The sequence below is a fragment of the Cyprinus carpio genome, chromosome A23 (genome assembly GCF_018340385.1).
Source record: "Cyprinus carpio isolate SPL01 chromosome A23, ASM1834038v1, whole genome shotgun sequence".
Lineage (NCBI taxonomy): Eukaryota > Metazoa > Chordata > Actinopteri > Cypriniformes > Cyprinidae > Cyprinus > Cyprinus carpio.
The window spans coordinates 22,401,291-22,512,186 of NC_056594.1; the positions used below are offsets into that span (position 1 = coordinate 22,401,291).

General features: G+C 34.6%; 2 protein-coding genes across 7 annotated transcripts in view; one reads left to right on the plus strand and one right to left on the minus strand.

The window, feature by feature from the left end:
* The window catches only part of LOC109076569 (sushi, von Willebrand factor type A, EGF and pentraxin domain-containing protein 1-like), a 14,167-nt gene extending 7,198 nt beyond the window's left edge, over window positions 1-6,969 (plus strand). The window contains exons 7-12 of the mRNA XM_019092258.2: window positions 51-242; window positions 1,150-1,335; window positions 1,598-1,694; window positions 3,606-3,679; window positions 3,828-4,007; window positions 6,353-6,969. Of these exons, the coding sequence (XP_018947803.1) occupies window positions 51-242; window positions 1,150-1,335; window positions 1,598-1,694; window positions 3,606-3,679; window positions 3,828-4,007; window positions 6,353-6,534 (911 nt within the window). The 3' untranslated portion in view covers window positions 6,535-6,969. The remainder of the gene's footprint in view (window positions 1-50; window positions 243-1,149; window positions 1,336-1,597; window positions 1,695-3,605; window positions 3,680-3,827; window positions 4,008-6,352) is intronic.
* Window positions 6,970-10,570: 3,601 nt separating this feature from the next.
* On the minus strand, window positions 10,571-110,478 carry LOC109076566 (signal peptide, CUB and EGF-like domain-containing protein 3). Of its 6 annotated transcripts, none has more exons than XM_042713624.1 (25): window positions 110,105-110,478; window positions 107,089-107,227; window positions 105,318-105,667; window positions 76,433-76,558; window positions 67,374-67,499; window positions 58,605-58,739; window positions 45,401-45,547; window positions 43,810-43,926; window positions 37,890-37,940; window positions 32,491-32,607; window positions 30,634-30,756; window positions 22,209-22,325; window positions 20,063-20,185; window positions 19,735-19,851; window positions 19,554-19,649; window positions 18,514-18,630; window positions 17,250-17,408; window positions 16,976-17,179; window positions 16,115-16,276; window positions 15,819-15,986; window positions 15,104-15,265; window positions 13,795-13,992; window positions 13,427-13,579; window positions 13,160-13,239; window positions 10,571-11,791 (listed from the first exon to the last, which is right to left on the minus strand). In XM_042713624.1, the coding sequence occupies exons 3-25, from the start codon at window positions 105,424-105,426 to the stop codon at window positions 11,639-11,641; spliced, it is 3,060 nt and encodes a 1,019-aa protein (XP_042569558.1). In that variant the 5' UTR covers window positions 105,427-105,667; window positions 107,089-107,227; window positions 110,105-110,478; the 3' UTR covers window positions 10,571-11,638. The 6 variants fall into 6 exon arrangements, with proteins under 6 accessions (XP_042569558.1, XP_042569559.1, XP_042569560.1 ...); XM_042713625.1 differs by having other exon boundaries at window positions 105,318-105,670; XM_042713626.1 differs by having other exon boundaries at window positions 76,433-76,555; window positions 110,105-110,471.
* Window positions 110,479-110,896: the final 418 nt, after the last annotated feature.

Sequence of the window (110,896 nt, forward strand, 5' to 3'; positions counted from 1 at the left end):
AATTGTTTTTTAAAGCAATAAGAATCATTTGTACCCTTGTTCATGTTCAGTGATCACCTGTCCAGCACCTGCTGTGGCAAATGGAAGGATAAAACCTGGATCTAGGGTGTACAAAACCAGTGACACTGTGGATGTGATTTGTAATGAGGGATTTGATCTGAATGGCTCACCAGTGGTCACATGTGGACCAGACGGCCAATGGCAGGCCTTGCCTAAGTGTCGCCCTAAAAGGATTTCAGCTGGTGGGTGCATTACATTTAAGGCCTTGCCTATATATATATACGATATATAGATACTTTGATATATATACCAATTTAAATGAAATTAAATATAACTTTGAGAATTTAAATATATATATATATATATGTGTGTGTGTGTGTGAGACTCTGTACCATGAAACCAGTCTTAAGTGTCAATTTTTCAAAATTGAGATTTATACATCATCTGGAAGCTAAATAAATATCTTTATTGATGTATGGTTTGTTAGGAGGACAATATTTGGCTGAGATACAACTATTTGAAAATCTAGAATCTGAGGGTACAAAAAAATCTAAATATTGAGAAAATCATCTTTAAAGTTGTCCAAATGAAGTTCTTAGCAATGCATATTACTAATCAAAAATTAAGTTTTGATATATCTACGGTAGGAAATTTACAAAATATCTTCATGGAACATGATCTTTACTTAATATCCTAATGATTTTTGGCATAAAAGTAAAATCAATCATTTTGACCCATACAATGTATTTTGGGCTATTGCTACAAATATACCCCAGAGACTTAAGACTGCTTTTGTGCTCCAGGGTCACACACACACACACACACACACACACACACACACACACACACACACACACACACACACACACACACATACATACACATATATATCATCTGTTCATATATAATTTAAAAATTATATTATGTATTTTTATAACATAAACATTCAGAAAATAATTTCATTTTAATAATTTTTATCTTTTTTGTTATTTGTTATATTTAAAAAAAAAAAAGTGGAAAAATCATTGCTTCCACTACATTCTTCACACTGGAAACTTCACACTAATTTATATAAATGGGTTGTATAGTAGCATGCCATTCTGAATTCTACAGTAAATGTCTACTAATGGCATTCTGGTTCTCTCACAGGTAAATGTGGTCCAGCTCCATCAATCCCTCATGCTTTCCCCAGAGACAGATCCTTCACACTGAAAGAGTATCCATCCGGTGCTCGCATTCACTACAAATGCAGTATAGGATACGTGCGGGCCAGAGGAAGTGCCAGTATACACTGTCTTAAAGGCCGGTGGACAAAATGGTCTCTCCGATGTGAAAGTACGCCAGAGGACTTTTATTGCTTCATTTGCTCCCACTTTCTATATTAAAACATCTGAGGATTTCTTCCTCAGATTATCTCAACATTCTTAAATCAAGACACATTTAATTTAGAATCAAAATGTCTTGTTTTCTGAAAAATGTATCAAAATTAAAGTGACTTTGCTTAAAACATGGCAGACATTTAGTCTTGTTTTAAGTTTAAAGGCACTTCACTTTGATGCTGTGTTGGAAGAATCTAACAATTTGTTTATATCAAAAGGGAAGAAATGCGGATCTGCTGGAGAGATCTTCTATGGCCAGTACGAGTACACAGGCGTGTTATTTGGAGATTCAGCTACAGCCATCTGTCATGAAGGGTGAGATACAGCAGCAGTTATAATACTCCTGCATTCCCAGCTCTGTTTTTAGATATACAGTAGATGAGTTGGTTTCTTCATCAGATTTGGAGAAATGAAGCATTGCATTACATGCTCACTAATGGATGCTCTGCAGTGAATGGGTGCCGTCAGAATGAGAGTCCAAACAGCAGATAGAAACATCACAATAATCCACAGCACTCCAGTCCATCAGTTAACACCTTGAGAAGACAAAAGCTGAAACAAATCCATCAAGAATTAAATTTTTTTACTTCAAACCGCTGCTTCCAGCTAAAATGTGAATCCATAATCCATAATAATGCTTCCTCCATTGAAAAAGGCCATCTCCTGTTGTCCTCTCACTTCAAAATCCACCCACATATTTGTTTAGAGCTGTTTTGGACTGTGCATATTTCTCTCCTGATTCAGAGAAGCAGTATTATGGATAGAGGACTCATATTTTAGCCGGAAACAGCAAGATGGAGTTAAAAACTAGGGTGATGGATTTGTTTTTTGCAAACATGCAGCTTTTCACTTCACAAGATACTAATCGATGGACTGGAGTCGTTTGGTTTGGAGAACCAAAAATGTTCTTCTACGGAAACCCCCCTGTTTTTAGGAGTGAGTAGACAGCAAGACAACTCACTAGTGTTTAAGAACAGAGACAATATGCGTCATATTTAGGGCTGGGCAATATGAAAAAAAAAATCATATCTCAGTATTTTTTTGGCTGAATTGCGATATACAGTATATATCTCGCCATTTTTCTATTTGAATTAAAAATCTATGTATGTATTTGTTTATTTATTTATTTATTTTTTCATTTATTTTTCAATTTTTTCCAGTTGTTGTATATTTATATTATATTTATTTTAAAGAAATTTAGTAAAAGTATAGTTGCAGGCTATTATGCGCAAAAAAGGGGGCAAAAATTACATTACATTTTAACATTACAATCTAAAAAAATAATGCTTTTTAAAGCCAAGTTGAATTCACTAAACTGAAAATGAAAAGAAATTAAAATAAAAACAAAAGCAGAGATTAATTGCATTATATTTTGATTAAGCCATTACAATTTTCAGTTACTGCTATCATAAAATACACTTGTAGGTTTAAAATTCTACACATGGCACATTTATTGTCCAACTACAATTTTTTATCAAACTGTAAATATTAGACAGAGACACATCAAATTTGGCTGTTAAATTCTTTTTTAATTTTTGGGCGAACTATCCTTTTAATTAGTTTTTCTATTAATATGGATTTTTTATTTTCAGATTTTTATCAAAATGTTATTTAATGAATTGATAGTGTAAATAAGAAATTAAAACTGCCAGTAGGTGGCGGTAAAATCTTTATAAATATGTCATTGAGTCATTCATTCATTCGATTCGTTCAAATGGCTGATTCATTCAAGGATGAAGTAAATGGCTCTCTTTATGAACAGGCCATTGAATCATTGATTCACACGATTCAAAAAGCAGATTCCTTCAGAAATTGTGTGTTGCTTGGAAATCCACAATAGTTCTGCTGTAGTTTAATAGGTAATATTTCCATAGGCAAGACTGAGCAAAAAACAGGCAATATTGTGTATAAAATATGAAATATTGTTTCTGAATTATTTATTGATATTATGTTTTTATTTTTTGAACTGATGTAAAGAACAGCACATCTGATACTTCATTTGTTGCTTAACTATATCATATGATATAAATAAGATACAAAAACTCATACAGGGGCATTTTTGCCCCAATATCTTACATTTTAGGGGCATATAACTGCACCCCGCATCATGTTTGTCACCAGTCAACTTGTATAGGCATGTTCAGCTAGTTGATTAGATGAATGCGTTAAATTGAAGCCCTAGTTATCGTACATTCATTCATCTTTTTGTTTTATTGCTCTTGTTAGGTATGAGCTAACTGGCTCAAAAGTGCGGACCTGCCGGGATGGAGGCTGGGATGGAAGGAGCCCTGTGTGTGAACGTATGACTGTTTTCTGAGACTTTTTTTATGTTGTATCGCTTGGCTTCAGTATTGCAAACCAAATGCCTATGGATTCAGCTTCCTACTGTACATGGACACTGCACCCTACATCGGTCTCATAGATAGATGATATATGTGTTTTTTGCAGCTGTGCACTGTCCTCCACCTCAAGAGGTCAATGGCGCTGAGATGCTTGACCCCATATATGACCATGTTCCCTTCGGTCACGTGGTGTCCTATCACTGCCGTAGTGGAGCTCTGATTGGTGCAAGAGAGATTTACTGCACCAAGAACGGCACCTGGAGCGCTCCTCCTCCTGAGTGCAAAGGTACGCATATAAAGAGTGCATATGATCATTGAGTATTGACCATATGACTGCGCTTGTGTATTTTAAGATATTCTAGCTTTTCAGGTAGGGTAAGGTAATTAAATCTCAGTTTCTACTGTGCACAATGTTGATTTTGTAGCCATATATTCATAAAGGGCCCATAATTTTGTAACTGTTTAGAGAAATTTTATTTACTTGTTTGATTTTTTATTGTTTTTATTGACTTTTTATTGATTTTATATATTGATTTTTTCCCCGTTTTTTCTGTTATTGAATTTATTAATTTTTTCCTTTTCATTCTTTTTGTTTATTCAGTTATTTACTTTTTATTTTCTCTACTTTTTGCATTTTTATTTACTTTTTATTCAGATTTATTTATTTGCTTCATTTACATTTTATTTATTCATTTTTTATTTATTTATTTACTTTGTAATTTTTTTTAACTTTTATAGATTTTATTTGTTAACATTTTATTTATTTATATTTTTAAATATGTACTTTATTCACTGTTTATTTATTTACTTTTTATTTATTTATTTACATTTAAATGTAATACATAGAAGATATTATTTTTAATGTGTTGGAAGATAAAATTATTTTTGTTTTTACATAGGTATGTAGTTATTTATGTGTGTGTGTGTGTGTGTGTATTATATATATATATATATTATTATATATATATATATATATTCAGGTCCTTCTCAAAAATTAGCATATTGTGAAAAAGTTCATTATTTTTCATAATGTAATGATTAAAAATTAAACTTCATATATTTTAGATTCATTGCACACCAATTGAAATATTCAGGTCTTTTATTGTTTTAATACTGATGATTTTGGCATACAGCTCATGAAAACCCAAAATTCCTATCTCAAAAAATTAGCATATCATGAAAAGGTTCTCTAAACGAGCTATTAACCTAATCATCTGAATCAACTAATTAACTCTAAACACCTGCAAAAGATTCCTGAGGCTTTTAAAACTCCCAGCCTGGTTCATTACTCAAAACCGCAATCATGGGTAAACTTACCTGCCGACCTGACTGCTGTCCAGAAGGCCATCATTGACACCCTCAAGCGAGAGGGTAAGACACAGAAAGAAATTTCTGAACGAATAGGCTGTTCCCAGAGTGCTGTATCAAGGCACCTCAGTGGGGGAAGTCTGTGGGAAGGAAAAAGTGTGGCAAAAAACGCTGCACACGAGAAGATGACCGGACCCTGATATTGTGGATAATACCGATTCCAGACCTTGGGGGACCTGCGGAAGCAGTGGACTGGAGTAGAAACATCCAGAGCCACCGTGCACAGGCGTGTGCTTTTGAACCAGAAACAGCGGCAGAAGCGCCTGACCTGGGCTACAGAGAAGCAGCACTGGACTGTTGCTCAGTGGTTACTTTTTTCTGAAAGCAAATTTTGCATGTCATTTTCGGAAATCAAGTGCCAGATACTGGGGAGAAGGAAATGCCAAAATGCCTGAATCCAGTGTCAACAGTCAGTGATGGTCTGGGGTGCCATGTCAGCTGCTGGTGTTGGTCCACTGTGTTTTATCAAGGGCAGGGTCAATGCAGCTAGCTATCAGGAGATTTTGGGAGTCATGCTTCCATCTGCTGAAAAGCTTTATGGAGATTATGAAGATTTTGTCAGCATGACCTGGCACCTGCTCACAGTGCCAAAACCACTGGGAATGACCATGGTATTACTGTGCTCAATTGGCCTGCCAACTCTCCTGACCTGTAGAGAAATCTGTGGGGATATTGTGAAGAGAAAGTTGAGAGAACGCAAGACCCAACACTCTGGATGAGCTTATATCGAAGCATCCTGGGAACCTCAGCAGTGCCACAGGCTGATTGCCTCCATGCCACGCCGCATTGAAGCAGTCATTTCTGCAAAAGGATTCCCGACCAAGTATGAGTGCATAACTGAACATAATTATTTGAAGGTTGACTTTTTTTGTATTAAACACTTTTCTTTAATTGGTCGGATGAAATATGCTAATTTTTTTTAGATAGGAATTTTGGGTTTTCATGAGCTGTATGCCAAAATCATCAGTATTAAAACAATAAAAAAGACCTGAAATATTTCAATTGGTGTGCAATGAATCTAAAATATATGAAAGTTTAAATTTTTATCATTACATTATGGAAAATAATGAACTTTTTCACAATATGCTAATTTTTTTGAGAAGGACCTGTATGTATATATATATATATATATATATATATATACACACATACATCTGTGGTCATTTTGAAGTCACAAAAATTTTAATTTTTTTTTTTTTTTAAATTTTTTGTTGTAAGTGATTAATAAGATGATGTTTTGAGAGTGTTTTTTGTGCTTTTCAGACATTGTCTGTCCTAACCCCCATGTGCCACGGGGATCAAGAATGAGGGGTTTTAGGGCGGTCTATAAATATGGGAACACAGTGACAATCGCCTGTAATCCTGGTTCAGTGCTTTCAGGAGAGAGTCTTGTCACCTGTGGCATAGACGGGAAATGGAAACCAGAACTTCCAAAATGTGTGTAGAACTCTGTACATGAAGCAATGAAACAAACAAATATTCAGCTGAAAGACACAATATAGCTAGGTGTCTCAAAGTCATAATGAAACATTTCTTCTCACTGTATTTCATTAAAATGAGCAGAACGCTGTTTAGTATCTACTCAGACTATTTGCTGTCGCAAAAGAAGCACTCTGATTTTTTTTTTTTTTAATTAATATTTTATATTTATATATTTTCTGTTAAACTACAGCAGTATAATATTTTTATAGCTTGTTTTCATGTTAAAAATAATTAAATAAATAAAATGAAATAAAATAAAAATGAGATTGAGACCAGAAAATTATTTAATTTAATCAGCATCTTTACTGTATGGATATTCCATCTGTGATCAAGTATGTTACTGTGCTTTACCCACAAACAGTGGCTTTATCTTAAACTCAATAAAAATGGAAGCTGTTTAGCGTTTTATTGTTTCAGTATTTCAATCCCATTTAAAAAAATAAAGAAACATTTTTATATAAGTATTTAATTACAATTTTTGCGAAGTACAAATGGTCTATTATTTCCTAGCTATATCACGCACCACAGATGTAGACTAGTCTACGAAGCTGCCAGGAGCAAGAAGAATGGCTAAAGTTATAGATGTAACGGAGGGAGTACGCAATGTAAACATTACTGAGAAATTAGAGACATTCCCAGGACTGTACAGGGCGACATATGCGAGAGAGAAAAAAAAAGACATATAATAAATGTACCACAGTAGGACGCCATGCGTGATTGTTGTCAAACAAAAAATAAGTCCAAATTCACTTAGCAGCATCAGTCAAATGTTTGAAATAACTTTATTTTGAGAACTGTTTTCATATCAAAGAATGAGGCAGAAATCATGCTATTTTATAGTATTCAGTGATGAAAGGCTAAGTAAATTAACACTGCATTATAAATATATCTATAAAAATACCCAAGATGGCTTGAAGAACATAGATAAACCATATTTTGTCGCAATCTTATATTTATTATATTGATATTTCATCAGGTAAAACGTTTCTATCGGGATTTTATTGAGCTACAGTGACAGCTGGATGTCTTTGTCCATCTAAGGTGTTTCCTGGAGCGTCTTCAGTTCTATTACTTCTGTGAGTCTCACTTGTGGAGTTTCTGCCCGAGGGCGCCCTCTGGTGACGAGTATGAATGAAACAGACATTACATTATGTGTGTACTGATTCATGCTCACACAACTCCATATTTTGGGTAAAAATAACACAACAACACTTTTCTCTGGAGAAAACGTATGGATATGGGTGTTTACTTCTAGTTTCTTTAGTGTAGAGAGGTGTACAGGAGTTTTGTTTTTCAGTGCATGCATAACAGTGCTTCCCATAGGTTTGAAATATACTTGCGGTGGCGGCTGGGTGGAAAATCCTGCTATTATCCACACCACAAAAATTCTCTACATGTGACAAATAAATAATGTGTGATTTTTAACTATTTTTATTAACTGAAATTAATTTTAATTACATAGACTACTATTACATTTAATTACATACTCATATTATGCATTATTATGGATTGTAACGTATGCAAAAATGTTGGCTACTTTTTACGTAAGTACATGTCACATGGATTCTTCCGGATTAATCTAAAAAAAAAATTACTTTTTTTTTTAGGCCTAAAATCATGACCCACGTGAATCATACAGCTCAGTAATAAATATAATAATAAGATCTGGGGCTTGGCGTATTCAGGGTGATGCTGGTTACTACATGATTTAAAATGCGAAATGCATGGCCTTAAAGGGGTCATAAACTGAGTTTCCCTTGAACTTTTGTCATATAACAGGCAAAGTCCCTATAATAAATGTGATAAATATATTTGATAAATGCAAATAAATGCTGTTTATTGAATGTTCTATTTAAGAATCCTGAAAAATAAAATGCATTCATTTCCACACAAAATATGAAGCAGCACAACTGTTTTCAACAAATGTTTCTTGAGCATCAAATCAAATTGTAATGATATAAATTAAAATCATATTTAATATTAGTTTGACAAATAATGAGTTAAATATTGGTCATTTTTCCTGGGAATATAAATCTAGGTAAAACGATTAACACCAAAATAATAATAAAATACTCTGAACTAATGAAGGAACTTAATATTTGACTTAATATTTATGTACTTTACAGCATTGTGGATACTTTTTAATCCTATTTCTTGTGCTTGTCATCTGTTTTCTATATCTTTTCATCTATATTCTTTTCTATGTAAAGAACTCAGAAAAGTCAACTTTAGGAACACCGATGTATTTTTTATTTTTTTTTTTCATTTAAAAAGACAATACAAAATCCAGACATTTTTACATGAGCATAAACAAATTTCAAGTGCAAATACCATTTCCCATTCCATGAAACACTGTGGCAAAGTCATTTTCTCTTAAAAAAATAAAAAAAAATAAAAAAAGACATTTTGAAAAAGAAAAATGGGAAAAAACAGAAAAATAAAAATAAAACAGCAACATGGATTGATCAAACCATTTAACTTTGAAATGGGTTTGGTAGAGCAAAGACAAAGGGGAAAATATAAAAATAAAGCAGCATTCACAGACTGCCAATGACATTGACTAGTTAGAGCTAATACTCTGCATTTCTTTTAGTGAACATTCAACAAAACATTGACTACTTTGCTACAAACGTATCATTTCATGGCAATCGTGGCTATTTCACATATGACCCATGTCTTTTTTTTTTGAGGAGATATCCACCTGCAGTGCTGCAACACAGCACTCGACGTGTTTAGTAGTAGATGATGACTTGAACTTGAGGGTTTCTTGAGTGGGGCAGTATTGACATTTCACTTCTTGGGTCAACCCAAGCTGTTTTTTTTTCTCTATATTATCATATTTATACATTTAAACAATTATATTAGTGACCCTTGTAATAGATGACAAATGTACAAAATGCCTAAAATGTCAACAACTGCTTCATAAAGTAACCCTTGCAAACATCTCACACATTCGTTCTCTTTAGTTCTGGATATCATGAATATAGTCTTCAGGGATACATTTTCTGTCCGTTACATAAAACAAAGCGGTGGGACAACTGTGTGTCTGTAGACCGATAAACTTTAATTCAAAGATGTTTGGATCAAAGGTAACTATTAAAATGCATTTGACCCCATGTGGAGCCAGTGAAGTCAATACCACTAAATCCTTTTTGTTTTTTTGTTTTTTTAGCACAGAAATAGTCCCAAAACATTCTACGCAAGTATGTAAAAATGAAGTATTTTTTAGTGAAGAAATTTTTATTTAATGAATCTTTGTTTTATGAAATGTGCATGTGCATGTGTTTTTTTTTGAATTAGATTGTACTATCTTCTTATAAGGTAAAATTTGTCTTTTTTTAGGTGAGCTGCTGCGATGGCAAAGAGAATCCCAGTGAGCAAGTTAAAGTTGATGTATTTTAATGCAAACATAGCAAAGTAACTATAGCCCCCATACAGCAACGCAAGAATGCATGTTTATATACAACAGGAGCATGTGCTTGCAACACAGTGGCCAAGCGTTTGCATACTTGTGTAGCGTATGAATCTGGGATTGATGTTTAAAGATTGAACGCACCCTCTTTTGTGTCAGCCTTTGGCCTGGAGGATAGCGCAGAGGTAAAGTTGGGAAAACGACTTGTTTGGACTTATCTGTCAGACTCCAATTAGTCTAGGTTTATTTCATATTTACAACATACAAAAAAAGAAAACAGTAAACTACCATTTTGACCAGTCCTTTTCGGGTTTATATATCAAAATTGGGTATGGTTTAACCTTCTCAAAGATTAGTTCTTTTCTCACTTTATGTAAAGGGCTTTACCTATAAACACATTTGTGAGGAATACGAACGGGTTCATAATTAATACAGGAAACACTCATAAATGTCGACATCCACAGGTTTATATCCTGACACTTTTGCATTTCAGGCACTTGCGTTGAAACCCAACACCTGTAACCCGAATGCTGCTTCTCTTTGGGTCCTTATGTAATGTGCAAAACAAACTCGAAACACTTCATCGGTCACTTCAACGTCGTTTCATTCTGAAATCTGGAGCGATGCCATTTTTTTTACTCAAGTCCATCCACGTCAACCGGTGGTTTACGTTTATCAGTGATTCGTGTCTGCATTATGAAAACATTACTTCCAACCTGTGAAAGACTCTTCCTCTTGACTGCTCTTCTCTATAGGGAATTTTTTTGAATCGCATTAGGTAAAAACCAAAGGCTTAAAGTGACGTTTCTGAAGAAGCAGCAATTACATGTTCTGCCAAAAAAAACAAACAAAAAAAAAACCTCACAGAACTGAGTGTTAACAGTCCACTGTTTTTACAATACCAACCAACCTTTTCATCACCCAGCCTTTCCAATAACCCACATATCTCTTATGCCTTGTTAAATTAATTTGAATATTATGAAACTATGCGGTTGACAATAATACAATCCGAACAGGCAGACCTTAATAAAACATTACTGTATTAACAGCATGATTTATAGATTACATGTATGCTCTAGGAGCTCATATAAAATGCTTTAACACTGTGAAATGCTGGATATGAATTAGATCTTACCAAGAGCACACTAAAAGTACAGATATACAAAAGATTGTACATTTATTTTGAGAACTACGAGTTTACGAGAGCTGGAACTTGAGAAAAAAGCCTATTTTTTTTTAAGCACGATCACAGCTAGCTCCAGTTCGACAAATAGATTTTCTTTTCTTTGACATGCTACAACTTACTTTTGTCTGTACAACACAGTCAGGCGTGTTTAAACTCACACGCCACTCTTAACGGCTCACCAAACCTCAGGACTGACCAAACAAAAAACATAGACACAGCACAGAATGTAGAGAAAGGAAACACTTCAGTTTGGCTTGATACGACTGCATTACATGTAGACTACACAGAAGCTTTTTTTCCCCCTCGGAGATGACTGATAAGAAAAAGAAAAAGGTAAATTGAAACATCTGCATAGTGTGATTGTGTGTGTGTGTGTGTACCATTGAAAATGTGTGTGTATTTCCTTTAAATGTGTGTAGGATCCCGTTGACTCGAGGCCAGGTGACTGGAGATGGACAGAGCTTTTGGACTATTTGTACGGACGCAGGAAGGCGGAGACTTTGCTGTGGATGAGGCGTATGAATGAACGCGGGAGCATCTCTGTGGAGTCCCGAGTTGAGTACTTGTAGTAATTGTTTGGGTGAGCCAGCACATCGAACAGAGTTTTAATCAGTTTTTTGTCCTGGTGAGAATCAAGAAGGAGAGAAATGGAATGAGACCTGGAATTCATTGTCATCATGTCTGGTCAATCTTTCTATACCGTGAACACAGTTAAGGCAAAAAGCACAAATTACGGGTTTTGGATAAAGAGATGTAGTAAAAGAGGTGTTTTGGAAAATGCATAAAAATGATTTTAACGCGTTCATTGCTGTTAGACTTCATTACACTGCAAAATAAAAAAAATTTCTTCCTCAGTATTTTTTTCTTGTTTTCCAGTATAACATTCTTAACAGCAGGTACTTTAACTTGAAAAGCAAAAAGCCTATATATAGAAATATATAGAAATTAAGTGAGCTTAAAACAAGCAATACATCTGCCAGTGGAGACTGAAAAATAAACTTAGTTCAAGGATAAACTTGTTTATTTTTCTTACTCACTGGCAGATAGTTTTTCTTGTTTTAAGCAAAAACTTGCTTTTGATACAGAAAACTCATATCTTAAGTCATTTTACTTCTCAGGTTAAAGGGATACTCCACCCCAAAATTAAAATTTTGTCATTAATCACTTACCCCCATGTCGTCCCAAACCCGTTAAAGCTCCGTTCCTCTTCGGAACACAATTTAAGATATTTTGGATGAAAACCTGGAGGCCTGAGACTGTCCCATAGACTGCCAAATAAATAACAGTGTCAAGGTCCAGTAAAAGGTATGAAAGTCATCATCAGAATACTCCATCTGCCATCAGACATGCAATCTTGGTTATATGAAGCAATGGGAACACTTTTTGTAAGTGAAGAAAACAAACATAATGACTTTACTCAATAATTTTTTTTGTCTCCTCTGTGTCTCTCATTATCACCATATGCTGTGTATGCTCTCCTGTGTCATCCGCGCCACAAGGATGCACTGTTTCTATGTGTATTTAGCTTTGATTTGAAATAAAACAGCGCATCCTTGTGGCGCGGATGATACAGAAGAGCATACGGTGATAATGAGAGACACAGAGGAGACTGTTGACAAAGGAATTATTGAATAAAGTCGTTATTTTTGTTTTCTTCGCTTACAAAAAGTGTTCCCATTGCTTCATATAACCCAGATTGCATGTCTGATGGCAGATGGAGTATTCTGACGACGACTTTACTTTTTCCTGGACCTTGACACTGCTATTTATTTAGCAGTCTATAGGACAGTCACAGGCCTCCTGGTTTTCATCCAAAATATCTTAAATTGTGTTCCGAAGACGAACGGAGATTTAAATGGTTTGGAACGACATGGGGGTAAGTTATTAATGACACAATTTTCATTTTGGGGTGGAGTATCCCTTTAATGTATCTTAAGAATGTTTAGATATTTATTTTGGAAAACAAGATAAGTAAAAATGCAAAACTGACCTTGAGTATTTCTTGATGGTTTTCAGAGGCATAAAGTCTTCCATCTCTTACAATGTCTTCAACCAGCTGCTCATAGTCTTCTAAATACAAGAAAATCAAACAGACTTTAGTGTCAATGAATGTCAAGAATGAATAGAAACCGGTTAAATATCTTATCAAAGATCAACATACATCTTTCTCCTGAGAATGTTTAGAATTATTTTTCTTTTTATATATATATATACAAAACTAAATGTGTACAGACTAGGGTTGATCTCAAAGCTGTACCATCGTAAGTGACGTATGGAATCTGGAATCCGCGAGCACTGTTCACATCATTGGATTTGAAGTTGATCCAGAGGCGGCGTGACCGGGAGGTAAAAGCAATCGGTCTCTCATACGTCTGACATGTTTCATAAGTGGTGATAGACGTCGCTGAGCCTAAGAAAACGAAATGATAGTGTTCAAATCAAAGCTAAACTATTTATAGAAGCAAACCATCACCACTAACATGTAGAGACTGCAGACACCCTGGTAAGTCAATACTTTATTACACAAATATCAAATCTATATGCATGTTAACGTTACTTTAAGTTTAAGAAATCATTTTTGACACTTGATATAAAGGTTATACCTGGAAGAGAACAAGAACTTACCATTCTTCCTCATTACTAGGACATCTCCGCACTCGTCCTCAGATGGGAGGAAGATCTCCGGAACAACGATCAGAATCTTGCGTTTGTGTGGAGGGTTGATCGTCCAGATACACTCTACGTTGGCCGGGTAGTTTCCTGGATAGTTGGGAGACTCGATGTATCCGATGAACTCGCCTATTTCACCCCCACATTCCCGATCTGAACGCACCCACAAACAAACAAGAAGAGTCCTCACTGAGAACATTTCTGGACCTGGATTTTTGTCCTTAAAATGCATTTTATTCATAGTGCCAAAATACAGGTTTAAAGGAATAGTTCACCCAAAAATGAAAATTTGATCTGCTTACCCCCAAGGCATCCAAGATGTAGGTGGCGTTGTTTCTTCAGTAGAACACAAATTATGATTTTTAACTTCAGTCGTTGCAGTCTCTCAGCCGTATAATGCTTGGCAATGGTAACAAAATCTATGAAAGTAAAAAAAACATGCACAGACAAATCCAAATTAAACCCTGTGGCTTGTGACGATACATTGATGTGTAAATACACAAAACGATCGGTCTGTGCATGAAACTGAACAGTATTTATATCGTTTAGTTGTTTTTTTTTTTACCTCTGATTCACGCAATATCCGAACTGTTAGAACTCTTGTGAACGCGCTTCACAGCAGCCTGCATCATCTTCTTCTTCTTGCTTTATGGTGGATCGCAGACTTATAAGTGCATTACCATAGTTAGGAGTGTCAATGGTCCATTTGAGAGATAGGTGGCGGTAATGCAGTTATAAGTCTACGATCCGCCATGAGGCAAGAAGAATAAGATGCCTCAGGCGCCTGCTGCTGTGAAGCGTGTTCACAAGAGTTCTAACAGTTTAAAAACCAATATAAATACTGTTCAGTTTCTTGCACAGACCAATCTTTTTGTGTCTTTACACATCAATATATCGTCTCGAGCCACAGGGTTTAATTTCGTTTTTCTGTGCATGTTTTTTTACTCTCATAGATTCTGTTACCATTGCCAAGCATTATACGGCTGAGAGACTGCAACAACTGAAGTTAAAAATCATAATTTGTGTTCTACTGAAGAAACAACACCACCTAGATCTTGGTTGTCCTGGGGGTAAGCAGATAAACATCAAATTTTCATTTTTGGGTGAACTATCCCTTAAACCTAAAACACATTTCACTCAAAATGCAATTTGTTGATGTGATGTTGCTTTTACTTCTAGATTTCCAATCAACAACAGACTCTTATCAGCATAAGGGACTCATCATAAGAAGTCCACACTTGTGTTTGAGGATGAACGGACTCACTCTTGCATTGAGACACACTGATGGCCCCGTCGAAGTCTGTGGTGGTGTTTCCTGGACAGGAGATGCAGTAGTTTTGTCTGAACTCAGCCTGGTAGGTTCCATGAGGACAGCGGATGCAACGATGAACTGAGGTGTTATAATAGTGACCTGGAGAACACAACACTACACACACAAGGACACCAGTATCACATGGGCTGAGTTGGCTTCATTTGTCCAGTTCAGGTGGTCTGATCAATCCTTTGTTAAATATTTGAACCATATTACACTTGAGGAAAGTACTTTAAAACAGTTTTGTGAGTCAAACATCGATTATTGGTGTCTACACACAAACACACCCCAAATGAATTGTCAATCAGGCCTATTATGGTAAACTAAAACCATAAAACATCTTCAATTACTTGATAAACTTTAACTAAATTAAAATAAAGTATAAAAACTTTATAAAACTTTATTTACGATAGTTGCCAAGGCAACAATTTAATTTAACTTGATAAACTAAATAACTAAAATGTAAATAAAAATAAAAAGTAACAAAATACATAGAAATAATAATCTAATAAAAATGACGAAACAAAAGTACTAAAATTAAAAGAGTAAAATAAAAACTCGTTTGAAATATTAATAAAAACTATAATAGTATGATTTTTTTTTTTTTTTTTTTTAAATGTGTTCATTTTAATCAGGGATTTTGACGTAGCACGTCAAAATGTCTTACCTTTGACCTCGCAGTCATTAAAGGAGCTGGCCCCCTCTTTTTTGGTACCGAGCCCACCTCCACAGGGGAAACAGAGAGTTCGTCCTGGGTCGGGTTGGTATGCTCCCAGAGGGCACGGCTGACAGGGCTTGAACCCGTCGCTGGAGAAATAACCTGGCGGACATTGACCTACACACAGACAAAAATGACCAAGAATGGTTAAAAATGTACTCTTAAAAGAAAAATGAATAAGTGCCTAGTGCAGGACACATTTACATCTATTACAAGTAGAAGGCACATTAATTAAGTCTAGTTACCTGCACATGAGGAGATGTTGCGGGCCCCTAGTGGGCCATGGCGGTCTCCTCCAGGACAAAGGTCACAGGCCAGCTGACCTTCACGTTCCTGAAATGTTCCAGGCGGACACTGGACACAGCGTTCCTGCTCACCGTGGTAGTATGACCCAGGCAGACATCTGACTAAGAGAGAGAGCAGCCAGCAGGGGGCAGCAGTGAGGAGGCAGATGTTCTAAGCGCCGTTTCTTTTTTTGTTTTTTGACATGCCATTTGATTTTGAAATTTGACTTTGTAGTTTAAAGTGATCAATGTAGAATGCTATTATTCATAACCAAAGACTTGAAAAAAATCTGATCTTTGCTTTAGTTTTTTTTAATCGCTTTTAGTTTTTTTTGATTCCTTTTTATAAACGTTTGCAAGCAATCTCAGGTTACCGTCACTAACAAAAAATAGCAATGGCATAACTTCTGTTCATTTTACAGAACTTCTGCATAAAAAAAATTAAGTAGTTTAGGCAGTCAGAGACCAAGCCAAATGCCTTTTGGCAATATTTTTTCTATGTGCCACAGGACAATTTATTTAAAATATTTTATGTAAAATTTATATTTTCTTGGGGAAAACTGTTGTGGAATATTAAAGCAAACGACAACACCTTTTCACCAAAAAAAGGGGTGAACAGTATCAGTGTCAATCTCACAAAATGTCCCTTCTTGTAGCCCCAAAGACTTTTATTCAAGAATAGCTCATTTATAATCTAAATGGCAATTGTTCTGTGGCTGTCTCAGACCATCTTGAGTTTCTATCTCTAGTAGATGCACTTGTTCATTTTTAACAGCTGATACTTTGTTTCAAAAATTGCAGTGGAGGAGGGTGTGTTCTTACCACAGCGGCCGCTGTCTTTTTCTCGGCCCGGTCCACAGTTCTCCTGCCTCAGTGCAGCTTGTGGGAGCTTCTGTGCCACCTCGTACTCCAACCCAGCCACACGGATGAGGAAGCGCTCCTGGTTAATGGATTTTTTCAGGGCTTTAATGTATGACTTCATCTGCTGCTCCATGCGCTGCCTTTGACACATTATGTTACAGTTCCCTGCAGGAGAACGAGATGAACGTTAGGAGAACAAGAAGGGTTTATTTTAGGTGGAGGATGTCAGACTCACCGGTGGCGTCTCCTGGCTTGACCTCAGCCTCCAGCTCCAGAGTGATGCGCGTCACCTCTTTGCTTGATGGGTTACGTGCTCGACGACCTTTGGCCTTCTTAGACGAGTCGCACTTCAGGTTAACGAACGTGACCAGGCAGTTGTTGCACGGTTGGCCACCTGGAAATCAAGTCATTATTCACACAACAAGAGCATTTAGCTGTCACCGTTTCACATTTCTGGAGTGACATTATTGGATTGTCAACTCCTTAACTGTTTTAAATACAGTATGATAGTTATCATAAAATGAAAACTGACATCATTTACTCACTCTCATGTTGTTCCAAACCCAGACTTTGTTTACGACCATGTTATATAAGCCTTTGGTTACAATACGATCTCTCAATCTGATATCAGGTTTAATTTAGGCCTTTATTCACATATAAACAAATCACAAATCTGACCCTGGAGCACAAAACCACTCATAAAGTTAAATATTTTCGAAATTGAGATTTATAAGTTATCTGAAAGCTGAATAAATACGCTTTCTATCGATGTATGGTTTGTTAGGATGGGACGATATTTGGCTGAGATACAACTATTTGAAAATCTGGAATCTGAGGGTCTCTAAATACTGAGAAAATCTCCTTTAAAGTTGTTCAAATGAAGTTCTTAGCAATGCATATTACTAGTTTTAAGTTTAACTTTTGATATACTTACAGTAGGAAATTTACTAAATATATTCATGATCTTTACTTAATGTCCCTAATGTTTTTTGGCATGAAAGAATAATCTATAATTTTGACCTATACAATATATTTTTGGCTATTGCTACAAATATACCCCAGCGACTGTGTATGCATGTGTGTAGATCATGGTTTAGATGTAAATAAAAGCTTAAGGTCAGTCTGTTCATCATATAAAGTGATCACACAAAGACTTGGATTAAACCGATTGATTCATATGCCTTTACAACTTTACTGGATATTTTAAGTTTCGGTTACCTGTAATGAAACCTCCACAGTTTTGTTATAAATGTTAGGAATACTTTGAATATTAACTAAAGTCTAATTGGTTTGGGATGACATACAGTAAGTGTGAGTTGTAAATGATAACATAATTATCGTTTTTGGGTGAACTATCCCTTATTATCCCAATTATCAGTGTTTATGTAGCAAAATGAGAACGCAGCTCCCTCGACAGACAGTACTACGACCTTATTCCACAGCAGGGACCATCAAAATGACATGGTACCCTTCATTTCCTGGCCCCTATGACCTCTGACCTGGCCCGATCTGTCTGCCGTTGTCCTCTGCCCTCCCTTTATGCTTTGGGTGCAGGTAGCATTTGGCGTTCTTGATCCGGAAGGACACCGTCTGCTTCACTGGAGGAGCCTGAGTCTCTACAACCAAACAAAGAGGCCTTGACATGCAGCTCAACATGATTCATATAAAGCCCTTGCTGACAACTACTAGCTAACTACATTAATACACAGCTGCCGGCTCGCTACATGCAACATGCTTGATTGAAAATTAAAACCAGCCGGGCCGTTTGTGAACATTTAAAGCAGATTCATGTTAGCTTTATGCTCACTCTGTACACTTATGAGGAACAGCAATTTAAGATTACAGTTTGCCGTGACAGGCATCCTAATGTGAAACGAGTCTGACATCAAAACAAACATAAGGCATGGTAAATAAGTTTCAAATTTGCAGAGCACATCAAGTGATCATGTAATTGGACAGCTGCGATGTCTCTGTCATTATGTTTCTCGGATTCATCGACTGCAGCTGTACAAAAGAAAAACTGGACCTAAAATTTTGTCTTTTTTTCTTTTTCAACAAATGATCAGTGAAAATTGAGGAGCTTAGTATTAAGAAACTGTTTATTGTTAACCACAGGAGATCAAATTAAATGATATATGATCCTTTTATTTTCTATTAGTTAATATGTGGCATCCATGATACCAAAACTTCGATTAAAACATTAATAAACACTATGCCAAAATGGGTAACAGGGTTGCAACGTGAGTCTAAATTAAGCTGATAATCAGCAGGAGCTAGCTAGTTTAGGGCCAAATGTTGGCTTATAGTTATTAATACATTTATAGTTAATACGCTTAATGGTTTCTGTAACATATCTCACAACTAAAAATGGGATTACTTTAATGCGATTACCTGTATGGGTACATACGTATAACGGTAAAATAAGAAATACAATTAGACATCAAAGTGTACCCTGTTTGTGGAAAGTGCACACCATTAGTTGCCACGAATCAGTTACATATGAGATAAAGAAGGTGTTGGGACGTATGTATGATCTTACCTATGCAGCTTTGGATGCTGCTTGCGTTTAATCTGCTCTGAGATTTACCTCGTAGGATGGGAATTCCACAGCTGACAGAATAGCTGTTGTCTGATTCTGTGAAACGTAAAATGAAAATCGATCACAGAGTGGAATGGACAAGTTTGTTAAATTAAGTATTTTAGGAGGTATTGATTTCTACCTGATAGGTAATGTGCTTTGGATGCACAAGTGAGAGAGCAGCTCTCTTTCTTCCCCGTCTTACTGCAGGTAAGGGTGGCTTTGGGGGCCACCAGACTGGACGTACACTTCACAGTCTCTGCGCAGAAATGATAAGTTTGACTCCGAGCAAGTACACTGAATTTGTCTTTTTTTTAAATATGCATCAGAAGTGTTTAGATCACATTGGATCTCTATTACATATCTTTCATTTATAAAATACAGAACTTATAGCAGTCTTTGGCATTTGCATTTGAACCAGATTTTAGTTGCATCCGAATGGCCTCTAGGTGGCACTCTTGTCCACATACCAATGCAATCCTTCTTGTTCCAGTGCAGTTTGTAACCAGGAGGGCAGGTACACTCGTAACTGCCCAGAGTGTTCACACACCCGAATTTACAGCCGCCCCGATTAATGCTGCACTCATCAATATCTATAAAACAAAACAGACAATTAAAAGGCTATATAGAAAAAAATGCAGGCATTCAACTAATGAAAATGTACTGTATGCATAGAATAGTTGGATAACTTATAAACACAGCAACCCACACTTTATCCATATTTCTATTGTGACGAGTGAATCTAACATGCATTTAATTACACAGGTTAGCATCAGGCCTTAGAAAGTTATTCCCCAACACTGGAACAAAACCAGCAGAGGGGGAAAAAAACAAGAAGAAGAAAAAAAGAAAAAAAAGCCAAACAATAGACAAAACAGAGATAGTTTGAGTGGATTGGAAACAGAGACAGAGAAAAAGTGTTTCAACAAATTCATTTTCTGAGAGCAGGAATTTTTTTATGTTTCTTTAAGGAATACAGAGCTCGCTTGCTAGGCTAGTCTGGTTTTCCTTCTCTTTGTCGTTCTTTTGTTCCCCATCAGATTTGAACCGGCTCCAGGCTAAACCTTTGACTTTCACATTTCCTTTCCCTGTCTGGATCCCGAGCCTTCATTAATCTAAAGAGCGAGGAAGGGGACGGGGGAAGAGAAAACCAATGTTAGACTGGCACTTCTGTTAACCTCTAGCTACAGACTTTGGTCAGAGTCCCTTTTTATGGCAAGTCAGTCCACTTGATGACTCCCTCAGGCAGCTGTTTTCAAGTCGTGCAAGTCTAGCTCCAATCTACTTGAATGGAGAAAGACCAAAACCAAAGAGTTTGCATGTTCTGTGACTGTAAACTTTGCAATAATCAGTTTTAACCCAAGGCCTATTGCAGCTTTAAGGCCCTGATATACTTCAAGAGAAATTGAAGAATGAATTGGTGTGGCATCATTTCAAACAAAATCAAGCCAAAAAAAAAAAAGTTAGTTTGAGGAGTTCAAAGCAGTTCGCCGGATGGTAAACACCATCAAACTACTATTGGTCCATGCTGATGATGATGTGCGCTGGAAATCTTCTCCGGTTCATTTCTTCTGTTTAGTCCGTCGAGGTCAGCCGCAAGTAAACACATGGAGAGCTGCTTTATAGTAGATTTTGAAGTTTTAACAGTATACCAATGCAAAGGTATTTCAAACTTATTTTCATCCCTAAGCAAAGAACAAAAAAGAACATTGCTCTGAGTATATCAGGGCCTGTAGCTTCTATTTCCTGGCAGATAAGCCATCAATGGGAAACCGATGACCATTCTCTGGAAACAAAAGAGAGAACTCCATAAATCTGGGTGTTATCTAAGTGCTCACGGTCAAAGAGATACATTCATTATTTCTGGTCCTCTCAACAATAGTAAGACACATACATCACTAAACAGCTCCTCATCTGCTCAATCAGCCCTGAAACAAGCTTCACTGATGCAGTGTATTTTGGCTGAGAGCAGCCCACTTAGACAGGAAGAAACCATTTGACTAACAAGATAACCATGTTAGAAAAATAATGGGTTTAGCACTGGGTTTATCTGAAATTGATTCTAGTGTTACAAGACTTTCGTAAGACCTTCTTCCTGAACATCCAAAAGTAATAAGTACCCATTATTTCACATACATACCTGAAACATCTAGGCTACTTGCTTTTTAACTAGTTAAGTGCTTAACGTTTGAGCGTATGGCCATTAATGTGCAAGGCTTCCACCGTCATTCACTTCTAGTAATTTTTTTATATTGCAAACTGTTATCATAATCATAAACACATTGGTTTGTAGCGCAAACATTTTTATCGTGCTTCTATAGCGGCTAATGAATCGGAAGTCTCGCACATTCGAAGAAAATAGCTTGGTTGCAAAATAAGGTGTCTCAGAATAACCTTTACAGATTTGTTTAGGGTCCCGATTGCTGCCAGAGGAAACTGGAGAGCATTTATATAGGAAAGTCTCAGTTTTCATTGGATTTGCCAAAGGTCCTACCAAGTAGAGTGGGTCTGCCTACATGAGTTTTCTGGCAGATGTTTCTTTACTGCAGAGGAAATGGACATTGTTCTTGTAACTCAGAAACTTTGCTGAAAAAACTCCTGTAATCCTTGGCTTACCTCCACAGTGAGCCACACCGTAGAGGACGTGACCTTTGTGGCAGTAGCACTGGAAACTTCCAGGTGAGTTCACACATGTGTGGTCACACGCCCGGTCGAAAGAACACTCGTCTATATCTGCAAAAACAGGAAACACAAGCACTTTTATTCATATGATAATTACTGAATTCACACTGTAGTGTGGAAAACTGGTAGCTACGACAGTACCATGTGTCGCCAATCATTCCATCTGACACAAGTCATTTCAGTGGAATCACCAATTCGGTCTCAAAGGGATACTCCCCCCCAAAAAGAAAATTTTGTCATTAACCACTTACCCCTATGTCGTTCCAAACCCGTAAAAGCTCCATTCATCTTCGGAACACAATTTAAGATATTTTGGATGAAAATCTGGAGGCTTGAGACTGTCCCATAGTCTGCCAAATAAATAACAGTGTCAAGGTCCAGGAAAGGTATGAAGGTCGTTGTCAGAATACTACATCTGCCATCAGACGTGCAATCTGGGTTATATGAAGCAACGGGAACACTTTTTGTAAACAAAGAAAACAAAAATAGCGACTTTATTCAATAATTCCTTTGTCAACGGTCTCCTCTGTGTCTCTCCATATCACTGTATGCTGTGTATGCTCTTCTGTGTCATCCGCGCCACAAGGATGCGCTGTTTTATTTCAAATCAAAGCTAAATACATGTAGAAACAGCACATCCTTGTGGTGCGGATGACACAAAAGAGCATACACAGCATACGGAGGTATGAAGAGACACAGAGGAGACTGTTGACAAAGGAATTATTGAATAAAGTCGTTTTTTTTTTTTCTTGTGTTTCCGTCAGATGGAGTATTCTGACGATGACTTTCATACCTTTTATGGACCTTGACACTGTTATTTATTTGGCAGTCTATGGGACAGTCTCAAGCCTCCAGGTTTTCATCCAAATGATCTTAAATTGTGTTCCGAAGATGAACAGAGTTTTTACGGGTTTGGAACGATATGGGGGTAAGTGATTAATGACAAAATTTTCATTTTGGGGTGGAGTATCCCTTTAATAAACCCTCTGGTCTTCATTAACACACATTACCTGGCTAGAGCTGAAGTATTTAAACCCCTCATCCTTATTTCCTCAGAACATATGGAAATGATTAAGCCTTAAACGCTCCCCCGTCTGTCATATTACAGAACGTGTCGTAACATAAGACCGTTTCGGGTCAGTCTGTGGATTCTGTTGACTGCCACCTCACTCATTACTGCAGAAGTTCCCTGTACACCTCATCTGTGTCTGGGTGAATCTCGTGAAAAAATGTCCAGCTCATTTCACCCCCAAATTTTTTCAGTACCTTTTCATTTTTTTTATATTAATTTTAGTTTGTCAACACTGATTCTCATTACTGTAGACAAGTCCTTTTTTTTTTTTTTTTTTTTTACAGTTTGTATGTGAGTGAGGTTAACTCAAGCTTATCAACAAGCCACATCATCCTCAAGTTACCTCCAAGTGTGGCATCAAGAAGCAGCTTCATCATTTCAGTCATGAGAAAGCACAGCTCCATAAATTAAGTTTACACAATCAATACACACCCTAGAAACTCTTGTTCAATCTAACAAATCACCCTGCTGATGTCTGCACTGTTTCTTCAAAGCCTCAGCAGGAGAATAACACTGAAGGACTTTATAGACTCCAGAGACAACAATGAATATCCCAACATGCTTCCTCTGATTCCCATGAGACTCAACACTGCCTGGATTTAGTGTAAAAAGCCAGATTTCATTTCTTTTCCAAAGGCAACTGAAGGCAAAAGAAAACAACTAACAGACTGCAAAAATATATTCTTAACCTTCTGGTTATATTAAGTCATTTTTGGCTGAAAAATTGTTAGTTTTTTTTTATTATTCATCAGAATGGTACAAAACTTGGTAAAGGTTTTGGCACTTGCTAAGTAAACACACACACACACACACACACACACACACACACACAATAAAATAAATCATGGACGTGATTCAAAAAGGTTAAATGGTCCTGAAAAAAAAAGAAAATAAAAAAGTCACACTTGTACTGTCCGCGGTTAAAAATGACTGCATTGGAAATACACCGATGAGTCACTACATTATGACCATCCCAAGCCTAGAGCAATGAGCGCATGGGAACTGAATGGTGCCGCAGTAGCAGTTCACTGAGCAGTATATAAACAACCCGAGGACTGGCTTTCAGTCAGTAGAGTGTTTGGTGTCAGAATGGGAAAAGCTGATGATTTATCAGTGTTTGATAATGGACAAACTGTGATGGCATGGCGTCTGGAAACTTCGATGGTGGAAATAGCACACCTTGTGGGTTGTTCATATGCTGCTGTAGTATGTTTCAAAAGTGTTGCACGGATGGAAAAACACAGCCGCGTGTCATTCCGCAGCTCACTGATGCCAGAGGGGAGCGGAGACTGTCACGCATTGTTCACAGTGTGACAAATCACCATCAGCTACAACAGCGGTGACCAGGACAATGTGTCACAGCAAACAGTTCATCGCTGTCTTCTGCGTATTGGCCTGTGTAGCTGACCACCCAGCCGGGTCCCCATACTAACTGCATGTCATCGCCAGCAACACATGAAAAGATCGTTGAGATTGGGCCGTGGATCATTGGAAGAAAGTGGCCTGGTCTGAAGAATCAAGATTCCTGGGGCATCTTGTCGGCGGCCGATATGCAGATTACCAACAGAGGCTATGACACCTGGATGCATTGTGGGCCAGACACAGGCTGGCGGCAGTGGTGTGCTGTGGGCGATGTTTTCTTGGGACATTTTAGGCCCCATTAATCAAATAGCACAATCCCTGACATATGCAGATATTCTTGATTAAAGCATAAAGTGATATTATTTTGACCTAATATCTTAAGTAATTTTGGTTCCAAGTAAATGTATTTTGATTTAAGAATATTTAGATATTTATACTGGGAAGCAACACATTTTTTTTTGCAATGCATGGACTTTTGGGGCTGTCAGTGCAACATGCCATGTTTTACTATTTTAAGCATTTTTCTTATAGTAAATGTGTCCAGAATTTTGACAGGTAGTGTCACCAAAAGGTGACTAGAAATAATGGAAAGAAGTAACTGTGACCAGTTACAGCACCTAAAAGAGATTGCTGAATAAAATGTTATTTACCAACTACCTCCGATTTAAAACAACAGGTTTTAAATATATAAAAAAGTATTTTCTGAAGGTCAGGCTGTGTTGCTAAGATGCCTTGAAGTGTATTTTTAGAGTGTCTGGGCGTTAGTATGCGGGTCTGACAGCAGGTGTGTGTACGTGCAGCGCTGCATTCTCTCATTGTTTCATTGTGCATTTGAGTTCTCTGTGCTAAGTGGGTACCGTGGAAAAAACACTGTCACTTGGAATAGTGACAGCAACAGCTGAATCAAGGGGGTTATTTATATTACAAATATTAACAAGATTTTCTGAGGAAAAAGTGAGTGGTGCTTGTCCGTGCAAATCCATCGCCAAGATGCCAAGAGATTGCAATAGTGTTGCTATGCGGTTGCTAGGGTCAAGTCATATTTATTTATGCAGCGCTTTATACATTACATATCATTTCAAAGCAGTTTTACAGTAATTTAGTTCATCAGTGTCAATGCAAAGGTGGTTAGTAATGAAACAAACTTAATTCAATTATACAGTAGCTCTACAAAATTATAAAATAAGCAGCTCTACAGAATACAATAGTGTTGTTCTTCAGCTCAGTTCAGTGTTGATTCAGTTCAGTTAAATAGCATTGCTAGTGTGGCAGAGTTCATCAATTATGAAACAAATTTGATTCAGCTTTAAAGCAGCTCTACAGAAAACAACAGTGTCATTATTCAGCTCAGTTTAGTTCCAGTTTTGTTTTCATCCAATAGTGTCAGTAGCATCAAATCAATAATATAATTAAATGTCTTGGATAATTGCTTGGATTTGGTTGTTGGGGTGTTCAGGGCCTTTATTAGGGTCCTAGGTTGGTGCTCTGTGGTTCTTTCAGGTCTAAATGAAAAGAGTCCCGGATCCTTAATATTCTGGTCTTCAGATATGGCTTGGGTCCTTCCTTCAATGCAATTCTGTGGGATTTTTACATCAGTTTTACCATCTGCCTGATGAAAAATGTAAGTCCGATCACTTAGAGAAATAATAGCTCATGTCTCATGTGATTGGAGAGTTACGAGCTGAAAACTCCTAAACCCGAGTGTGAAGTAAATGGCCCATAACAAAACAACAAGTGAGATATTCTGACTTTTTCACCTCATAGACCTGGGCTTGAAGGTCCTACTTAATCTCACAGCTTGAAACAATGGCACTGTGAGAGTGAAATGACAGCTGCTCTGTTTAAAGAGCAGAGATACAGGCTTTATCAGCGACTCCCGCCTCAAGAATACTAGGGATCTGATAACAGCTCCCCTTAAATACACCTCAGAAAGCTCTTAAGAGAGCCAGGAATGTCTCCAGGCTTTTGGAGAGATGTTGAAGGACGCGTCCCGTCGCTGGGCTGATGACAGCAGGGGAACACTGAGGCTGTCAATACACAAATAGAGCAAATATTCTGTTTACAGGTTTCAGCCTCAGCATTCACTCAGCGCCAGCGTCTCGTTTCCTCATGAAGGATAAGCATAGACGACTATGCAGTCTGATTTATAGGGCTGATGGAATGAATATTTTTCAAATGGACATTTTCCCACACCAAAAGGGTTTTTTATGCATGCTTTGCCATTCATTGAGAGCTTTCACTATGCAAAAATGATTTTGTCTCGTTTTCTATTACAAACTTCTAAACATTCTTAAATCAACAGATTTTCATGAGAAGCAAAATGACTTGTTTTAATGCTTAAAAAAACAAGAAAAAATGTCTGTAACACTTTACTTAAAGCCTTTATGCTTAATGCATTACAGTGTACATTATTAATACCTTTATAATGCATTAAGTCTTTTCATAAATAATTGTAACACAAGTTAAAATGCATTATAATATTTGAAGGTTTGTTTGTCATGTGTTTTAATGCATCATACTTAAATGAATAGATAAGTATTATAATGTATTATCACTGTGGTTACAATTATTCATGAGATTATACAATACATTATAAGGTGCATTACAAGGCATTATTAATGCATTAAAACTACTTTTATAATGCATCGTATATAAAGACTTCACATAAAGTGTTATTAAAATGTCTACCAATGGCATAATAATAAACTTGTTTTCTCTTTAAATTAAGTTTATTTTTCTTATCCCACTGACTGCTATTTTTTCTTGCTTTAAGTATAAACGCACATCATTTTATTTTATTTTTTCAGAAAATAAGACTTAGTATCTTATGCAATTTTGCTTCTCAAGTAAATGTATCTTGATTTTAAAAAGTTTAGATATTTGTACTGGAAAACAAGAAAATAAAACATTACTGCAGTGCAAATATCAATCCTTGAGTCTTAGAACTCAAATGCTTTATAGTTATTAATATGAGTACATGCACAAAGTGTCACATGTACACTAAGATACTAAATATTCAGTAATATTATGCATTTGATAGCATTTACACTATTGGATGAGAATTAAGTTGGGTAATAACACTATTGTCTTCTGTAGAGCTGCTTTACAACTGAGCTTTTCTGAGCAGTATGACATCATACTGCTCAGGCCCCGCCCATGACCACTGACCGACTGTCCTGTATTAGCATATCTCCGCCCTCAGCCGTTTTCTCCACCCTCGAGCAGCTGTAGCGACAGCAATCTCTCATAAGCAATGCAGGTGTTTTGTAGTTTGATGTTAAAGTGAACACAAGAGTCTTCATTTTCTCCCGACATCAGAGACACTGAGGACGCAGTGGATTAGTTTTGTTTTTGATGGTACCTCTCACACCGAATACATCTAAATTAATTTATGTCTGCGGAAATCATTTTACTCCAGACTGCTTTCTGAACGAAGTAGCTAAAAAGTTCAAACTCAAGGATGGATCAGCACCCACTGTTCATGATCCAGCTGCACCTCCATAAGTAGCAAGTCACATACTTTATATTTCTTATGATTATTTTCAAATCGCCTTTCCTCTTCCACGGAGGAGAGGGGAGGGGTGAGCAGAGCTCATTATCATTTAAAGAGACATGCACCGAAGCGGGTTGCTGTGAACAGAACTGTTTTTAACAAGGTAAAAAGGGTGTTGTTTTACACGACCACTGAGGAATTTTAACCAAAGTATGTTACAGAAGACCATAAAGAATCATACCAACTTGTGAAAATGGGCATCTGATGTCCCTTTTAAGGTAATTGACTTGAACAAACTCCTAAAACTAAGTATGAGCAAAAATAACAGTAATGAAAACTGCCAATATAAACCAGCAACAACAAATGCCAGACTATTCGGTTTTCTCCAGGTCTGGAGTCTATTGTAGACGAGGGCAAAAGGTCATGGATTATTTTATCACTTGACATTCTGACATTCCTTACAACAATGGCTATGGCATTTTAGCAGACAGGAGGAGATGCCCTCGCTGCAGCCAAAGTGCTGAGCACAGACTGTTCCCACACTCAGCACATATGAGGGGGAAAAAACTTAATGTCCTTGGTCATATTTATATATTAAATATAATTACACACACACACATACACATACACATACACATACACATATATATATATATATATATATATATATATATATATATATATATATATACACACAAACACACACAAAATATTTAATAAAATACGTTTTTATTATAAATAAAATATACATAAGATAGTTATGTATAAAAAATATAAATATAAAATTATATATGAATTAAATTTAATTGTATATAAAAATATTATGCTTTTATTATATATAAAATATTCACGGCTGAACTGACACTGTATTGATATCAACAGGATTCTATGGTGAGAAACCGAATAGACTGCCATCAAACCATCGTTTTCAGAAATATTTCCAGGCTTGGCATTTCAAACACAGGTGAGTAACTGGAGGTGTGCGTTTATGAAGGTATGTTCATGCGTTTATGAGGTGGGATACCAACGGTTCGGTTCATATGAGGGTTTTGGAGCCTCGGTTCGGGACTGTTTGCTGTGGGGGTAGGGTTCATGACATAGCACCAGCAATGATGAACACTAGATTCACTTTTAACTTCACTTATAAAAATGCATGTGCCATGGATAAATAAAATTTCAATAGCCGGACAATAAGGAAATGATTTTAATCATATGTGACCCTGGGCCACAAAACCAGTCATAAGGGTCATTTTTTCTAAATTGAGATTTATTCATCATCTGAAAACTGAAAAAATAAGCTTTCCATTGATGTATGGTTTGTTATATGACATGACAATATTTGGCTGTGAATCTGGAATCTTAAGGTGCAAAAAATCAAAATACTGAGAAAAGTGCCTTTAAAGTTGTCCAAATGAAGTTCTTAGCAATGCATATTACTAATCAAAAATTAGGTTTAGATATATTTACGGTAGGAAATTTACAAAATATCTTCATGGAACATGATCTTTACTTAACATCCTAATGATTTTTGGCATAAAAGAAAAATCAATCATTTTGACCCATACAATGTATTTTTGGCTATTGCTACAAATATACCCCAGCGACTGGTTTTGTGCTCCAGGGTCACATTTATGTATTAATGAGACTCGAGAGTCACAAGCTTTTTGAGAGCCGTCTGTGCGCGCTTTGGCTGAGAGCGCATTGAAGACCATCTCTTAGAGAGTGCACGAGTACTTTATGGGTTAAAACAGCTTGAATGTTAAAATTGGCATGACTTAAAATGACGTGCAGTGACAATTTTGTCAAACTGTCTGAAACATGCACTAGTCTTGTACTGCATGTAAAGCAAACTCAGTGTGGACGTTATGGATGTGAGGCCATTTGTGCATTTTGAGAGAGTGGGAGAAGACGCAGTTCCACTCAGTCCCAATCACTCACGCTGTTTGTGAGATTCTGTTTTAAAATGACTGATCTGCTCTGAGAATCTGTTTGGATTCAACCTATATGCTAAAGTGCATAAATGTCTGCAGTAATTTCCTGCTTTATAATCGTGAAACCTTCGGGAATGTGCAGAATTATGACGGATTTGCTCTGCACATGTTGCCCTTAATGGTACCTTCCTTTCCAAAGTGATTCAAGCAATTCAAAACCCATCATGGACGTACATCTCAGCAGTATCGCCCCTAGATTCCTCCTGTATTAACACCGACCTCTTCAGACCAAACTAACCTGATAAACCCGGCTGGATCACAAACAATCTGCCCACAGTATCCAGCAAACCAGAACCTCAATTGCATTTTTGCCTTGTTTTCCAGTAAAAAGATCTAAACGTCCTTCAAAAAAAATCCATATTCTATACACCTAATTAGTCAATGTTCTGTACAGGTCTATGCTTTAACATAAAGACATGAGATTTTCATTGGTTAGTCTACCTTGGCACGTCCTCTCGTTGGTCAGAAGTTTGTATCCTTTCTTGCAGCTGCATTCGAAGCTGCCAACCGTGTTTCTGCACACATGGTCACAGCCACCGTTGTTCATGCGGCATTCATCAATGTCTGTACCGAGAGAGAGAGAGAGAGAGAGAGAGATACACATGCACTGGGTTAGAGCTGTTCCCTTCAGTTCACAGTGATTCAAACCATCAGCAGAGGACACATGTGAAATAATCAAAAGGTATTGAGGGGTGACTGAGGGTAAATATGACAGATTTGCCTGGCCTTAAACTATCAGCTTACTGTTTGAACACATTTTACTCCTAATTCATTTCACCTAAGAATTCACCACAACTGCAGACTTCATTAAACATAATCAGACTGTTTGTAATTTTGTAAAAAGTAGGCTCGGCTTGAATCCTAGGAGCTTTAAGTGTCTTAAGTGTCCTTTCAGCCAACATAAAATTCACCAGAGAAACTCACTTTATTTTCTGAAGCAACACATTTGTGTCTAAATATAAAATCTGCGATATTAAACATTTCTGGTTTTCTCAACCACTCTTCTAAAATATAAAACAGTTACATTTTATACACATTTATATCAAAGATTGATGCACAGCTACACAATACACATTTTGCAGAAGCTTTTATCCGAAGCAACTTCTATTGCATTCGGTTTATACGGTTTTTGCATTCCCTGGGAACTGAACCCATGACCTTGGCGTTGCTAGCTCCGATCTCTAGAGTCTGGACTACAGGAATCAAAGAAGAGAAGTGAGATAAGAAATGAGGAGAGAATAAGAGAAAGGAGTGAGCGAATGTGCGACTTCAGAGCGTTTGTGCAGCCTCCGACCGGAGGAAGTATTTCAGGATCATGTCTCCTCTGGCCTGTTCTCTCGGAATCGGGGATCAATATATCATCAGCTTGTCCTGCTCTCCATGGGCTTTGATTGAGCTGCACTGGATGTTTCTGATTACGGCTGAATCATCTGAGTAAATGAGGCGTTCATCTCACAGAAAGACTGCTTCATCTGGAGAAAATAACGGCATTAGGAGCAGAAGAAACGCTCGCTCTGGGCCTGAAGGAGGATCCGTGTCTTCTCGTGCCAGTGCTGTCTGGGGATGTTTTTCTTTGTTTCTTTTACAGCAGAACTAATAAAACTCAATGTTCTTTTATCGCTCTTGTTAGCGTAACGTTATGAGTGCTAGAGGCGACGCAGGCTCCCAGTCTTGGCCGCACGAACCCGCAAGTCTGCACTTCCAGTTGCTCTTCACCCTTTCAGAAACACTTTTATTCTTCATTAAACCCTTTTGTGTTCCCTCATCTATTTTTCATGCTTCTTTACTTTCTTCAAAAGTAGTCTTGAATTAAATACACTTTTTCTGACATTTTTCTGGCTTACAACATCAAGAGCAACGTTTAAAGCAATTTCAGTACTGTTTAAAGAAAAAAAGAAAAGAAATTCTGTACATAAATTGAGGAACCTAATAAAATCTTATATAAAAAACAACAAAATCTGTCTGTCTGTCTGTGAATATGTGATATGAAATTCTGTACATAAATTGAGGAACCTAATAAAATCTTATATAAAAAACAACAAAATCTGTCTGTCTGTCTATCTATCTATCCATCCATCTGCCTACCTAACCATTTTTAATCTCTTTCATGTTAAACTACATTTTTGTAAAGCAATGTGAAATGTTTGTTCTCGTTGACCCCTCAAAAACTGGCTTTTAATCTACTGGGATTTTATCACCTCATGCATAATTTTCTCTTTTAACTAGAACCGAGGAATGCATGTCGCTCCTGATTGGATCTGTCTGTGAGATGAGAGGATGATCTCTGTGTGATGGTACCTTTGCAGGTCTTGCGGTCCAGCTGAAGGGTGAATCCCACCGGGCAACTGCAGCGAACTCCAGCCACGGCGTCATGACACGTGCTGTCACAGCCTCCGTTATTAACTGCACACGTCTCTGAAAACACACACACACACACACGCACGCACGCACGCACACACCGCACGCACACGCACACACACACACACACACACACACACACACACACACAGAGCAGCAGTCAGGACAGGATCAGCTGGACATATATGTGGATATCAAACCTCATGAACATCCCGGATGTCTTGCACAGTCTGAACAGCTTTGAATAGTTTAGTCATGAACGCAGCACATGCAAGAGATCAGCAAACGCCTGTCGAACACTTTGGTATTATACACCTTGTGTAATGGGAGGGTTAGAGTTCAGTTCAGCTAAAGCAGGGATCTCTAACCCTGCTCCTGGAGAGCTACCGTCCTGCAGACTTCAGTTCCAGCCCTGCTCCAAAACACCAATTCATTTAAAGACACTTTACAACATTACAAATTCACATAAAGCTGAAATTTTAACAGTTGTTCCAACTTTGACCCCTGTGCATCAGTGGATTCATTCCCACGCATAATTTTTAACAAATCACATCATCCCACTCAAAAAAAAATAATTTTTAACTTTGTTCAACTTTGTTGCATCACTCCCACTCAAATCACCATTAAAAAAAACAAAAAAAAAAACAATTTAAAATAGTATTTATTTAACTTGATACTTTCAGGGTTTGGGGTAGTCAATAAAAACAACAATACATGAAAAACTAAAAAAAAGAAAGCATTAATCTAATATATTAATGTTTGTAATTATTATTATTTAATTGTTTTATTATTATTTCATTTATTTTAATTGTTACTTTCAGGGTTTGGGGTATTACATAAAAACTTTAATAATACATACACAGTGAAAACACCATTTTAATCTATATAGTGACACTTTTAAATAAATAGATTAATAGTAATAATATTATTAATAATAATAATAATTACTATTATTATTAATTTAAATTGTTACTTTCAGGATTTAGGATATTAAAGAAAGAAAGAAAGAAAGAGAGAGAGAGAGAGAGAGAGAGAGAGAGAGAGAGAGAGAAAGAGAGAAGAAAAAGAAAGAAAGAGAAAGAAAGAAAGAAAGAAAGAAAGAAAGAAAGAAAGAAAGAAAGAAAGAAAGAAAGAGAAAAGAAAGACTATTATTATTATTATTCATTTAATAGGGTTTGGGGTAGACAATACAAACAACAATACATGAACAACTTAAAGACACTATTTTAATCTATCGTATAGTGATGTGAATAAATAAAAAGCAACATAAAAATGTTTTCTTTCCTTAAAGTGCTCCCTTAATAATCTAAGCACAATACCTGTCATGAATAAGGGTTCACCACAAAGCTCTGCTGGCATTCAGAAGAACAACTTTATAAAAGAGACAGAGAGAGCGAGTGTGCCAGGGTGCAGGTCTGTGTCACTACACGCCTCTGAAACGCTTCGAGATTCACCAACTGCATCAATCTCTGATTATAACGCTTGACATCTCTGAGAGCTGGAACACACTCGCACACAAAACACTCGCCTTTGTGTGGGTAAATTCTGTCATCTGAAAAGATTTGATTCAGATGTATGAGTGGATATAAATATAATCTTTTGATAGAGGAGATGATAAGCAGTGTCTGATTCACTGGGAGACACCTGTGAGCTTACTGAGGCGCGCGTTCCACTAAACGCTAATGATCCGTGCAGTGAGCAGAGTTAACCATCAAACCTGAGCGGCAACAGTTCAACATTCAGCTGATCCTCTGATATAGCAAATCACTCTAATCAGTTTACCTATGACATGATTCATTAGTATTAAAAGGCTCATTTAATGCACTTTATGACCTTACTCTTTAATTTTCAAAAGAATGAAGTAAAAATATTTCCAAAAAATATTACAATTATTTATGATTCTAATTTAATTCTAAAAAATTGCTAAACTTAAAAAATAAATAAAACTAACCTAAAATAACAATATCAACAATAATAATAAATTATTAAATTAAATTCTCTAAAGATTTACTGCATAAAGCTCTGCAGAATAACTCATAGTAAATAACTGTAATCAGTTTTACCATAAAACTATTCATTAACATTAAAAAAGCTTATAATTGCATGCATATCATGTCCTTACATGTTAATACTCTGAAATTAAAATTTTTATATATATATATATATATATATATATATATATATATATATATATATATATATATATATATATATATATATATATATAAAATGTAAAATGTATATATATAAAATTTAATAATCAATCAATCAATAAAAAAGACAGGTAATAAAAAGACAAGTAAATATTTGCTGGACAAAGTTCTACAGAATATCTTCTGCAGTAAATCACTGTAATCAGTTTTACCATGAAACGATTCATTAACATTAAAACAGCTCATAATTACATTTCAATGTTCTAAAAAATATATTCACAATGATTCATTAACATTAAAACAGCTCATAATTACATTTCAATGTTCTAAAAAATATATTAAATACATAAAAAATACTGGACAAAGCTGTGGAGAATATCTCAAATCATTGTAACCAGTTTAACCATAAAATGATTCATTAACATTAAAACAGCTCATAATTAGTTGTGGAGAATATCTCAAATCATTGTAACCAGTTTAACATATATATATATATATATATATATATATATATATATATATATATATATATACTTTTTAATAGTCTTAAAAATTTTATATTAAAAATATATATATATAAAAAAATAATTATAATAATTTAACCAAAAACTAAAAATGTAAATATATATATAAATTATTGAATTCTCTAAATATTAACAAAACTCTACAGAATAACTCTGTCTACAATAACTTTTTTTTTACTTTTTTTATTTTTGTTTTTATTTTTAACAAACTGGAGGGGATTAGGAAGTGGTTTAGAAGTTGTTGGGAAAGTTGTAAAGTTAAATCGGAATTTTTTTCGGGGTAAAGCACCATTTAAATGCTCTTAACAAAATATAAAACTACAGCTTTAGCACCCAAGTAGACCTAATCGAGATACAATTATCATTCCAGCTAAACAGTAGCTTCAGAATGATGTCCGCTGCCAAAGATATCAGTCTCCTCTCGGAGGAGAGGGCTACAAATAAGCTATGTTAAGACCTTCTCTGCAGACTTAAAACATGCACTTCAAACATCAAGCATCTAATACAGTCCTCGGGCAACACAGACAAAACAGCAGCTGTTTTTTGAGGCACCTGTGCATGCCGAGACCTGTTCAAACCCCTTTTCACTCGGCTTTGGTCGTATCCCAACACTTAATGCAACCATTATCTCCATAAACTTTTCTATACCACACTCTTTGAGAGGAGTTAAATGTTAAGAGTGGGAAAACACACTCATTAACTAGTACCCAGAAGGCCAGTTGCTAATGTAAAACCACCTCCAAGGAAAATTCAGGGAGAAAGATTTTCTACCGAGGCAAAATTCTAGACTACTCTAAATTAATTGCAATTAGGTCATCTAATGGCTTCCCAAGAGATCGGATCATCACACCTGCCCTCGTTCCTGCAATTCTGACTGAAACTTTAACAGAAAAAGACAGCGGTTAAAAAAAAAGTCTCCATCTGATTTGCATGTGTATTTTGTGCTATAATACATGTGAACCTTAGACTCTGTTGGCATGTTTGCACCGCCATCACTGTAATTGGACATTTCACCTTACTTAAACAAAACCATCCACCAACATTCAGCTAGGAATCTGCACAGAATTGTAAATGTTGGCACAATTAGTTTCTGAAAGGGTTGGAACAAGTTGGGAACATGCCGCCAGAGGTAGAGCTATTTGGTAAATATGACAGCTGTTGGCACAGGTCTCTCTCAGCCTCGACCAAACACATCGGTCCCCATTAAATCTGCTCTGATGTTAAAAGGTTGTCGTGCAAACAAGCTAATTTTTCAAAAACACCAATGCTTTCCAAGGCGAGAAAATTGCATGAGCTGACGGAAAGAGAAACAACGTGAGACATGTTTTTGGTACTGGGACAAAGGTTGTCTTTGGGATTTGGTGTATTTGCTGTGCGCTTATTTCAGGCCGAATAAACGAAATCCCAAGACAAGTGCGTTTCACCGATAGCCAGCATGCAGATTTATTGTCAGAACCGATCAGTTTCCTTTATGATCTCAGAGCCCTGTGCAATCAAATGTGTGCACCCAAAACAAAACGCTTTAACAATTTCAAGTCATGCGTGATACAGTTTGTAAAACAAAGTATGGGGACGTGTTATAGCAAGTTCAATTGAATTCCATTACAAGAATTTATCCCAGGTCAAAGTGTTTGGGCCAAATCAGACCCATTTTCCCTTTATCACAAAAAGAGTCATAGGAGACTGCAGCGACTTCATTGTTAAACCCTCATTAGACATACTTTCTGATTAGAGAATGGGTGGTTCCCCAATCAGGACGTTGCAGGCAAGGTTTCATTCATACAGTTCGAGAGGAAAACCATTTTAATCGGGGTAAATTGCATTGTGGTGGTCTCCTGACTTGCCAGAATGAAGAATTGGCCAAGAATTGGTGCAAATGTTGGAATTGGTGCAATAAAAAATAGTAAGAGTTCACGCATAACCACGCCCACTATTGAAAGAAGTAGCCAATAAGAAGCAAGCTAGAGAATTTGACTTATTTACCATTGGGTAAACCATTTTAATGGGAGTAAATGGCATTGTGGTGATCTCCTGGCTTGCCAGAATGGAGATACTGGCCAATAACTGTTGCAATAGTAAGGGTTCCAGCATAACCACACCCACTATGAAAAGAAGCCAATAGGAATCAACCCAGAAAAATGTTCATATTTTATATTTTTGGTTAACCATTTTAATGGGGGTTAATGGCATAGTGGTGGTCTCCTGTCATGCCATAATGGAGAAATCTGCCAAGAACTGGTGCGATAAAGGTTAGTAAGAGTTCCAGCATAACCACACCCTCTATTGCAAGAAGTAGCCAATAGGAAGCAAGCTAGAAAACATTTACTTATTTACCATTGGGTAAGCCATTTTAATGGGCGAAAATTGCATTGTGGTGATCTCCTGACTTGCCAGAACGTGGAAAATAGCCAAGCATTAGTGCAATCGGTGCAATAAAGGTTATTAAGAGTTCCAGAATAATCACATCCACTATTTTATAAAGTAGCCAATATGAAGCAAGCTAGAGAAACTGACTTCTTTACCTTTGGGTAAATCATTTTAATGTAAGCCAAGAATTGGTGCTATTGGTGCAATAATGGTTAGTAAGAGTTCCAGCATAACCACGCCCACTATTGAAAGAAGTAGCCAATAGGAATCAAGCTAGAGAAATGGTCATATTTACCATTGGGTAACAGCTCTGGCTGCAGTGGCCGATGTGGGGTACTTCTTTCCTCTGCATACACATACACACACATTACAAAAACACTGCTTAGTCTTCCAAGATTGACTTTATAAACTGTATAAAACACCCTGGCCAGTCAAATTCGTGTTTTTAGTTGCCCTAGTACACAAACTGACCCTTTTATGAGGCTACAAGAGCAATTTAGTTCATAAACTCCCTGTCAAAAGGCCAGCTTAAACCAACCCAAAGTCGTGTACTAATTGAAATTGGTTTAAGCTGGTTTAGAGCCCCTTAAACTGTTAAACTAGGTGAGCCTGAGCAGTCCAACATGGTGTTTAACATAGTTTTAAATCAGTTTCGTACACTTTCGTACAGAGAGCAACAAGGCAGAGTGTTAGTCTTCTCATGCATCGACAAGACAACACTCTCAACACTGAGCAGATAGATGCAGACCGGTTAGTGTGAGTGAATTTGACTACAACCTTCAGGGTAAACATTCGAAATGAGTAAGAAGGCGTGAATTGGTGTCATGCAGAGATAAACTGTGGCAATGATTCCCACTGCAGTTCACTGAAGACTTTCAATCACTTACCTGCGCTGTGACTTCTGAGTTTAAAAAACTACCAAGTAACAAAGCCTGCAGAACGAAAGGTGCAACACTGAACTGCTTATGAAACAAATGGTTTTAAACAATATGATGCCTGGGGATTGTGTGTACCAGCCAGATGTGAGCATCTGTTTCCAATTAGCATCTCTCTCAGGCTAAGAATCTCCACAACGCTTTTGTTTGCTAAGTGTCTTACTTCTACGGAAATGTTCGTGCAAATCCGCTGGCTTATGCGGAGGGCCTGGGTATGTCGTTTGATTGTAGGATCACATGAAGATGCCTGGACGCGTGTGGAAAAACACTTAGCGGTTAGGTGTTAGCTGTTAGCGTTTTCACATTCTGTCTGGATATATTAAGAGTGAATTCCACTGGAAAGTGAGCAGCACTTACTACTTGCAGCAAAGAGAAAGGCTCAAAGCATAACTTTGCATCGAAGACATACGACTGTTTCCACAAAACATATTATATATAGATAAGAATCGGAAATGTTTCTTGAGCAGCAAATCAGCATATTCAAATGATTTCTGATGGATCATGTGACACTGAAGACTGGAGTAATGATGCTGAAAAAATTCAGCTTAGATCACTGCAATAAATTACACATTAAAATATATTAAAATGTTAAACAGTTATTTGAAATTGTAATAACTTTTCACAGTATTAGTGTTTTTACTGTATTTTTTTTAAAATAAATAAATGCAACCTTGGTGAGCACAAAAGATTTCCTTTAAAAATATATTTAAAAATCGTAATGATTCCAAACGTTTGAGTGCAGTTCAATTATCTCAGAAGTATTTGAATTGTGGCGTTTGGTAAAAACAAACCAAATCAATGAATTGCCATTCAGAATCACATACTGTAAACTGGAAAATTATTAAAATATACAGATATGATCTAGCTACAAAGAGCATAATTATCCACTGACGACCATTCAAAAGTAATTGTGTTTCCTGACTGAATAAAATTGTGCACAAATAACATATAATCCTCAAATATTTCATTATATTATAGTATTTACCAGCATCCAATTTCTTCACCACATAGGACCATGTACGACTGAAACTGCCACTGAGATGTATGGGAATGCTAACGCATTGCTCTCTTCAGGTATTTTTTGCCAATACTTGTAGATGTGTGATAGTGTTTGTTTTATTGTCATCCCTTCCGCTCAATGTGCGGTTTCAAACCAAACCCGTTTGTCAAAGCGAATCATCAGTGACAGATTGAGAATGATGAAAGCCATATAAAGTGCAAAAGTAATCAGAGCAACTGAAATCCATCACCACTGGAGAAAAGCAGTCAGTGGGGATAAAGAGAGAGGGGAAGAGAATAGATGAAGTAGCTCAAGGAACACAAAAGCCACCCAGTGAGATCAGATGGATTGATTTTACTCTACCAATGTGCCATTGCGAGATTAAAGTCCGAGAGCTATTGCGCAGAGCTGCGAATCAAAGGATGTTCGGCTAAAAAATCAGCAGAGATCACTTAGAAACTATTCTGAGCTAAATAGTTCATAAGGATCCTATTGCATTAATGAGGTCTGACTAACAAAAATACAGGTGATCTGATTCATTGATGCAAACGCTGAGCTATTTCTGCTGTCAGGGCGAATCCTACTTCTACACTTCCAAGTGTTGGTCAGACTCCAGTCACTGACCAAATCACTCCAATGGCATCTGAAAAAGTCTTTAACACATGCTACATCTGGTCCTCTGAACTCTTTTATTCTTAATATGCTGTAAACAAAGCAAGGGGGAAAAACACAGTGAGATGGCAAGACTTAAAAAAGAGTTAAAAATGAAAGCTTGTGCTAAATGTTTCTTTAACTTGGACAGTTTTGGCCGTGCAGACGTTTAGAAAATAAACTCTCTAATATACACTCTGACCAGTTGAAGTACTTTGTCGACTTACAGTTACCAACATGGAAGAATTTTTATTTTCTTTGAATTCTTACTCCTAATACAATATAATAAAAATTATAATAGATCTAAAAATACATTTTAACAAATCTAATAAATTTATAACAATATTTATTTATTCATTCATAACAATATTTATATTATTTACATATATTTATAATATAATACTTTTTAATAATAATATTTAATATTTTAATAGTATTATTAATTATATTATAATTAAAAGTATTATTTAATAATTATTTGATGATAATAATTATTATTTTTTATATTTAATTTAATAACTATTATCATTACTATTATAGATTGTATATACATGTATACAATTTTTTTAATGAATGAAGTTAATAAATTTAAAGTTAATAAAACATTTTATTCAGAATTAAACTGATTACAAGTAATTAAAGACATTTGTAAAGAGATTTCACAGTAAAGAGATTTACACGGAAGACTGTGCAGTAATGATGCTGACAATTCAGCTTTGCATCAGAGAAATAAATTATATTTCAAAATATATTGAAATATAAGAGAGCTATTTTAAATAGTAATAATATTTTGCAATTTTGCTGTTTTTATTGTATTTTTGATCAAGTAAATGTAGTCTTGGTGAGCAGAAAAGATTCAAAAACAACATACTTCAAGTATATAGACATACAGTATACTTTTTTTAATACCATATATTTTACTATTGCATTTAATAGGTTGCAAATAAGTAGCAAAAAAAAAATAAAAATAATAATAATAATAAAGGCATGCAGTAAAAAGTTTCCCAGAAAGTTTAAATCTGACTTTCATGTTTTAAATGACTGTTTTCTAAAACTCAACCTCCGGGACATAAAAGTGCCTGCTGCTGAAGAAACATCCATCCATCCAGCCTCTCTTCTCACCTTCTCTTATCTTCCATCTCCTCAGGGATTGTGGGTAGGCCACATCAATTACTCTGTGACTCCAGTCCATCCCTCAACAGGGGCTTATTAATAAGTTCAGCTTGTTTTATTGTGGCTTTCTGGCCTATTAGAGCTTGTGAGAGAGCGCCCCGGGGACCGCAGCCCAGCCTTGGGCAAGCAGCTCGATCTGGATTCCTGTGGGGGGAAATGTGTGACCCTGACAGATTCACTGCAGCTCTCTGGCCTTTGCGGCCTGCGCTTTACTCAGCAGAGCGCTTGGTTTTGTCTTCGGGGGCCGTCAGACAAGCCAGACGTCTCATTTGCGGTGCTGCTGGCAGGTTTCGGGGGGAACAGAGGGGTAATAATAGGGCGTCTGAGTGAGACCTTGACATAAGAGCTGGATCCAGAGTAAAAGAGGCGTGCAAAAAAAAATGCATCAGAAGCCAAACTATCCGCCGTTCGCTCGGGAAACAAGGTCCCTGATATTCTTCAAGAGCGTGTTTATGTTTGTTTCTGTTTGGATTGGCCGGATGTGAAGCCGGTTGCTAACTTAAGGATTCATAATGCCATCCTGAAGTCTGCGGGTCCATTTGTTTTACGACTTTTCCAACTATTACGGTCGACGCTCCCAAGATCTGTTTTCAGCTTCACCATACAAAAAAAAAAAAAGATAAAAAGTGTCTTTTTCTTATGAGAATCAGTTTCTGTCATTGACTGGCATTTTAGTTCAGAGTGACTGAACGACAAAGTTTTAAATATTATTTTTTTGCATAAAAAACAAAAACAAATGGGTGATTCTCACAACAAATATCCAGATCATATTACAACTCCCCAAAAAAGAGAAGGGGAGAGAGAAAAACTAAATATTAATAAATAAATAAAAAATAAATATTACAACTCCCCAAAGAGTGTTTTTTTAATTTTTTATATTTATATAAAATGTGTATTAAAATATTTTTTAAATCTTAAACATTTATAAACAATGTGTATTATTTAAAAATAAGAGACAGCAAAGTTATAATTAAACGGGCATTTAAAGGATTAAAAGTTTTTTTTTAATTATGTTTTTGTGTGTACTGTGTATGTTTATTTTGCATATATAAATACAGACACATACATGTATATATTTAAGAAAAAAATGTTATGTTTATATATTATATATATTTATTAATAATATTAAATAAAAGAAAATGAATATAGAGATGTATAAACAAATTTTTCAAAATATACACCGTATGTGTTTGTATTTATATATACATAATAAATATACACAGTATACACACATATATTATGTAAACAAAAACTTTTATTTTGGATGTGATTAATCGCGATTAATCAATTGACAGCACTGAAAATACATACCAATTAATCATCATTAAATTTGTTTTGTTTTTTCTTAGAAATTAATATTTAGCAGCACATGTAATTCAGACTTAAACAGATACAAGTCTGCTGTGGGTTGCTCACGGCTCAGTAATACAGAGGCCTGCTGTGATTGGTTGTAGTAATGCAAAGCAAAGCTGTGATTGGCAAAAGAGGTGCACAGAACAGCTGTGATTGGCACACACATACACACACTTATTATTCAGGTCATAAAGCTGCTGTGTGTCATTTTTGGCATAGTAAGCACTAAAATAGTGCTTACTATGCAGATACCACTTTAAAGAAACCATCTTTATTTTTGCAAATTCGTTTGGTGATACTAATGGCTCATAAATTACACACTGCAGCTTTAAACAGCATTATGACCGATCAGTGTTTTTTAATAACATGTAAAGTTGAAGGGTAATGTGTTCAGAGAATCAAGCAAGCAAGGTTAAACAGAAAAAAAGATGACTAGAGCAGGAAAGCACATAACTCTTCACATTCAGTGATCTTGACTTCCTAAGTTTGATATATGGTCAAATACATCAAGTTCATATGTCATGCGTAAGTGTCTTTTTGCGTTCAACTTTCAGTTCAGAGCTCGCCCGACGCCTGTAAATCCTCCTCCATGACTAGACTAATGGAAACACTAACATATGAATGTAAATGACGCGTAGCTAAAGGACAATGTGCTCACTGTAAAACACCAGAGATGCACAGAACAGTCGTTTCTCACTGTATGTTCTGACCGTCGAGTGAAACTCTGAGGTTTGGTTCCACCTCATAAAATCAAGCCAAACTCTGGACTTCACAGAATATTACATTCAGAGTTTCCATCAGAAGTCTCTTAAACCCAACGCTTTTGCTTTAACAATGTCTGGAGTTCACTAGGACGTCAATGTGAAATCAAAACCAACCCTGTGTACTAAATAAATCCTTAAAAAATGTATTAGTGCACATTATTTGTATATGATCTTCATAATCTTTCATCAAAACTTAATAATATCTAAAACTATTTTCCTTTTGGTTGACGTCACCGATCGCCCTTATTTTTTATCATCTAGTAACCTAGTCATCTAGTTTTTACATTTTCCTTTGCAGCAGCTGGCCAGGTGGAGTGGTGTGGTGTAGAGAGAGCTCACCTACACAGGTCTTCCCATCCGAGTGAAGCGCAAACTTCATGTGACATGAACATCTGGGCCCGTGGTCCATCTCCTCACAGATGTGCTGACAGCCGCCGTTACCATAGTTACACGTCACTAAACCGGAAACAACAGCGTGAGAGATTAGAGATCATTAACCAGTTCCATCCATATGTATTATTTTATATGGCAATCAATCAAGCACATTTTCTCCCAAGCTCTCATTGCTGTAATTAAATCTATCTATCATTCTGTCCATCTATCTATCATTCTGTCCATCTGTTGATCCATCCATCGTTCCATCCATCCATCCATTGTTCTGTCAATCCAATCATTAATCCATCCATCCATACATCCATTTATCTATCCATCATTATATCCTTCCATCCATCCATCCATCCATCCATCGTTCTGTCCATCCATTCATTCATCCATCCATCCATCATTCTGTCCATCCATCCTTGCATGCATCTATCCATCCATTGTTCTATCCAATCATCCATCCATCATTCTTTCCATCCATCCATCCATCCATCCATCCATCCATCCATCCATCCAACGTACTGTCCATCCGTACATCCATCCATCGATCCATCCATCCATCCATCGATCCATCCATCCATCCATCCAACCATCATTCTGCCAATCCATTCATCCATCCATCCATCCATCCATCCATCCATCCATCATTCTGTCCATCCATCCATCCATCCATCCATCCATCCATCCAACGTACTGTCCATCCGTACATCCATCCATCCATCCATCCTTATATTCATTCATTCAATCATTCATACAATCATTATTCTGATCCATTCATCCATCCATCCATCTGCCCATCCATCCATCCATCTGCCCATCCATCCATCCATCCATCCATCCATCATTCTGTCCATCCATCCATCCATCCATCCATCCATCCATTCATTCATTCATTCATTCATTCATTCATTCATCATCCATCCATCCATCATTCTGTACATCCATCCATCCATTGTTCTATCCAATCATCCATCCATCATTCTTTCCATCCATCCATCCATCCATCCATCCAACGTACTGTCCATCCGTACATCCATCCATCGATCCATCCATCCATGCATCCATCCATCGTTCTATCATCCATCCACCCATCCATCCATCCATCATCCATTCAACCATCCATCATCATCCATCCATTCAACCATCCATCCATCCATCCATCCATCCTCATCCATCCATCCATCATCCATCCATCCATCCATCCATCATCCATCATTGTATCCATCAACCATCCATCATTCATTCATTCATTCATTCATTCATTCATTCATTCATTCATTCATCCATCATTCTGTACATCCATCCATCCATTGTTCTATCCAATCATCCATCCATCATTCTTTCCATTCATCCATTCATCCATCCTCCATCCATCCATCCATCCATCCATCCATCCACCATTCTGTACATCCACCCATCCATTTTTGTATCCAATCATCCATCCATCCATCCATTGAAAAGCACCATGGAAAAGCATCCCTCAAATGCTTCTATTATTCCCATGGAGAGTATGTAATATCTCTTGCTGATAAACATTGATTTGACTCACATTTACAGTCACGGCTGTTCTTGGTGAGCTGAAATCCAGGTCTGCACTCACAGGCGATGCTTCCTTTGGGCGTCTCTCTGCAAATGTGGGCACAGCCATGATTTTTATCCATGCAGGTGGGCACGTCTTTAGTTCCATTAAAACGCACTGCGGAAATATGAAGAAAGAAGAAAACATCCAAGCTTGATGAATAAAAGTTTTATTTAAGTTCATTTCTTTCCTAAAAAAATATTACTGACCCCAAACTTTTGAACAGTAGAGAATATGCATATTAAAAATGAAATACATTCTGATTGACTTCATTCAAAATTTTTAATTTTAAAATACTTTTTTTAACTTTTGACACTTCCGGTAAGGAAACATTTAAGTTACTCTCAGGAACAGTAGCTTTGGGATTTCCTTCAGTTTACCCACAAATCTGAACCTAAATATACACACATACAGTACACAAACATACCTGTGAACTTACAGTATATTAAAATATACATACAAGTTTGGCTTGCAGCACATACAAGATTCACAGCTCTGTTTAAGAGTGTTTAAATGTCTGGTTCTGCTCAGTGAGAAAAGTACCAGTCGTTAAGAACCAGAGAAACAGCCCAGACCCGGGTGAGCGTTGATTTCTTTGCCTGACCCCAGATCAGAATCATGTTCAGCAGTGTTTGAACTAAGAGGAGAATGAAAGCACCCCACTGACTTCAGACCCCAGGACGCATCTGTGTCAACAGACCCGCGGGACCCTGGGAAAGCAGCAGAAAGAGCCTTGGGGAGCTGGAGGAAGCATCTGTATCCAAGGTTATATGAGAAAACAGCTTATATCACATTTATCTGAAAGGTGTCACTTATATATGCAGCCAAACCTCAAGAAATAAACTTTACAGGAAAAACATGTCAAGATAAAATTATTTGTTCATGAAAGCAATGAAAAATTAAATGGAAAAATAACAGCAATGTTCTAAATGTCATCTTGGTACTGTTTATTGCATACTCCTATTTAGCAAAGAATGTGAAATTATAATATTTTAAAAACTAGTATGATATATTAGAATATATTATATTATAAATTGACTATGAAGTATAGCAAGTGTAGGAAGTCACAAAGTCTCATGTCATTTAAAATTAAATAAATACATAAATGAGCCCAGACACCAACAGCCTAGTAGGGTTAATTATTTAAATACCTAACTACTACAAATTAAGCTAATTAGTAATGGTATAATAAATAAAAAATCATGCATTAAATATTTTGACATTTTTATTTTTAGATTTAATTAAAAAAACTACATTAAACTACATAAAACATTGCCTAAAAAGGACACATCAAAAGGAGTGCTTTAAGTTAATTGAACAAAACTCTAATCTTCTGTAAAACTGCTTTATTTTTTGCAATCCTATTAAAGTATTGTGTTAAACTGTTTTGTTTTTTTTAATTCTTTTTGTGGGGAGTTGTTGGAGTTGTATAGCATGTTCATGACTTTGGGGGCGGGGCTATCAAGATCCTTTTGGGTAGGGGCATGTTTGTTTTGGTGATTTCAAATATCAACAGTGTTTCTCGGAAATCGCTCACTGCACCTTTAAATAATGGCAAAAAAAGTGTTTGTGTGATTAAGGTTGCTGTAGGTTTATTTTGTGGCTAGTGTATTAAGTGGTTAAATTGTAGCCAGATGCGATTTCACGCGGGCCAGATGTGGGCCGGATCTGGGCCGAAACTGCTTGCTGTCTGGGAACAGAATTCAATAATTTCAACTTTTTGTTACTAACCTTTCAAAACACAGTCAATTATGGGATATTTCAAATGGCATGCATTTTTTATTTGATGAGTATGACAATGTCTATCATTTGCACATACAGTAAGTTAATGAAGTGTGATGCCATGAAATTGCAAAGGCTTCTCTCATTAATATTATTTCGGTTATGCACAAATTATTTAAAATGATAATGTACTATTTTTATGCATAAGTACTGAAATGGAGATCAGGCAAATATTTCAGTAAGTTTGGGGTCAGTATGATTTTATTTTATTTTTTCAAGAAATTAATATTTTAATTGGGCAAGCATGCATTAAACTGATCAAAAGTAACAGCAAAGACATTTATAATGTAACAAAAAGTTTCTCTTTCAAATAAATTATATTCTTTTTGACTCAAACTTTCAAAAATCACAATTTTCACAAAAATATGAAGCACCATAACTGTTTTATCCTGCCACAGGATAAAAAAAAAGGTTTCAGTTTTTTCTCATAATTCTGAGAAAAAGGTCAGAATTGTGACAAATAATTTCAATTGCAAAATATATACTCTCAATTAAGTATTTGACATCATAATTGTATAGCATTGTTGTTTTAAATAGCAAATATTTTACTTAAAACATTCCTCATTAACCCTTATTCATTTGTTATATACGTCGTGAAAAAAAGTTTCAATGTAGCTTGCTACTTTTTGGTAGTAACTTGTAGTGTCGCTAGCTTCTTTTTCAGAAGGGTAGCTTGACTGTAACTTAACTACTTTAACTTAAGATCAAGTAGAGTAACTTCCCCAACACTGACAATGCTTGTGTTGAGAAGTCTTTTAAACGGCCTTTATGGGAGCAATCAGAGCAAACTGAGAAAGAAGCTTTGGAACAAGATTTATAAAATGTGCAATTCACTTGATGCTAACCTCAAAAAATGAGACGTAAATCATATTCAAGTTCAAAAACAGTCCAGAGAGAGCGAATCATATCACTTACCGAGGGTCGACTAGAGAGCCTCTCTACTCAGGACTGCAGACCCATTCATCACGGCCGGGTCAGGTTCGGGCTAAGAAACGGACCCAAAAGAGCAGTGAAATGCTCAAGTGCTGATACAATGAGCCTTTTTTCCAGGCCGAGGTGTAGCCCACCCTCTGAGGCCGGCCTGAAACTCCCTGACAAATTCCTGCCGTTTTTATCATTACGAGCGTTATTCTAATCTCTCCCGAGACTCCCAACTTAAAAAAATGGAGCTGAATGATCAGAAATAGGGAGAAATTAACACAAGCGATTGGAAAAACGATGGGAAAGCCATTTAAAGGGAATAAAAAAGTGGGCGATTAGGGTCTGCACTATCACGCCCGGCCTGTTAAAACAAATACAAGCCTGTTAAACACATCTATACACACCAAGACACTTTATTGAAAGACGGCCAGAGATGTAAGTTTGAGACGAAATGAAGAGGATTTAGCGGTGGAGCACTAAAACAACATTTAATTCAATTTTCCCAGATCAAACGATTATAATGCACACGCTCCAAAGGATTTTCATGGTTCACTATAGAACATTAAATACTCTAAAATAATGCATCTTACATCATGATTGAATTACTGTAATTATAAGACTTAAAGAGAGTGCATCAGATAATTAAACGACACATCAAAGTTTAACTGTTGAATTGCCAATTTTAACATTACTTTGGTTGAGTGGAAGTACACTGAACTTAAGGCTGAAAAATATGATCGACTCTTTACTGTTCAGTTAGTGAGAATTATTCAAATGATCACTGATTCAGTGATTCGGGGGCATTTTTATGTCGTTATAAGATCCAGACGTAATCTGCACAACTTTTTGTTCCCATTTTCTGAATAAAATGGGAGGGAAGTCTACAGAATGGATTTAAACAGTAATGTGTCAAAGACCTGAAACAAATATCTCAAGACTGACTCTGTTCTGTTCAGTTACTGGAAATGATTCAAAAGATAAATGACTCAGGCCTGGACAGTATCTGCACTATTTTTGTTCACATTTTCTGCATAAAAAGTTCTTTTTTTTCTTTCTTTTTTTCTATCAGAATCACTGATTTTGAAGCAGTAATTTGTAGAATTTTACAGAAATTTGTTACCATATTAGATGTCCAAAAGTCATACATGACAGAATAAAAACTAACAAAAAAATGCAGTGAAAAAGTCGTCTCCTCTGAATCATGTGAGAGATCAAGCACCGTTTACAAGTCAAAACAACAGGAGATAGACTTTTTTGTTTTACTGGAGGAAGCGTTATTTTGGATTATGGACTCATAGTTTAGTCGTAATCAACAGTTTGAAGTTAAAACGTCTTGATGTTAATTTATGTACTGGAGGGGTGTGGATTACTTGTGGATTATTATGATAATTTTTATTAGCTGTTTGACGGCACCCATTCACTGCAGAGCATCCATTGCTGAGCAAGTGAAGAAATTGCTAAACTATTTAACATAAAAACAGGGATCCCTTTAGTAACTCTTTACAACATTGAGCACATCCTGCACATTATTTTCTCTTTCATGCATGCTTCTTCATCATTATATCAATATCTTTATACTTTTTTTTTTTTTTTTGCAAATTACATGGCAAATGATGCAGAATCGCAAAATTTGGAAGGAAATCTAGTGAATGGATTTAAACACTGTAGTATAATAAATGGAGCTGATTGGTAGTTAAAAATCTAATCATATTAGCCAAAATATTTTATACCTGATCCAATGATGGCTTTTCCTTTAACTGATCTCAGAGCAGCTCTGTTCTTCTCTTTGGAAACTCTGCAATATATTACCAGGAGGCATATTTTTTTCATACAAAGAAAGGCAAAACCATCACAGTGATATCAAAGTGATCTCTTCAGGAATCTCAGATCCGGGTCTCAGATTGTTTTGCCAACAATAACAAGGATCTGTGGCTATCTGACAGAGTAATCTTCATGTTTTTAGCACCTTTCTGGAAGGTTTGCCGCAGTGAAAAGCCGCACTGATTGGTTGTTGGCTGATGTGTAAACACTCTCTTCTCACGTTCCATGAACCATACAGACTTCTTTTACTGACATGCTTTTTTCCACAAGCCAAACAGCAAACCAGTGGAGCGTTTTGTGTGCATTGTGTAATACAGAGTTGTTTCCAAACAAACATAAAAGGCCATATCAAAGTACGTTCAACGGCACAGAATATTTTGTATGTCCTGATTGATCTTTTATGCAGCTAGAACGCAAAGAAAAGAGCAAATAAAGATAACATATTGCCGCTGCAGCCTCCGTTCACTGGTTAACACATGAAGTAAATACTGCTACCTGTGAACAATTAAAGCCCAACACTGGCTCCTGAAGCATATCAAATGTAATTTATGGAGTGAATACTGTAAAACACCTGCCATATTAAGGCCAGTCTACTGCGATTCCCAAGAACAGAGCACAATGGGTAATAAAAAACTAATAAACATGTTATATAAATTACTATCTAATATAAGATCTCATAATCAATATTAAAGTGCTCATTTAACAGTATTTACATAAAAAAATTGTAATGTTGACTGCATGCCAAGATCAACCTTTCGATCTTATTATTAAAATTATTTAAAAAAAGAAATATAAAACTGTTAATTTGTGTGATTTGTTTTTGGAATAATATTTTATTTGTAATGTCTTTGTTTAAATAATATTTTAACTATATGTATGTGTGTGTGTGTGTGTGTGTCTGTTTCTTATTATATATATTATATTATATTATATTATTATATTATATTATATTATATTATATTATATTATATTATATTATATTATATTCATAATTAAAATAAACATTTGTAAAATAAACTAATGAAGTAAAAATAAAATAAATAAATATTACAAGAAATTACTAAAAAAATACAGCAACAAGAACACCACACACACACACACACACACACACACACACACACACACACACACACACACACACACCCACACTCACACACACACACCCACACACACACACACACACACAGATATGGGTTTTAAACTTAATTTAGATGCATTTTATTTTTGATGAAAAATTATTATTATTATTACTATTTAACCAATAACAATATTACATGATTAATAATAGTTTTTAAATAAAATAATGGAATAAAATGACTAAAAAAATTACTAAAAAAGTAAACAAATATAATAATAATAATAATAATAATAATAATAATAATAATAATAATAATAATAATAATAATAATAATAATCACACAAATAAAGGTTTTAATCTCTATTTAGACACAGAACTTCCGTAAATGCAGAACCTGTTTTATGCTAAATGACAAATTATCTAACTTATTTCCTAAACATGTTCATTTGGAAAACTCTTGAAAGCGCACGTCTGATCTGATGACAGTCACTGTAATCCGCTGGAAAAGGTGTAAAGGTCAAAATCTGCACATGAACCAAGGATTTAAGATATAGGGACAATTAAACAATTATAACAGCCCTTTAAAAAATGTAACAAGTTGATATAAACGGCAACGAGTCAAAACAAAGCGGCGGTTACTGCATGGTTGCTGTCCACAAGCAAGTCCACAGAAACCAAACCCAGAAACAACATTCGGATGAGTGTAATCTATCCGGACAGCAGAAAACCACTTATCCACCCTTAATTATGTTTGTTCAACAAATACACCAGCAGATCTGATTCTACAAGGCCAGAAGTATAGAACAGAAGAAAACAGATATTTCATTTGCATTTCGGTTTGATTACGCTCCGTTATAGAATTGCATTTAATCAAAAGCATTTCAGGCTTTCCTCCTCTTTCCAGCCCAAAGGCTTTTTCAGTCTGATGAGGGTAAGACTCTGATGTTTGACACCTCAGGGATGGAGGTAAACTTAAATAGTCTTAGATTTCCAGCGGCTGGACTGAGGTTCAGGTCATTGCAGGCCTTTAGCACGGAATCCTGGAAATTCTATAATTACATTTGACAAGCACCTTTGATGCCTAGCAATTATGCATTTATTTTTATGTACAGAATGTGCTCCAGAAACAATCCTCGCATGGTTTCGTAATGATGTGAACTCCAGCCCGCGTCGCTGGAATACTTTGCGATCGGAATGACCAGATTAGACGTGTTTTTCCTCGGAAACGCTGGAAAATTGGCAACGTGCAAAAAAGTCGAACATGCATATCAGAAATGTTTGATTATGCCAAAAATCATGATTTATTTTTTTTGTCAATAGTGAGATTCCAGTTATTTACCATGATTACTCATCGATTTATAAATAAATATAAAAAATAAATCAATAAAAAAAAAGTTTATAAATAATAAACACAGCACTTTCACTACTTACTTAAAACTACTAAACTATGAAACAGAAAGTGGCACATTTTATCTTGCTTATCTTGTTTTCATTATTGTTGGAAACCAAAATCATAACTAAAACTTATTTGATGATTTTATTATTATTATTATTATTATTATTATTATTATAAATAATAATAATGAAGTAAATATGAATTCAAATATTATTATTAAAGCTGAAAATGGCTAATATGCAAAATATTAATAAATAACTATACAAATTATTAATAGTATGTACATTATATTACTAAAACCTGTAACTATAACTTTAAATTTTTTTATATTGATTTGAAAATACGTATAATAATTTGTTTCACACACACACACACACACACACACCACACACACACACACACACACACACACACACACACGTATATATATAAAGGATATGGACATATATATATATATATAATAGTGACAATATATATATATATATATAAAATATTATAATTATTATCACAAAAATTTTTAAATCACCTCAAATGGATTTCAAAATTAATTCAAAAAGAATAATAGTTGATTTTGTATTAAATGTCCCAGGGCAAGAAAGGTTTATCATAATGTACTTAGTTTATGGACTGCATCCCTTCTTCAAAGCAAGTCCGTCAGCTTCAGTGTCCACTAAGTGAAATCATAAATCATATTGCTAATAAAAGTGAAAGTACACCTCTCCTCAACAAGACACATGATTGGAAGGATTATCTGTGTAGTTCAAACCATGCAGAACAAATTATGCCAGATTTTAATACTGTATAACTACTACTTTACTCAAAAAACATTGCATTACAGAAGTTAAATATGCCACAGTTGCTGTTTCATATTGCAAACACACAGACGTTTTAATCAGCAGGTGATTATGTGACTTAACATCAACATGAAATCATCAAAAAGCACAAAATGAGCACAAAATGTCTCTAAATTTCTTTACATTCCTGCAATGATGAAGACGCATCCACTTAACAACACACTCCAGAAATGCGTGTGTGTGTGTGTGTGTGTGTGTGTGTTCATACTCATGCACCACACTTTAAGACGAAGGAAGCAGTTTTTTTATTACTAAGTAATCATTTGCCAGACCACTGCAACACAAAACACATGGGCTGACACTCATGAACTTTAAAAGCTTTTTGTACTGTGCAGGTGTGAGAAAGTGGGAAAAACGGGAACTGCAGTGAGACTCGTAACCGGGTCTGTGATGCATTACTAACTAAACCCATCAGAGTGTGTGAAACTCTGCAGTGCTAGTAATTACTCTACACACACTACACCCTCAGAACTGAACTCTAGTTCAACCTAAAAATCACAGAATCAGATTAAAACATTAATACTTCTCACACATTACAAAAAACAAGCAAATGAATGAATGAATAACAGAACATATTATCAAACATTTATATTCTCACAATTAAAAATATTCTATTCTATTAATTTCGAAACATTTATGCAGGAATTATGTAGTTTTTAAATATTAATATTACTAAATATTAAAATGTTTATATTTAATTGGTAGTTTTTTATTCATATTGAATTAGAAATATTAAAAAGGTTAATATCATTAAGTAATTAATTATATTTTTATAATATTATTTTATATTATATAAATATATAATACATTAAATAATTAAATAATAATTAAAAAATATTCCAATAATATTATTATTCAACAGTACTAATATTTTAATAATTTAACAACACATTTGCATGTTCATAGCTCCCTAGTGGTGGTCATTATTATTATTGTTATTAATTAATACAAATGTTTGAATTAAAGAAACATTTATGTATTAAGAATTTGAACAAGCAACAAAAGTAGCTAATCAAAAACAAACTATCACTAATAGTCAATGTGATTGTTATCTTTTGAAAATCTTTTATTAATATCATACATATATTCAAATCTTAATCTTAATTAATATTAATTATAATGTTAAGTAAAATTAACATTAAAATGATTGATTTACTTTAAAACCAGTTAAGTTTTTATTATTATTATTATTATTTTTATAATTTTATTACATAAAATTTGCTAAATTGCATAAATTTTATTTTTTTAAATTACCAAATAAAATAGGTATAATTTATTGAATATTATACAAATATTAAATTATTATTAATATTAAGTAATTGTAATGTTAAAAGGTTAATATTTCTTCAATATTAATATTCAATAATATTAATGTTTCAATAATTTAACAACATATTTGCATGTTATCATTTTCTAATGCTGGTTAATAGTTAAAACATAATGAAAGAAACATTATTTATTATTATGGGTTCACTTCCCAGTGAAATTAACATGCACAAAATTATAAAACTATTAAAAATGCATGTCATCAACATAGTGGATGCTTTGGATAAAAGTCAGGCAAATGCACAAATGCGAATCCAAATGTGCCCTGTAGAAACTGACATAACACATCAGTTCACTTTGTAATTCTATTCACAAACCTAAATGAGGAAAAAGTCACTAAGCTTCGAGAAAAATTTCCGACAAATCAAAAATCGATGGGAATTAACGAGCATTTTACTTCTGCACTGTGTGATTTTCACAGAAAACGAGGATTTTCTGAGTTTGCAGTGGATTATTGAGCGAGATTTGAGGCCGAAGGTAGAGTTCAGATCCTCCAGAGCGTCAGATGAGTTTACGCTGTAGTGCTTGATTGGACTCACAACCTTTGACAACCACAACAAAAGCTGCAGGACACATTTTCCCTGCTGTCCGTGACACACACGACCCCAATCCTGCATCAGAGACGCAGCAGAAACACTTTTCTCCAGCTTCACCCAGTCAGCGTTCATCTGTTTGATTCGAAAGTACTTCCCATGAAATGAGTGCTCAGCCTCGGGCGGCGAACTGCCTTCATTTCCTCCGTTTCATTCTCCACTGGCTCTGCACCCATCTGAGAGACTTTAGCGCTTATTTAAGAAAGTGTTTGTGAGGACAACCAGACATCACCGTGCAGCGCAGGTATCAACTGAGTCAAAACAAACAGGCAACAAAACGTCTGGATTTCATCTGCGCAGCAAAGCACAAAGATCACTGACATAACAAGCACGCGGGAGAAACTAGACATGGATTTACATCAATGCATTTCCTTGTGGAACTCCTTGAGGTTAAAGCATTTATGAATTTATGAAAACATTTTTGAATTGTTTAAACTAGAAATTAAAGGTGCTGTATGTAGGATTGACACCGAGTGGTTGAACTAGGTATTGCAATCCACATTCAAAATATTAGAGAGGGTTTTTTTCACCCGGCCCCTCCTCCTCAGACTTGACGCAGGCGCAGGTTGCCAGATTGACGACACCAACAAGAACGAGTGCAGTTGACGATGAATGAAATTAAATATGCTGTGTTTTCTGCCAACTGGCAACCCGGGGTGCCGAAATACAATTGGGTAAACTGGCAGTGGGCGGGTTTCACAAACCAAAACAAAGATCGACATTTTGGCCCGGAACACACATTTTCAAAGGAGAATAACTGACTGTAGCATTGTTTTTCAGATAAACAAGTATGTTAACTTAGCATGTTTCTTAAATATCTGCAAACATATTATAGTATTTTTATGCTTTAGTAGAGTCATAATCTTACAAACAGCACCTTTAAAGTAACTAGCAGAACAATGACAAACAGTCACAATTTAGCTAACAACTGATTTTACAAAATTATATTCAGATAAAGTAATATTAAAAAGTTAATATTTCAGTAATATTAATATTCAATAATATAATAATTAACAACATATTTGCATACTCATGATTCTCTAATGTTGGTTAATGGTGACATCAAATGGTAAACCATTAAAAAACGTTTTAAATTATTTTATTTTTTTAAATTAAAATAAATATTTATGCATTAGAAATTTTAACTACCAGTCAAAGTCTTTATTTTGCTACGAATAAAAAAAAAACCTAAGTGAAAAAAAAAACAACACAAAAATATATATAAATAAAACTGAAATAAAATAAAATCTAATATAAATATATATATATTTTTTTATAATACAAATGTTGAAAGCAAAATTATTACATAACTAAAATAAAAATAAAAAGCTATATATGAAAAAAAATTATAATATTTAACATTTTAAAAAGTCTACTCAAAATATAAATAAATACTATAATAACAAAAAAATACAATAATATCAGGAAATAAAAACAGTCAAGGACAAAGAGTGATTAATAAACTATTAATGTGGTTTATTTCCTTTAAAACAATTAAAGGAGATCAATGTATTAATGTATTTTTATCAATATTATACAAATATATAAAAAAATATTAAAAGACAAAACAGTTTAGTTTTGCTATTAATATTGCAAATTATATATATATATATATATATATATATATATATATATAATAAAAAAAATTAATACTCAATAATTTGATTTTCATTTTACATTTTAATGATTTAATTCATTAAAAGTCTTGCATTGAAGAAGAGACCCAATCATGAAATAATCAGATATTGCCAAATAATGACACCCAGTTCCTCTCATTCTCATGTGATTCTCATCGTCCATACATGCTATCCGTCAGTGCCTCATCGCACGGGACGATGAGTTACGTCACTCTCGCTGTCAGCTTGTCCAACTTCATCTCTGCTTAAAGCGCAGATATCTGAAGCACACTGTGCTGCAACTATAACTGTGACAAACAGATCCACAGCTGATCACAACAGAAGTGTACGCTTGTGGATTTATGCTGCCTGAAACGCTCCGTCCAAGAGGTTTTAATCTGGCAGCAATAAAACTAATATTAACATGAAATATGAGGGATTAATGACAGTATTTATCAAACTCTTTCCAACAGGGAAAAAAAAACAACAGAGTAGAGACAATAAAGGGCTTGAATCAGAGGGGCAGCGTTTGAAACATACGATCCACACTCAAATAACAGTGTGCTTATGAAACACAAACACTGACGAGTTCAGCGGCCAAAAGCATCTCCTGAGGTTGGGCTTTGAAGAGAACAGCTCTTAAATCACAACATAAACGGCACAGAAATAACGTCTGCGTTCAGACTGAAATACATGCGTAGTATTTACTGAATAATACACAGTACATACTGTATACAGATTATTACTGTTTCAAAAATATAGCAAGTGAAAGAATAGCATGCCACATTGTCATCAGCAGTGTTGTTATTGTTACCTAAAACTAAAACTATTAAAAATGTTTTCGGCATTTGAGAAAGAGAAAAAAGAAAAAAAAAACGAAAAAGAAAATTAATCTTGAAATGAGAATGAGAAATGTTGCTTTGACCACTAACTGAAATAAAATAACAGAAAAAAAAAATAAAAAAGTAAAATTATTTATGATAATGATATAATATATTTTGTTTTAATATGAATATGAATATGAGTGGTATCCAGTTATTTATTTATTGTAATTAAATAGTTTTTTCACAATTTTGATCTTAACTTTTAATATTCCAATCAAATAATATTATATATATATATATATATATTATATATATATATATATATATATATATATATATATATTATATATATATATATATATTATTTTCTCATATTTTTTTAATAACCAAAATGTTTTTAATAACTGAAATAAAATACATCTAAATACTAAAATACATTTACAAAAAAAATATATATAACAATATTTCTAATAAAAATGAGAAAAATCTAACTACAATAAAAAAAAATTACATATAAAAATAAAAGTAAACTCATAATATATAGCATAATAATATAAAAATAATACTAAAATATCACTGGTTGTCATATGACCCAATCACATTGCATATGAGTGTTCATCCAGTTAACTACATATATTAAATTAAAAATTATTTTTACAACTTTGATTTAATTTTGTTTATAAATAATTTTTTTTACAGTTTTGATTTTATTTAATGTTGAAATATATTGATTTTTATTTTTAAAAAATATAAATATTTATGATGAAAGAGGAAAAACGTATATAACAAATGTACTAAAACTTAATTAAAACTAAAACTAAACACATAAAAATAAAAGTTGACTCAAAATATTAATAAATAGTATATAAATAATGTTAAAATCTCACTGGTTGTCACATGAGCTCATTACATTGCATGAGAGTGTTATCATGTTAGCATGTGACTGTTGTGATCATGTGTCACCTTTGGGTCTCTGGATGCAGGTGTGCTGGTTGTCAGACAGAAGAAATCCGTCGCGGCACCGACACTCGTAGCTCCCCATCATGTTAACACAGATCTGCTGGCATCCGCCGTTTCCTTCCGCGCACTCGTCAACATCTGACGGAGACACAGACATACACAGATATTATAAATCTTCTCACAATTCTGACTTTTTGTCTCGCAATTGCCTTTACGTCTCACAATTCTGACTTTACATCTTGCAACTCTAACTTCAATGTTTCGCAATTTTTTTTCTAAATAAACATTTTAATTAAAATACCTTTGTTACACCCAAAGGTAATTTATTAAAGAACAACTATTTTAAAATGTATAGCTGTATGCTCAACATTGTGTGCCAGAAATATAAATATTATATTATATTATATATACAGCAATACATTATTGTATTTTATTTAATCGAATGATGTTCTATTTGATAGAGGATTATTCTTTATTTTGTTGATAAATTTAATTGTTTTTTTTAATTAAATGAATATTTATTTATTTTGTAAATTTTTGAAGTTATTTTTAAATTAACTTGTTATCGTAAATAAGCTTACATTTAAATAAATAAATACTTAAACTAAAAAAATTTTTTTAGTAAGTTTGCTTTTAAATAAATAAATATTTAAATTAAATAAAAAAATAATAATTTAGTTTTTAAATTAAAATAATTATAAATACTAGATAAATAAATAGCAGTTTTATATTTTATAATTGTAAATAGTAGTTATAATTTTTGAATTGGTTTATGTTTAATTATATTTATTGAATATATTTTACATTTAAATAAACGCAATAATAATACTATTAATATTACTGCTAACAAATAATAATAATAATAATAAATTAACAAAAAATAATAATAATGAATTCATATAAAATTAACAACAAATAAATAAACAAATAAATCAATAAAACATTATACAATATAAAATTACTCATTTGATCTATTGCCAAAAAAATGTCCTTTTAAACATAGGCTGATAATTTGGTCTGAAAAATAAAAAAATGAACAGAAACCTCAGTTTTAACAGAACTTGGACAAACTTGGACGTGGGGTAAAAGTGGCATGCATGCAAAATGGTCCAGATTTAAACATACTTTATGTAACATAAATGGCAGCTGATGAAGGTTTGAGTCGACTAGACTGCACTCACTCTGTCTAACACGTGATGAGAGGCTTTAGTATCAGTGACAGCAGGTGTTGCGTTGAATTTAACCCACTTACTACTAAAACTCAGCTGTGTCCTATGAGGGCACAACCCATCATACTGACAGATGTGTGAGTGTTTGTTCTCATTCGAGACATTTCTGTGTGTCGTCTGCCTCTCTGAGGATGAGACTGCAACCTGATCTCTCTCTCAGATACGTTGCATCAGTGTCAGGCTGCTGTATACACAAGCTCACGCTTAATAAACCCTCATGCGAAACTAATTTTCTGTCTATTTGTCCAATGCACTGAGGCCTTGGGATAGAGTTTCCAATCTAGGCCATTTTCAGCCCAACTGAGGGGGAATCTAACTTTTTTTCAGAAACACACACACACACACACACACACACACACACACACACTCACACACACATTCACACACTCTGACTCACACACACACACACATACACACACACACACACACTCACACACACACACACACACACACAAACAAAGAACACACACAATCTCATATTTGGATAATTGGGAAATTGAGGTTAATGGAGTTAAATTCTTAAATTTCTGAAAGTAAAATTGCTGTATGAATACAAACAATATCATAGTTAATCTGAACATACTGGATGCTTATTATGCGTGTTGCAGGATTATCGCAGGAACCATGATCACATCAGATGTCACAGAATTAGAAAGGCCAAAAAAAAAAAAAAAAAAAAAAAATTAAATATATATATCTTGTGAATAAACACATTGAATAATATTAAATCAATAATATTAATAATAATAAAATTGATACAAATAAATTATAAATAAAAATGATTACAAATCATTAATTAGATTAATTACAAGTCAAATCAATTATAATAATAATAAAATTTATACAAATTAATAATAAATACAAAATAATTACAAATCATTATAAAGACAAATTATATAAATTATTAGATTAATTAAAGAACATATATAATTAATTTTATCGAAAATTTCAACTGTCTGTCCTAATGATTTATTATTAAATATTTTTGTAAAATATATTCTATCTGTCTATCTATCTATCTATCTATCTATCTATCTATCTATCTATCTATCTATCTATCTATCTATCTATCTATCTATCTATCTATCTATCTATCTATCTATCTATCTATCTATCTATCTATCTATCTATCTATCTATCTCTGTGCGTGTGTGTATCATATATATCAAATACATTAACTGAACTCAAAGCAATAAAGTAATAATAATAATAAATACTAAATAAATCAATACATAAATAAATACAAATTTGATTAAACAAACAATATGCTTAATTTTTATTAATATATGTTTAATGTTTAATTTGTATTATTTAAACATAATTAATTTGACCAAATATGTCAATTGTCAGTCCTAATTATTTGTTATTAAACATTATGAAAAAGAAAGAATGAAAGAATAGCTTTCCAAATGGCTTGTACTCCATCCTGCATTGTTTATGCAATAAATAAATGTATATTTATATAATGAAGAAGAAGAAAATATAGCTTATTTAATATGCATAGTGTAGGATTCTGAACCAATCAGAAGTCATGTGGGTGTGGTTACAGAATGTATCAGAATTAGAAAGGCCAGGAACGTAGAACATGCAAGTACTGTATGTAAAGAAAAGGCATTGTATTAATATGATTTTTTTTTTATTGTAGCAGTAAAAATCAAGGAAATCAGATCAGTTATTAACTGTTAATCTTATCTGTTATTCTTAAGGCACTCTACAATATCATTAGTTGACACAAAAGAAAACAGATGACAATTTTACAACAATTTAGCAATGCTGAGATTGAAATGCGTTGCACTTGTATTGCATTATAAATTGTAATGCATATTGACAGATTTTAGATCACAATGAGTGAAACTGACCATCAAAAGCATCTACATTTACTACTAATGTATCTGTTGCCCCTAAGCATTTGGAAAGCATTTAACATATGGCAACATCCATAACAGCTGTCTGTTTGCACAGAGCTTGCATTAGTATCTTTACATGTGCTTCAAACCCAAACAAACCCATGATTTCCTGCCGCCTTTGAGTTTGGTGAAGCTGTGCTGGTCAGCGGACGGCGTTAGCGGCATGTGTTAAGTGCAGATCGCGGCCCGCGTCCAAAGCAAATATTTGGAAAAGGAAAAGGATTCTCGTGAAACCCGGAGCAGAGCTCATGCTATTTGCACTTAAAACATTTCTTTAAAAAATCTCCTGCGAGTATTCCTCATTGTTGAAGAATTACCTCTCTCTCTCTCTCCTTCTCTTATTCCTCCTTCCGGTTCTCTACTTCTTCCTTTTTTCTCACTCTTTCCTTCCTCTGTGCCTCATTGAATGTTCAAGACGATCAATCACTCAAACTGTTTTTATCCATTGTACATTAGTAATTTTTTTATTACTTTGTATATTTAAGGCTTTCTATTTAATTAGGAGTATTTTATTTTAGCAAATATTTATCTATGCATATATATATATATATAATATATATATATATATATATATATATATATATATATATATATATATATATATATATATATATATATAGATATATATATATATATATATAATTAAAAATATATTTTTGTTATTTTTATTATAATAATTTATGTTGAAGTGATTAGGTTTTAAAGTGAAAATAAACTGGCATCATAAAAGTCACTTTAAATGTATTTTTGTGCCCCTTTTTCAGTGTACAGTGTTTAAATAGTTCAATATATGAAAAGAACAATTTCAATTAAATATTATGCAGTTTTAATTTGATGATGAATTTAGAATTTTTATCCCATTGTTTACCCCATAAATGCATTTAAATTAACAAATAAACTAAAATATTTAATACATTTTAATAATACTAAATCAATACTAAATTAATAATGAATATTCATAAAAAAATAATAAATTATAATTACAGAAAAAAAATATTAATACATTAATATAAAAATAAATACAAAATTAATAACTGATATATTGAAAAAAAAAATAATAATTTTTGGTTGTTAGTAAAATAGATGAAAATAATTCAATTCAATATGCCAATATAATACTGTTGTCACTGATAATTGTTACATTTTTAATGCTGAACATAAAAAAAAAAAATGAGTGGGTGACTTTCAAACTTTAATCATAATATTTATTTTAAAAAAGTACCACAAAATACAGAAGGCAGAACAAAGGCTGAAATGATTTACAAAAGGCTTGAATGGAGGGCTGTTCGAGCTGAATTAATTGATGAAAATTGTGGAGAAGAAGAAAAACAGGAGGACGAGGAACATCAATACAAGCGCCGCAATCAGCAGGCCATTTCTCACAGTTTCTCAAAGATGCATCTGTGAACGAATCTCTCTCAAAATCAATGTTAGACGCCCCTTACAGACGCAACCTGCACATTGATTGCATGAAATAAACAGACGAAAATCAACATTGTCTTCTTTCATCAGCATTCCTCATAACATCACTCCGTTACCGGGAGAAACCAAGAGAAACGCTCAATTCAAGTACATAGAGTACCATACAATTGCTTTATTGAATAATAATTAGAAATGTGAGCAATGTGCAAGTTCAAATGGCATTTCCAATCTGCCTATGAACTCTGAAGGCAAGAAAAAATAAGATTAAACAGATCCAAACCCCCCGGAGTAAAGCAGATTCCACACAAAGTTGTCTTTTCTGCACAGATTACAAGATTTTTGACTTTCCATCCTTCTAAAAGCAACACACACTAACCTTGGAGCAAAAGTTACTTAGTATCCTAAAGAAACCTTGGGAAGAAAGAGACTGGGAGTCGATAGATTAAAGATCCTCCAGAAGTGGGTTGTTTATTTTAGCCACAGTTCATCTGTGTGAAGCGTTCATTTGTGAAGAACAGAACGCAGAGTTACAAATGAGTTAGTGAAGGGAGACAACAGACACACTCGGATATCAAAAGCGGCTGCCGGTGGGCAGATAGAGACAATCAGAGGCTCGTACACGGGTACAGCTCATCCATACAGCTACACAAATCATCCACAACAAAACATGAGACTCACACTAAATGGATTGGAACAAAGCGTTCGTGTGTGTGACGAAATGAAGCAAGAGCAATTCAGAGCTATCTGAGTATGCAACATTTATATTTTCAATATTGAATACCAGAAAATCATGTTATCATATACCAAACATATATGGTATTGTCAGGACATATAAAAAACTATATATTTTCTAATATAAAATATTAAAATATTTTATCCCAAATATAACTTGGGATTTTCAATATTTTCAATACTAATTAGCGAAAATACAAATACAAATGCAATACAGAAAATAATAGAATATTGGCAAAAAAGAAACTAATAAATATGGTGAAAATATTTTATCCCAAATTAAAATGTATAATAATATATTTATAATAGTATATTTAATATTTCTATTATGCATATATATATATATATATATATATATATATATATATATATATATATATATATACAGTATGTTTACGCATATATATATTTCCCTTCTGGAAAGTATGTTCATTTACTGTACATGTACTCAATACTTGGTAGAGGCTCCTTTTGCTTTAATTACTGCCTCAATTCGGCGTGGCATGGAGGTGATCAGTTTGTGGCACTGCTGAGGTGGTATGGAAGCCCAGGTTTCTTTGACAGTGGCCTTCAGCTCATCTGCATTTCTTTTGTCTCTTGTTTCTCATTTTCCTCTTGACAATACCTCATAGATTCTCTCTGGGGTTCAGGTCTGGAGAGTTTGCTGGCCAGTCAAGCACACCAACATCATGGTCATTTAACCAACTTTTGGTGCTTTTGGCAGTGTGGACAGGTGCCAAATCCTGCTGGAAAATTAAATCAGCATCTTCAAAAAGCTGGTCAGCAGAAAAGAAGCATGAAGTGCTCCAAAAATTTCATGGTAAATGATGCGCAGTGACTTTGGTTTTCAAAAAACACAATGGACCAACACCAGCAGATGACATTGCACCCCAAATCATCACAGACTGTGGAAACTTAACACTGGACTTCAAGCAACTTGGGCTATGAGCTTCTCCACCCTTCCTCCAGACTCTAGGACCTTGGTTTCCAAATTAAACACAAAACTTGATCTCATCTGAAAAGAGGACTTTAGACCACTGGGCAACAGTCCATTTCTTCTTCTCCTTAGCCCAGGTAAGACGCCTCTGACGTTGTCTGTGGTTCAGGAGTGGCTTAAAAAGAGGAATACGACAACTGTAGCCAAATCCCTTGACACATCTGTGTGTGGTGGCTCTTGATGCCTTGACCCCAGCCTCAGTCCATTCCTTGTGAAGTTCACTCAAATACTTTATTTTGCTTGACAATCCTCATATGGCTGCGGTTCTCTCGGTTGGTTGTGCATCTTTTTCTTCCACACTTTTTCCTTCCAATCAACTTTCTGTTAACATGCTTGGATACAGCACTCTGTGAACAGCCAGCTTCTTTGGCAATGAATGTTTGTGGCTTACCCTCCTTGTGAAGGGTGTCAGTGATCGTCTTCTGGACAACTGTCAGATCAGCAGTCTTCCCCATGATTGTGTAGCCTACTGAATCAAACTGAGAGACCATTTTGAAGGCTCAGGAAACCTTTGCAGGTGTTTTGAGTTGATTAATTGATTGGCATGTCACCATATTTTAATTTTTTGAGATAGTGAATTGGTGGGTTTTTGTTAAATGTGAGCCAAAAACATCACAATTAAAAGAACCAAAGACTTAAACGACTTCAGTCTGTGTGCATTGAATTTATTTAGTACACGAGTTTCCCAATTTGAGTTGAATTACTGAAATAAATTAACTTTTCCATGACATTCTAATTTATTGAGATGCACCTGTATAACGACTTGTTAAGACAAGTCAGAACCGACTCTCTCTTTTGAGAGACAATATCTTTATTTATCATGCACTTTTTTGATTAACAACTTTGCAGATTGTTTTCATTTTAGGATAGCGACATTATAAAAAAACTGCAAAAGATTTTTTTTTAAAAAACATATGTGATGTTCTTTTTTGTTCTATGTTATATCTAATTTTTCTTTTGTATATTTTTTATTTTTTTTCAAATATGTGATTTTTATTTTTATTTTTTTTAATAAAAGTTATCTTAACTTGTTAACTGTCACCCCGTCCCGTATACAGGACGCGTACGTTTACTTCACTAGATCCTTATCTAATCTTGACAAACTATATATCGTTGGAAAGGTCTAAGACTCCTAAATAGATATTTTACCAATGTTTTTTTGTTAAAAATTATGTAGGAAAAGTAATAGATTAATTTATGACAAGAGTGCACCCTCAAAAACCTACATCATAACAGGAGTTCTGACCTTGTTAAAAAAAAAAGTCTTCTTCGTTGCCTTTTTCTCTGTCACTCTTTAGAAATAATCAGAAATGATATATCAACTGAAAACTTAAAATCTCAAAATTCATCCTTTAAAACCCATTTTAAAATCAGACATCGCATTACCACAAAAATGGTACATCAATATCATGTTATAAAATGTTTTTGTTCATGAATTATAATTTTTTTCATTGAGAAAATTATTTAATAAATCATGGAAAATTTATTTCCAAATCACATTTTGAGACAAAACATAAATAATTATATCACTCATTTGGACTTTTTGTGTTTTGAGAATAAAAAGAAAAAGAAAAATTACAAAATTAATTTATGGTTTGCCACAACATGTGTTGGTCTAACAAAATTTACTCTGTTGTTCTGATTTTTTTTTAACTGTAAACTGTTCCAATGCAATATTCCATGTGATGTGATAAATTCCATTTAAATTTGAATCAAACTTTCAAATCTAATGAGAGTTGGTTCTAAAATTCAGCATTTTGATTTAATTTTGTTTAGATATTTATAAGATTGCTTCAAACTCCGCCAGAGAAAAATGTGTTTCTACAAATTGCAGACGGGACCTTTAAATGTCCACGATGGGGTGAAATAACAGTGTTTGGCACCACGCGTTGTGAGTACAACCCACACAAACACTCAGTGAAAACCCACCGATCACAGCAAAGCAGCAATTTCACATCTTCATTGTGCTGATTGTTTGAAGTGCCGGACATCTGGTTTGAGTTAAAGCATCGAGGTCAGTATAAGACTGCAACCCGATGTAAATCTCCCACACAAATGCACCCATACACACACACATTCCCCTCAGATTGATTTAACTGACCTGGAACGACTGGGCATACGAGCCACCGAACGTCAAAAACGTGAGCTCACACAGTCTGAAAATACAATTAATACCACAGAACTGTGTGCTCAGCAGTCCCAGCCCAAATCTGACGGATTTATCGCTCTCTTCTATGGGTTAACCACGTAAACCGCTTCATTTTGACACAGAGGATAGAGTGACAGCGTTTTGGGCCACAGTCGCGGTCGTGATGCCTGAATATCAACCATATACGTTGGGTTCCAGCAATCATGTTTGTTTGTCTTGAGTGGGATGAAGTCCTGAGAGGACGCAGATCATCACACACACACACACACACACTGACACACTAGCAGGTTTTGTTTTGTGCAACTTTGTCCCAAATGTAAAGAAACCATGGCTTACCCAGGCAGTTGTGTCCATCATGGGCCAAACGAAAGCCGTCGTAACACGTGCATCTGTAGTTTCCCGGGATATTGATGCACTCGTGGACACATCCTCCATTATATTCACTGGCACACTCATCGATATCTGCAAGAACGATCACATTAAATGTTAAACAGATTATATCACAGAAAATCATGGCTCTTTTGACGCCAAAAATGTTGGGGTCTTCTTCATACTTGATCAAAAGTGACAGTAAAGACATTTACAATATTACAAAAGATTTATATTTCAAATAAATGCTGTTATTTTTTTAACCTTCTTTTCAGCAAAAAGATCTAATGTCTAACAGTTTCCACAAAAATATGAAGCAGCACAACTCTTTTTAACACTGATAATAATCAGAAATGTTTCTTGAGCAGCAAATCATCATATTAGAATGGTTTCTGAAGGATCATGTGACACTGAAGACTGGAGTAATGATGCTGAAAATTCAGCTTTGATCACAGAAATAAATTACATTTTAAAATATATTCAAATAGATAACAGTTATTTTAAATTACAAAAATATTTTATAATATTACTGATTTTTGATCAGTAAATTCAGCCTTGGCAAGCAGATATTAACAAAATCTTACCAACTGATATTAATAGATACAATTATAATCAGACAATTATATAAATTTAAATAAATTTAATAATAACATTTTAACATTTAGTAATGTTTAATATTTTCATATATATTCCATGTACAAATATTACATTTTATCAATCATAAAAATACGTAAACATATAATACTTACATACACACACAAACATTATATATAAACATATATATATATGAGCAATATCACACAATTAGCAGCACAAGGCCGCATGCAATCACATGGTGCCAATATACTCTCATATCGCATGGCTATGAGTGTGATATTGCATTTATACAACAGTTCGAAGGAACAAGTATGTTAATAAAAAGAGAGACAACAAAAAAACCCTTAAAAACTCTTTTTAGTGCAGAACTTCTTCATTCCTCCACAGATTCAAATTTCTAACTGCTGAACTCAAGATCCGTTACTATTTCAAAAACGTAACTTTAGAACTAGAAATGAAGGAATGTTGAGCTGCTCCATTGAAAACTTATTGTATCACTGTATTAAAAGCTCACTGTATTATGTAGAGTATTAGGAGAGAGATGGACTGAGCGAGTGTGATTACCTGCATCTGAATGTTGTTGAAAGTAAAAAGAACTTGTTTACAACCCTGTTTCAGTCTCTTTCAATATAAAAGTCTTTACTGCAGACTCACTCAAAAATCTGTCTCTTGGTCGCCATCTAATGGCATAACAATGTCACTAAAATCACTATCACGAACACACACACCATTTCTCATGTTTAACCACTGTAGAGACATTGGAGACAGCGGCAAATTCCAGAAGATCTGGCCGAGGTGAGGCTGCTCTCTGCGGGTTCATGAGCGCTGAAAAGTCGCTGACGCCCTGGATTTCACATCTCCAAAAACGTTGAAGCAAATTTTCAGATAGACGTTATCTTTATTAACAAACCGCATATTTGAAGTCTAAACAAGTACATTCTCGTTCAAAACAGTTGGCATCTTGAGTCAGCACTGATCCACAATATTCTAAAATTTCTCACTTTCAGACATGCCTTACAGTCCCTGCGACTCTAAATAAACCAATATCCCGGAGTATATGTTACTCCTCTAACTCCAACAGCACTGAAACATGCTGTGCAGACTGAGAGAACCGCTGAGCATGCGTGCGGTTCTCGAGTCAACAGTTCTTGAATCACCACTACACTGAACCGAGAACTGTTCCTTTCAGACACGTTCGACATTTCGGACACTTCAACAAACTCAGAACCAATCAACTGGAGATACTGAGCATGCGTGAAGTTAAAACTGATGTAGTGCTGATATTAATATACTATGAGCATGAGTAAACCGAGGACATGAATGAGGGGGTGAATTTGATGAGTTTATGATGATAGTTTAACAAATCAGACTTACTGGAAAGTGCAAATAGTTCTATTAAACAACATTTTAACATGATGAACATGCAATAACTGTTCTGCCAAAACTTGTAAATAAATTTTACTATTTAGTATTGTGTATGCATGTTATATTTTAAGCTTTATGAGCTGGATTTTTGTACGGATGATGAAGACTTCACTTTCTTTATTTTCATATCTGACATCCGTGTTTGCACATCAGTGCCAGTTTTGCAAAACGTAAATGTAAGAAACTTATCCAAGATGATGACGATGGTTATGATTACAAATTACTTTATTTGACTGTGTTTGAATGTATTTTCATTTGCCAGGATGATAGAATTGACATCATTACGTGAAGACGCAAAAGAACCACTGAACCATTTTTTTTTTAACCAGTTCACTGAAACGAACTCTCCGAAAGAACCAGTTCACGGAAAAGAACCGGTTCCCATCACTAGTGAGAAATACTGCAAGTGGAGTGATACAAATGGTGAAATGGTTGGAGTTCCAATGTCATGAATATCACACCTCTAGAAAAAGCTCTTAGCCAATCAGATTCGAGAAGCAAAAAGAACTGTTGTATAAATATTATAAAATTATATATAATAAAATATTTCACATTCCATTAATTTAAAATGTATATAATAAATGTTATATAATATATGAAAAGTAAATATTCACAGTGTAAAGATTTCACCTCTGTTCAAGCAGAACATTTACGAAAACCAACTTAAGTAGAAATGGTCAGTTATAAACACAACCAAGAGCTCATTAACATATGACCTCCCACTTTTACATATTAACACCTAATCAGCATTCACATGGACATGCAGGTCATTTACATAAGTCTTAAAGGTACAGCAACAAAACAGGTTTGTTTATTTGATCCTAATTAATTTATTTTGCTCAATATGAGCTTCTGTGTGCCGGTAACTGTGGTGATTATAGTGAATTATGCCTTATGTTTGGATGGCAAGAGCAGCTGAATAAACATCTACAACCCAGAGAGACAAGTGTATGTCTGTGGAGGGGGATGCAGGCCATCCCCTATCATTTGATGCCCAATTGAGCACTAATTACCCAGACTCCTTTGCTCTGCTTTGTAGTTGTCTGGGCTCAATGAGTATGGAGAGAAATGCTCGCTGTCTGGAGTACAACACTTTATTTGTCTTTATTCCTGAATGCTTTTTATCCCACCTCCAACACAGTACAAAGTCTTTGCACTTTTGCTTTTGTATTTTTTTTGTTCTGCAGCTTCTTTACTTCGAATTACAAGCTATTTCACCTCGGCTAATGCATCTCCATATGAGGCCGAACGATCTACAGCACAGGCAATTTCGAGAAGTGGAGGAAAAAAAGCGTTTTGCACTATTCATAATGGTCATATTGTTTACGGGTCATTCCTTTCAGGCTGAGATGTGTTCATTCTGCATCCAAAAGACATAATAAATAGCCTATTAAGACGATATTAAGATGATGGAGTTTACTGTGTACATATATATTGAACAATGCAAAATAAACCTGAAAACATCTAGAACTGTCTGCATGGATAGGCCTTGCTGAAAAGACCAACAATTTATGATTAAGGTTGGTTTAGGGTTGACAACAGCATCCATCAGAAATATACTACATATAAAACGACAAATTAGGGTGCTTTCACACCTATAGATTGATAGTTGTGTTCCAAAACAGGGATTAAAATTATGATGTTTCTTTTTATTCTTGGTGCGGTTCATTTTCACACGGCAAAGTGTGATGCAAAATCACAAAATTTTCACACCTTCTGAAATTAATATTTAGGTCCGTCAATTTAACGCGTTGATTTAATTAATTAATTATGGGAAAAAATAACGTGTTAAAATTTTTTACACAATTAACGTACCAGGCCCGCCCCTGCCCCACCTTATATTTCATTATAGGTGTATTTTACTCAAACCGTCTGCTCTCTATAGCTCTCGTGGTACTTTGATGTCATACAACGTTCAGTCTGCGCAGCGCTGCTTCAACTCCAGTACACCTATACTGTTGATTGGTGATGAATGTTAGGCAGGGCAACAACTCACTGCGTGATGGAGCCAATAAAATGCAGTTACATGCCCCTAAAATTCAAGAGACTGGGGGAAAAATGCCCCGTATGAGTTTTTGTCTCACATTTATATCATATAATATAGTTCAGCAATATCACACGAGTATCACACAAGTGCTGTTCTTGTCCCAAACAGCACACAGGGCAAATGTGATATGTATTTTATACAGTTCAGTAAATAAGACCTTAATATTGGGTTATATTTTAGACACAGTTTTGTCTGTTCTTTGCTCAGTTTTGCCAAAAATGATTAAAGCCACAGCAGGACAGTTGTGTGTCTCCGAGCAAGACACAATTTCTGAATGAATCCACATTTTAAATGAATCATGTGAAGCAATGATTCAATGGCCCATTCATAAAGAGAGCCATTTACGTCATTCTTGAATGAATCAGCCATTTGAACAAACTGAATGAATGAATGAATGACTTAAGACATTTATTAAGACAGTTTTAGTTTCTTAGAGTATCATTTCTTGAAAAAAAAAATCTATTTACATATTAAAATAATCAGAAAATAAAAACAAACAAAAATCATATTCATTAAAGGGATAGTAAATAATCAGAAAATAAAAACTTTCTTTTCTAAAAAGAAAAAAAGATTTATTTGGGGGTGATTTATCAGCCAAATTTGATGTGCGATTAATTCAATTGATTAATTGCCATATCTAGTAATTAATTTGATTAAACATTTCCATCAATTGACAGTCCTAATAGTATTATAAAATAATACATACATCTTGAATAATATTTATGTGCATTTTCACATTGAACATGTGTAAAATAGTCACACCACAAGATAATTAAAACAAGCTGCAAATAAGCTAAAAGGAAGTAATAATGACCTAAATCAAGAAATTGTGATCTTAAAATATTCAATTAAAATATAATATAATATTCTAAAACATCTATCTATCTATCTATCTATCTATCTATCTATCTATCTATCTATCTATCTATCTATCTATCTATCTATCTATCTATCTATCTATCTATCTATCTATCTATCTGTGATAAATTGTATATTGTCATTTTCATGCATTTCCATTTGTGCAAAATTCATTGATCACACCCATGACAATTGAAACAAACTCCAAATAAGCTAAAAGCAATAAGTTAATATTATTTTATAATTATTGTTAGTTTGTATTTTGAAATTTTACTTTACATATACACCAGTTACATTTTCACACAAATTTGGCTGAATGTATGTTCCTCATGATCTTAAAAAACCTTTTGATCTAAAGCTTTATGTCTAAATGTCTGAAATTATTTTGGAGATCTATAAATTGTGCCTAAATATAAATAGATATAAAGACACAAAGCCCTTGCTGGTTAAGCTAGTTAAGAAGTGTGACCATCCAAACAGGCGAACGCTGCTCTCTCAAGGCTCAGGCCTGTTATTTACCCCAAGCCCACGTTATTTGTAGCAAATAGCTATCAAGAGTTTTGCAATTGCTTTCAGAGGATTAGGATCCGGTTCTGCTGCTTGTCTTTTTGCACGTGGTGAAGTATATTTGAACAGCGATGCTCATATCTCCCCAGCGCACATTTGTGTTTCCACACCATATCAAGGGCTTTACGCGACTGATCCCGGTTCAGTCAGGAGTGCCGTTTTAACACAGTGCAAACATTCCAGAACTCGTTCACTTTCCAGTGTTTAGCCTGGGCTTAGGATGTTTGTATCCAGAAAGGATCACGTTGGCTAAGTGGGTCCAAAAGCAGCATTCACCTCTCCAAACACAATTGAGCTGCAAAAACTTCCCCTAAATGCAAATGGCCATGAAAAAACAAGATACGACCATATCTTTGTACTGTTACTGTGTGCTGAGAACCACTGACATAGATGAATGAGCTGTCTAAAAGCAACAAAATGCTCCTCAAATTTAAGACTGAGGAGCAAAGAATGCCCCGTAAGTCTATTACGGCAATTGAAGTGAAAATGAAAATTAAATGAAAAGTGTATATAAAATTTTAATTAAAATTGAAAAAGTTTTAATTTAATTTGAAATTTTATAAAAAGTGTTTATAAAATATAAAAAAAATATTTAATTTTTCTTTTCTTTTTTTTTGAGTTCATGAAACTGACACATTTTCATTTGAAATGGTTCACTGTTTGAGTTTAATGGATTTGGTTTCTTTTTATTTAGACAAACTTAAATTTAACTAAAAATGGGCTGGGATTTCTATTTACTAGTATGCTTTGCCAAATTAAGTTATATATAATTATTTATTTATTTATTTTTATTTATTTTATTTAGTTAGTTTTTGTTTTGCACAAGATTAATGTTAAGTAGAAGATTTACTAGTGGAGCATATATCACATTACTCATTCAGCAATTACTGATAAAAGCATTTATTGAATAAACTAATTATGGTTAGTTAAGTTGAGATTATATGATAATTTTAATGCTGCCACCTCTGAGCAGCATTAAACAGTCTGTGTAAATACACATAATGGCATATAAGATGCTTCAGTTCCTTGTGTAAAGATGGCTGTTGTTGATTTTTTTTTATAGGTAACAGTTTAGAGTATTTTGATTGATTGAAGTAATGCATTAAAATTAAATATTTGACATAAAAGACAATGAAGATACATTTAATGGTGTAATAATAAAAAATGCCCATATGAAGGTAGAAAATGCCCCTTGAAATAAATTCCTGAAATAGAAACAGAAAATAATAATTGCTGGCCCTGCACTGATGTGATTGGGATTGTGTTGTAATTACAAGGCCAAGTCCAAGTTATCGGTAACATGTAAGAAATTGCATGCTCTATTTCACGTCCAAAGGGCAAAGAATTGAGTCTGTCATCTTTTTAATTTTGCATTTGAACATCTATTTCCCTTCCCTCAGGGAAATCTGAAAATGAAGCCAAGGAACTGCAGAAATAAGACATGGAGAAGAACACCTTGAAGTGTCTGAACACACACACACACACACACACACACACACACACACACACACACACACACACACACACACACACACACACACACACACACACACACACACACACACACACACACAGTATTAACCAGAGTGATCTAATTATAGACTACATGGCAAAAACAACCGCTTCTTAATCAGTAATTCTGTCTGGTTTCCAAGAAAATATATCTGACCATGCTCAAACAAGATAAATATATTTGAGAAGCATAAGATATTAAGATCTGAATCATGTTTATTTTTCTTTCCCGACTGGCAAACTGTTTTCACATGGTTTAAACCTCAAGTTTGGCGAGATTTGGGCTTGAAAATAAAGAAACAGTTTGCCAGTGGGGTAAGATACATAGATTTAATCCAAAATGAGTCCTTTCAATTAATATATAAAAATCTAATTAATTACATGATATGCCATTAAATTCAAGTTAATATTTAAGATAATTCATTATTGTGGAAAACAAAACCTACGGCTGAGTTAAACTATCTGTCTGAAGTATGTATATATATAATTTTTTGCATTATATTTAATACTTAAGTGCACTAACTTCTTAAATTGACAGCCAAATTAAATATATATTCTCTTATGCAGTTTGATCCTAAACACAGCTTGGAAATTGTATTTCATTTTATTATGTGTATTGCTTGTTTATAATGTTGCTGGTTTTTGCATTTTAATGCCGCAAAAAATTTAAAGATGTAAGAAAAATAAACTTGTTTTACCTTTTAAATTAAGTTCATTTATCTCACGCCATTGGCATATATTTTTTTCTTGTTTTAAGCGTAAACACTTGATTTTGCTACATATTTCAGAAATTCTTCTCAAGTAAATGTATCTTGATTTAAAGGATTAGTTCACTTCTGGAATAAAAATTTCCTGGTAATTTACTCATCCCCATGTCATCCAAGATGTTCATGTCTTTCTGTCTTCAGTCGCGAGAAAAACATTCCAGGATTTTTCTCCATATAATGGACTTCAATGGGGATCAACAGGCTGAAGGTCCAAATTGCAGTTTCAAAAAGCTCTACACGATCCCAGCCAAGGAATAAGAGTCTTATCTAGTGAAATAATCAGTCATTTTCTAACAAAGAAAAAAAAAAATTTATATACTTTTTAACCACAAATGCTTGTCGTGCAGTTTGGACCTTCAACCCATTGGTTCCCATCGAAGTCCATTATATGGCGAAAAATCCTGGTATGGTTTCCTCAGAAACCTTTTTTTTTTTTTTTTTTTTCCTCACTGAAGACAGAAAGATATTAGCATCTTGGATGACATGTTTTTTTTTTTTATTAAGATATTTGTATCTGTACTGTATTTAATGCCAAATACTTAAATTTAACCAATTACTTACACAGACAAACATGGCTAGTCTAGCGCAAGTTATGCAAAAACTCCTGTCATAATCACTGAAGCTACAAAATTACCGGGAATCTCTTAATACTTGCATCTTTTCTGCACATCATTGTTTATGATGAGAATTCACAAGGACACTTTTTTATCGCTGACTAATCTAAACACCTCTGATTGGAAATTGCGTTCACAAGCTCAACAGAAACGTGTGTGATTGGTTAAAAGGCTCAACGGTGTAAAAAACAACGCATAAAAAAAGCAATCTGATGAAATAGACGCTGATCTAAATGTAATTCCACATTTCATTTTCATCGCGACAGCCATAAAAGATTATGCAGGGGCAATTTTTGCCCCTTTATCTTAAATTTGTGGGGCATTTTTGTTCAAGCCTTTGTTAATTTCCAACCACGAATTTAGCATTAGACCTTAAATTCTGATGCTAGATTCACTGGTTTTATTTAGAATTGTTCTATAGTCTACAGTGTTTAATGCAATTACATAAGAAGTAACTGTAATTAAATTACAGACAAATTAAGGGTCATCCCTTACTTTTTCAAGAGAAAAGTAATTAATTTACTTGGGAATGCATTACACCCAACACTGCTTCTAAATATACAGAATCAAGTGCTTGTATTCTGACCTCATTTGTTCTGCATGTTTTTGCATCTTCATCTTTAAGTAAGCGTTGCTCACCTTCACAGTGCTTCCCGTCGCCTTTATATCCTGATTTGCAGATGCATTTGTATGACTTGAGGGTGTTCTGACAGATGGCATCCATACTGCAGTTGTCCAGGGCCTCGGCGCACTCGTCCACATCTGCTGAGAGAAAGGAAATCAAGAGGCTTCAAGTCGCTATTTGGAGAAAAACCGATGTTTTCTCCTCGGGCGAGTAAATAGAAACAGTCAAGCGAAAAGCTGCTGATCCAGCATGGCAGAGCAAATTCATTTCACAATTCCACTGAAAACCTGGTCAGAGGAGGAGAGATGACAAACAGGCAGAACTGATCCCAGTTTAGACGTGATTGTGAGGCCTTCAGCATCTCATTTTGCTGTGACCTCTGGGACCGAAGACAAACTCCTTCAGCAGCGCTCTGGCATTTCCTACAGTCGAACTGCTACTGCAGCTGCTGCTGCTGCGTATTGCCTTAGCCTGACAACAAAAACACATTCTGTCCTGATAAAGGTCAGTGAGGTTGTCCTGGTTACTCTAACAAAAGAACATCTTTTAATACTCTTCGTGTTCAGGAAGTAAAAGAATCTAGTTTGAAGTCCATCATGTGGTGTTAAATGTGTTTGAGGTTTTAATGTTTAATTTGACAGCATGATGCTAGGGTGATGTTGGTGTGCTTGATGATATTTTTTTTGGTTGTTTTGAGGGTGTGTTTTGAATGGTTGCAAGGTGTTTTGGGTGGTATGCCAGTTGTTGCTGTGCAGTTGCTAAGATGCTTGGAGTAATTGCCAGGGTGTTGCTATGAAGTTTTTTGAGATGCTTTGAATGGTTGCCAGGGTGTTACTATGCAGTTGCTAAGGTGTTTAGAGTGGTTGCCAGGGTGTTGCTATGCAAATGTTAAGGTGTTTTGGGTGGTTGGTCAGGTGATGCTATAAAGTTTCTAAGGGTTTTTATGTTGTTTTGGGTGGTTTTTTTGGGTGTTTGGGTGTTTTTTGTTGTGTGGTTGGTTGTTTGTTTTGAGTGGTTGCCGGGATGTTGCTATGTAGGGTGTTTTTTTGCATTTGTGTTGGTTTGTAGGCTATGTGGTTACCAGACCATGCAATTTTGGATGGTTGACAAGGAGTTACTTTGCATTTGCTAAAGTGTTTTGAGTGGTTTCCAGGCTGTTGCTATGCAGTTGTTAAGGATTTTCTGGGTGACTGCCAGGGCATGGTTATGCAGTTGTTTCTAAGGTGTTTTGAGGGGTTGCCAAGGTGTTCTGGATAGTTCCCAGGGTGTTGCTATACAGTTGCTAAGTTGTTTTAAATTACTTCCAGGGCACCTCAAAGGTGTTTTGAGTGGTTGGCAGGTGGTTGGAGTTGCTATGCAGTTGCTAAGATGCGTAGAGTGGTTGCCTTGGCACTGCTATGCAGTTGCTAAGGTGTTCAGAGTGGTTGAGTTTTTGTTGGTTGCCAGAGTGTTCCCATGCACTTACTTACATGCACTTGGTCATTGTTATGCAATTGCTAAGCTGTTTTAAGCATTTGCCAGGGCATTGTTATGCAGTTGTTAAGGTATTCTGAGTGGTTTCCAGGGCATTGATATGCAGTTGCTAAGGTGTTCTGAGTGGTATCAGGGTTGTTATGTGTTCTGAGTGGGTATTAAGTGGTTTCTTACAGGCCCGAGTCAAACCGCCCAGCCATAAATCAAATTATGCAGTAAATTCTGATAGCTCTTTGGCAGTTATGTGTTGAACATGAGGATGTGTTGTGCAAAATCAAAATAAGTACAAAACTGTTTAAATAATAATAAAAAAAGTGATTCCACACAGTTTGAACAGTCAAATCTGTCATCACAGTACAGTTCTGTCTCACTGCTGTGGGGAACAGATGCCCATCAAAGCAGGAGACTAAAGATTATTACAGGGTTAGAGCTCCAACAATCCCGAGCCAGTTTCCACAGAGTCACCTCAAAGCTGCTGGTAAGAAACAACAACCGTTTCACTTGAAGGCTTGTCAGCCAACACTTGAACCAACATCTAATCAAGATGATACCTTAGTTTTCACTCCAGAATCCACAGACGTCCTTCACGTTTTCATTACAAATGCGGGAATCTCTCTGCTGATGCTGCAGGAAAATGGTGGACGTTCATTATGGTGGCATTAGTCACTAAATTACTCACGTGCTGTTTACAGTACAAAGCTTTGAAGAGTTCAGTATGGCACCCAGAGTGCTTGTTCATTACTGAAGTGTCTCCCCGCTGCGCAGAAAACAAGTTGAATTTGTCCTTTTCCTTAAGAGCCCTAATACTATAAAATACACCATTCATCAGATCTCACGCTGAGGCCAGTGAAAGAAAGGAAAATGATGCATTCAACAACATTTGAAGTGAGAATCCCATTTGTCCAGATGCCCAGTCACGAAGACCCAAAAATTTAATTTCTGTCTTCCTTTACTCAGCCTCAAGTTTTTTCAAATGGCTTTCTAACTTCCACACAAAACAAAAAGAGGAATTCAGATGTATCTTCATACAGTTTTTTACATGCTATGACTGATCACAATGCCCACAAGCTTCTAAATAAACCATCAAAGTTGTCTATGTGACTTAAGCACAATATTTCAAATTTTTAGTCCATATGGAAGCTTTGTAGAAAGCTTCCGCCACTGAATAAAAATTTAAAAAGGTAATTTCGACTTCCGATCTCTCAAATCTGATTTCAAGTTTTCATCTTGCAATTCTGGTGTTTTTTCCAAGAATTACGAGATATAACTCACAATTGGGAGTTATGAAGTCAGAATTGCAAGAATCAGAATTGTGTGATATAAGCTCGCAATTGTAAGAAAAAGTTTTTTATTTTCTTCAGAATTGGACTTCATAACTGGTAACTGCACGTTTATATCTCACAATTCTGAGAAAGAAGTCAGAATCACGAGATATAAACTCACAATTGTGAGAAAAAAGTCAGAATTGCAAGTTTATATCTCATAAATCTGATTTTATTTCTAGCAGTTGCAAGTTTATATCCTGCAATTCTGACTATATAACTCGCAATTGAGAGTTTATATCATTCTGATTTTTTTTAGTAGAAGTTGCAGGTTTATATTTTGTATTTCTTAATTTATAACTTAATGGCAAAATATATATATATATATATATATATATAGTGGCAGAAATGGGCTTCAATATGTTTGTGTGATAAAGAGACTGAAATTCAAGTCATTCAAAGCACAAAAATGTAATTTTTTCAGTCCAGCTTAGTAACGATGCATGCAAGTATCAATGCCATTTGGCATCAGCAACATCAAATATGGCAAGCCGCTTGGACACACCATGTATTTGCATCTCAACACTAATGCAAATACAAGTTTTGCAGAATGAAAAAAAAAAAAAAAAAAAAAAAAAATTCAGTCAGTTCATTGGAAAATGCATGCTTGGAAAAGTGCATGAGTCTACTGTTTCATTTTTCGGAGAACTATTCAAATGAAGAGATGGAGTGATATAGGATCAGATCTTACAATGCACTTAAAAAATGGAAAAAACGCTTGCAGTTTTACAATACTGCTTAGTTTGATATAAAATGAACACCAATAAAAGCTCTTTTATTGGGGAATGTTAATTTAGCCATGGCTAAAGTTCATTGTGAATGAACAACAAGTCTTTACACTTTTGTAAATGAGAAAACAGGCTTTAACACAAAGGTCAGATCAATTCAACCCTACCATAGCTGGAAAATGAGAAGTCATTCGTTTAATGGAGGAAGACTGGAAACTCCTAAATGATTTCAAAGACAAATTGCAAACATATTCCACATGCAAACCAATTACCCACAATCCCATAACCACACAACACAACCAATCAGATTGTTTAGTCGTAATCGTGCTAATGCAATACAGACAGTTCTATTAATTAGCCTTTTAATACAACAGAACTAATGAGATTACGGTCTGGTTAGCTTGGTCTAGTTAGTCTACCAGCAGGAGCAAAACCCTGAACCCTGTGAAAACTCTAGTCAGTCGCAATCAATCAGATTCATTGACCACAATCGCATATCTACAACAGAGCCAATCAGATCCATTACCCAAAATCACGGATCGCACAGCAGAACCAAAAAGACCAATTAGCAATCACGCTCGCACAGCAAAATCAATCAGCCTCTCCATTCAGTCCCAGAAGAAAGAAAACTATTTCTCATGTAATAAAATGAGTGAAACAGACTCTTTATTACTGCTAAATCAATCACAATGAGCCCAAAGCGCTCGGGTGGTTGTAAATCTAAATGCTGTTTTACAGAGAAAATAAACATGCCACTGTTAATCTGTCTATGAGTTTAGAGAACCTTCCGCGGTGCTCTGGAAGAGAAGAGAGGGAGGGAGGCATATTTTAGGAGATGCCAAACTATTTTTCTGTCTGTTTTGTTCTTTCTTTTGTGAGTTTCATACTGGAAACAAAACTGAGGCTGAGATTAAAACGAGAGAAAAATAACTGCACTGAAAATATAGGCTGCAAAGATTTTTAAAGAGATATTTCACCCAAAAATGAAAAGTTTGCCTTCTTTCATGTTGTATGTAAGACTTTTTTTCTTTCCTCCAATTTTTAAAGCAGTGTTGTTACTGTTAACTAAGGAGGCAACACCATTTTCAACTAAAATGGAAACCTTTTATTAATTTTGGCCCTTCATTTACATGACAACGATGTTTTGGGGGCCTGAAAACGCAAATTTGTGAAAATGGTTTCGTCATGCGCATGAGAATTACGTGTTCAGTCTATAGTCATGTGTGCAGGTGCATAGTGTTTCTATACTAAGTGACATCGCCAACTACTGGCCTGACATAATACAGCAGTTTCAGACATTTTTGCAAATCCATGTGAACGAGGATCATTTTGAAAATTTTGGCGTCTGTATGCAAAACTTTTGCAAAAATGAAAAGGAAAAACTTTTCCTTTTTTAGTATATTTTTGTCATCTAAATGTAGCCTAAAACTATAAAAAAAAATAGTTTTTGTTAATTGAAATAAAGCTGAAATAAATCAGTGTTGTTACTGGTAACTAAATCCAAAACTATAAAAAAGTGTTTCCGTTAACTAAAATGGAGCTGAAATAAAATAAGTTATATATCAGGTGAAAATCTTTAACACTTAAATGAATATTAGAAATGTTGTAACACGAACAGAAAGAAAATATGTATTAAAATTACTAAAACTTAAAAAAAAAAAAAAAAAAAAAAAATAGGACCATTCTAAAAAATAGGACCATTTTATAAAAAGAAAAAAAAAAACCTCTAAAAATGTCATAAAAGCCTATTGGTTTTTTTTTTTTTTTTTTTTTTTTTTAAGAAAATTAGAGCAAATGGGATTTGCAAATTAAAGAAAAGCACATTAATTATTCATAAAATGGTCCATATATATCTCTTATATATTTCAATCCTTCAATACTATCAGAGCAAAAATTAAGTCATTTTTTCTCTGGAAAATCTTCACATCCTTCATTCATGGGAGTTAATGAGAAGTTGCTGAATCATAAGTCAGATATAAAAATGAGCCATTCCCTTGAGTTTGATCTTGTAAAAGAATCAGTTAATGTAGTTCACATCTTAGTGATTTAATGAATCAGACCTATCTGTTTACTGACTCAAAGGTCTAGTTGCATTTTGGTCTCTTCCTCGAACAAATCAATCAGAAGATGCTTAAATAAACTTTTTTTTTGTACTGCACAGAATTAAAATTCATGCAGAATAAATGATGGCAGAATTTTCTTTTTTGGGCTGAACCATCACTTTAAAGAGCTCAAACTGAAGCCGAACTTGTTTGAATAATATTTGTTGATTTTTTTATGTGTGTTCAAATTCAGCTACTCCATCACAAGAAAACCAAACTCAGTGTCAAAAACTTCCAAACATGTCAAATGTTGTGAAGATCCACATTATCTCCCCACACTTCAGAGAGATTTATGTGCTCCAGAGATTTATGTGCTAAAATGTCTTTATTACTTTGGCTAGCATGAAAGTGACTTCATGAATACTTTCCTCCCTGTTGACTTAGAAACATAAACCTTTAAGAATCCCCAATAAAGTATTCACGGCTGCTGTAATCTTTCTATGTAACTCAACTCTCTGTTTATGAGAGTCTGTTTCCACTAGCAACGCATCTGAGGATTCGACTCAAGAGCTCATTTCTATGTGTTACCGTTCTCAATAGCAGTTTCTCAGCTTTCATGAGCCAATCACCTGAGCTGTACATACCATGTGACTGATCACTCTGGCGCTGCATGATGTCACGACAAAGCTGATGCTGATTGGCTGAAGACGTCACAAGAACACATGGTGGCTGGATGTGAAATAGCAAACTAGCATACTACTCATTCTGTTTCTTCCATATCTTTATATGGCGAAAACCATAAAAGTAGTACACTAGCATGTTATCCTGAATTATCCTGAAATCATGATCTGTAATATTAGAGACTGAAGAAAAAATTCCATTTCACACATTTAAGAGCCTTGGTTTTGAGCTGAAACATTGAGAATTAATATCATGATTATAAGATGGTTTAGAAGTTTTGAATTGTATGGTTTGTAAAAGCGTAACTTATGCAAATATTTATAAATTTCTAATGTTAAATTGAAATATAAAATAAGGGCAATTAAAAACTTTAATATTAAAATAACACTTATTTTTCACAAGTTTAAGAGCCTAGTTTCCTACTGAAAATACCGAAATAAAGCTGAAATAAAATAAAATAAAATATAAATATTAGATAGAAAACTTAGAAAAAAATAAATGTTGCCTTGCCAATTAACTGAATTAAAATAAGTTTAAGTTGAAAAATAAAATAAAAACAAAAAATGAAAAATATAAAAATGAAAGCTAATTCAAAATATTAATATAATAGTATATAAATAATATAACAAATAGTACATAAATAGCACTGTTATTTTTCACACACTGAAGAGCCTACAGTGGTTTCCATTAATTGACAAAGCGGAAATAAAATTTAATATAAATATTAGATGAAAAACTTAAAAAAAGAAAAGAAAAAGAAAAATGGAAGTGTTGAATTACTTGAAATTAGCTGAAGAACTAAAATAACTAAAACTAAAATTAAAAAAAAAAAAAACTTATTACATTTATTATTTTTATATTAATTATAATTTATTATAAGTAATTTTTCACATGTTTAACAGCCTAATTTTCATGAACTGAAACAAAAATAAAATATTAGATGAAAAACAAACAACAACAAAAACAAAATAAAAGCTAATTCAAAATAATAATAATATTATGTTAAATCACAAGATTAACAAAAAAATTATGAAAGTTTTTCATCTAACATTTTATTTTTGTTTCAGTTCATAAAAAATTAGGCTGTTAAATGTGTATATATGGTATCTGTATATACCATTATACTCTTATTATTTATTAGTAACTTACATATATATAATTAGTGTATGGGGTTTGCAAATTACCACACACACACACACACACACACACACACACACACACACACACACACACACACACACACACACACACGCAAACACGCAAACACCCACAAAATAATAATAATAATAATAAAAAAAAACATGTATTATAATCAATGTATAATAAAAACGGTCCATATAACTATATAAATGCACTATATTTTGCTATATTTCAGAAGGAAAAATCCATTTCATACATTTAATAGCCTGCAAAAAAACTGGACACTGGTAAAACAATTGCTAATGCAACAAAATATTGCTTTATTTATGCATGTGCAGATGTATTCCCTGGGAATTGAACCCATGACCTCTGCTTTGCTAACTGTATGCTTGACTGTTTGAGCTACTATATTAGCTGCATACTGTACATGCTGATTTCAATCCAATTATCAGAATGATGTTTGTGAATGGAAAACGGTGTAGGTGTAGTAACGGCATTTACTAGCGAGGGCAACAAGGTCATGCAGCCGAGCCAAACCTTGACGCCTTGGAGTTTCAAGCATTTCTTGAAAGCGTGGTTTGTGTATGTCATTTTTTTCTGGATGTTGTGCTCATCTGGCTCAGACATGAGAGGAGCGTTTCCTCACTGATTAATGATCGGGTCAGCACTGCTCAGTATATTTAGTCGAGTGGACAAACGGAGAGTTGGTCAGCGTGTTGAAGGTGTGCAGTTCAAACACAGGACGATGTTTGCTCTCAGTAAGACCCTCAGTGTTTGTCCAGGCCCCGCTTTACTCCTAAAAAAAACTCACCCCGGACAGAAATAATCTCAGAAGGGAGGAAAGATTAATGCAAATGGCACATATTTAAATGCAAAAATTTATGAATAATTTATAATATATTTTCTGTTCACAAAAATATCATTTTCAGTAAGCAACTTAATAAAATTGTTTAAAATAAAAAATAATTTATAGATTTTATAAAGACATTTTGCCTGTGCAAAACCGCCAACACAATGTTAGTGTGTTGTAAATGGTTGCAAGAGCATTGCTACATCTTAAAAAACAAATATAAATAAAATAAAATATAAAAAAACTAAATAATATAATAAAATATTAAAATATAATAAAAATCTAATTAAATTAAAAATCTTAAAATAAAATAAAGCATAATAATAAAAAAATATATGAAGTAAAATAAAATATTTTCTAAATAAAATAAAATCTAACAAAATAATAAAATAAAATAAACAGCATACAATATAATAAATCAAATCAAATACAATACAATCGTTAAAAAATAATACAAATATAAAATAAAATTTAACTTTAAAAAAATACATTTAAAACAACATAAATGATAAAATAAAAATACATATTAAAAATAAAATAAAATAAAATAAAATAAAATAAAATAAAATAAAATAAAATAAAATAAAATAAAATAAAATAAAATAAAATAAAAACATATATATTTAAAAACTAAGAAAATAAATCAAAACAAATAATATAACAGAGGGTGCTATGGGCTGGAGACGGTGCAGCAAAACCAATGAACCTGCTCGACAACTGCTAAAAAATCTTCCAGTAATACTGTACTAATGTATGCAGTAACGTATTCAGAAGAAGCGATCCAAATCTTGCAGAGCAAAATCCAAATGTATCCCGAGCACTTTACACTCACTCTCAGGTAGTTCCACCAACTAAATCAATATTATTCCAGCAAGTGGCTCTAAAGTTGCCCACACAAGTTTGGCAGGCAATCCAACGTGCTGGTGGAAAGCCAGATACAGTAGCAGCGAGACAACCTCTCGTTTCTGGCCAAACATCCGTTAGCATGTGGCCTAGCGATGTTTAATCGCTTCTGAGAGAGAGAGAGGTGTTGGCTGTGAGAGCTGGCAGGCCGTCACATGCAAAGCCAGCACAAAGTCTTCATCTCATGGGCTATTAGGCGACGCACAGACGGGACGAAAGAAAAAAGGGTGTTGATGAAATGCAGACGTCAACATTAGAGCAGAATTTAGCATCCTCCCCCCGCCGTCTCTTCCCAGATCGCCTTCGTCTAATGAAGGAACCCAGTGTTTGCCCTCCGAACAGCTTGTAAAAGAAATATCGCCTGCTTCTATTTGTGCCCGGCGTCCTTAGTGAGCGCTACTGTAAGTGCTGAGTGATGGTGGCTGTCTTCAAACAACAACGACGGTCATTTAAAGCTCAGAGTTTACGAACTGCACAAACTGCAGTGCAGTTGACCCTTCCCTTAAAGGGACAGTACACCCAAAAATGAAAATTGTTCCAAAGTCCATTGTTCCATTGTTCTCAAGCTGTTGCAAACTTGTAAGAGTTTATTTCTTCAAAAGAAGATATTTTGAAGAATGTTGGTAATCAAAGAGTTGCTGGTAGCCATTGACTTCCATAGCATTTTTATCCATACTTCCATGTACTATCGGAAGTCAGTCCCTGGTTCCGTCGCTGTTCCGTACCAACATTTTTCAAAATATCTTCTTTTATGTTCAACAGAAGGAAGAAACTCTTCAAGGTTTGGAAAAACTTGAGGGTGAGTAAATGATGACAATTTTCATTTTTGGGTGAACTATACCTTTAAGCCTCATCTTAAAGGGACAGTTCACCCAATTCTGTCATGATGTATGTTGTTTCAAACCTGTATGAGCTTCTTTGCTCTGTGGATGACAAGTGAAAATGTTTTTGAAAAATGTCTGTTCTTTTAAGTCCTTAAAATTACAACTGAAAGTTTGTCAAAATCTCTTCATTTTAGGTAATTTTTTTGAAAATTTTTTTTTTTTTTAGTCATTAAAGTTAATACTGTGTTAGCAACTGTTTGCCATATTTTCTGAAACTCACTTAAATTAATTTGCAAAAATGTGTCATGCAAAAAAGTTAGCAACTGTTAAACCAACTGAAGATGTAAAATAACAAAGGATCATTGGGAGAGGTTTACCAATATAATAAAATAGTAAAATAGCTTTAATATATAGTAAACATATTTAAACACAAAACGTAGCACCTACAACCCATTTTTACAAGCATTAAAAAACAATAATATCTAAAAACTCCCCCAAATATTAACCTTACACACATACTAACCAAAATAATCAAAAGATAATAACAGATTTCCAAATCACAAATAAATCAAGACTAAAAGATTTAAAAAATAAAATAAATCAAACATTTGAAAAATAAAATAAGACAAATAAATCAAAACAAACAAATCAATTGATCAATCAATCAATTAATTAATTTAATGGTGTTTTGTGTTTGTAATAAATTAAAAATTCACATTCACAACTTGTCATTTCTTTATAATTATTTTTGAAATTTACTATAAAAAATTTTAAGTTATTAGCTATAAATAAAGATTTTTGGGTACATTTTACAAGAAAATACTTTTTCAATTGTTTTATTTATTTATTTATTTTACTTCAGAATGTTTAATTCAATGTGTTATTTGCCATTTCTTTGTAGTTATTGATTGCTAGTAAATTTCACAAACATTGTTTCCACATTTATTTTTTCCCAGTGTGCATCAGATATACTGTAGTTGTAAACATGTTCAAATGAGGAAAAAAAAGGGAAATAAAAATGATTTGCAATGTCACAGTTCATTCCAGCCCAAAATCTATCACTTTATGAGCACATTTTACTGAAAATCACATCAATCTCCAGTTCATTCCTTTGAGATGTTTAACAAAGCCTGTCTGAGTTTGCAACAGTAACCCAAAGAGGTTGTGCCCATGTAGGGACAATACAGTTAGATCATGCGGAATTACCCAAAATTTGCCCGCAGGATTTGTTTAGTCGTCTAAGACTAGTCTAGAGCATGTGTGAATATTGAACATAAGTAGAAAATAAACAAACGGGAAAATGGTGAAATGATGTAAAGAGATCATGTTGAAGTGTTTATGCAAAGCACAAATGACGTGATGCTGACATGACGGTTCATAACCTTCAATCACCAACAAGCAAAGCTCCAGTACGGGTTGTGATCAAGGGTTTCTCTCAGACAAACACTGTCAGAATGAAAGTAGTCTGCTAACAGACGAGTCGGTCGGGTGGAGATTCAGGGTTGGCAGAGGACCTGCTGAAGGTTGTCGTCTTTTCAGCACCTCATAAAACTGCACCCAGTGCCAATGACCCGGTTTGGAATAACTCAGACTGTTCCAGGCAGAGCTCAATTTGTTAAGCGACTTCTAGTCAAAATCCAGTTTTAACTTGTTTTCAACTTTGAAAACCATTTTCACTTTAAAACAGCTACTGAATTTAATAAATTACAAAGAAATAGCAAGTAACACTGAATTAAATGTGAAATTTTGAAGTCTTTGTTTTAATTGCAATTTTTTTTTTTTGTGTGTGTGTACTTTTGAATTGCTTTTTAAAAATATTTTATTTGAGCTAGTGTTTAATATTTATTTATTCTTATTTTTTTTTTTTTGTTTTTGTAGTTTTAGTAATTTTATTTCATTTTGTCATTTAAATTTTTTTTTTTTTTATACCAATTCAGTATTAGTTTTAGTTATTTTTCTTACATCAAGTTAAACTAAATGAAAATAAGGAATGTGGACTTGGCTGAAATAAAATTATTTTTATTTATATTTTATTTTACTTCATTTAACATTTATTTTATTTCAAGTAATGGGTTATTTTTCGTTTTTAGTTTTTTTGGTTTAACTTGAAATTTTAGATTTTATTTTTTTTTTGCATTTGTTTTTTTTTGCATTTTTTTTTTTTTTTATATTTTTAGTTTTAATTTTTATTTTTTTTTTTTTTTTTTGTCATTTTTTATTTTTTAAATCATGTCTACAGTTTATATTTCTATTGCATTTCAAGTTTTAGGTGTTTTTTTTACATCAAGTTAAACTAAATGAAAACTAACAATGTGGAATTGGTAACTAGCTGAAATAAAATCTTTTTATTTCTGTTTTATTTTTCCTCAGTAACGAAAATGTTTTTATGGTTTAGTTTTCATTAACTGTATTAATTCCACATTAAATCTGTTGGAACAGTACTTGCTATTGATATTCAGTCCAGGTCCAGTGAACAAGTCATATCATCAATTTTACATGTGCATATTTGCTAAAAGTTGCATTTTTTTTTTTTTTTTTTTTTTTTTTTGCAAGAGTGCTCTAGCATAAAAATGACCTCAAAGGCAAAATTACCACCAATTTTAATTTCAGGAGGTCTTAAGGAAGTCAACTTTTTGATATAGTCCAAACATAAATTGTGAGGGTCTCAAAAATGACTTGCAAAATCATCAAAGTGTGCCTCAGATGAACTTAATGAATTGTTGATGTTTTTCTTAAAAAGTAACTGCAATAGCTTCAAGGACAGCTGAAGTTATCAGAGAGTTAATAAAGGTGATGTCTTGTTGTCGAACAGTTGTTCTTGGATTCTGAAGGCCATCTAAGTGCCATTGAGTTTTTTCCAGCAAGATGACCTCTCCTTTAGTGCAAAATGAATCACTGAGATATTCATAAGGCCATATTTTGGTTAAAATCATCATAGTTTTCTGAAACATTGTAGAAGAATTTATGCTATGCATAAAAGACTAAGATGCATAAATCTATATTAAAATTGTATAGTGATTGAAAGTTAACAAGAGCAATTAAATAGTCACTATTTTTTAATAATGTAAATTTGTGTACCACCATTCTAGAACAAATACACGCTTTAGACTAATGTATACAACTCATTAATCAACACTAGATTTATTCGTTTACCCTATTTAAATACTGCCTATAGGCAGCTGCTTTCTAAAATAGCATCCAAACGGACCCAAGAATTGATTCAAATGGAATTTGGCATTAAATAATTAGCATGTAATTAATGGGTAAAATAGTCACTTTTAAAATTTGCATAGTTTGCATGCTGCATTACAGTGGCATTTAGGATATGCATTAAAGTCTTAGATGCACAAATAAAATAAAATGCACAAGATGCACAAACAAACAAAAATGTATATTAATAAGCAATCGGAATTTAAATAAAATGTCTATATTTTTAGTATTGTACAGTTGCATGCCATTGTTCTATCACAAATTTCCTGTGGTCTCTTCAGTTCATTCATAAGGCGTAGCATCATACTAATAACATAAACTGGCAGCATTTATCACTCCATCATACCTTTGATGTTTAATGCATGCTCAGGCAACAAAAGTCTGGCTTTCCTTTGACAATCTCCAAGTGTGTGAAGAACTCTATCTTTGACAAAATCACCGATCGCTATCTCACAGCCCTTGAGGCTCATCCGACAGACAACGACGAGCAATGCCAAAACCCAGACAAGAAAAGAGTCCATGTGTGAAAGCTTCCATCAGAGGTGAAGCACTGCATCCAGACAAACGGAGCGGATCACAGAGTGCAAACATTTGGCTGGAAAAGAGTCACATGACTTTCTTTGACCTGAAAGAACCTGAGAGGTGAGAGTATGAATCAATGTGCATCAACAGGTATCAGTCCTTTCAGACATTTCATATTTCTGAGTGAAACAGTCTGCACTTGATTTCGTGCATCAGGAATTTTTTGGATCATACACAATAAGACATGCAAAAAAGATAAAATCATAAAGTCCTCCAATATGTGAATAAATGAACCATCGGACAATAAAATGCATACATGAACAATAGCAAATTTCACTTATTTCATATGCCATCTTGGATTGTTGCTTTTTTTAACAGGCTCATTTACGAAAAACTTTGAAGCTTATCCCAGCTTACAATGAATGTTTTGCTAATGTTCCCATTAAGTTATAAAAAAACGTTATTCCAGAATGTAATTCAAAACATCTAGTTTTTGTTTTAAAAACGTTTGTCCATCGTTTTGCGAACATTAAGGAAACATTCCGTTTCTTCATGTTACTTTTGAATGATCTCTGAACATTCCGAAACAAGTAGTAACATTTAAAAAAACATCAGAGGAATGTCCAACTAAAATGTTTTAGGAATAAATGTTCCATGAGCAATGCATATAGCCCCATTCACAACAAGAACAATAACTATAAAGATAACAACATTAGCGTCCACACCACCAGATGATATTGTCTGTTTATTCTAATCTCACGTGCATCTGCTGCTTTAAATTCTCGAGCTCATTATAGCAGGATGGATTCTGATTGGCTGTCAATGTTTGTATCATTCATCAGCTGGAAAAAAATCTTAATGAAAATGATTCCAACAATATTGTTTCTCTATGCCTTCACCGTTATAGTTGTAGTATGGACTCTGCTATTCTTTAATATTGAGAATGATTTTTAGAATTATATCTTTATTGTTATTGTGCTTGGTGTGAACGGGCCTTAAACTATATTTTTGTTGCTAACATTTAAGGGTCTATTAACATTACTGGAAGAAAGTCATGTGTAGTCAATTTTTACGTTCATATCTTTGAGGAAACCTTTCAACACCGTTTTGAGAATGTTCCCTGTTAGCTGTAATTATGCCTTAAAACACCGCCTGTGGAGTCAGAACACAGGAGACATTTAGCTGGATTAGTAAGAGTTTCCCAGCCTTTCCCAGGATCTCCTCTTACGCCATCGGGGAACATTGTGCCATCTTGGTGCGAGCTGGCAGAAGACCGCTTCATTTTCACCACAGCTGAGTTCGTGGAGTGTTTTTCCATTACCGAGCAGAATAAAGCATTTCCTTTCATTCATTTACTGCAGTCTCTGAAGCTTGGACCGGCTCCCCGGAATGTAAACACATGCAGTCTGTAAACAGACTCACACAAACACACACTCGCTGAGACACACACACAAACACACACATCCATCTTGCTGTCCTACAACAACATTGTCTGCATTGTGCTGTTTTGTGTTCGTCATCTAAATTACCCTGACGACACGATGAACTAATAAGACATGCATTTAGTCAATATGTAGTGGTTTTGATGACGTTATCAATGATGTTGATTTGTCTTCTATACAAACAACTTGTAAAAATGAGGTTTGTAAGTCAGAGGTGCTGACCATAAAGTTAATGTGTGATCCTCACAAATCACTTCTTGTCTATTCTTCACATACCTATAAATAATAAAAGGTCAATAAATAGACAGATAGAAAATATACTATAGAGTAGCATTTTATAAATATATAAGCACTACATCACATATCCATTATAATCTTTTTACTAAACACGTTAGTCATGTCTCCTTTCTTATTTGTTTGAATACATCTGTCATGAAGACAGGTTACAACCACGAGCCACCGTTTAAATGTTCATTTCAACAACAAATTGCCATAGAAACATAATTACTGTAGGCCCATCTCATTATAAATTTGATATAAAAGAGATTGTTGTGCTATTTTAATGTTTGTATATTTGTGTGTTGATTACTGTTATATCTAAAAAATAAATAGCAGTTGAATTTGGACTATTTTTACTCTTTAATATTATACCAATTAATGTTTGCTGAATAAACTAATTTACAGCATTAGTTAAGAAAGACTGATAACTATTGCCCCTGAGATATATCTAATATATATATATATATATATATATATATATATATATATATATATATATATATGTGTGTGTGTGAATGATGTGGCGAGTATCAGATGATAATACAATGGTAGTTTTTACCATAATCGAAGGTAGTCAAAACAGTACTTTGTATTATACTTGTATTACCACTCTATGAAGTAGTTGGTTTAACTTATTTTGAGTTTAATAAAAAGTTGACTACATCCTCGTTCAATGAAATACATAAATGTAAGAACATTTATATATGAATAAATATATGAATAAATAAAAATAATGTCATGTTTATCAACATGACATTATTTTTATTTATTCATATATATATATATATATATATTATATATATATATATATATATATATATATGAATAAATAAAAATAATGTCATGTTGATAAACTGAATTAATAGAATTATCCAAAACACGAGTCTGTCTGAAGTTTCATATCAATTTTGTTTGATTTTTCAAAGTTACAACAATGACAACAAAATAATGTAAACATACAAAATGTTCTTACATTTATGTATTTCATTGAACGAGGATGTAGTCAACTTTTTATTAAACTCAAAATAAGTTAAACCAACTACTTCATAGAGTGGTAATACAGTAATAATACAAAGTACTGTTTTGACTACCTTCGATTATGGTAAAAACTACCATTGTATTATCATCTGATACTCGCCACATCATTCACAGTACTGAACTACACTAGCCGTGAGCTTCTATAGACTAAAGTAGGATATTTTTAGCTTTACCCATCACCTATATATCAATTAGCCATCACTTGCCTTACCAAAATGCTTTGCACTATCAACAGGCCATCACTGAATATCTTTCCAAAGATCTTAGTTTTCAGCTCCATCTGGCCTAAAAAAAGTGGGTACACTCAAAAGACTTCTGAATCCCAGAAGAGCAATATTGTAGATGTAATCTGAGGCATGCTGTTTATATTATGACCCAATAAATAAATGTGCTCTTGGAGAGGTCGAGGTTAGCAGGGAGAATCCAGACTACATGCTAGTGTGCAATCACTGATGCTTACAGTACAAATGAGGGGAAAAAGAGAGGAAGATGAAGATTGTGACTTTACAGTAGATCTACCACGTTTATGGTTCACAAAAACGTAAGCTAATATAATAATATAATACATAAGTGTGGTGTCAAGTTCCCTCAAAAAAAAAAAAGCTCTGTGACCAATCAAATTTTATGATTTTTACATGTCCATTATGATAAAAAGAACACAACTGAAGCCTAAATACAATCGGCAGAAGTAAAAAGCTAAACGTAGACTATAAACAAACTACAACACAGTCACATGACTTCAACATCACCACTGTTAAGCTTCTAACTCTTTCAGTCTTTATTTGTGACCCTGGAGCACAAAACCAGTCATAACATTACATTTTTGGAAATTGAGATTAACACATCATCTGAAAGCTGACTAAATAAGCTTTCCGTTGATGTATGGTTAGTTATGATAGAACAATATCTGGCCGAGATACAACTAATGAAAATCTGGAATCTGATGGTGCAAAAAAATCAAAATATTGAGAAAATCATCTTTAAAGTTGTTCAAATGAAGTTCTTAGCTATGCATATTACTAATCAATAATTAAGTTTTGATATATTTACAGTAGGAAATTTACAAAATATCGTCATGGAACATGATCTTTACTTAATATCCTAATGATTTTTGGCATAAAAGAAAAATCAATAATTTTGACCCATACAATGTATTTTTGGAAATATACCCCAGCGACTTAAGTAGTCCAGGGTCACATTTAAAAAGATTTTCCCTGAAAGTTAGTTATAAAATTTCACAAGAGAGTGCTAAAATACTAAAGTGTTTCTGGGTGTTGGCCTACAGATATACATCATGCCTTCAGCACTCTATATAGTTTCAATTATTTATGCATAAGCATCTCAAAAGGCCTTGACGAACGTACATTCAGTCACATGTGCCCACATGTTTGACTGCGTTTGGCAAATATCTCTTATCAATGATTACGATTTACTAAAGAATAAGAAAGATTGTTATTTCTTTCTTACCGTAGATGATCAACAAATCTATTGACAACATTCATTCATTCATTCAATAAAATGTTGCATAGTGTTATACTACAAAACAACCAACCACTATAAGTTATAAATGAAATAAAAAACGAATAACTTCTGTCGTTTGTGTGCATGCTTTGCTTGTAGATGGAGATGGCATTAATTCAACGTCACGAAGGAAAATGTGAGTCAGAGGGTTTTTATACTGACACTGCGGCTGCTCAGCCCTCGGCGTCTGAGTCCTGATATCGATAAACGTGCCACAACAAATGGAAGGAAGTCTCATGAAAATAATTAATTCCCCTTGAGCGGGAACAATGTGCTGCAGACCTACGACAGAATTCATTTGAATACAACAAGCCATTGTGCGGCCACTTCTAGAAATGCTGACGTTGAAGGAATAACAAAAAGTCTCAACAGGAATATATATATGAAATTCTTGTTAAATATAGATTCTCCTCATGTCTGACATTGCTGTCGTATAATCCCAATCGGGGCCTGACATCACTGTGAATAAGCCGGCGCTTTGCTCCCTGCTTGTGTTTTCTTAACAGGAGTGGGATTATCACAGACACCTCTGTGCAAACAGTGCTGTTACCTGCCTGTCGTCTGAGGACACGGCCATCCGTGGCAGGCAAGAAAAGCCTAATTAAAGAGAATGAGGTTGGATTTCTTATCCACAGTCACTTTCACTTAAATCCGTTCAGGGTTGTGACTTGTTCCGGCTGAGAGTTTATGTACACTGCGAAAAGAAGCCAATCAGACAAGGTGACCGCTGCTTTAATTCTGTTCACGGCTTAAAGATTCTGACAAGCAAAACACATTTTCCACACATCTGCTACCTGTTACTATGAACTGAAAAGTATTCTCTGCATCTATTATGCACATACGGTGGATGCTACTCATTAATCTTGCACGGTTTTGCTCGTTTTTGTATAATATTTTAAATATTTTTGAGACTAAACACTGCACAAAACTGAAGTGGTCATTTTGAATAGCATGCAATCCACTGACAGCCTTTTAAATCAATATAGCACCATTTCACATTATATTTAGTGAAGGCTATAAACACACTACTGTTTAATTGTCTGCAGTTTTATATTATTGAAAAAAAAAATTATTTAGCAAAGACAGTGACAGTAAAGACATTTAGAATGTTACAAAAGTGTTCTATTTCAAATAAATGCAGTTGTTTTGAATTTCTATTCAACAAAGAATCTTGGGAAACCAAATGCATCATGGTGTCCACAAAAATATGAAGCAGTACATCTGTCTACAGCATTGATATTCAGACATGAGCTGCAAATCAGCACAGTAGAAAGATTTCTGAAGGATTGTGTGACTCTGAAGACTGGAGTTATGATGCTGAAAATTCAGCTTTGCATCACAGGAATAAATTATATTTTAAACATAGAAAACAGTTACTTTAAATGACAATAATATTTCACAATATTACAGTTTTTACTGTATCTTTCAACAAATAAATGCAGCCTTGGTGTGCAGAAAAGGCTTCTTTCAAAAACATTTAAAAAACTAACCTCAGATTTTTGAGTAGCAGTGTATAATGCAATTTGAACAAAGCAAACGAGACAATTACTCAAAATCACCAATAACTAGACAGACAGAACGACAGACAGACAGATCGATTCTTATTGCACTTTGACTTTAACACAGGTCCATTCACTCTCATCGGCATCACTTAAACTTGAACTACTTACAAGGAGGTTTGTCATTTCACTTGACTATCAGCCTTGACTTCAGCTTCTCTCATCATCAAAGCCCTTATACTGTCGGATTTCATACCCAGACAGCCTGTTTCATTCTCAAGGAAAAGGGCCTCTTTTTATTAAGACAGATCGTCTCAACGTCAAGTTTCTCGACTAGTTTCTGCAGACGTGTAGGGTTGTTTAATGAACTTTCTGCCACGCCTGTCAGTGACTGGAGAACGTTTAGTGGCCATAACTACTGGTCATGAAACTATTTCATACAAAATCGCTAAATAATTGTGTTCCCATGAGATTGGGTTGGTCTTTACCTAAAACAAAAGATCTGAGATTTTCTTTATTAGGCAATTTCAACTAAAACACTCAAAATTGCACTGAAAATACCCAAACCTACTGTACAGTGTCCAGGTGACCCACAAGTTATTCAAACAATGTTTTTCTTCAGGGTCATGCATGTTAGGAAAGCTAACAACCTCTCAAACTGAGCCTTTTGAAAGCATAAAATAGCTATTTCAACAACCAGCAGGTTGTGGCTCGACCAGGCTGATATATAAATGAGTCTAGCACTAATTATGCAGGGATGACGTATTTTTGAAAGTCAAACCCCAGGCGTTAGAATCACCCTGGTTCCCTCAACAAAAACCCAACAGGACTTAATTGGATTAATGCAGAAAATTAGCTCTGTGTCCACAAAATTTTATGAATCTTACACATTTTTTCATCATGATAATCTTCACAAAAAACGCAGCCGAAGCCTGAATACAATCGGCAGATGTAAAAATCTAAACGCAGACTATAAACGAAACTACAGCACAGTCGCTTTAACGTCACCATCAAGTTTCCGACAGCTCTTTCAGTCTTTATTTAAAAACATTTGCCCTCATAAAGTTTGAGTTGGAGGAGTTTGCAAGAGTGTGATTATAAACAAACAAGACTGTGAAAGCATCTAGTGAGGAGATGAGTTTTCCTGTTTGACATGATGACGTTTAATGTGCCTGACAACTTCTGTAACCCCATTTAGACACTTGTTAGCTAATGCATATTTTTGAGACAAGTAAAGCTTTAAGGAGGTTTTACTGCGTAGAATAAAATGTGAAAATAGCTTAAGCTAGGTGTTCACCATTGATTATTTCAGGCAAAAACCCATTGACTTTAGGACGATGGAAATGGAAGTGCTATAATGCTTGTTTCTGGGTTTTAGTTTACCAAAATACATAATCTCTTCTGCACTCTATGGTACGGCCCTAGTAGTTTTTTAAAGTTAAAGTATGTTTCAAGTATACATTATTTAGCATAAATACAAATCTTGGGGTTCTTTTTTTCATACCTTTACAAGGACTTCACCTATGCCTCGTGTCAACTCCACCCTTGCCACTGACACGCTTAAAATAGACTCCTCTCTAAGACACTCTGGATTTTACACATGCATGCAAAGATTTGGGAAAGCGCGATGGGTTTCATTGGGTTTGTTTAGATTATGTTAGGTTTATCATATGTTTTTAATTATTTGTTTTATTAATTTGGATTCTATATTGAGATTAGGTGCACACTGTGTTAAAAACACAACACATGGTCATTTAATGCATTAATCCAACACCGATTTCACCATAAAAGCCTTCAATTAAGATGTATTTCCTCCCGCTTCATGTGACATTCACACATTTAACTAGGAAGGCATTCACGCGCTCTCGCTAGCACCTACAGATGTGGTCTCCACACTTCCTCTGAAGCTGACCGCACCATCAGTGTAAACTCCTAATGATCTAAACCCAGCAGTGTCATTTCTGGTTTAGTAATTGTACGTTAGAGCGTAAAGCGCACAAAGGCTATGTATATACCTCTAGCCCAACTCGCTAATTAGCTGAGGCATGTTTGCTTTCCTTCTGTCTCCTAACGATGAAGGTGGGGGGGAGGGGGGGGGGCTGTACTGCCACTCTTGCCTGCTAACAGTCACCAACAAATTAATTATATTAGAAAAGCTGTTCCACTACAACTGCCTTTTAGTTTAAGAAAAAAAAAAACCTCTAGCTCTTCATGATATAGTTTCTTAATGGAATAGTTCACCCAAAAATTAAAAAACTTGCTGACAAATTATTCACCCTCAGGCCATCCAAGATTAGGATGAGTTTGTTTCTTCATCAGATTTGGAGAAAGTGTCTCAGCAATGGATGCCCTGCAGTGAATGGGTGCCGTCAGAATGAGAGTCCAAACAGCTGATAAAAACATCACAATAATCCACAAGTAATCCATACCACTTCAGTCCAGCAATTAACGTCTTGAGAAGCCAAATGCTAATTGGTTACAAGAAATAAATCCATCATTAAGGCATTTTAGCTTTAAACTGTCGCTAAAATCCATAATTCAGAATAATAAATTTCCTCAAGTGAAAAACTCAATTCCCTGTTGTCTTCTCACATCAAAATCCACCAGTATATTTGATTAGAACTCGAACTAGATTTAAACAGTGCTTAATCTGTGCATATTTCTCTCTTGATTCAGAAGAGACAACTTTTTCACTGGGGAAAGGAATATTATGGACTGTTAAAAACATCTTATTTATGGATTTGTTTCAGTTCATGCGTTCCCTGGGAATCGAACCAGCAACCTTTTCTGTCCGAATGCCATGTCAGCATGTCATGACGTCATTGATGATACTTGTGGACGTCTTATTGTACAATGCACACACTCACACGCCAAACATTCTTATGTAGTTACTTATTACAAACATACATTTTATTACATTTTATCAGTTGTTACTTATCACAAACATAAAAAAAATACATTTTCAGTATGTGTGCGTGTAATTTACATTATAGAGCGAAACATTTAAGAATTGTACATTTATATTTACCACAGACCTTATTTTACTCATATATAGGAAAAAAGAAGAAAAAAAAACATTAAAAAACCATAGGAAAATCTGTGAGAGAACACAGTGAATTAATATTTCGGGTTTTGACACAACTCTCACAGTCTTGTACACTTTGAATCTGACTGAACACAACAGTAAACATATTTCGCCATGTGGCCAACAATAAATGCTTCAACTCCAGCCACAAAAATGCGCACTCCACTTTGGGACAAAAATAAAAGAGGAAAACTGGTGAGAGATTTTCTGGATTGTGTGTTAAATGGAGTGAAAGCAAGACATTTGTGAGAAAGACGTGCACCAAGATAAGGACAGAGAGAAACCTTTAAATAACAAAACGACTGGGAGAACATCCATGAAATAAACACAATTAAATTGACCCAATGTACAACACAACAGCTACTGTATACATAATATACCTTAAAACAGCCATCAGATTCTCATATCTTCAAGTTTTGACAGGTTTCTCTGTCATTGCACTGGAGACTGAATGGAATAGTTTACTTTTGAGGAAAAGTAGTAAAAATTGGTGTCATAAAAATACAGTTGACAAAAACAGATATAAATATGAATGATGATAGACAGATGTTTTTCTGAGAAGTATTGAGATCTCTGACTTTTGATTGTAAAGTCTTTTTCCTCAGGAGGAAAATTTGAGAAGCAGAAAGAGTTTTCATTTGCTGTCTTTTCACTTAGATACTCAGATAAGTCGCTTTTGGATGTTTTGATTTGATGCTAAATGCTTGAAGATTGCAGTTTTGATTACAGATTTTGGGGTCCCAGCAAGCCACAATTTGAGACAATTGGGAGAATTTCATGGTAAGTGCATACTGAAATTACTTTTGATTATAGATTTTAGTGTCTTTGCAAATATGAGCACAGTTCGAAACATTAAAATATCCTCTGAAAATCTTAAGATGACACATATTTGGTCTTTTTTCCTGAAGAGGAACAACTAAGAAGCATGAAACTTCTTAATATTTCCTTTGGTTTAATACATTGGGAGACTAGAAGAAACAGCTGAGATATTATAGAGATCTCCTCAGTGTTTTTTTTTTCTGTCCAAATGCATGCTCAGATCATTTGTTTTTGGGAGAAATTGATGTTAAATTCATATTGAAATGACTTTTTTATTATAGATTTTGGTGTCTTTGCAAACCAGCAAAGTTTGAGACATTAAAAGACCTCTGAAAACCTCATTGTGTGGTATTTTTCCCCTCAAGAGAAACATCTGAGAAGCATGAAACTCGAGTCTCCACTTTTCACTATATTTAATCTCATGGCAATCTTGGAGAACTAACTGAGATATTCTAGAGATCTCAGTGTTTTTTCCATCTAAGTGCATGCTCAGATGATCTGTTTTTGTGAGAATTTAATGATAGACATTTGAAGTTCATGGTAAAATTACATTTGATTTTAGATTTTGGTAAATCGGAGCACAATTTGAGACATTAAAAATGTCCTCTGAAACTCCTAAGGAGGCACTTATGAAGGCTTTTTCCCATTAAGAGAAACATCTGAGAAGCATGAAACTCAAAAGTCTTCATTTCCCCTCTGTTTCATATACTGGGAGTCTAGAAACATCTGCGATACTGCTGAGATCTCAAAGTTTTTTTCAGTCCAAATGCATGCTCATTTCATTTTTAGTTTTGGGAGTATTTTAGCAAATTTGAGCACAGTAATTAAAATACTCTCTAAAATCTTAAGGAGATCCATACGGGGCCTTTTTCCTTAAGAGGAACATCTGAGAAGCATGAAACTCAAGCAGAAGTCTCCATTCATTCTCATGACACGCTACAAGCAGTATTATAGATATTAAAGATATCTCAATCACAATTTTTCTTTCCTACAAGGTTGTTCTATTCCAGATATTGTCTAAATCGAAGCGCTGAGACATCATCAGTCCCCGCCTCTGACAAGGCCATTGCTCCAGACTCACAAAAGAATACTCCAACTTCATTGAGTGAAAGGCAACACAAAGCAAACAAACCCCCGAACCGCTGTCACGCCACCCCTCCCCGGCAGGCCTCCGCTGCTCTCCCCTCCTTCTCGGGCTCTTGCTATTCAAGGGAAATGTGTATTTCCCACACTGGAGTTGTCCAGCAGGGTCTGCCCGGCAGGGGTTTTGCCTCGGGGTGAACGGGGAGACGGACTAGAGGTTACATCAACACACACACCGCTGCGGCATGTCACATCCTCACCGCCGGTTGCCTTGGCACTGTTAGCCTGCAGCTCCGGGCCAGGAGAGCAAAAAGCAAAACCCAGCCGTTCTCCTTCTGTACCACATGAACATCAGGTTTTTTAGTTTTTTTTCTTGCCAAGTCATTTATTACACATGGGTTTTTAAAAGCTTCCTTATCCCATTTACTTGGAATTACGATTATTATAATGAATTATTATCATTCCACTGTGCTGTTAACCTGTAATTATGGTGACGTTGATGAAGGACAAAGACGCTCATGGCAAACGTCTGCGTTTAATAAATACTGACCTGACGATCAGCACCCTTTAATCACTCACTGTCTGTTTTATATGCTACTGATGAGTTTGACAGACAAAACACTCCCGTCCAGACAGAAAAATTCAACTGTAATTAAGATGGAAAGAAAACAAAGAAACACTGAATGAAAAAGAAAGAACATCTTTTCATTTGTTAACATTAGCTTACTACATTAGTTAACATTAACTAATGAAGTTAAACTTTGCAACATTTATTAACACATTATTAAAATCAAAAGTTATATCTGTTAGTATGCATTAATGGACTTGAGCTACCATGAAAGATTCATAAATACTGCCACAAATGTAATGCATTAACTAATGCTAATTAATTATGCAAATAAGGAACGAAGACAGAGCAACAGAAAGAGGAATAAAGAAAAGACTGCAAATGAATGAAAAAGAATGGAAGAATGAAAGAACAACAGAAAACAAACAAATTAAGAAAGAATGAACAAATAGAACCAACAAATAAAAACGAGAGACAAGAATGACTGTGCAACAATAAAAAGAAATAACATTAAAATAAAGAATTAAAAACAGAATGAGAGAACCAAAGAAAAAAAATGACAGTGAAAGTGAAAGAAAGAGCAAAAAGCAGAAGAAAGGAAAGAAAGACCATAAGAAAGAAAGACAGAAAGCAAAAGAAATTGAGAAAGAGCAAAAATGCAAGAGTAAAAGAAAGAGAAAGAAAGAGCAAAAGAAAGTGAAAGAAAGCAAGAAAGAAAGAATGAACAACAGTTACAGAACAAGACAAAAAGCTAAAGAAATAGCAAACTAAGAAAGATAAAAGAACCAAAAAGAAGAAAAAGGAAAGAAACCAATGAAGAAAAAAAGAAATTAAAAGTAAATAAAGGTGACAAAGCACAAAATAGGCAATGAAAAAAAGGAGGGCAACAAAAAAAAAAGATAGACAAAGAAAGTACTTTGAAACTCCTGTAATTTTCTCTCTCCATTACGACAGATTTCAGTGCATTACCACAAACTCTGCCATCACATCTGGAGCACAAGACTCAAAAAGCAGAACGACTTCCATAAACCACCCCAAACCCGCATCACAATTCTGTCCGCAACACACGTGCACATCCAGCGCTGACCTGACCGTCCCGTCCCGCGGTGATGAACAGGTGCAGGTCATTAGGCCCGACGCTGCCACCTTCCCCTGTAAGATGTGCGCAAATCCTTGTTGTGGAAAATGAAAGCATGAAAGTAGTTCTAATTACAAAATGTAAATATTGAGTTTTCCCACAATGGGAAACAGACCACCCAAGATGCAAAACAACCCCCAACCCCCTCCCTCCCGCTCTCCTTCTCTGTCTCTTTCTCTCGGCCGTCCTGTCACCGTGACAGGAAAAGGAAACCTTCTGAGCATCACTAAATGTAAATGCACAAATACTAGACGTACACGAGTGACCGCCGACTTCACTGCATCATGCTTGCGTAACAATCCATTAGCCGTGACCTCCAAATGAAACCAAACGTAACATCTACTCCCCCCACCCTCATTCAAAGGCTTGTGAAATATCCAGAGGTTCACTGAACGTTTTCAGAGTCACAGGTGAACGTCAAATACTTAACTTTACAGTGCTAAATACCTTTAAATGACCTCCATGAGACCGGTTTCCAGCTCTCGGACATATGGAACTGAGCAACATGTGGTTGGCAAGGACCGAGCCCCGAGAGTTGCCATTTGTTGACGTATGTTTGTACAGAGAGCATGTCAGTGAGTGATGGGGAATGGAGTTGAATGAGGGCTCAGCTGGGATCTAGAGCTCGATATGTCTTCATTCTGAAGGTGTTCTAGAGACCCCGAAGACCCTAAACACACTTTGTTTCAGAACTGTTCTTCAGCCTCTTCCACCCCATAGATGCTGGGCTTGGTTCTACACTCTCTAAAATAAAGGGAGTTTGCACAGCGATGCCATAGAAGAACCATTTTGGTTCTTAAAAGTATGTTTTTTTCTTAGTGTGAAGAATATTTGAATAATGTACAAACATTTTTTCATTAAATTAACCTGGAGTGGTATCTGGAGTGTTTTGGTAAGATTCCATCACTTTAAAAATATAAATGATTGGTTATTTGTTTGTGTTGATGGTTCCATTAAGAAGCTTTATCATCCATGAAAGCTTTCCATTGCACAACAGGTTCTTTATAACTCTTTTAAGAACTGTTCATTGAAAGGTTCTTTGGGGAACCAAAAATGGTTCTTCTATGGCGTCACTTTAAAGGCCCTTTTGGAACCTTTTTGAAGAACCATTTTTGGATCCCCAAAGAACCTTTCAATGAACAGTTCTTAAAAGAACCATCTTTAAAATACACTTTCTTCATTGGCATCTATAGTTCCACGAAGAACCTATAATAACCATGGAATCTTTCCATTGCACAAAAGGTTCTTTATAGTGGAAAAAGATTATCAAAATGTTTTCTTGCTAAGAAAAAAAATTGTTATTTTAAGAAATGTTCACTAAAGGTTCTTTGAGGAACCAAAAATGGTTCTTGTCTGGCATCACCATTTTGGAACATTTATTTTTTTAAATATTGTGAAGAACATTTTAATAATCTTAAGAACCCTTTTACAATAGAAAGATTCCATGGATGTTAAAGATTGTACATGGAACTGACGTCATCAAAAAACATTTATTTTAAGGATGTATTCAGTTCTGACAGCCAACTGTTTATATAACTGATTACATTACTTTATTAACCTACCCAAAAACAAGCATATCACATTGCTCTCTGTTCTTTGAAAACACATTTAACACACAGTAATATAATTCCATTGTAAGTTATAATTAATTAAATCTATATCAAACATTTTTTTTATTAGTATTTTAATTTTAGATGGGCAGGGGAAATAAAAGTGCCTGGAATTTTAGTTGTAGGAGTTTTGGAACATATTTGGACATCCTAAATAATTTGGTTCAGCATCATGAAATGATTTCAATGCAACAGTCAAAAATGATGTAATGTATAACTCCAGAGATGCATCAGTTGGATAATGTATCACACCAGTCAACTCTAAACCTCTTTATTCTACAGGTGCTTGAGAGGGATCTGCAGATAATTGCAACAAACCCTTCAAGTTAAGAAAACCTTTAGTGGTCATTTGTTTATAATTATAACTAAGAGTTATCTTAGCTTTAGAGGTTTGTTGCAGCCAGGCCCTGCCCTCTGGACTCAATACTGATCTATTCTACACTCTTAAAAATAAATATTCTTTACTGGCATCTGTGATTCCATGAAGAACCTTTAACATCCACTGACCCTTTACATTGCACAAAAGGTTCTTTACAGTGGAAATAAGTTCTTTGAAATATTAAAATGTTTTTAATACTAAGGAAAAATTGGATTTATAAGAACTGTTCATTAAAAGGTTCTTTGAGGAACAAAAAAATGGTTCTAATACGGAATTTCAGTGAAATGGGACCCTAAATGAGTCTGAACTCTAAATCATTTAATTTTAGAGCCATTCTAGAGACTTAATTGCATGCTAAATATCTGCATTTTTTCCCCCCAAAATTTGACACCATGCATGTGCAATGAGTAAAAACGTACTGCCTCTAATGTGACAGAAATACTGTGTAACGCTAACTGGGCTGGTTTCTTGAACATCTTGCAAAAGTAGTAAAACTGCAGGACATTTTACAGTTTGGTGCATCATTATTGCAGTGAATGAGAAAATTTTCAACACGTTATAATAAACACCTGCACAGTATAAACAGTTCAAATACCGGTTTAAGTCTACTTCATCGCAGTTTGGGGAAAACTGCGTCCCATAAGTTGTTCTTACTGAGCACGAATGATCAAATACTTATTTTTCCCCAAATCATTCCTCAGCCAAAAGGTACATATCATGGTGAGGGTGAAAGGGAAACTTACCTTGCGGGTTTCTGCTGGCAGAAGCGCCGGCTGACTGCTGGACGAAGGCCATCAGAGCGACGCTGAATAATCCAAAGCCAGCGCGCACCAGAACAGACATGAACATCATATTAAACACCTTGAACCTTCACAGAGAGGGGCAAATAAAATAAAAGCGGACAACTGCGAGACAAAGAGTCCAAACGTGGATGAAGCTTTATTCCCGGCGCTGGAAACGGAGCGTCTGGTGAATGAGAGAGAAAGAGAGAGAGAGAGAGTGCGTGTGTTTTATTTCTTGGTTTAGCGGAGATTGTGCGCGCGGAGATCAGGAGGAGAATCACGGTCGAGTTGAGCGCTCATGCTCTTCAGTCCTGCTGGAGACACACACACACACACACACACACAGAGAGAGAGAGAGAGAGAGAGAGAGAGAGAGAGGGGAAGGGGAGGAGAGACGTTGGTCAGTTGTTAGTCAATGAATCTTTATTGGTAAATTTAAAATAAATGAATAGTTCTATAAATAATAAACGCAAACACATAATTACGCGGTTAATGCTTTTGCTAATTATTTAAATGTAGGAACACAAGAAAGTCTAAAACTAACTTTTTATACTAAAAACGGCAAACAGGCTTTTTGGCTGCATAAGAGGCTAAATGTGGAAATAAACGCATGTTTATTTCTAAAGGGCTGTTATTCATCCAGTGATTATCATGCTGTGAGTGTGTTCATGCATTAGGGAACAGTTAATAAAACACTGTTTTCCCAACATCATACGTCAGTTGTTTTAAATATGATTTAGTTATTTCTTTTAAGTTTCGAATGCTATAGTAGCTACTGTTGCTTTCAAACTTGAAAAGCTCAAATTTGGCTGCAGATAAAAGCAAATCTCTTCTACCTCATTTATATGTATTGTTTTAAGAGGCGAGCTCAAACAGTTCAGTTTTAATGGTTAAACATACTATAGGTTCAGTAACAAATTGGGAAGAAATGTAATTTTAATGGAATAGTTCACACAAAAATTTAAAGTTGCTGACAGTTTATTCATCCTCAGGCCATCCAACACGTAGATGAGTTAATTTCTTCATCAGATTTGGAGAAATGTAGCATTGCATTACTTGTTCACCTATGGATGCTCTGCAGTGAATGGGTGCCGTCAGAATGAGAGACCAATCACCTGATAAAAACATCACAATGCACCACTGCAGTCCATCATCCTGTGAAGCAAGTTACATGAAAATATGAGTCCATGATCTACAATAATGCTTCCTTTAGTGAAAAAGTCCATCTTCTAATGTCCTCTCACATCAATATTTAGAGCTGTTTTGAATTGTAAATGGTGTTTAATCTGTGCATATATTTATCTCCTGATTCAGACGAGACGACTTTCACTGGGGAAGAGTTTTATAGGTGTTTGTGGTATTTTGTTTTATTGAGTTTTATTTTTTTGAGATTTAATGTCTTAAAGATGGATTTGTTTTTTTTTTTATAAACACACTGATGTACTGGTGTGGTGTTGTATTGGTTTTGGATTATTTTGTTGTTTTTTTTTTATTGTTTGTTTTGTCTCTCATTCTGACGGCACCCATTCACTGCAGAGGATGCATTGGTGAACAAGTGATGCAATGCTACATTTCTCCAAATCTGATGAAGAAACAAACTCGTCTACATCTTGAATGGCCTGAAGGTGAGTAAACTATTCCTTTAAATCACTGCACAAAACAGCAGTTTCTTATAAGAATAGCAACACATTTTGCTTCACCAGGTGCACAGACGAGTCTCTCTCTTTCTGACCTTGCAGGAATTCACAATCAGCAGCGGGACGGACCGCGGGTGAGTGGGTGGGTTACCATGGAAACGGCTTCCGTCGGGCAACAGAGGTCAGACGCTTCGGGAGCCACGTGCAATTCACGGATTCCCTCTGATTCAACTCCTGAAAGTATGTGCAGCCGAGACATGTTAGGCAACTCATAATTGATCCTCGGTTACATATTTCGACTATGTCTCGTAGATTTGCATCCCGAAGGCATTTGCTTTCGAGCTCCTCACGTACAGCATCCCACGTACTGAAAGATAGGCAGCCAGAATAATCGTGTCAGAACAGGCCTGTTCAAGCACAAAAATGATTCAGGGTTGTCTACAGAGGACAATTAACTCCTGCAACAATTAAAAAAAAAAAAAAAAAAAAAAACATGCCAGAAGTGTGACATCATGCTTAAACCTCAAAGAAAAAAAGTCAGAAAATTAAACTTCTGGATGGAGTTTTCTCGGAAACTTTAGTCTGTAGGGTCCTTCTCGACTTCAGACATCTGGTGCGATTGCAGCCTGCGTTTACCTTTGGCCTTTCTGCCGGGAACCACAGCTTTTGTCCTGGAGAATGTCAGTCTCATTATTCACACATCCAAACAAAGAGAAATCAAATCACAATATTTTTTACCAATAAACTTTTTTTCTTCTCTGGAGTGCATTCAATATTGCCAGATAATTGTTTGGGACATTCCTCTGGCTCTCATGTTTTAACTGGAGGTCACTCCTCCGAATAACAGATTCCATGCTGTCATTAAACATTCAGATTTTCTCCAAACTTCCTCCTGCTGTCAAGCCCCAGTACAGTTCAACAAAGGCAGATGGAGGCAAGCTTCAGCCTGTCCCTGCTCCATCATTACTGCGCTCGACGAACTTACTGTTTAGGTTTTTATGCTGTTTTTTTAATGAACTGCTTGGTGCTTGATTCGCATGACTTTACCTTTCTACACAGTAATATTCTCGACGTTGTGAACCTGGATGTGAGAACTGGGTCACGGCTTTCAAACAAGGTTCCTTCAATACCGAATCAAATTCTGGTCCTCACAGACACATTATTTTGAAATTGGGTAAAAGCATGCTTAATTTAGCTTCTATGCATGCTACTTTGGAAATATGATGATATGGTAATATGAGACTAGAGTAAGGTTAGATGCATCTGGGTAAATGTAGCTAATAAGTGCATTTCTCGCTTTGCGTAGCAATAAGTCTATTTGAGTAAAACAATAAAACAGTATACAAGTCTAAATGTCTAAAAGTCCCCATGCATATAAACCTCTAAATTAAAGTTAAAACAAAGAAATGCTAATAAGTGCATTTCTATATATATATATATAATATATATATATATATATATATATACTAAACACACACACACACACAACATATATATATATATATTATATATATATATATATATATATGTATGTGTGGTGTGGTGTGTGTGTGTTGTGTGTGTGTGTGTGTAAAAGTTATATATATATATATATATATATATATATAGCGTTATATATTATATATAAAATAAATGCTCTTATGCTCACTAAGGCTTAAATACAATTAAAATAGCTGTTTTATATGTGAATGTGTTTTAAAATGTAATTTATTCCTGTGATCAAAGCTGAACTTTCAGCATCATTACTCCAGTCTTCAGTGTCACATGATCTTCAGAAATCATTCTAATATGCTGATTTACTGCTCAAGAAACATTTCTGATTATTAGCAATGTTGAAAACAGTCGAGCTGCTGCTTCTTCTTCTTCTTCTTTTTTTTTTTTTTTTGGAAACCGTGATATTTTGTTTTTTTCAGGATACTTTGATGAATAGAAAGTTCAAAAGAACAGCATTTATTTGAAATAATTTTTTTTGCATCATTATAAACGTCTTTACTGTCACTTTGGATCAATTCAATGCATCCTTGCTGAAAAGTATTTAAAAAAAAAAAACTTTTACATTTTAGTAGACGGTCTGACTTTTTTTGCTTACAGATGCTTTTTATAACATCTCAAATCTTTCTATTCAAATTCTAATTCATATTGTTTCCCTGATCATATAAACTGTAACTAAACACTTTACAACAAATATAAAAAAAACAATGCAGATTTCAGACTTTTTGACCCTGCTCTCTATCACGTATTTTCCCATTAGTCACACAAGTCGACTGGACCACCCAGCGGACAGATGTTTTGTAACATCAGGCAGGATATTTTGATTGTCTTGTAAGCTTCATCAACCTGGATTTGCCCACACAGTTCTTGAGTATACTAGAGTCTGAGTCATGCAATCAGACTAAACCAAGCTCAGTCTCGCTGCATCTCAGAAAGAGACACAATTCCCTCTTTATCTGCTCGATGGGCTTCTGAAGGGCTTGACTCATCTGACTTTAATCTTTCAAAAGAGAAACAGATTTACAAGATTGCGGAAAGTATCAGGCGGATTTATGTAACCTGGTGAAACTCCAGGTGCGCTCTAGGGACATCTAGAGCTCAAGATGAGCAGCACAACATACAACTGATGAAGATAAGTTTACAAGGCAACATTTCTCATTTTTGTTAAAAATATTAAAATAGCTGAAAGTAAACAGGCTGAACCTAAAAAAAAATAAAAATGAATAGATACTATGTAGACACGTTAATAAAATTGACAAAAAAACACAAAACTTTAAAATTAAAGTAAATAAATATATAAAAATAAAATCTGATTTAAAATATTACATTTCAATGAGATGCACCCTCAGAAGGCAGCTTTTTTATGAGGGCAAATCACAATAGCTTCTAGGAGACAGATTTGTCTCTAAAAGGTCTTAAACGAGCCAATAAACCAAAGAAAACCTTTAAAAACAACCTCCTGGTAACTGTGTCGCACTCCTGGGCCTGTTCTGTGATGACTGTGTTTAATCTGTGTTCATATGGAGTAGCTGTGAGGGGACTAACTGCAGATATGAGCTCAGGAGATTATCTGTGGTGATTTATCTAGTGTAAGTAGTTTCTCGTGAGGTCTCGGCCTACCTGCAGGATGAGACACTTGGGCCTGCAAAGATCATATGGGCATAATACGAAAATCATCCCATGACAGCATTCCCTCTGGTGTTTATCTAGTAGGCCTACATGTTGGTCTACGAGCCAACAAATCTCTCCTCAGGCCTTAAACTACTGGATTAAAAAAAAAAAAAAAGCTGCTATAGGGCTAAAAACCACCCCCAATTCCTTCAAACACACACCTTTTCTCCGAAGGCATTCCCTCCAAGGATATGATAGCCAATCAGATATCAGCAAACCCTATAAGGGAGTTTAACTTCGCATTGTGCCCCTGCTGGTAGATGACAAAACTACACCATTTTCAATTTGTTTCACCATTCAAAATAATGTTATGTAGAAAAAATGTGGCCAATAATATATAATATCAGATTATTTATTTATCCCTGAATTGCATACATACACTAACAAGTTCTTATAGTTTTGGTTAATATTTTGAATTAGTTTTTGTTTTTGAATTCCGTTTAAAAAAGAATTTTGTGTTTAACATTTTTATTAGTTTTTGGTTTTGTAAATGTGTCAGTATAATTTTTATTACTTTTTAAATTATTTTAGTACTGTACATCACATTAAACTAAATGAAAATAAAATAAATATTTCACTAAATGAAAAAAGTTCGATTTTTAAATACTTAATAATGTTTATGTTTTAATTCATATTTTGAATTTGTTTTTTTCCATTTTTAAAATTCTTTTTTTTTTTTTTTTTTACTTTAGTGTGTCAATATCATTTTTATTATGTTTTATTTGTAGTTTTAGTTATTTT

Excerpts from the sequence above, each read along its gene's own strand:
- LOC109076566 (XM_042713624.1), bottom strand. The coding sequence starts at position 105,426 with ATGATGTTCATGTCTGTTCTGGTGCGCGCTGGCTTTGGATTATTCAGC. Across the intron at positions 20,186-22,208 it reads CGGTGTGGCTCACTGTGGAG|ATATTGATGAGTGCAGCATT; the intron begins GTAAGCCAAGGA and ends TTTGTTTTATAG. Across the intron at positions 11,792-13,159 it reads ACCATCAAGAAATACTCAAG|GACAAAAAACTGATTAAAAC; the intron begins GTCAGTTTTGCA and ends GATTCTCACCAG.